The 144,179-nt window shown below is 44.9% G+C and overlaps 1 protein-coding gene across 1 annotated transcript; it reads left to right on the top strand.

Moving 5' to 3' along the window:
• The first annotated feature begins 39,950 nt into the window (after nucleotides 1-39,950).
• Nucleotides 39,951-124,822, top strand: LOC137374092 (coiled-coil domain-containing protein 122). Its single transcript, XM_068039849.1, has 4 exons — nucleotides 39,951-40,067; nucleotides 60,887-61,285; nucleotides 82,413-82,529; nucleotides 124,673-124,822. The coding sequence occupies exons 1-4, from the start codon at nucleotides 39,951-39,953 to the stop codon at nucleotides 124,820-124,822; spliced, it is 783 nt and encodes a 260-aa protein (XP_067895950.1).
• The last annotated feature ends 19,357 nt before the right edge of the window (nucleotides 124,823-144,179 follow it).

Genomic DNA, 144,179 nt, shown 5'->3' with positions numbered 1-144,179 from the left:
CTTCCCCAAAAGATCCTTTACTCTATTACAAGGTTTTGTTTCTGTATTAAAAACTTAAGATTCTGTGTGTTTTTAAAAAACTGAAACATGATTTCAGTGGTCATTGAGGCACCTGAAAATAGCAGAAAAATTTTGCAGTGCTTTGAAAGTAAGTTCAAAACAACTTTATGGTTGCTTTGAAAGGAGGTTCAACTTGCACCCAAGGACAGGGAAAGCAGGCAATTTCAAGGCAACCACAGGGGTTTGACCTTCCTCAGATCAACTTTTTGAATGACAAAGGAGACACTATGTCAGGACATATGACCATGTTCAGGAAGGTTTCTTTCAGTTTGGACCCTTTAAAATGCCAGTGTGTTAGACAATGAACAGGCAGTCGAAATTTTGGCTTTGACCTGCCTGGAGCAAAGAGGAAGACCCAGAAAAAAAGTGTAACCTCTTTCTGTAATGGAATCCTGCATCTCTTAAGAAAACCCTGTATTTGAAAGGTGGCAGATTCCTATTGTCTCCTGTCTTTGATGAATCCCTGCATGCAGTGTGGTTCCTGCTACCTCCTGTGTTTTAAGAAATCTGGGAATCTGAAGAATCTTCTGCTGCCGCAAGACATAAGCAGGCCCGTTGCTACACCCCTGCTGAAAGACCTATGTGACACCTGCTGCAGTCAAATTGCCTGGAATGCCTACCCATCACAGACTGTTCATCAAGCTCACCTGGACAGACTTCAGTGACATCTGACTATTCGACTCTGGGACACCTCACCAAACAAAAGAATGTCCTGCTAGAACGTGATAAACTAAATTATTTTTATTGTTCCTCTAATGCCTATGAAACAGCTGTAAACCAAAATCCTTTTACTCTGTTTAACCGCTTTTTTGTTGAATGTATGTGTGTGTGCTTGAGGGCTAGAGAAATAAGGAGTTTTTCGTATATAGATTTATCTCATTATTGGTTAAGACTTAGTTTATTAATAAATAGTTAATTTTGCTGTTGATTAAAGAAACCTGGGTGGCATGCTTTATTCTGGGGGACAAATAGCGTATGTAATTGGCTGTTTTTCGGTAGGTGGGAAAATTTATTGATATGCTGTGACTGGAGAAGTGGGGCTGAATTAACAGTGCACGCCTTCCGCCTCATTCGTAACAACTCTAAGATTACTAAATAATCATGTCTTATTACATAACACTAGATCTAAAATAGCCTGTTCCTTATGTCATGGTCCTGTAGTTGTTTTTCCAGGAATATGCGGTGTATCTTTAAAGCTTGCAAAGGATTAGTACTGCTTTAAGAACCAGCAGGTCTCCGGAGTTACCAAGAAGATGCATTTTTGTTGCCTTGGATACAGCCATTCGGAGACTGTGATTCAAAGGGTGCATTCTCGTTACCATGGATAAAACATTGTATGTTTTCAAGAAGGAGTTAGATATAGCTCTTGGGTCTAAAGGGATCAAAGGGTATGGGGTGAAAGTGGGAACAGGTTACTGAGTTGGATGATCATCCATGATCATAATGAATGGCGGAGTAGGCTTGAAGGGCCAAATGGCCTGCTCCTATTTCCTATGTTTCTATAAAGCCACTTGGATTGAGCATCATGCGATACATTTGTTACAATTCAGTTTTGAACTGGCTTTCAGCTGAAGACAGTCTGTTCTAACAGAGAACACAGACAGACAGCTGGACACCTGAAAAAAGAGCTCCCAGCCATTAAAACTGAAAGAAGATAATTTTCGTCTGTTTAATTATCTCTCAAAATTCTAAAAAAAAAGTCAAGCCAAAACAGAGATCTCTGGTAATTTAAACTGAAGGAAGGGAAGTTAGACTGTGACAATCTTTTATCTCTCAACAACTCTAAAGTCAGATTGATTCGATTGAAAGCGTTTGCAAGTTGTTAATTGTTTAAATCCATCACTGAGAAGGAAAGCATCACTTACTGCTGGAATCAGACTACGGACTGTTCTACTGTAGAAGAACTTTTTTTCCCCATCAGATGGCTGTGAAAACTTTTAAGCAAGATTGGACTATAAATTTGCAAGGACTCAATTTTTTTCTATTTTAAATGTTGTTTATATCTTCATAGTGTTTAAGAATTTAGTTTTTCGAATTAAACAGTTAATTTGTTGATTAAAAGACACCTGGCTTGATTAGCCTCATTCGGGGGTTAATAGATGGTACAATTTGGATGGGTCTTTCTTTAATTTAGAAAGTTTGAAATTATATGTTAGGTGATCTGTGGAGAGACGAGATTGAATTAACAGTGCATTTCTCCCACCACAATCAGAATTGTATATTTTGATTGGGGTCTTTGACTGGAGCGGTCAGTCGTAACACTTAATTGGATCCTCAACACACTGTTCCAGAAAACTTTCTTGAATGCATTCCATGGGCGGCACAGTGGCGCAGTGGTTAGCACCGCAGCCTCACAGCTCCAGGGACCCGGGTTCGATTCTGGGTACTGCCTGTGCGGAGTTTGCAAGTTCTCCCTGTGTCTGCGTGGGTTTCCTCCGGGTGCTCCGGTTTCCTCCCACATGCCAAAGACTTGCAGGTTGATAGGTTAATTGGCCATTATAAATTGCCCCTAGTATAGGTAGGTGGTAGGGAAATATATAGGGACAGGTGGGGATGTGATAGGAATATGGGATTAGTGTAGGATTAGTATAAATGGGTGGTTGATGGTCGGCACAGACTCGGTGGGCCGAAGGGCCTGTTTCAGTGCTGTATCTCTAAACTAAACTAAACTAACTCATCCTCAAATTTACTTTTGCCAATTGGATTTGCCCAGTCTATAGGAAGATTAAAAAGTTCCCCATGATTATTGTATTACCCTTGTTACATGCTACTCTAACTTCCTTTTATACACACAGTACAACACTATGATTGTTAGGAAGCCTAAAATCTACTCCCATCAGTGATTTCTGCCCATTGTTATTTCACAGCTCTACCCATACTAATCCTTTCTCTCTTCTGCCTTTACGCCGTCCTTTATTATCATTGCTACCTCAGCTCCTTTGCCTATATTTTCTAAAAATCAAGTAGCCTGGAGAATTTAGATCCCAACCTTGGTCACCTTGTAACTATACCTCAGTAATAGCTACTACATCAAACCCTTGACTATTGCTGAAAATAGAGACATGTTGTTTAAGCTTTTCATCTTGCACTCATCAGGACAATCTGAAAGAATACCAATGTAAGGGAAAACAACTATTAGACTGTATAACAAGAGAGTGCTGATTAGTTGACAAGTTAACTCTGATTAGTAGAGGTGTTGCCATGCAGAATGCACCAGTTTATGGTGACTGACAGTTAACTGTTAAGCTTTGTTTGAAATTTAAACCAGGTGGCTTGACTCTGATTGGTCTAGGCATTGCCCTGAGGAATGAACCAGCCAATGGCTGTCACTTATTTTGTTTAGCTGAAACAGGTGCAATATGTGCACATGGTCTTTCTGTCTGCAAAGAACAGGACCCTCTATACTAATATATGTAGCTTCCAGTATGTGTGAATGCTCCACACTGCGAGCCCTACTGACAATCTTAAATTAGTTGTCAGTGTAATTCTTAGCACACTGAGGATTATTTAGCAAATGTTGTCCAATCGTGGAATCACATCAAATGTTGGACATTGTATTTTGCGTTTTGTAGAGAGATTTGGGTGTTCAGGTCCATTGTTCCCTGAAGGTGGCAACACAGGTCAATAGAGTGGTCAAGAAGGCATACGGCATGCTTTCCTTCATCGGACGGGGTATTGAGTACAAGAGTTGGCAGGTCATGTTACAGTTGTATAAGACTTTGGTTCGGCCACATTTGGATTACTGCGTGCAGTTCTGGTCGCCACATTACCAAAAGGATGTAGATGCTTTGGAGAGGGTGCAGAGGAGGTTCACCAGGATGTTGCCTGGTATGGAGGGTGCTAGCTATGAAGAGAGGTTGAGTAGATTAGGATTATTTTCATTAGAAAGATGGAGGTTGAGGGGGGACCTGATTGAGGTGTACAAAATCATGAGAGGTATAGACAGGGTGGATAGCAAGAAGCTTTTTCCCAGAGTGGGGGATTCAATTACTAGGGGTCACGAGTTCAAAGTGAGAGGGGAAAAGTTTAGGGGGGGGATATGCGTGGAAAGTTCTTTACGCAGAGGGTGGTGGGTGCCAGGAACGCGTTGCCAGCGGAGGTGGTAGACGCGGGCACGATAGCGTCTTTTAAGATGTATCTAGACAGATACATGAATGGGCAGGAAGCAAAGAGATACAGACCCTTAGAAAATAGGCGACAGGTTTAGATAGAGGATCTGGATCGGCGCAGGCTTGGAGGGCCGAAGGGCCTGTTCCTGTGCTGTAATTTTCTTTGTTCTTTGCAAGCAAGAGCTGGTTGAGTATGGCCTGTACCTTGACCATTGCGAACAGCGGAAGGGACATGTTATTTGATACGATCCATCAGTCTTTAGGACCTACGGCCTATATACCTAGCATCACACTGGCATTGAAATTCATATATCACATAACTCATTTGTGTGATAGGCATGGCGTCTTTTTGGCTTGACGGCAGCATCCTGTTAGTGGTGAACGCTACATGCGTTGCTACTGCATAGTAGCAGCATGAAACAGCTAGCTTCACCTGTTGCTCAAAATTTTGCCAAACATTACCCTTCCAGGGTAATTTGAGGTAGACTGGGCACTTTTCAGGGCCGGAAATGATGGCCTTAGGCCTGTTCATAAGTTTCCACCATATATAGCGAGAAATGATCTGATTAGGGTAGCCATTGTCACGCAGAATGCCTTTGATTCGCCCTATTTCAGCATCAAGCTTGCATGGTGAGCAAATAGCTTGGGCCCTATTTACAAGGTTCCTGATGAGGCCGATCTTATAGAGCATGGAACTGTAAGAATCCCAACGCGTGTATTGACCAGTGAAGGTAGATTTGCGGTAGACTGTGCTAGAGAACCTTTCAAGCCCATTTCTATTTGTGCCATTAACAAAGCTATCTTGTTACAAATGCATCATGCATTCAGATATAGTGCCTTTAAATTTAACTTTTTAATTTTACTATTTTCCCTCATATGGCCTCAGTTGCTAATGGTCTATTACCATTATCAAAATCTCTTTCCCTTCCTGACACAACCTGCTGATTTTCCTCAAATTGCTACTCTGTTCTAGAGCCATTAATTTTCTCTTCAGACTTATAAATTTACCCTTGTCTGAACCCTCCCTCCCCTGTATTAGTTTAAAGCGCTATATACTCTTAAGGAAGTGATTCTGTTTTTCTGTTCAAAATATTTTTGAGGGATTCATTGTCAAACTGAATAAATGTTGGACCAGTTTTCTTTTCAAGAGAGTCATCAAGGACACTGAAAGATCTAGTTTGGCAACAACATATACCAGTTGTCACATGACTCAAGTTAAAAATAGAACAGAAACGGGGCAGAGAAGTCAGTTGCACGGTCCTTCATTGGACCGGCCGGCAACAGCAGCACGCACTTCGGAGGGCAGAAAACTCACATGCTTTTGCTTGTAGTCAGTGTGTTTTACCTTCTGGAGTGTGCAGCTGATAAAGTTAGCCTGCTGCTGAAGAAGTGACGGAAGGAGAGAAGACCACAACCCAGCTCACTTTCCAGCATCTCTAAAAGACCCTGAGAAGTCAACTAAGCCAATTCATCGCGTCTCCTGTCTTTGAAGAAAGCATGCTCAATTTGTTCTCAATGCCACCTGAAAAGAACTATTCTAAAAGATCCCAGTGACCTGTCTGCGTGTACTCAGAGGCTAGACTGTATGCCAGTTTTGGAACAACATATCTCATCAGCCAAAGTGTTTTTTGTCTGTAACAGAGCTCTGAATTTTTAAAAAATCCCTTTAATTTTTCCGGTTAACCGGTGTAAATGTGTGTATGTGTGTGTGTGTGTGTGTGTGTGTGTGTGTGAGGGGCTAAGGTAAAAAGGGAACTTTAAATTTAAAAGTTTAAAATATGTGTTTGTGCTTTACTTCATTACTGATTAAGACTTGTTCTATAATAAACTGAAAATGTTATTGTTCATTAAAGAAACTTGATTAGTATATTCTATTCTGGGAAAAATAGAGTAGATGAATGGCTGTATCAGTAAGTGGTAAAATTTAAAAACATATGTTGTGATCTGTGCAGAAGTGGAGCTCGATTAAACAATGCACTCCTCCCGCCTCAGTCATAACAATACCACCCTAGATATTCAATTCACCAGGACACTGGTCCCAATCTGGTTTATGTGGAGTCAATCCAAATGAGCAGCTCCTGCTTTTCCCAGTAGTGTCAGTACCCCATGAACTGAAAGCCCTGCTTCCCCCACCACTCTTTCAGCCACACATTTAAACCTCGAATCGAGCTGTCACTATTCCACTTTGTAATCCAGAAATTACTACCTTTGAGGTTCTGCTTTTTAATTTGTACCCTAGCTTCTCAAACTCTCTCAGCAGAACCTCATTCCTAGTCCTACCTATGTCATTGGTTCCTAAGTGTACTGGATCCTCCCCATTTCTCCAAATGTTATAGAATCATTTAAGGCACAGGAGGCGGCCATTTGGCCCATCGAGTCCATGCCAGCTCTCCACGGAGCTATTCAGTCAGTCCGACGTGACCGCTTGATCCCCGTAGCCCTGCAAGTCTATTTCCTTCAAGTGGCCATTCAATTTCCTTTTGAAGTCATTGATTGTCTCCGCTTCCACCACCCTTGTGGGCAGCGAGTTCCAGGATGCTTAAGATAACACCAAGAACATATGACATGGTGACAGCGTGATGAAAAGATATAAGCTTGAAGACCACTGGTAAAGCAGCAAACAAAATTTGAAAGCTGTACAAACAGAAGAGAAAATTTGAAGGAACATGTGAAGAAACCATACAACAACGAGCTGAAAAGAGTGAAAGAAACCTATATACCTTAGAAGGCTGAGAATCATAGAACAGAAGCGTGGCTGAGTGGCATGCGAGTGGGTGAGTCAATGTGCCGACAATCAAAAAATCCCAGTTAAAAAAAAAAGCCTTTGAAGCATTAAAAAAAATCATTTTCTAAAGGCTCCATGTGAGCCAGAAAAAAGGGGAGGTCCTGAAAAGTGTGCAAACTAAATAAATCAAAGTCTTATAGTAAAATGAAAGTACAGGAAACTCTGAACATTGCAGAGTATCCATTAAAGCAGTCAAGCTGAAAAAAAATCATTAAACCAGTCAAGCGTGAAGGACATAAACTCCAGAAAAAAAAGCAAAGGGGAAAACCCTTGAACTGCCTATCAAACAGCTGTGTAAACATACAAACTGAAGTGCTGAAAGCAAAATAAACAGAGAACACTGTCAAGTACATGTTGCACTCCATCAAAGCAGCCAGTCTAAAAAAGAGAATTTCTTAAAGGGGTAACAGCATTGTCAATAGAACAAGTTTTAAAACCAGTTTCAAACCACTGAAACGATATGTGGACTCTTCAGCTCAAAAATTTCACAATCCCTATCCTTATACTTGTAAATTGTATGATCTTGATCCCATATAACTAATTTTGATAATATCCAATTTTATGCACTTTTACGTGTAGCATACAAGACTTATCTTTGGAAAGAAAGGGGATGTTGTATGATTGCCTCAAGAGTGACATTAAGAATGCTATTGAGTCATGTGCAAATTGGCATAGGGCAAATATGATTAGAGAGGTAAACACGGGCTCAAAGACTGATGTAGGAGAAATGGGTTCCGATTCATGGGGCACTGGCACCAGTACTGGGGAAGGAGAGAGCTGTTCCGTTGGGACGGGCTTCATTTGACCCATGCTGGGACCAGTGCCCTGGCGAATCGTATAATTGTACATCGGGCTTTTAACTAATTAGTGGGGAGGAGGGTTCAATTGAAGGGAAGCTTAAAAAATCAAAAAGAAATAAGAGAGCAGAGGTGCAGGGTAGTGAAGAGGCGAACGGTAATCAAAGTATGACAGGAAGGGACAGAAAATATAAGCAGAAGAGTGCAGCAGAAATTAGAACCAGAATGAATAATAATGGTAAAAAGTCAAAGCTTAAGGCTCTTTATCTGACTGCACGCAGCATTTGTAACAAGATAGAGGAGTTTGATTTTGATATACAGCACTGAAACAGGCCCTTCGGCCCACCGAGTCTGTGCCGACCATTAACCACCCATTTATACTAATCCTACACTAATCCCATATTCCTACCACATCCTCACCTGTCCCAATATTCCCCTACCACCTACCTATACTAGGGGCAATTTATAATGGCCAATTTAACTATCAACCTGCAAGTCTTTTGGCTGTGGGAGGAAACCGGAGCACCCGGAGAAAACCCACACAGACACAGGGAGAACTTGCAAACTCCACACACGCAGTACCCAGAATTGAACCCGGGTCGCTGGAGCTGTGAGGCTGCGGTGCTAACCACTGCGCCACTGTGACGGCACAAATAGAAATAAATGAATATAACTTGATAGCTATTACAGAGACGTGGTTGCAGGGTGACCAAGACTGGGAACTCAATATTCAAGGGTATTTGATGTTCTGGAAAAATAGGCAAAAAGGAAAAGGAGGTGGGGTAGCTTTATTAATAAAGGAAGGTATCAGTGCTTGGTGAGTAGTGATATAGGTGCAATAGATTGTGATGTGGAATCAGTTTGGGTGGAAATAAGGAATAGCAAGGGGAAGAAGTCACGGATGGGAGTCGTCTATAGGCCCCCGAAGAGTTGCCTCACTGTAGGACAAAATATAAATCGGGAAATAATGGAGGCATGTAAGAAGGGCGCTACAATTGTCATGGTTGATTTTAATCTGCATATTGACTGGACAAATCAGACTGGCAGAGGTAACAACAGAAGAGGAATTTGTAGAGTGCATCAGGGATTGTTACTTAGAGCAATATGTCGCAGAATCTACCTGGGAACAGGCTATTTTAGATCTAGTAATGTGTAATGAGGTAGGATTAGTAAGAGGTATTGTAGTTAAGGGTCCTGTACGGGGTAGCGATCACAACATGGTAGAATTTCAAGTTCAGTTTGAGGGCGAGCAACTCGGGTCTCAAACCAGTATCCTCAGAGGTATGAAGAAAGAGTTGTCTACAGCGGGCTGGGAAAGTAGACTAAGGGGAAGGTCAGTGGATGAGCAGTGGCAGATATCTAAGCAGATATTTCATAATGCTCAGCAAAAATTTATCCCGGTCAAAAAGAAGGACTCAATGAAAAGGATGAACCACCCGTGGTAAACAAAGGCAGTCAAGGAGAGTATCCAATCAAAAACTAAGGCATACAAAGTGGCGAAAACTAGTGGTAGGCCAGAGGATTGGGAATTTTTTTTAGGAACCAGCAGCGGATGACTAAAAAGCTAATAAAGAGGGAGAAAACTGATGAAAGTAAATTGGCAAGAAATATAAAAACAAACAGCAAGAGCCTCTACGGGTATATAAAGAGAGTAGCTAAAGTGAGCGTGGGACCCTTGGAGAAAGCAACTGGAGAACTGATAACAGGGAACAGGGAAATAACAGATATTTAAACCAACAGTTTGCAGCGGTCTTTATGGTGGAGGACACTATAAACATCCCACAGATATCAGATAAGCAACGGGAGGAAAGATTTTGGAACAGTCTCTATCATGACAAAGTATTCGACAAACTAATGGAACTAAAGGCAGACAAGTCGCAAGGACATGATGGCCTACATCCAAGGGTATTAAAGGAAGTGGCTGCAGAGATAATGGAGGCATTGGTCGAAATATTCCAGAACTCACTGGATTCTGGGAGGGACCCAGTGGATTGGAAAACCGCTAATGTGATGCCCCTGTTCAAGAAGGGAGGGAGACAAAAAGCAGGAAACTATAGACCTAACATCGGTCGTTGGGAAAATGCTGGAGTCCATTATTAAGGAAGAAATAGCAGGACATTTAGAAAAGCTTAACGCAGTCAAACAGAGTCAACATGGTTTTGTGAAAGGGAAATTATGTTTGACAAATTTGCTGGAGTCCTTTGAGGATATAACAAGCAGAGTTGATAAAGGTAGATGTAATGTATTTGGATTTCCAGAAACCATTCAGTAACGTGCCACATAAAAGATTATTTCACAAGATAGGAGCTCATGGTATTGGGGGTAATGTATTAGCATGGATTGAGGATTGGTTAACACACAGAAGACAGAGAGTCGGGATTAATGGGTATTTTCAGGTTGGAAAGACGTAACTAGTGGAGTGCCACAAAGATCAGTCCTAGGACCTCAATTATTTACTATCTATATTAATGACTTGGAGGAGGGGACAGAGTGTAATATATTAAATTTGCTGATGATACAAAGATAGGTGGGAGAGCATGTTGTGATGAGAACCATAAGGAATCTGCAAAGGGATATAGATAGGTTGAGTGAGTGAGCAAAAACATGGCAGATTGAGTTTAATGTAGGAAAGTGTGAGGTCATGCACTTTGGTAGGAAGAATTAAAAGGCAGACTATTATTTAAATGAAGAGAAACTCCAAAAAAGTGCAGTACAGAGGGATCTGGGTGAACTTGTGCATGAAACACAAAAAGTTAGCAGCAGGTGCAGCAAGTAATTAAGAAGGCAAATGGAATTTTGGCCTTTATTGCGAGGGGTTTAAAAATAGGGAAGTCTTGTTACAACTGTACAGGGTGTTGGTGAGGCCGCACCTGGAGTACTGTGTACAGTTTTGGTCCCCGTATACCGGAATTGGAAGCAGTTCAAAAGAGATTTACTAGACTGATTCCTGGGTTGACTTATCAAGAATGGCTAAAGAGGTCAGGGCTTTATTCATTAGAGTTTAGAAGAATGAGGGGTGATCTTATTGAAACATACAAGATTCTGAGGGGGTTTGACAGGGTAGATGTTGAGCAGATGTTTCTACTAGTGGGGGAATCTCAAACTAGGGGACTTAGTTACAGAATAAGGGGACACCCATTTAAAACTGAGATGCGAAGGAATTTCTTCTCTCAGAGGGTAGTGAATGTATGGAATTCTCTACCCCAGAGAGTTGTGGAGGTTAGATCACTGAAAGTATTTAAAGAGGAGGTAGATAGATTTCTGAAATATCGGGGATTTGACAGCAATGAGGAGCTGGCACGAAAGAGGAGTTGAGGTCTGGGGCAGATCAACCATGATCTTACGGAATAGGCTTGAAGGGCTGAATGGCCTATTCCTGCTCCTATTTCTTATGTTCTTAAGTACCAGCATGTAATCATGTGACTAGAAGCCATAGTCACTCTGCAACTGTAACACTCTAGACAAAGGTTCTGTATATTGTTACGAACGTGCTTCCATTTTTACATTTTTTTTGAGGACTTGCGCTAAAACTGAAAAGATTCCATGCATGTGTTTTTTTTACCTAGTTCACTGAAAGGACACTTGAGATGTTGTTTGAAAACAACCTGTGCTGGAAATCATGTGCTTTAAGATCAACAGAAACTTTGGTGACCTGGGGAAGATGTTTACAGAGAAGCCACATGTCAAGGTTTATGGAGGTCAGGTGATTGAATTTGTGATTGGGGAAGATATTGTTTTCAGTTCAATTGGGGTGTGAACTGTTTTGAACAGTTGGTGCTTTGCCTGCCAATGAAAAAGAAACCTCCCAGCTCACCTCTTTCTCTACTCTTTCTCTACCTCTTTGAAGAAACTCTGCAAATATCCAGTGTGAGACAGCTAAAATCCCTGACGCTGCATCTCTCCTGAGAAGCTGGAAAAACCAGCCAGATTCATTCTCAACGCTGCCTGAAAAGAGCTGCTTTAGAAAAGAACCCAGTGACCCGTCTCCATATACCCGGACTCCAGACCAAAGGGACAACTGACATATCTTCTCTTTTTTATTCAAGAATTAGCAAGTATTTGGCCAAAGTATTTTTTTCTTTTTTAAGATACTGTTGCAGAGAGAATTTCTGTAATTTTTTCACTGTGCATGTGAATGTGTGTGTGTAGGGGGAATTTAAAAGGGGAATTTTCATATTTCAATCTGTGTGTTAATGCTCTGCTTTGTTACTGGATAAGTTTTGTTTGATAATAAACTGATAATTTTGTTGTTTATTAAAGAAACCTGGTTGGTGTACTTTATTGTGGGATAAAGAGTATATGATTGACCAAAGCAATAACTGGGTAAACATTTTTAAAATATATGTTGTGACCTGCGGAGAAGTGGAATTAGATAAGACAGTGCCCTCCTGCCACCTCGGTTGGAACAATATAGTTTGCTCTGTATTGTATTTACTAGTTTAGCTGTTAATAAACCTTTTAGAGATCTTCAAGGAACTGGAATCCACGTACATCATTATGTTTCTTAAGATGACACAAAGAACACATGCCAATTTTCATGCCTGGACAAGTCTTGGAGAAGTCATTAAAATACAAATGACCTATCGAGACACATCCCTGTGAAATTACTGAAATGCAAACAACCCTTTCTGTGATAATGACTGCTTCTCTGCAATTTATTGGGTTGACAATATTGTTGCAGGCTTTTGAACTCCAAACTCAAATTCCAAAGAATGGGTGTGAAAAGCCCTACTTTATCAAGGTGAGATGAAGATAAATGACACGTGGACTCTATTGTCTAACAATGGCCTCACCATCAGAAACCATTTATGAGGACAATGGTCACATGACAGAAACTAGATTTCTGATAAGGAGCTTTAGTAAAGTTATAGTCTGGGCAGACAAGGAAGCTCCATCTATGCCATCAAATGAAAGGAACCTGCCTAAGATTACCAGCTTTGAACTACAGTAGGCAGAGACTGGAGTTTGGCCTTGAACTCCCTACCTTAGAAATCGTAAAAGGACTTCACCATTGACCTTTGGCTGGACTATAACAAGAGCAGTATGCAACAGTCTGCATCAATCTTCCTGAACATCCCAAGTATTTCTTCAGTGAACAAGGGAAAACATGACAGGTTTGCACTTTTTCAAGTCTTCACCCTGGTGAAAAGCAAGTTTAACAGAGAACTCTTTAAAATCATCAGACCTAACGCATGTTATCTTTACAATCTCTATCTTTTCTTGGATGTGTGCATATCTGTATGAGCGTGAGTGGGTATTGTTGCATATATTTTGGGTGTTGTTTAATAAACATTTATCTTTCTTTTAAACTTATAAGAAAACCAATAATTTGCCTGTTCTTGACAAAGCACTCAGGGGTTAAAAAAACACCTTTTCCTTAAAAAGAAACACTGTCTTCAGTCAGTCAAGAGGTGAAAAGGGAGAACCATCCCTATCATCTCTCACCTGTCCATAACACTTTGCATTTCAGGATGATCTTTGTGTGATGAGCAGTTTTAACAAGGGAGAACAAGACACAATAGTGTTTTATGTGAATTGAATGTTTAGTTATGTTTTCGCTCTGTGTCTAGGTATCAATGTAACTGTGTCACAGCTGCCATTAAATAGAATGTTTACATTTTGTGGCCAGCTACAAAACACAAGTAATTATATTCAGAAAAAAAGCAAAATAGAGTGGATGCCAAAATCTGAAATAAAACATAAAATACTGGAAACACTCAGCAGATCAGGCATCATCTGTGGAAAAAACAGAGTTAACATTTCAGGTCGATAACCTTTCATCAGGAATGGAAGAAATTAGAAACTTAACATTTTATTAGCAAGTACAGAGCCAGGAAAAAAGGGATAGGGGTAAAGAAGAAAGGGATTGTGATAGGGTTTGGGGGGGGGGGGGCAGGAGTGATTAAATGACAAAAGAAATGACAAAAGAAATGACAAAAACAAAATAGCGCGGATGCTGGAATTCTGAAATAAAAACAAAGAATGCCGGAAATACTCAGCAGGTCAGCCAGCTTTTTTGGAGAGAGAAACAGAGTTAACGTTTCAGGTTGATGACTCTTCATCAGACATTATGATGCAAGGCAACAAGGGGGTGATAATGGGATAATAAAGAAACAAAAGATGGGTCTGTAGCATAAGGACCTGAAAGGGTTAATGTTGAGACAGTGAGAATAAACCCCTCCCATTGTAGTGATGATGATGTAATAGTCACAAGGGTATTAGGCTGAGAAGCTAGAAGCAGCATGAGGTATGCTGGCTGGACAGCGTTGTGGAGTTATAGTTATATCTGTACAGAATAAAAGTTGTTTTTCATCCCTACAAAGAACCTGAGACTTCTTTAGACAACACTCAATCTACGCTACAACAATACACAACAGAGTGGCAGTGTTAAACAACCAGAGAATTTAAAGAAAAATACTTGCTGGTACAATAGAGCCTGAAGGCTGAAGAAAATTGCTTACCTGCAAAAGAGGCAATGAGCGCTCCAGAGCTGTTCCGAAATGGACAGTTGGGAAGTTAGTGCACAGAAATAGTGTCTGCACCACAAAAGCGTGGTGGTCTGCAAGAAGAATCCAGTGATTGGGTGAGTCACCGTACTAATGGTTGGGGATCGAGGAAGGAGCCTTTAGAAAAGGTTGAAATAATTTTCTAATGGCAATGGGCACAAAAAGAAAAAAAAATGGGTAAAAAAACAAACAGTATACTCGGGTTGAATGCAAGGGTAAAGTGTGGGAAACTGGCAAAAGCATGGGAGCTCCCATGAAGAGCGGGATACTGCCGTAAAGCGTGGGAGCTCCCAAGAAGAGCGGGACATCCTCCTGAGAAGAGTGGGGGCACCTCCATTAGAGCAAGCGAGCCTAAAAGAACAAAAAATTCTTCACGAAAAGGGAACACCATAAATAAAAAAAGTCCAGCAAAAAATGGATTTGAAACATATGATCTCTGAAAGCTTTCAGAATTGGGAAGGACCCAATCAGATAGAGAATTGGTCAATGTGGAGAAAAAGATTTCTAAGATTTAGAATAACTTCTCAGCTACACACTAATCAGAGGCTGAGCAAGTTAATACACTGTGGGTGCCATTGCCGATGACATGATCGTGACGCAAGGCATAAATGAAGCTTCAGACAAATTTGAAGGTGCGTTACAAGCATTCAACAAACATTTTTTCACTAAGCTCGATGTGAATAGTGGATTTTGGCAGGTTCCATTGGACAAGAAGTCAAGATTACTCAACATTTATCTCACCATTTGGAAGATTTTGCTTCAAAGATTTATCATTTGGTATAACATCTGTACCTGAGATCTTCCAAAAGACCATGTTCAACATTCTGCAAGGCCTCAAAGGGATGTCAATTTGTTTCTTGTAGCATATAGTAAGCAACAATGGCATAATGGCAGACAATGTACCACAGTTTGCAAATGACTGCTTCACACCATTTGCAAGAAAATGGGGATTTGAACATAGAGTCATAGCTTTACAGCACAGAAACAGGCCCTTCGGCCCAACTCTCCTGCGCCAACCATCAAGCCAAGCTAATCCCATTTTCCCGCACTTGGCCCGTAGCCTTGTATGCTACGGCGTATGATCAGGATGATCAGTAAGTTCTCAGAGGACATAAAAATTGGTGGTGTCGTAATTAGTAAGGAGGAAAGCCTTAGATTACAGGACAATAATAGATAGGCTGGTAAGATGGGCGGAGCTGTGGCAAATGAGTTTAATCCTGAGAAGTGTGAGGTGATGCATTTTGGGAGGGCTAACAAGGCAAGGGAATATACAATGGATGGTAGGACCCTAGGAAGTACAGAGGGAGCTTGGAGTACTGCGTACAGTTCTGTTCATCACACTATAGAAAGGACGTGATTGCACTGGAGAGGGTGCAGAGGAGATTCACCAGGATGTTGCCTGGGCTGGAGCATTTCAGCTATGAAGAGAGGCTGGAAAGGCTAGGGTTGTTTTCCTTAGAGCAGAGTAGGCTGAGGGGGGACATGATTGAGGTATACAAAATTATGAGGGGTATTGATAGGATAGATAGGAATAAATGTTTTCCCTTAGCGGAAGGGTCAATGACTAGGGGGCATAGATTTAAGGTAAGGAGCAGGAGGTTTAGAGGGGATTTGAGGAAAAGATTTTTCACCCAGAGTGTGGTTGGAATCTGGAACACACTACCTGAAGGGGTGATAGAGGCAGGAACCCTCACAACATTTAAGAAGTATTTAGATGAGCACTTGAAATGCAATAGTATACAAGGCTATGGGCCAATTGCTGGAAAATGAGATTAGAATAGATAGGTGCTTGATGGCTGGCACAGACGCGATGGGCCGAAGGGCCTGTTTCTGTGCTGTAGAACTCTATGACTTTGCTTAGGATTGAGAGTAGACTGATAGAGCAGTAAATGGCTGATTGAATTTGTCCTGCTTTTTGTGGACAGGACACACCTGGACAATTTTCCACATTGTTGGGTGGATGCCAGTGTTGCAGCTATACTGGCTAGGAACGCAGCTAGTTTTGGAGCATAGGTCTTCAGTACTACAGCTGGGATGTTGTCAGGACCCATAGCCTTTGCTATACCTGCTCTTTATCTATACTCTTTGACTCCTCCCATTCAGCCAATTTCTGAATCAGGTCAATAACTTGCCTTCAATTCCTTGAGCTTCAACTGTGGCTAACAGTGTCTTAAGAAGAATTTTATCAATTACCTTCTGGAAGTTCATATAAACAACATACATAGACACTCTCCTGTCCATTGCTTTAGTCACCTCTTCAAAAAATTCAATCAGGTTCGTCATGCACGACCAACCCTTCACAAATCTATACTGACTCCCTCTAATCAGCTAAAAGTTTTCAAGGTGTTCAGTCACCCTATTCTTCATTATAGAATCCAGTAATTTCCCGACAACAGATATTAGGGTAACTAGTTTATAATTACCTGCTTTCCTTCTGTCACCTTTTTTAAACAGTGGAGTGACATGAGCAAATTATTAGTCTAGAAGAACAGTTCCTGAATCGAGAAAACTTTGGAAGGTAATAGTTAGGGCACCTGCAATGGTCTCATCTACTTCCTTTAAAACCCTGAGATGGAAACCACCTGGTCCTGCAGATTTGTCACTCTTTAGTACCATTATTCTCTTCATTACTGCTATTTTACTTAGCTTAGTTTGGGTGAGTCCCTGACCCTGATTCAGTATTAGTTTCCTTAGGATATCTGGCATGCTGACCTCTTCCTCTACTTCATATACTGATGCAAAGTAATTATTCAACATGTCCAGCATTTCCTTATTTTCACTGATATTATCAGGGTTATCAGTTTTTAAGGGGCCCACATTGCTTTTGACCACCCTCCTTTGCCCAATGTAATTGTCAAGATTTTTGTGTGTAACTTTCTTTTCATACTCTCTTGTTGTAGCTCTTCTAATCTGGTTTGTCACCCTTTGTTGTTCATTGTATCTTTCCCATTCGCCAGCATCTATGCTATTTTTTGCATTTATGTACGCATTTTCTTTTAGTTTTACATTGTCTCTTACCTCTTTAGGTGTCCTTGGCTGTATTTTTTAGCCAGTAGAGCTCTATTGATTCTGTATCACGTCAAATTCCTTTTTGAACACATCCCACTGATCTTCTGTCATTTTACCCATTAACAGGTTTGCCCAGTTTACTGTGGACAGTTTCTGTCTCACCCCATTGAAGTCAGCCTGGAAGGAGAGATTGGGGTCCTGGACAGTGTGAAGGATGTGAAAAGGATAGTCCTACACTTTTATGGAAAGGTGCCGAGGAAAGGGAAGTGGATGTTGGGGGTAATGGGAGAGTGGACCATGGTGTCATGGAGAAAATAGTCCCTTCAGAATGCTGAAAGACAAGGTGAGGGGAAGATGTATTTGGTAGTGGCATCGCACTAGAGGTGGCAGAAATAGTGGAGGATAATCCATTGAGTGTGGAGGCTGGTGCGGTGAAAGTTGAGGACAAGGGGACCCTGTCCTGGTTTTGAGAGTAAGAGGAAGGAGCAAGGGCAGAAATGTGAGAAATGGGATGGGCACAGTCGAGAGCCCTGTCAACTACACTGGAAGAGAATCCCCAATTGAAGGAAAAGGAAGACATATCAAAATGTAGGAAGGTAGCATAGTCAGAAAAGATGCAATGGAGATGGAGAAATTGGGAGAATAGAATAGAGTCCTAGCAAGAAGCAGGCTGGGAGGAAATGTAATCAAGGTAACTATGGAAGTCAAGAAAGCTATAAGGGAGCCAGTGTTCAGCCTGTACTTGCTCCATCTGTGGCAAGATGATTGGTCACATGGAGTGCAATTCTGCAACACATTTAGCTTGATCTGACTTCCACTACTTTGAATCTGCAATTTCTGAACCCCCAAATGTACTTTCTGAAACTTGCTGTAAATTTGAAGGGAGCAGTGCATGGTGAAATAATAGATCTGCATCTTGGTATTTCATTGTTCCTTTGCTTTGAGGAGAAGGACGACGATGAGGACATGATGGAGGAAAGGATGGAGGTTCCCACACCAAAGGAACTATAAACCACAAGGTCCTAACTGAATTTTTCCTATAGGCAGAGTCTTCCACTGCCACCATGACAGAAATACGCCAGCAGTTAGAATCTGACTTACGGCATTTTTCTAACAGGGATATTGTGGAACAGGCCATTGGAATTCCTAAGTCCTGTTTCTGGCATCTGAATGGTAGGTGGGAGGGGAGGGGTGATGTGGGGGCGGGGGTAGCATGATGAAAAAAATTAGGCAGATTTTTAAAAAATCTTCTTTCCCTGAAATGTCAATGATTATTTTAGCAATTGACTTTGCCTTGTGTCAATCACAACAAAAAGAGTTACATACATTTTTTATAATGTTCCTCATGTACAGAGAGATATCTCAGAATGCTTTACAAGGCTATTCCCAGAGTTAATATGCAACTTCTCATTCATACTGTCTTTAAATGTATACATATTCTTATATCTTACATGATTTTCACTCTAAGGATGACATTATTAGGACTTTTTTTTTTATACAAGGCATACTAAACTCCTCTGATATCTCACCAAGTTTATCAGTAGCTGAGCAACAGTGGGTCAAGAAAGTCTTAGGTTCAATCTGCATTGTATGATAAATTAGATGACTTGAGCAAGGCAGCAGTAGAAACATATTGCTGCAGTACACCAGTTTAGTGAAAGGGAAACTTGATTAGGGTTCCTGCTACTGACTATCCAGGGAACCCAATTAGAATTGCTTATGTGGACAAGCTGTGATGCCTACTTGGTAGGGATCCCTGATGTCACTTACTTAAGGCTCACATATGAATAACTGACTCTTGTGCAAAATACCAAAGTGCAGTAGATATCCATGGGCTCAAACAGGAGCCTATTTTGAGAGGAAGGGGAAGGAGCAAGGGCAGAAATGCAGGAAATGGGACGGGCATAGTCAAGAGCCCTGTCAACTACACTGGAAGAGAATCCTCAATTGAAGGAAAAGGAAAACATATCAAAATTACTGGGAGGAAGGTGGCATCGTCAGAAAAGATGCAATGGAGATGGAACGACCCAATAGCCTGAATTCTCCTCCTACCGGTAGGTTTGCAGCAGCTGCAGTCCCATCAGCTGCCAATGAGATACCTGCTGCAATTTCCTTCCAGAACCTTCACTAGCCATGCTGAAAGGTCTGGAAGCCCATAAAATTGTCCTTCGTTGACTTACCAGTGCTGGGACAGAAGATAATACAGTACTGATGCTGCAGGAGAGTGGTGCAGGCTGTCAGGAAGAAGATGGCAGAGGTATTCAGTGCAACCTCAACTACCCCAAAAATTGTTACACGGCGCAGAAAGAGGTTCAATAATATCACAAGGTAAAGCATGGCACTAGTGCCACTTTATATCCTCTAACATTAAATAGCTTCACTTACCTGCTTACCTACCATACTCTCTCTCTCTATCAGGAAAATGTACTTTTGCTAAGGGATACCTCTCTAAACGCTCAAGTACATTCTTTAATTAAAGCACATTCTCAACTGACTGCCCTAATAGTTTCTACCAGTCTTCAAGAACACTTTTTAAAAAAAAAAGTCAAGGCATTTCTGTAGACCCAGTAAAAACACATAAGAACTTAGTTAAAACAAAGAGGCTAGTCACACAACAACGAACAGTGTATTAAAGCATAGGGAGGATGAGTAGAAAGGGGCCACAGCACACAGATAGCCGAGGAATTGTAGATAGTGTAGAAAAGACTTAGAGGATCCCAGACACTGTCCTTGCATGTAGCAGATAAAGGGAGTCGTCATGGACACCAGATATGATTAGACTTATAGTAAACAATGGGAAACTGTGAAGTTTTGAACATGTTCTCACTGAGCCAAATAAGGAATTATGTCATTATGTCATTATACCAGACCCCTATGAGTAAGTAAGAGGGGCAGGTTTTGGAAACAAGATTTAACCCCTGACTGAAACAAGGGAAGATACGAGAACCCTGGGGAACAACACTCGAGAAGATACCCGAGCCAAGGGCTCAGAGAACAAAAGAGCAGCCGCAAGTCCGAGACTGATCACCACGTGCCTTGACGGGTAGTATAATGTGCAAGTAGTGAGAGCTTGTACTTTGATGAGTTTTGATACTGTACAAGTAGTGAGAGCTTGTACTTGATGATTTAGTGTGTGAATAAAATATTGATATACCTTTCAGCAATCAGATTCCGTGGATTCTTTAAGAGTAAGTGCATATTAGGCACAACATAATTGGTGCCCGAACAGGGACTTGGATGTAGTGCTATTTCAAGTTATTTTGAATAGCCTCGCTGAGTTCGAACTAACTTAAAAACAAAGTTACGAGTTTGGCGGATCGGATTGGTGAACCTTTGAGTAATTATGGCCCTGGCCAGGCCAGAGTGGGAGTTGGAAATCCAGAAATATTTGAAGGGCAAGTGGCTTTTGTGGATAGAGTTTGCAGTTAAACAGTACACGGGCCAGGGGTCCGTTGGGGTACAGCATGGGAGGATGCACGTACCTACCAAGCCAAACGGTCACCTGACAGGGCCCTGAAGGTAGAGTCAGTTAGTGCAGCACAGGTGGTGCAGAGTGAAGTTGGAAGATTGAAGCACAGGTGGTGCAGAGTGAAGTTGGAAGATTGAAGCAGGAGTTGCAAAAGTCAGAAAAAGAAAAGAATGAGTGGCATGATAGGGCCCTGAAGGCAGAAACAGTTAGTTCAGCACAGGTCGTGCATTTAATCCAATTCCAGTCTCAGGCCGAAAAGGTTGAGTACAGTCGTAATAAGGCTGAGAGGGAAGCGGACAAGGTGAAGGAACAGCTCACAGGAGCGTAACAGAAATGCTCTGACTTACAGTCCGCATTGACGGTTCTGCACCGCTTACAGAAGGAGCAGGTGTACCAGTCAGCGGATCATACCAAATGTCAGGAGGAGACAAGTAAACTACAGTCTCAACTCTCAGCACAGAGGGGCATAATATGCACTTTTGTGGACAGGGAGGATGATGACAATGACGATTTTAATCGGGCCAACTTGGCAGATAAGGCCAGAGGGCTCCATGACAAAGTTTATGGCAGAGTGACGTAAAAAGACTATGTTTTAGTGAAATTCCAAGTTAGTGTAAACAAGTTACTGTGTCCTTTGATTCAAATGTGCGAATGTTGGAAGCTTCCACGAATGAAATGAATGTCCTTGGGATTTTCAGTGTGTTCTGTGGAACGAACCGTCGTTAACTCTTTGTTGTCTGGCCTTGATGTTGAAAAAATGAGTCTGTTGCTTTTTCTATTTTTACACATGTATATTTTGTGGGAACCTATTTTGGTTGTGAATTAGTTGAAACTGTGTGTTCCTTGGCATTGGGACAGGGAATTTGACAGAGATTTTGGTATTTTGAATTCATAACCCATTACAGGAATCAATTTTCTAAGTTGTTTGGAATTGAATGAGTGTGAAAAGTGATTGTTGAGTGTATTCATTTCAGTTTAAGATTGTGCACCCAGGAATGGGATATAAAATTGAATTATATTTTAAGTTAAAGTTTTATTTTTATTTTAAAAGTCAGTTTTGCAACTATGCAAAGGCAATGAACAATTTTGTAAGAGATAAGCTTCAGCCTTAAAGGTCTGAAGATGTTTGGAAGAAATCCAGTTTGAAGTTTACAACACTGCTTTAATCGGAGTTCCAGTTTAAAATCGGTTCTTTTGTTTTTTTTGCAGTTTAAATTAAAGACATGTTTTACTGACTGTTTTAAGTAGCAAATGACAGGAATCGGATATTGGTTTAAGGGAGAGAAGGATAAACAAAGGAGATATAGGAAAGATTCTGTCTGTTTAAAGTTTGTTTAAGAAGCTGGTGTTAAATCTTCTGTTTTAAGAATGTTAAATAACTTTTTCTTTACTTTTTGGTTTTATTACAGTCATTTGAAAAGGCGCCTAAAGAAAGAACAAGAAAAATGACGTAATTTACCTATCTTTAAAAAAAAGCATGTGCAATTCTGTTCTGTGTGCAATTAATAAGTATTATAAGTTAATAAGTCAGAGTTAAATTTATACTAATAAGGTTAATTGACCTGTTAAGTTGAAAAACTGGAAATTTCATTTGTGGCCACAATGAACTTTCAAATTTATTATATCAAGTTTTGGGGGAGTCTTTATTTCCGGACATAAGACTCGTTCATATAATATTGGCAGTTTTGATTTTTAAATATTTATTGTAGTGAATTGGAATTTGGAATCATTGTTATAAAAAATCCTGGCATTAGAAACCTCTTACAAAAGATGCTAAAAGTTTGGAAACAATTGCAGTTTAATCTAAAATGCTGTCTTTCCTGATGGAGATGCTTTCCTTTGAAGCTGATAATGTTACTAATAATTTTGTTGTTTTCAAACTCTAAGGATACCAAAAGGATTGAAAAAAAAATTAAAAATGGAGTACAGTTCTTTTCGATCAGAAAAAAAGGTTACGTAAAGTGACGCAGCCGTGAATGTTTTGCTCCGCCCCCTTTCTTTCTTTTCTTTTGGGCCTCCTTATCTCGAGAGACAATGGATACGCGCCTGGAGGTGGTCAGTGGTTTGTGAAGCAGCGCCTGGAGTGGCTATAAAGGCCAATTCTGGAGTGACAGGCTCTTCCACAGGTGCTGCAGAGAAATTTGTTTGTTGGGGCTGTTGCACAGTTGGCTCTCCCCTTGCGCCTCTGTCTTTTTTCCTGCCAACTACTAAGTCTCTTCGACTCGCCACAATTTAGCCCTGTCTTTATGGCTGCCCGCCAGCTCTGGCGAATGCTGGCAACTGACTCCCACGACTTGTGATCAATGTCACACGATTTCATGTCGCGTTTGCAGACGTCTTTATAACGGAGACATGGACGGCCGGTGGGTCTGATACCAGTGGCGAGCTCGCTGTACAATGTGTCTTTGGGGATCCTGCCATCTTCCATGCGGCTCACATGGCCAAGCCATCTCAAGCGCCTCTGACTCAGTAGTGTGTACAAGCTGGGGATGTTGGCCGCTTCAAGGACTTCTGTGTTGGAGATATAGTCCTGCCACCTGATGCCAAGTATTCTCCGAAGGCAGCGAAGATGGAATGAATTGAGACGTCGCTCTTGGCTGGCATACGTTGTCCAGGCCTCGCTGCCGTAGAGCAAGGTACTGAGGACACAGGCCTGATACACTCGGACTTTTGTGTTCCGTGTCAGTGCGCCATTTTCCCACACTCTCTTGGCCAGTCTGGACATAGCAGTGGAAGCCTTACCCATGCGCTTGTTGATTTCTGCATCTAGAGACAGGTTACTGGTGATAGTTGAGCCTAGGTAGGTGAACTCTTGAACCACTTCCAGAGCGTGGTCGCCAATATTGATGGATGGAGCATTTCTGACATCCTGCCCCATGATGTTCGTTTTCTTGAGGCTGATGGTTAGGCCAAATTCATTGCAGGCAGACGCAAACCTGTTGATGAGACTCTGCAGGCATTCTTCAGTGTGAGATGTTAAAGCAGCATCGTCAGCAAAGAGGAGTTCTCTGATGAGGACTTTCCGTACTTTGGACTTCGCTCTTAGACGGGCAAGGTTGAACAACCTGCCCCCTGATCTTGTGTGGAGGAAAATTCCTTCTTCAGAGGATTTGAACGCATGTGAAAGCAGCAGGGAGAAGAAAATCCCAAAAAGTGTGGGTGCGAGAACACAGCCCTGTTTCACACCACTCAGGATAGGAAAGGGCTCTGATGAGGAGCCACCATGTTGAATTGTGCCTTTCATATTGTCATGGAATGAGGTGATGATACTTAGTAGCTTTGGTGGACATCCGATCTTTTCTAGTAGTCTGAAGAGACCACGTCTGCTGACGAGGTCAAAGGCTTTGGTGAGATCAATGAAAGCAATGTAGAGGGGCATCTGTTGTTCACGGCATTTCTCTTGTATCTGACGAAGGGAGAACAGCATGTCAATAGTCGATCTCTCTGCACGAAAGCCACACTGTGCCTCAGGGTAGACGCGCTCGGCCAGCTTCTGGAGCCTGTTCAGAGCGACTCGAGCAAAGACTTTCCCCACTATGCTGAGCAGGGAGATTCCACGGTAGTTGTTGCAGTCACCGCGGTCACCTTTGTTTTTATAGAGGGTGATGATGTTGGCATCGCGCATGTCCTGGGGTACTGCTCCCTCGTCCCAGCACAGGCATAGCAGTTCATGTAGTGCTGAGAGTATAGCAGGCTTGGCACTCTTGATTATTTCAGGGGTAATGCTGTCCTTCCCAGGGGCTTTTCCGCTGGCTAGGGAATCAATGGCATCACTGAGTTCCGATTTGGTTGGCTGTATGTCCAGCTCATCCATGACTGGTAGAGGCTGGGCTGCATTGAGGGCAGTCTCAGTGACAGCATTCTCCCTGGAGTACAGTTCTAGGTAGTGCTCAACCCAGCGGTCCATCTGTTTGCGTTGGTCAGTGATTATGTCCCCCGATTTAGATTTGAGGGGGGTGATCTTCTTGATGGTTGGCCCAAGAGCTCTCTTCATGCCATCATACATTCCTCTGATGTTTCCGGTGTCTGAGGCCAGCTGAATATGACTGCATAGGTGCTCCGCCCCCTGGAGACAAAGAAATTAACCCCGCTGCAGCTATCGTTTTTCCATTTAATCCGCCACGCAATTTTCACATTGCTGAGAGTAAAGTTTATATATATTGGACATTATTAAATCTTAAATTTCTAAATTGACAGATATAATTGGACATTGGATTCTTTCTGTTTTTATAAGCAGGTGACGGTAGGTTTCAAGGCCACATGAGAACTGATGCACAGCAAAAGATCTAGCAGATTTAAGAACTTAATTGCAGACATCAAATGTCACAGCATCTTTATCAATGAGACAAAGTGCTTGAGAAGGAGAGAGAGTTGCAAGCACTTCTGTCTTTAATGTAAAAAAATGCAATACCACCAAGTCTGGGCATCAGAAATTGGAATTGATAAACAAAATTTACTTGATATGAGTGGTTATTTAAAGTACTCAAAGGGAAATTTATCTGATATTTAAGAGGACAATCAAAGTTTAAGAAAATAAAAAACAAAAACAGTCTAAGTGGTTTACTATGTTGGATATTAGCAATGGGCAGTGGTCCATACCACTGGCACAAGAGTGCCAATATATATTTACGGTTACGTTCCAGGGACAACAGTACACCTGGACATGTCTCCCCCAGGGATTTTGTAATAGTCCGTCGACATTCCACCTTCCTCCAGAATGTCAGAGTGAACGTTAAGCCTAAATAGGCACAGATAATGAAGGAAAAGGTTTCCTATTTGGGAATAGTAATAACACAGGGAAAGCATGTGATAGAGCAGATGCGAGTACAGACAATCTTCAAACTCCCCTTACCACAAGATACTAAGGCTCTGAGATCATTTTTGGGCCTTGTTGGGTATCGCAGGAACCATACTGATGAATTTGCCTTAAAGCCAGCCCCTTTATGATCTCCTGAAAAAGAACTACTATGTGCCTGGCAGACAATTTAATCTACCAGGGCGAACCCCATGAATGTCAGGTTTTGACAGCAAAAGCCCTCAAGGACCTTTTGTGACAAAAACATTGGGGGGTGTACAAGGGAAGGAGACTGCAATCAAACCAGCAATCAAAACTTCCTCGACAGTGGAGGACGGGATTAGGCAGACAGGATGTGGATTACATATACAGGAGGACGGAAGTCCCAGACTCAGGGCCGAATTGCAGTGGGTCTTTCTTGTAAACGTTACAATCGGACAGTTTGTTTGAGGGGTGGGGGGGGGGGGGGAGAGGGGTGGGGGGAGAGAGAGAGAGAGGGGTGGGGGGGGAGAGAGAGAGGGGTGGGGGGGAGAGAGAGAGAGGGTGGGGAGGGAGAGAGAGAGAGAGAGGGTGGGGGGGGAGAGAGAGAGAGAGTGGGGGGGAGAGAGAGGGGTGGGGGGGGAGAGAGAGAGAGAGGGGTGGGGGGGAGAGAGAGAGAGAGGGGTGGGGGGAGAGAGAGAGAGAGAGAGAGGGGTGGGGGGGGGAGAGAGAGAGAGAGAGGGGTGGGGGGGAAGAGAGAGAGAGAGAGGGTTGGGGGGGAGGGAGAGAGAGAGAGAGAGAGAGAGAGGGAGGGGTGGGGGGGGAGAGAGAGAGAGAGGGGTGTGGGGAGAGAGAGACAGAGAGAGGGGGGGAGAGAGAGAGAGAGAGGGCCGGGGGGAGAGAGAGAGGGGCGGGGGAGAGAGAGAGAGAGGGGCGGGGGAGAGAGAGAGAGAGAGGGAGGGGCGGGGGGAGAGAGAGAGAGAGGGGCGGGGGGAGAGAGAGAGGGGCGGGGGGCGGAGAGGGAGAGGGGGCGGAGAGGGAGAGGGGGCGGAGAGGGAGAGGGAGAGGGGCGGGGGGGAGAGAGAGAGGGGCGGGGGGGGAGAGAGAGAGGGGCGGGGGGAGAGAGAGAGGGGCGGGGGGAGAGAGAGAGGGGCGGGGGGAGAGAGAGAGGGGCGGGGGGAGAGAGAGAGGGGCGGGGGGGAGAGAGAGAGGGGGGCGGGGGGGAGAGAGAGAGAGGGGCGGGGGGGAGAGAGAGAGAGGGGCGGGGGGGAGAGAAAGGCGGGGGGGAGAGAGAGAGGGGCGGGGGGGGGGAGAGAGAGGGGCGGGGGGGGAGAGAGAGAGGGGCGGGGGGGGAGAGAGAGAGGGGCGGGGGGGAGAGAGAGAGGGGCGGGGGGGAGAGAGAGAGGGGCGGAGGGGAGAGAGAGAGGGGCGGGGGGGAGAGAGAGAGGGGCGGGGGGGAGAGAGAGAGGGGCGGGGGGGGAGAGAGAGAGGGGCGGGGGGGAGAGAGAGAGGGGCGGGGGGGGAGAGAGAGAGAGGGGCGGGGGGGGAGAGAGAGAGAGGGGCGGGGGGGAGAGAGAGAGGGGGCGGGGGGGAGAGAGAGAGGGGAGGGGTGGGAGAGAGAGAGAGGGAGGGGTGGGGGAGAGAGAGAGGGAGCGGTGGGGGAGGGGGAGCGGAGGGGTGGGGGAGAGGGAGGGGTGGGGAGGGGGAGAGGGAGGGGTGGGGGAGGGGGAGAGGGAGGGGTGGGGGAGGGGGAGAGGGAGGGGTGGGGGAGAGGGAGAGGGAGGGGTGAGGGAGAGGTGGGGGAGGGGAGAGAAAGAGATGGACAGAGGGGAGACAGAGCAAGGGGGAGAGAAAAAGATCAAGATCGCACCTAACAGATGGACATGTCTCTGGATTTTCCACATCACAAGAAGTGTGCAGGCAGACATTTACTACTTGTGCAAGCAAATACAAATGCTAGGTACTCACTAAATAGGGAGAAATGCATTTGAAATCAGGCTGTGCCTTGATGGCATTAAGTTGGCTATACACTTTACATAAAAATTAATTGCCCTCATATCCATGGCTGAAATTATAATTTTGTCAAATGTTCGTCTTGAAACATGCTGGTGCCTATCCCTAGCTGCACACCAGGCGCTAGCCTTGACCAGTAAGGTTGGCAATTCGGTTCGCTAACGCTTCACATTCCACTTGCCTTGGAAAAATCAAAAGATTCTGAGGGCAGCAGCTGAGAAAACTGAAACCCAATATTTTGCACCTACTGGTGAATGTGAGGGCATTAAATTGACAGGCGAAAGCTCTCAAGCAAGAATGAAAACCACCCTCACCAAAGATTAAACTCAACATTCTGCACACACATTACCAAGGTGTCAGCAGATATTTAGACTGTGTAGCTTTATGGTGCATTCGCTGTTCCTCACGGGGAGTTGGGATCTCCAGGTCTTGGCCGGCGGTTGGATTTGGGCGGGAAAGCAGCAGCGCGAGCGCAGTCGGTTGGAGCTCGCGCGCAGCCCAGCCCGGCCCGGCCCGGCCCGGCCACAAGGTGAGGAGAGAGGCGCTAACATACGGACAGATTATCAACCAACGGGCGGAATCGTGGGGAAACAGGCCCCCGAGGGTAAGACAGCACCTTTTAACTTGTGTGTGTGTTTTTAAGCGAAGAGGTCAACGTCGGCGAATACGCACCTGGGGGCGGCGTGGGAACAAAAAGCTAAACTGTCGAAATGAGCTGACAGTGAAAGCAGATGAGGTGGAGGGAAGCAGCTTTCTGAGGTAAAACAAAAACAGCAAATTGCCGGAAACACTCAGCAGGTGAGGCAGCATCTGTGGAGTGAGAAACCGAGTTAACGTTTCAAGTCGCTTTCAACACCTCATTAAGTGGCGTTTTTTATTGGACACGATCGGCGTGTCACTCTCACATGAAGCACATTGTAGCAACGCTGTCCTCTGCGGCTTTGATCACATTTTGCTACATATAAAACGGTGTGTGAATGGCACATGGTCCAGAATTTTACGCCTCCCCTCCCCCCCCCCCAACCACAAAAGAGCGGGAAGGGGGTGGGGGCGTAAAATGGAGCTGGAGGCTTGGGGGCCCTTTCCAACCCGCTCCCGCCTCCACTGCCACCTTATGTAGGGTGGCAGTGGCGAAAAATGGCCCGCCAGCCCCAGGCCAATCAAGGCCCTTAAGTGGCCAGTTAACGGCACCATGGGTATTTTGCCTGTGGCAAGTGGGCGTCCCAGGCCTGAGAAAAACTGCCTGGCAAAAGCAGGCAGCTCTCTGACGGCCTGGGGAGGGGGGGGCCTCATGATCGGGCACCATGTGACCAACGGAGGGCCACCCCCTCTGCCCCAATCACCCCCATCACACAACACGAACCCCCGTCCCCCCAATCGGCCACCCTTTCCTCACCGGGGGTCGACCTATAACCCCCGGCGAGGCAACAAAAACTTAACTTGGTTCCGGGGCTCCCCAACATCATCATCTTGAAGTTGGGCTGCAGTCCCAGCAGTGGCCATCACTCCCGGTAGCACATCTGGGAGTAAGCTGCTGGCCCGCTGATTGGCCGGCAGCTCCATTAGGCGGGACTTCCTGCCTCAAGCGAGTGGAAGTTACGCCTCAGAACAATTAAAGGCCGGTGAACCGCAAAATGCAGGTCAGTTTATGGGTGGCGCAGTGGTTCGCCTCACAGCTCCAGGGACCTGGGTTCGATTCTGGATACTGCCTGTGTGGAGTTTGCAAGTTCTCCCTGTGACCACGTGGGTTTTCGCCGGGTGCTCCGGTTTCCTCCCACAGCCAACGACTTGCAAGTGATAGGTAAATTGGCCATTGTAAATTGTCCCTAGTGTAGATAGGTGGTAGGGAATATGGGATTACTGCAGGGTTAGTATAAATGGGTGGTTATTGGTCAGCGCAGACTCGGTGGGCCAAAGGGCCTGTTTCAGTGCTGTATCTCTAATAAAATAAAAGATCCCCAGGCCAGGCCGAAGCAGGTTTGCCACCGACCTTTCAGTCAGTGGACGGCTCCCGTCCACCGAGGGAAAAATTCCGGCCATGGTGTTATTATGGGGTGAGGAGAGATTTCCTCGCTCAAAGGTTGTAAATCTTTGGAATTCTCCACCCCTGAGAGCTGTGGATGCTCAGCCATTGCGTATATTCAAGACAGAGGTCAGTAGTTTTTTGAGTACTAAGGCATATGGGGATAGTGTGGGAAAGTGGAGTTGAAATAGATTACCCATGATCTTATTGAATGGCAGAGCAGACTCGAAGGACCAAATGGCTTACTCCAGCTTCTATTTCTTGTGTTCTTATGTTCTGTAGCCCAGACAGTGAACAAGTAAAAATATGAAGTCTCATTCCCTCAAGAAGTGAATTGTTGTTGGAGATTGACCAAGATTTTGCGATAACAGTGAGGCTATCAGGAGTAAATCTTGCACACTTAAGTGCGAAAATCAGGAAGTTGCTGTCTGATTTGTGGTACCTCGATGATAAACTTAGCATTAAAATACATGAAGGGCATGAAGTTGCTGTACTTAGTCACTAATTACCCACTAAACACAGCAGAAAATGCTAGGATCGGGGCATTCAGGTGTGAGTGAATTTTTAACAGCTCAATAAATCTTAATTACTGCCAAAAAATCGCTCTTGCCTGATGATTTAATTTTAGAAGTGGAGAGTTTTGTTGCTTCAAAATTTAATTATTGTTGGAGATTTTATAAAATTAAAATATTTTTTAAACTTTTACCGTTTGTCTCTTTTATCTCTCATAATTGCAAATTTCTTTCCCTCTTTTTTTATTTTACTTTCTGGACATGATTTTACACTGAACTAAATATTCTAATTTATACTTCCTAGTTTGGACTCGGCTTGTGTCAGTGAGGATTCTTCAATCTGATTAGTTAAAGAGACACCCTGGGCTGAATTTTATTAGCGCGCCGCACTTTGCGGCTATGCGCTTTGAAGTCGGTGACATTCCGACACTGAAGCGTCGCCAATGCGCCGCAGCGATATGTCGCACAGGGGCTCAATTAAATGGAGGGGGTGAAGTGGCTGTCCCCGAAGATGTAAGGGAGCGGCCGCCGCATCCCCAGCAATGGCGTTTGGCGCCACTGCGCAGGCGCTGGTGCCAGTTTTAAAGGGCTTCAAGCCCTTCGATGAAATTGTAATATTTAAAGGGGAATCTGTGTCCATTTGTTATTAAAATTTTATTACAACCTGGAGGCCCTTTCAACCCCCCTCCCCAATGTCTGTTTTAGGGCCAACAACCCTGAATAAACTCTGTTGCCATCACGAACTTTCCCCCCACCAACCTTGTAACATTTGCCCTTCAACCCCTTCCCATCGTACCCACAGCCAATAGAAAGTGTGTTCCTCGCTTCCCCACCCCTTCTGCCCTGAAATCTGCCCTCTTCCACCTTCCCCACCAGTGTCTCGCCTCGGAACTCCATTCAGAGTTCTGAAGGCATGCGTGTTGCGGCTGGCACCCGTAATATCACTGTGGGACGCCACCCGATCCAGGTAAGTTCATTAACATTTATTTTAATACATTTTAATATTGAAATGAAGCCCTGACATTTGTCGACGGGTTGTGGGGGGGGTGCTGCACGAAGCCTCGCTGCCGCCGGTAATATGCGGCGGGGCCTTCTCGGTGTTGGGAATTGTGGCAGGCCACTCCCGCAAGTATTTTACAGGCCCACCTTGCACGGCCCTCAAAGTTGAGGGGCCGGTAAAATTCAGCCTCTTGCCCTGTTCTCACACAGATCTCCTGTAGAGGGTGCTGCGCTGAAAAAGATCTCTAAATACCATAAGTCGTTGCTCAAACGTCTGGACAGCTGTAAGCATAATGAATGGCAAGCACCTTTCCCTTTCTGCTGACTGCAAAGTCCAGCCATTAATAATGGCAAATTATGCATACTTTACTGACTCGTTTTTCTTTTTCTTAATCTAATCTTTTTTTCCCTCATTTTATTTTTCCTTACATGATTTTGGCTTTAATTCACCTTATTTCTCAATCCATGCTCTATTTATTTCTCAGCCCTTTAATCTCATTGGTTAAAGAGATATACTGTTTGTCTCGTTGCTCTCTGAGGTCCCAGATGCCATCATCAAGCCATCATGAGGTCATGCTTCCAGCAACTTGGTAAGCAAGTTTTTAAAAATCCAACATGCATGCTCAAGTCTCAGTAACCGGGCATACCTTAAGATGCCCCAATCCAGCATAAGCTGAGCCGTTGTAGGACTGATGCGCCAACCCTCACTAACGTCTTGTGAGGCTCTACACTGTGATGGAGTCTGCAATTTCCAAGACCAGTGGAGGAGTGTGTGCAGGTTCTTATCTGAACAGATGACTTGTTGAATTCTGTTAGATGCACAGACTCTGGTTTCAAAGCTTTGTTTTGAGACAAACCCTAACTGAAAAGTGAAATTAAAATTTTCAGAGTTCTGGGGAGACAGAACTGGTTGGAACCAGATAAGACAGAGTTGTTTGACCAGAGGCATGTGACTAGAGCTATCCAAGCTCAGATTACAAGATTGGAGAGTTCAAGCAGGCTGCAGGAAGAGTGTTTGGCAGACAAGCTGCTGAGACTGGAAGCTGTTTCTAGGAGCTGGCCAATGGCAAATATGAGTTGCAGCAGCTGTTTTCAGTGACTTAAAGAAATACTAGTGGATCCACACCATCATGAGTGTCGTGAGCAGAGCTGAGGAGGTTCGAGAGGTGACGAGACTGAAACATTGAAGAGAAGACTGCAATGCTTGCTATCGATTAGAAAGCATTAAATTGGAGGACAGGAGCTGGAAAAGTTCAGAGTTTTGAAGAACTTTGTGGCTGTTCGGTGCCATCTTTGCTGAGTAAACTGCTCAGGAAATCAGTGAGATCTATCTTTGTTGTATCTGATAATGTGTAATCTGTAAACTGTATATATTGACCGTGATTTGTCTGTTATTTCATGTTTAACTTATGTTGATTTTCATTTGATTGTTAGAGTAAAAGTTATAGAGGTGAAATCTTGTCCATTGTTTTTTATTGGGGCCGTATGGTAAATTAGGTTCTTTGGTTTTGTTGATCACCACGGGGATCATAACAACACCAAAAGCATAGCTATAAAGAATGACGATTATACTCTCAAAGACGGTGCCCTGTCCAATTTTCCCCATTTAAAAACACCCTCAGAGCACCTAGTAAAGCATTCTCAATTCTCAGTACCCTACACATTAGCCTTTCAGTCAAACTTTTCAGGAGGTTATACCAGTTAGTGTTTGTTATGCTATTGATTTTTTTCAGTAGAATTTTCTATATTGCTGTATAGAGTTTTTGTTTTTACCATTGTTGTCAGTCAACTCCGCTCAGGTTTTAAAAGAAAACTTGTCTTAGCTTAAAATATTTTCTTTTTGATACTGCATCCTTTGGCAGTCCATCATTATATTTTGTACAAGTGCACAACCTGATTTCCAAGCATTGATCAGGGCAGCTCAGTGCCATACCACAACACCATGTAATCTATCAGTACCAATAAAGGATTCAAAGATCGTGTCAAATGTAGTAAGACTTTCACCACTGTGGATGGACATGCTAAATGACTGCTTTCTGTCAGCTAGGCACAAAATAAGATGAATATGATCTGACTTGCAGTTTTGGCCCATATCAAACAGGATGAATTTCTCCCAAGGTAAAATTCAAAATAGGCTGAAGAAAGACTCCTCGCCACCCCCCACCCCCACCCCAGAAATTACTACCACTTGGCTAGCATTAGCAGCATTGAGTAATATGTAGAACACACTTCATCAGTTGCAAGATCCAGTCTGATTCCCAAGGAGATGCTTTTTAACATCAGCAGAGCCCTGGCAATTTCTAGGGATGCTCTGGAGGTGCCAGCTGAATCTACCTGATGACACACTTTGGTTTTGGCGATATTGCTGTGTGTATTACTCTGGCTAAACCAGAATTGAATTCCTGTGTCATTCATGCCATGCTCTAGCATTGTCAAATGCTGTTCACTTAGAAAATCTCCCACAGTTGCCAACTAATGCAATGGCTTCTATGCCGTCTGGTACCTTGAAAACAAGCGGGCACCATTTGGCTTCTGCTCTTTTGAGTATGGAACTCTTGGATAAGATCAACCCTCTTTCTCAGGGATCCTTTATGGAAGCCCCCACAGAATGCAACTATTTATGATGAGTCGTTCTCAGTTTGATTTGACCAGTGCATTTTAAAGCTTTAGCATAATCTCAAGTCTTACACCATACAGTTTTAAACTGCCTATTAGCTTCATTAATAGCTTCACAATACTGTCTTGACATTGAAAACATTTGCTATTGCTTCCAGCCTCTGTCTACGTCTCACTGTGCAATGTTTTACATTTATCAATGTTAAATTTCCTTTGCCATCTGTGGGCCACCTGTGTAACTGATCTGAATCTATGTGCATACCTTTAGCAACATCCATTAACTCTACCTGTGTTTTATATTGTCAGCTTTCAGCATGGCTTGCTACACAAATAAGTAATTAGTTTAGAAACAATAAGAGTTCCGGCAGTGTTGTTGGGAGATCCTACTCCATATGTTTTCATAAATAAAAATAGAAAGTGCTGGAAATACTCAGCAGGTCAGGCAGCATCTGTGGCGAGAGAAGCAGAGTTAACGTTTCAGGTCTGTGACCTTTCATCAGAACTGGCAACGGTTAGAAAAGAATTAGGCTTTAAGCAAGTGAAGAGGATTGGGGGGTTGCTGAGGAAGGAAGCAAAAGGGGAGGTGTGTGATAGGGCAGAGGGCAGGAGGGATTATATAACAAAGCAGTCCTGGGACAAAGGTTGTGTTAATGCGTTCAACACCGCCCCCCTTCTCTCATTGCCTACATTTCTGTCTTTGGCCTGCTCCAGTGTTCCAGTGAACATCAATGCAAGCTCGAGGAGCAGAGCCGGATCTTTCGATTAGGCACTCTACAGCCTTGCAGACTGAACATTGAGTTCGGTAACTTCAGAGCATGACTGGCCTTTTTAAAAATATATTTTTATATTTTTTATTTTATTTTTTAACCATGTGCCTGTTTTTCATGTAGACAGAGCTGCTCATTATTCTGCTGTTAACACTCTAGACTAATGCTTTGTCTTTCACCACAAACATTAACATAATCTTTGCCTTTGTCCCAGGACAGTTTTGTTGTTTAATCTCTCCTGCCCTCTGCCCTTATCACACACCTCCCCTTTTTTCTGTTAATTCAGTCCACAGGTCACAGCATATTAGTAAAGTTTCTCAACAACTGGAAATTAGCCAAATTAAACACTTTATTTATCCCAATAAAGCACACCAAACCAGGTTTCTTTAAACAACAATAAAATTAACGATTAATAAACCAAGTTTTAAATGATAATGGGATAAATCTATATGTATGAAAAGATTTTATAACTCCTTATTCTTCCTAACCCTCATGCACACACACATACATTCATAAATCGGTTAACTAGGCAAAAAAAGGTGTTTTGAGTTGTAACTGTTTCTTAGGAACAATAAAATTATTGTTTGTCAGAGTCTGGTAGGATATTTCTGTATTAGTGAGGAATCCCAGAGTCAAATAGTTGTATGCCACTCGATGTCTCTCCAGGTGAGTTTGATAAACAGTCTGCGATGGGTAGGCATTCAAGGCAATTTGTCAGCAGCAGGCGTCACACAGATCGTTCAGCTTAAGGTGAAGCAACAGGTCTACTTAAATTTTAAAGTAGCAGTCTAACAGTAGAGACTTTCTTGTGATTTCAGGAACTTCAAAAAAACACAAGAAAGGAACAGGACTCACTCTTCAGGTAGAGCGTCTTGGAGGCAACAACAACCTACCATACCCAAAACACCAGGCTTCCTTTCTCCAAAGCACTGCTCCTCCACAGTGTAGCAACTCCGCTTCCTCTGGGCCTTTTCTCTCTGTCTTCAGGCAGGTCAGAACTATCCCTTAAATGTAGCACTTCTTTCCATGAATTGCAAAGTTTGTTTTCAAAGAGAATAGGTCTTTTCTCTGGTCTATGAGCAAATCACAGTTCACTGCTGTCTCTCTGGTCCGTTTCACACTGCAGAACTGGGTAAAAACCTTCAACACAACCAAGTCACAAAATTGTCGTAAATGTTTCTCTGCTCAGTTGCTTGGATACAAATTGCCTTGTAGTCTGTGCTCCACGCAATTCAGAAAGTCCTTTTTTTCTCGGTCTTAAAGGCACACAGACCTCTTAGTTTTTTAAAATTAAAACTCTTCTGACACCACTCAGAAGATAATGATTGGCATGGTCATGTCATGGGAAAAAAGGGCTGATGTGTTTTCTTTCGTATGTGGTGCATTGGATCGGGATTTGAAGGAATATTCATTTATTTTAAAGTAGTGGGTGGAATAAAGTAAGCCTGTGTATCATAAGTGGATTTTGTTATATAGAATGGAACTGCCTAAGTCTCAGCGCTGGGGGATCTGGACATCTGCCAGTGGTCTGACACTGTGGACGTGAAAGAGACTCCAGGATGGGATGTTGCCTCCCTGGTGCCAGGGTTAAGGATGTCTCTGAACGGACAGGGGGAGGGTGAACAGCCAGAGGTTGTGGTACACATTGGTACCAACGACATAGGCAGGAAGAGTGACGAGGTCCTGCAGGGGGAGTTTAGGGAGTTAGGTAGAAAGTTTAAAGACAGGACCTCTAGAGTTGTAATCCCGGGATTACTCCCTGTGCCACGTTCCAGTGAGGCTAGAAATAGGAAGATAGTGCAGCTAAACATGTGGCTGAACAGCTGGTGTCGAAGGGAGGGTTTCAGATCTCTGGACCATTGGGATCTCTTCAGGGACAGATGGGACCTGTACAAAAAGGACAGATTGCATCCAAACTGGAGGGGCACAAATATCCTGGCTGCAAGGTTTGCTAGCGTCACTCGGGAGGGTTTAAACTAGTGTGGCGGGGGGGGGGTGGGAACCAGAGCAATAGGACAGCAGATGAAATAAATGAGGGGGAACTAGTAAATATGGCCAGTAAGACTAAGCGGAAGAGCAGGCAGGGAGATGTTGCGGAGCACAGCGGGACTGGTGGTCTGAAGTGCATTTGTTTCAATGCGAGAAGTATAACAGGTAAGGCAGATGAACTTAGAGCTTGGATTAGTACTTGGAACTATGATGTTGTTGATATTACAGAGACTTGGTTGAAGGAAGGACAGGATTGGCAGCTAAATGTTCCAGGATTTAGAAGCTACAGGCGGGATAGAGGGGGATGTAAAAGAGGTGGGGGAGTTGCATTACTGGTTAAGGAGAATATCACAGCTGTACTGTGGGAGGACACCTCGGAGGGGTCATGCAATGAGGCAATATGGGTGGAGCTCAAGAATAGGAAGGGTGCAGTCACGATGTTGGGGGTTTTCTACAGGCCTCCCAAAAGCCAGCGGGAGGTAGAGGAGCAGATATGTAGACAGATTTTGGAAAGATGTAAAGGTAACAGGGTTGTAGTGGTGGATGATTTTAACTTCCCCAATATTGACTGGGACTCACTTAGTGCAAGGGGCTTGGATGGGCAGAATTTGTAAGGAGCATCCAGGAGGGCTTCTTGAAACAATATGTAGATAGTCCAACTAGGGATGGGGCCGTACTGGACCTGGTATTGGGGAATGAGCCCGGCCAAGTAGTCGAAGTTTCAGTAGGGGAGCATTTCGGGAACAGTGACCATAATTCCATAAGTTTTAAGGTACTTGTGGATAAGGATAAAAGTAGTCCTCGGGTGAAGGTGCTAAATTGGCGGAAGGCTAATTATAACAATAGTAGGCAGGAACTGAAGAATTTAGATTGGGGGCGGCTGTTGGAGGGTAAATCAACATCTGACATGTGGGAGTCTTTCAAATGTCAGTTGATTAGAATCCAGGACCAGCATGTTCCTCTGAGGAGGAAGGATAAGTTTGGCAAGTTTCGGGAACCTTGGATAACGCGGGATATTGTGAGCCTAGTCAAAAAGAAAAAGGAAGCATTCGTAAGGGCTGGAAGGCTAGGAACAGACGAATCCCTTGAGGAATATAAAGACAGTAGGAAGGAACTTAAGCAAGGAGTCAGGAGGGCTAAAAGGGGTTATGAAAAGTCATTGGCAAACAGGATTAAGGAAAATCCCAAGGCTTTTTATACATATATAAAGAGCAAGAGGGGAACGAGGGAAAGGGTTGGCCCACTCAAGGACAGAGAATGGAATCTATGTGTGGAGCCAGAGGAAATGGGCGAGGTACTAAGTGAGTACTTTGCATCAGTAATCACCAAAGAGAAGGACCTGGTGGATGATGAGCCTAGGGAAGGGAGTGTAGATAGTCTCAGTCATCTCATTATCAAAAAGGAGGAGGTGTTGGGTGTCTTGCAAAGCATTAAGGTAGATAAGTCCCCAGGGCCTGATGGGATCTACCCCAGAATACTGAGGGAGGCAAGGGAAGAAATTGCTGGGGCCTTGACAGAAATCTTTGCATCCTCATTGGCTACAGGTGAGGTCCCAGAGGACTGGAGAATAGCCAAAGTTGTTCCTTTGTTTAAGAAGGGTAGCAAGGATAACCCAGGAAATTATAGGCCGGTGAGCCTTACATCAGTGGTAGGGAAATTATTAGACAGGATTCTTCGGGACAGGATTTACTCCCATTTGGAAACAAACGAACTTATTAGCGAGAGGCAGCATGGTTTTGTGAAGGGGAGGTCGTGTCTCACTAATTTGATTGAGTTTTTTGAGGAAGTGACAAAGATGATTGATGAAGGAAGGGCAGTGGATGTTATCTATATGGACTTCAGTAAAGCCTTTGACAAGGTCCCTCATGGCAGACTGGTACAAAAGGTGAAGTCACACGGGATCAGAGGTGAGCTGGCAAGATGGATACAGAACTGGCTCTGTCATAGAAGACAGAGGGTAGCAGTGGAAGGGTGCTTTTCTGAATGGAGGGATGTGACTAGTGGTGTTCCGCAGGGATCAGTGCTGGGACCTTTGCTCTTTGCAGTATATGTAAATGATTTGGAGGAATATATAGCTGGTCTGATTAGTATGTTTGCGGACGACACAAAGGTTGGTGGAGTTGCGGATAGTGATGAGGATTGTCAGAGGATACTGCAGGATATAGATCGGTTGGAGACTTGGGCGGAGAAATGACAGATGGAGTTTAATGCGGACAAATGTGAGGTAATGCATTTTGGAAGGTCTAATGCAGGTGGGAAGTATACAGTAAATGGCAGAACCCTTAGGGGTATTGACAGGCAGAGAGATCTGGGCGTACAGGTCCACAGGTCACTGAAAGTGGCATTGCAGGTGGATAAGGTAGTCAAGAAGGCATACGGCATGCTTGCCTTCATTGGTCGGGGCATAGAGTATAAAAATTGGCAAGTCATGCTGCAGCTTTACAGAACTTTAGTTAGGCCACACTTAGAATATTGCGTGAAATTCTGGTCGCCACCGTACCAGAAGGACGTGGAGGCTTTGGAGAGGGTACAGAAGAGGTTTACCAGGATGTTGCCTGGTCTGGAGGGCATTAGCTATGAGGAGAGGTTGGATAAACTCGGATTGTTTTCACTGGAACGATGGAGGTGGAGAGGCGACATGATAGAGGTTTACAAAGTTATGAGCGGCATGGACAGAGTGGATAGTCAGAAGCTTTTTCCCAGGGTGGAAGAGTCAGTTACTAGGGGACATAGGTTTAAGGTGAGAGGGGCAAAGTTTAGAGGGGATGTGCGAGGCAAAGTTCTTTACACAGAGGGTGGTGAGTGTCTGGAACTTGCTGCCGGGGGAGGTGGTGGAAGCAGGTACGCTAGCGACGTTTAAGAGGCATCTTGACAAATACATGCATAGGATGGGAATAGAGGGATACGGACCCCAGAAGTGCAGAAGGTTTTAGTTTAGGCAGGCATCAAGATCGGCACAGGCTTGAAGGGCCAAATGGCCTGTTCCTGTGCTGTACTGTTCTTTGTAAGGAGCTATTCCAAGTGTTTGTAAGTGGATGGTTTTAAAAAAACCATGTTGAAAAGCATTTTGGAGCTGCAGCAATCTGAATTCAAAATCTCCACTCTTTTTGTCAGGAACTCCTCACTTCTTCCTATATTGGGTGATCCTCATAAATCTCAGTCTAAATTACTCAGAGTGCATTAGTAGTGCGAACCCAGGAAATCCTCAACTGCTATGCTGTGGCTCTTACACTGACAAATGCAATTAAAGCTGCTAGGAGCTCAGCACGCAGATCACAGGAAAATTCAATAACTAAGAAAATTGAGCCGGTAGCATTTCAAAGGTGCAAAAGCGGCAGAAACGACTCCCACCTGAATATCCTGTACTGTTTAAGCATCGCTAATGCAAAAAAATGGTGAGGAAATTCACCCCTTTAAATCTTGTTTCCCAATGAAGTATGCTAAGTCCATTTATGCATAATGTAACATAAGTAACTTAATTGAAATATTAATTATATTCAGTATTTTTTGCTTTTTTGAGGTATGGCTGGACAAAGTACACAGCTTTCTCTTTCGCAGATAGTTAAAGAAGTAGCACAACAACAACAACAACAGTCAGTAGAAGCAGAAAAAAACAAGAACATTCTTAGTAACTTGCAGGTAAATTGGTTTATATTGCATTGAGGGAACAAGATTTCAAGTTAATTTCTGTGTACCATGCATACTGTTCTGCAGTCAGGATATTACAAAATCAAGTGACAAAACATATATAGTGTGGATGCAAACCTGTTACAAGTAACTTGCTTTGCAAAGTTAAAATGAAAAGCAGTTGTTTACTACTTAATCCTCACAGAATGTATTCAGAAAGCTTGCACTGTTGTACAGATTTTTTAATAAATTAGTGTGGCCAAAAGGTGACTTTCCCCCCTATTCAATAGCTCCGTTGGCTTCCATTGGCCATCCTAACATGCAGAATTGCCTCTTGATGTGGAGCTATTGGATGTTAGGTCCTTTGCATATGCAAATAAGGGGGCTAAGACCTGCTCCAGAACCCATCTCCAAGATTGGTTTAACCTGAAGCAGCCCTAGGATCACCTGAAAAAGTAAGGAAGCAAATTACTTGACTATGGAGCCAGGAAGAGCAAGATTGCTCCTTCCAATCCCTCATTTAAAGAACATAGGCTGCTGCCAGTCACTGCTCCCGACCTAATCTCTACCCCCAACCTGATCATTAGACACCCCCACCCGAAACCCAATCATGTCCCCTGACCCACAACATATGTTCTTATTGCACCCCAGCCATGATCTATTCCCCACCCTGCTCTCTGATCTCCCTCCATCGCGCCCTCTGATTTGTCCACCCCACCATGACACTGATCACCTTGACCCAATCCTCATACTGGAAGGCCACTGCACTGCTGGTAGCGACCTGATCTTTGTTCACTCTTTGCCAACAGGTTCTTAGCGCTTTGCCGGCTTGCTGTCAATGAGGTCTGTGGCTGAATATGGGGGCGCCTCAGAACTTACTGTTTAGCCCTGTGCAATAATAGGCAAGCCTGAATTTCTAGGCCATTGTTCGTACCAAATGCTGTTCCTTTACCTGTTTAGCATTAAATGCAGTGACTGTTGGTTTATACCTGAGCTGAAATCTGATAGAATGTATTTTTATCTGCCTACCAATGATGAGAAGATCACATGACAGCATGTAATACTGTCCCCCTGCTTATAGAGGACACATTCATGTAAATGCAATCTGCCTGCAATACACAATGTCTGATATAATGTGTACATATATGTTTGTTAAAATGTTACGGCTCAGTGCAATGGTGGACACTGCATGTTGCAGTAAGTCAGAGTACAGACTACTAGGCTAGATGGGATTGAGGTTCACAAGGAGGAGGTGTTAGCAATTTTGGAAAGTGTGAAAATAGATAAGTCCCCTGGGCCAGATGGGATTTATCCTAGGATTCTCTGGGAAGCCAGGGAGGAGATTGCAGAGCCTTTGACCTTGATCTTTATGTCGTCATTGTCGACAGGAATAGTGCCGGAAGACTGGAGGATAGCAAATGTTGTCCCCTTGTTCAAGAAGGGGAGTAGAGACAGCCCTGGTAATTATAGACCTGTGAGCCTTACTTCGGTTGTGGGTAAAATGTTGGAAAAGGTTATAAGAGATAGGATTTATAATCATCTTGAAAAGAATAAGTTCATTAGAGATAGTCAGCACGGTTTTGTGAAGGGTAGGTCGTGCCTCACAAACCTTATTGAGTTTTTTGAGAAGGTGACCAAACAGGTGGATGAGGGTAAAGCCGTGGATGTGGTGTATATGGATTTCAGTAAGGCGTTTGATAAGGTTCCCCACGGTAGGCTATTGCAGAAAATACGGAAGTATGGGGTTGAAGGTGATTTAGTGCTTTGGATCAGAAATTGGCTAGCTGAAAGAAGACAGAGGGTGGTGGTTGATGACAAATGTAATGGAGTTTCGTTACTAGTGGTGTACCGCAAGGATCTGTTTTGGGGCCACTGCCGTTTGTCATTTTTATAATTGACCTGGATGAGGGTGTAGAAGGGTAGGTTAGTAAATTTGCGGATGACACGAAGGTCGGTGGAGTTGCCGAAGGATGTTGTAGGTTACAGAGGGACGTAGATAGGCTGCAGAGCTGGGCTGAGAGATGGCAAATGGAGTTTAATGTGGAAAAGTGTGAAGTGATTCACTTTGGAAGGAGTAACAGGAATGCAGAGTACTGGGCTAATGGGAAGATTCTTGGTAGTGTAGATGAGCAGAGATCTTGGTGTCCAGGTACATAAATCCCTGAAAGTTGCCACCCAGGTTAATAGGGCTGTTAAGAAGGCATATGGTGTGTTAGCTTTTATTAGTAGGGGTATCGAGTTTCGGAGCCACGAGGTCATGCTGCAGCTGTACAAAACTCTGGTGCGGCCGCACCTGGAGTATTGCGTGCAGTTCTGGTCACCGCATTATAGGAAGGATGTGGAAGCTTTGGAAAGGGTGCAGAGGAGATTTACTAGGATGTTGCCTGGTATGGAGGGAAGGTCTTACGAGGAAAGGCTGAGGGACTTGAGTTTGTTTTCGTTGGAGAGAAGGAGGAGGAGAGGTGACTTAATAGAGACATATAAGATAATCAGAGGGTTAGATAGGGTGGATAGTGAGAGTCTTTTTCCTCGGATGGTGATGACAAACACGAGGGGACATAGCTTTAAGTTGAGGGGTGATAGATATAGGACAGATGTTAGAGGTAGTTTCTTTACTCAGAGAGTAGTAGGGGCGTGGAACGCCCTGCCTGCAACAGTAGTAGACTCGCCAACTTTAAGGGCATTTAAGTAGTCATTGGATAGACATATGGATGAAAATGGAATAGTGTAGGTCAGATGGTTTCACAGGTCGGCGCAACATCGAGGGCCGAGGGGCCTGTACTGCGCTGTAATGTTCTATAAGTACACTGGTAAGGGTTCTCTATTTGGCCCTTATGTCTTCAACGTTTGTCTACCTATTGGGCAAGCATCGCTCTAACTTATTCTTAAATGATAATATGGTCTCTGCTTCAATTATCAACTCCAGTAGTGCATTCCACAGACTTTCAACCCAACATATAATAAGGCTTCTCCTGCTATCTGTCTTTAATTTCTTACATTTAATCTTACGTCAATATCTCCTCATTCTGGAACCTTCCAATGATCTAACTTATTCTTAAATGATGATATGGTCTCTGCTTCAATTATCAACTCCAGTAGTGCATTCCACAGACTTTGAACCCAATATGAAAAAAGGCTTCTCCTGCTCTCTGTCTTAAATTTCTTACATTTAATCTTATATCAATGTCTCCTCATTCTCGAACCTTCCAACTCTTTAAAAAAAGTCTATTTAAAGCTCCTCTGAACCATCCATTCATAATTTGAACACTTCTATCAAATCACCCAGCAATTTACTCTAACAAAATCAGCCCAAATTTTTCAAGGCTTTCTTCATAATTGTATTTTCCTCATACCAGTCAGTCCCCTGGTGAATGTGCACAGTATCATCTCTTGCCTCAACTTCCTTGCTATAATATGAAGCCCAAAACAGCACATAGTATTCCAACTGTGGTTGTAGTAAGGTTTTATTACATCTTGACTTTTATATACCTCTTTCCATAAAGTCGAGTATTCCAGTACCTTTTTTTATGGCGTTATCCATTTGAGATGCTGTGTATAATATAAGCCTACTTCATTGGCAATGCTCTGCACTTTGTCTGTGCAAGGCTCAAACATGGCACACACCTCACTTACAGAAGCAAAAATACTTCCATTAAAAATCTTCTCCCAATTATCTATACTTAGTTCAATGTTGAACTGTTGTTAATGCAGAGTTATGGGTGGAAATCATGCCAAAGAAACTATCCCCAAGAATATTCCCAAATTACCAATATACACTGATAAAGGGTATGATAGCGTAATGGTTATGTTGCTAATAATCCAGAGGATTTGGCTGGTTTTTAACATACCTGGCCAGGACTGGAGGGAGTCAGTAAAACGCAGGGAACCTGGGGGTGGGTGGGGGGCCCGGGGTACCCCTTACAATATGGAGTTTTAACTCCACAGCATGCACACAATGTCACTGATCATTTCCCCCACCTGATTGACAGGCTTATTTTCCATTTGGTAGGGATGCATTTCAGTGGAGGCTGCAGGCCAAGATCGTTCCATGTTCCCAGATTTGGGGCAGGGGATGAATCCTGGGGATGGGGCAGGTGGGGTAATGCTGAATCTGGGTTCCAGTTATGGGGGGAGGGCATGATTGGAGGCCTGGTGGGTAGGTCAGGGACATCATGGGGAAGGTCGGAGAGAGATCAGAAGGACTGTGAGGATGCCCGATTGCCTTGCACGCTATGATGTCACCAATTGGATCCCCACCTGGAAGCCAGCCTGTTTGACAGACTTAGCTTCCAGTTGCATGGGAACCAGTTTGGGGGAGGCCGCAGTACAAGGTAGGTCCATGCTTCTGGAATGGAGGGCAGCTGGGGAGGACACAGATCCCGGGGACGGGCAGTGTTCCTGGGAATTCGAGACAGGGTCAGGTACCGGGTTGCTTGAAGGTCTCAGTGGGGAGTCATAAGAATCAGAGGCCTTGGGCTGTGGCTGCAGTTGGTGGGTGGGGGTGGGGGGAGTCAGAAGCCTGGAGGGTGACTAGGAGACCTGGGGCGGGAGAGGTCAGAGACCTCTTGGGGAGATCAGAAGAACGGGGTTGGATATCTGAATGCGGGGGGTTGCCCAGGTAAGCACACTGGATCCAGTAGATAAGTGAAAAGGCACTCACCTCCTGCATCTGGCAATCCTCGCCTCAGTGTAGCTGCCTGATTTCCCGAGGCTCAGCAGTCCGCAGTTAAATTTCAAATCTTGAATAATAATGAGGCTTACAGGCTCATTATAACAGTGAAAATGCCTACCTGCTTCCTCGAAGTGGGTTGTCGCCCCCTTCACCCCCTTCCCGTCCTGCCTCCATTAAAATTGGGCGGGTTGAAAGGCGATTTGTGTCAATATTCAGGTTTTTAACACTTTAGCCTCCCACCCGACCCAATATATCCATTTTTTGAGGTTATAATTTCCCCTTTGGTTCCAAATCTCAACATGGCAGTTTGAGATTTTGAATTCAGTTCAACAAAATCTGGAAATAAAAAGCTGGTATCAGTCAATGTGAACGGGAAGATTGTTGTAAAAACCCAACTAGTTTACTCATGTCTGGGAATAAAACCTGCTGCTCATACCTGGTTTGGTCTGTATGCGACTCCAGTCCCACATCAACATGCTTGACTGTTGACTGCCCTCTGAAGTGGGCTAGCAAGCACTCAGATGTATCAAACCATCATCAGTGGTTCAAGAGGAAAAGCCACCACCACCTACTCAGGGCAGCTCAGATGGGCAATAAATGCCATCTTGGCCAGTAACACACACATCCTGAAAATAAATTGAAAAAAACCTCCTGCCATGCCAAACTGTGTGCTGAGGTAAAAGGGGTGGAGGAGTTGCATTACTGGTCAAAGAGGATATCACAGCTGTGCTGAAGGAGGGCACTATGGAGGACTCGAGCAGTGAGGCAATATGGACAGAACTCAGAAATAGGAAGGGTGCGGTAACAATGTTGGGGCTGTACTACAGGCCTCCCAACAGCGAGCGTGAGATAGAGGTACAAATATGTAAACAGATTATGGAAAGATGTAGGAGCAACAGGGTGGTGGTGATAGGAGATTTTAATTTTCCCAACATTGACTGGGATTCGCTTAGTGTTAGAGGTCCAGATGGAGCAGAATTTGTAAGGAGCATCCAGGAGGGTTTTCTAGAGCAGTATGTAAATAGTCCAACTCGGGAAGGGGCCATACTGGACCTGGTGTTGGGGAATGAGCCCGGCCAGGTTGTTGAAGTTTCAGTAGGGGACTACTTTGGGAATAGTGATCACAATTCCGTAAGCTTTAAAATACTCATGGACAAAGACGAGAGTGGTCCAAAAGGGAGAGTGCTAAATTGGGGGAAGGCCAACTACACCAAAATTCGGCAGGAGCTGGGAAATGTAGATTGGGAGCAGCTGTTTGAAGGTAAATCCACATGTGATATGTGGGAGGCTTTTAAAGAGAGGTTGATTAGCGTGCAGGAGAGACATGTTCCTGTGAAAATGAGGGATAGAAATGGCAAGATTAGGGAACCATGGATGACAGGTGAAATTGTGAGACTAGCTAAGAGGAAAAAGGAAGCATACATAAGGTCTAGGCGGCTGATGAAAGACGAAGCTTTGAAAGAATATCGGGAATGTAGGACCAATCTGAAACGAGGAATTAAGAGGGCTAAAAGGGGTCATGAAATATCTTTAGCAAACAGGGTTAAGGAAAATCCCAAAGCCTTTTATTCATATATAAGGAGAAAGAGGGTAACTAGAGAAAGGATTGGCCCACTAAAGGACAAAGGAGGAATGTTATGCTTGGACTCAGAGAAAATGGGTGAGATTCTAAACGAGTACTTTGCATCGGTATTCACCGAGGAGAGGGACATGACGGATGTTGAGGTTAGGAACAGATGTTTGATTACTCTAGGTCAAGTCGGCATAAGGAGGGAGGAAGTGTTGGGTATTCTAAAGGGCATTAAGGTGGACAAGTCCCCAGGTCCGGATGGGATCTATCCCAGGTTACTGAGGGAAGCGAGAGAGGAAATAGCTGGGGCCTTAACAGATATCTTTGCAGCATCCTTAAACACGGGTGAGGTCCCGGAGGACTGGAGAATTGCTAATGTTGTCCCCTTGTTTAAGAAGGGTAGCAGGGATAATCCAGGTAATTATAGACCGGTGAGCCTGACGTCAGTGGTAGGGAGGCTGCTGGAGAAGATACTGAGGGATAGGATCTATTCCCATTTGGAAGAAAATGGGCTCATCAGTGATAGGCAACATGGTTTTGTGCAGGGAAGGTCATGTCTTACCAACTTAATAGAATTCTTTGAGGAAATGACAAAGTTGATTGATGAGGGAAGGGCTGTCGATGTCATATACATGGACTTCAGTAAGGCGTTTGATAAAGTTCCCCATGGCAGGCTGATGGAGAAAGTGAAGGCGCTTGGGGTCCAAGGTGTACTAGCTAGATGGATAAAGAACTGGCTGGGCAACAGGAGACAGAGAGTAGCAGTGGAAGGGAGTTTCTCAAAATGGAGACGTGTGACCAGTGGTGTTCCACAGGGATCCGTGCTGGGACCACTGTTGTTTGTGATATACATTAATGATTTGGAGGAAAGTATAGGTGGACTGATTAGCAAATTTGCAGACGACACTAAGATTGGTGGAGTAGCAGATAGTGAAGGGGACTGTCAGAGAATACAGCAGAATATAGATAGATTGGAGAGTTGGGCAGAGAAATGGCAGATGGAGTTCAATCAGGGCAAATGCGAGGTGATGCATTTTGGAAGATCCAATTCAAGAGTGAACTATACAGTAAATGGAAAAGTCCTGGGGAAAATTGATGTCCAGAGAGATTTGGGTGTTCAGGTCCACTGTTCCCTGAAGGTGGCAACGCAGGTAAATAGAGTGGTCAAGAAGGCATACGGCATGCTTTCCTTCATCGGACGGGGCATTGAGTACAAGAGTTGGCAGGTCATGTTACAGTTGTATAGGACTTTGGTTCGGCCACATTTGGAATACTGCGTACAGTTCTGGTCGCCACATTATCAAAAGGATGTGGATGCTTTGGAGAGGGTGCAGAGGAGGTTCACCAGGATGTTGCCTGGTATGGAGGGCGCTAGCTATGAAGAGAGGTTGAGCAGATTAGGATTATTTTCATTAGAAAGACGGAGGTTGAGGGGGGACCTGATTGAGGTGTACAAAATCATGAGAGGTATAGACAGGGTGGATAGCAAGAGGCTTTTTCCCAGAGTGGGTGTTTCAATTACTAGAGGACACGAGTTCAAAGTGAAAGGGGAAAAGTTTAGGGGGGATATGCGTGGAAAGTTCTTTACGCAGAGGGTGGTGGGCACCTGGAACGCATTGCCAGCGGAGGTGGTAGATGCGGGCACGATGGAGTCTTTTAAGATGTATCTAGACAGATACATGAATGGGCAGGAAGAAAAGAGATACAGAACCTTAGAAAATAGGCGACATGTTTAGAGAGAGGATCTGGATCGGCGCAGGCTTGGAGGGCCGAAGGGCCTGTTCCTGTGCTGTAATTATCTTTGTTCTTTGTTCTTTGTTCTTTGAATTTGTAAAATTTATCATTGTGTGCCCAGGGCACTAAAGATCCTATAGGCAAAATTAAATGGTGCAGTTGCAGACCAATAAATGAAGTTTTTCATTTCAACATCATCATAATAGCACTAAATTACACCTAGGTTAGCAATGGAAATAATTATAGTGATTTATGTAATATATATATATCAAGATTTTTTTTACATCAAAGACTATGGGGGGAGTTTTATACAGTCACTGCGGCGGATTTCATGGCGTGCGGGGCAATATAATTAGGCAGGAGGTGTTTTCTCAGATTCCTGATGGCAGGATATTTTAGAGGAATGGCGGGTTTGCGGCATTTCTGGGGTTCCCCCAGCACAGTGGCGGATTGCAGTTTTGCATTCATTTACATGCCATTAATACTCATTATCCTATGCATAGTGAGGATTTAGTCCTACCTGCCAGATTAACTGAAGGGCAAGCGATATTCCCATGCCACCTGGTTCACGAATGTTTCAATGTGACGTGCAGCAGTCGGATTTGTGCGTTTGAGTCTCAGAACTGTGCTCTCTCTCTTTCACTCAGTCGCTAAACTAATGCCAGCATTGGAATGGATGTTTGCCTCCAGGCTCGGCACCGGCAAGGGTGAATTATCTCAGGGGATGGCAGTGACGCGGAGCGGGGGCTACATGGAGGAGCAGGGGAGGGTTGTCAGGCAGGACAGGGTGGGGTCTCGGGTGCATGGAGAAGCAGGGGAGGCAGGAGGCCAGATTCTAGGGTGTGTAGTGGCTGATTTTGATGATGAGGCTGGCTGTGTGTGGTTGCAGGGGTTGGTGGGTTGATACGTTTCTGTCAGAAAACTGATAGCCATGAGAGGCCCAAAAGGAGGGAGCCTGTCGTCATCGGAGTCCTATGTGTCCACATCAGGGCACTGGCTGGCAGAAGGTATGGTCACAGTCACTGGGGGCAATTGTATATGGTGGAGGGAAGGTCGAAAGGGAGGGGATTGGGAATCCATAACTATATCAAGGTGATTTCTTGGAGGTTCCAGGGTGAGAGTTGGCAGTTGGTGGTGACGGGGTCGGGACAGGGGGGAGGGATGGCATGTATTAATTGACGATGAGCCGGTCCACGGTAATGGGGGGAGGTTCTATGGTAACAGGGGGAAGGGTGAAGATTAAGTTGGGTGGGTCAAGGGTCATGGGTACAGGCTGGAAAGTGGCAGGGGGAGGTTGGAAAGTGGGCAAACCTGCCTGGTATCACAGATGTAATATTTTCTGGAAGAAGAATACAAACCACGTGTTCATTCAAGGAATGCAAGTCGATTGGGAGGGGACAAATGATGATGGGTGGGATCTCCTGCTGCTTGCAAATGTAAGACACATAACAGCGATCTGCTCATGACTTTCATAGTTCTGCTGAATGGCAGAAAAAGGGTGGTTTTAAAATACTCTTCTCATCTCAACAATTGAAAAGCTGCAAAGACATCAGTCTCATGCATGCAATTTGTCCTCTAATATGTGAACAATTGCAGAGGGAGAGACTGAGGAAGGATCTTGGAGATCAATGGATGATGCCGCAGGAGCGGCAGGCAGCACAAGAGAGTGAGACTGCTCAGAATGAAGTCATCCAGAAAAGCATTATCGAAGACGGGCACTGGCATGTCATCACATCCTTAGGACAGGGACACGCTATCTTCAGATGTCCGAGAGGCAATGCCAGAGAAGCATGACGATGTTTTTTTTTAGTTTTTTTTTGTGACTTGCAATAGCAACAGAAATGTGTACGATCCTTCAGAATTACCTGCAGCTACTTGTTTTCATTGGGAACCCCATGCCACTTACCCACAAGGTTACTATTGCACTCAATTTCTTTGCTATCAGGCATCAACGGGTGACAGGTGGCATCTCGCAGTCTGCGACCCACGGGTGCATCAAAGAGGTAACCCGAGGTAACCAATGTGCCAATGATTTCATCTACTTACCCGTGGACAAAGACAGTCAGGCAGCATGGTCAATGGCCTTCAGCGCCATTGCTGGCTTCCCTAGAGTGCAAGGGGTGATCGACTGTGCTCGTGTGGCCATTAGAGCTCTCTGGGATCAGCCTGCTGTTTTGGCTAATAGCAGAGGCATCCACTCTTTGAACGTGCAACTGCTTTGCGACCCGAGGAGAAGAATCATGCATGTTTGTGCACGTTTCCCAGGTAGCTGTCACGACTGCTACATTTTGAGGAACTCCCAGCTGCCAGCAGTTTCCGAAGAACCAAACGAAGTGGACGGATGAATCCTGGGTGACAAGGGTTACCCCCTTTGTACATGGTTGATGACACCAATATGTCATCTCCAAAGTGCTGCTGAAGAGAGATACAATATCGCTCACACATCCACCAGAGCCATCATTGGCATGCTGAAAATGCGATTTCGTTCCCTTGACTGGTCTGGAGGGGCTGTTCAATATGTGCCACAGAGTGTCATGAATAATCCTTGTCTGCTGTGCCTTGCACAACCTTGTAATAAAACATGGCAACATTCTGCAGGCGGAGGAACACCAGTTCTCCTCAGATGAGGGTGACTATGAAGAGGGTGAGGAAGAGGATAACAATGACAACGATGCCATCATCGATATGAGGGCCATGGAGAGACCTGCAGGGGACATCAGGGAAAACATAACAGTAAGCCACATCATCAAGGAATGTTGGCAGGAGAAACAACAATTTCCCACAGAAATTCCCTTTTGCATGAGGCCTTATTCAACTGTGCAATCTTAACGAAGCATGGCTGCACTTTCACTGTGATTGACATTTGAAATCATCCATGGGCTATGAGGAATGAGACTACACACCACTACAAGCAGCGTTGTTATGACAGTAGAAAACAAACGTAAGGCATGACGGTATTAGAAAAAGTTATTAATCATCAATAGGAAAGCAGCCATCATTGAAGATTGAAGGCTAAAATTCCAATGAGATGTGGACACTGGATATTTCCTAAGATGCTTTGCAAGCATCATTGTGTTTCTACCATAGGCCTCCAAAAAAATTATTTGCATCTGTCTGTAACCAAGCAAAACATTACTGATCCACTGAGAGTGGATCAAATTTTGCCAGAAATAAAAATGTTGCCATACGTCTTTGCATTTGTTAACATTTCTACATCAACCTTGCCACCTTCATGCTTAAAACTGTTTTAATGTTCTTTTCCTGCCACAATGTCTCGGTGCGACCCCAACATTAGCAGCTAAGGTGGAGGCAGTGTGCTCAGTGTGCAGCCCCATTGCTGTGGATGACCATGGTGGATATCCGCTGGAGGACCAGGGTCTTGATGGCTCCACCCTACGGCGGTGTGCAGCCATGGTGCTTGAGAATCCTTCGTGTGCTCGCCTTCTGGAGGTAAGGGAGTCAACGTTGTGGGGGGGGGGGGGGGGTGGCGGAGGAGACACTGCTTTCCCTGGGGATGTCCTGAGAGGAAGGCAGCTGGCACGTGCTCCTCCTCCACCTGTGTGCACATTGGCACCTGCCTGTCTCACTGAGGGGAAGGAGCACCTGGAGGAAGGCCCAGGTTTCTCGTTCCCCTCTCGCTTAGACTCTGCTGCATGGAGTCCATGACAACAGCAACGGAGTGAAAATCAGATCGCATATGACTTGAGTGGTCAACCAGACTTGCCATGGAGCTCGCCAGGGTCTCTGCTGAGGAAGCCATACGCTCAAATGCCTGGGACATGGCAGACGTATTGACTTGCATGGACTCCTATGGCACGCGCTAAGCCACGCATGACCTCAGGCATCTCTGACATATTTTCCACATGGCTTTGCTGCAAATCCAGCAGACGTCTCATAGCAATGAACATAGGATCATCATGAACGTGGGGCTGAGCAGGGGCCTGGTCCCAGCAGTCCTTCGATTGTCAAGGGGCCTGGCTGGCACATGCTCCCTCAGCTGCTAGGACGTGGCTGTGTCATGCACACCAGCTTGCGACCCAGATTCTAATCTTAAACCTCTGCAGACCGTGTGGATGTACCTGCACTGGCGTAGGTGGAAGAAGAGGCAGATGATGGTGCACCCTTTGGGACATTGGCTTCTTCTTGCTTTCCAGAGGAGGATTCTTGGGCCACACAACGTTCTGCTACTCGAGTGCGGCGCCTGCAGGGGAGACACAAACAGAGGCACTTTAAGCATGTGCTTCACATGAGTTCACACAATTTTCTTCAGTTTCCACATATGACTGCAAGAGCAGAGAAGACACTTCATCCTTATGTTTTATGGATCCTGCCTCACCATCTCCGATTGCCCTCCCTCCTCTTCCGTGATCTCAGAGGCCTCCTCCTCAGCCGTGGTCAGCAACCTGATGTCCCATCCTGGCATGCTTACACTGGTTGTGGCTTTGTTTCTCCTGCAACAGACAGTGCAGATTTAATGACATGGCAATGATGCATCACAACCATTGCATACATGCATCAACATCACTCATTCTACATTGGCTTTTGCACGGCACATCCAATCACATAAACAATGCCAATCTTCATCATCTAGTAGCTGGCACCAAGGCTGCTCATGCATTCGACTGCATTCCTTGTGTACCTTTTGCCTTAAAGACACCTAGCCATGGAAGAAATCAATGAAGCAGCCTTACCAGGACCACTTACCGTCGCTGATCTGAGCAAGTCATTGATACGCTTGTGGCACTGTTTCCATGTTCTAAGAGTTACCCCACGGTTCGTGAACCCTCTTCTACATCCGTCCAGGCCACCCTGGTGAGGCAGGAGTGTCTTCTGACTCCATCTGCAGTGAATAGGACTTCCCGCCTTTCTCTGATGAAGCCTGGAGGAGAACCTGCAGGGAGGCATCACTGAACCGTGGGGCAGAATGCTGCCTGTTGGCTGCCATTTGATTCACTTTGGCTGTAGGGAAAATTAAATTATATGAAGTTGATGGTGAGTTTCACAAAATAAGGGAGGCAAAAACATTTTGAATTAAGTGAAAACTTCAACTAAGTTATTCTGAAGATACATGAAAGGAAGACTGCTGCTTCTTGAGGCTGCAAGCACAGAATGTTTTGTATCTGTGGTGACCATGATGCTTGGGACAGTGACGGTGGGTTCCAATAATGAAAGGCCCCTCCCCACTGCATGATCTTGCGTGTTCCCCGTGCCTGTTGCCGCATGGCTAATTTAAATACAATATCACGTGGGAAATGGGATTTGCAGCGGGAGTGGAAGTTACAGCAACTTTTGGTCCTGCCGTCAGGAACGTCGCCTTATTCATAGGGCTGAATTTTACAGACCCCACCACCCCCCCCCACCATCGATGCCCGGGTTCATGGCGGGGGGAGGGGGGCCGCCAAATGCCTCCAGGAGAGGGCCGCCATGCACCCCGACACTGGGAGGGCCTGGCCCAATATTGGCAGTGGCAGCAAGGCCTCGTGGTGGCCCCCACCACCCCGCCAGTCGGAACGGGACCCCCATTCACATATTAAAATAAATTAATATTAATTATCATACCTACGCCGCCGCCTTCCATCCCGCTGTGATCTTCCTGCTGCTGGCTGGCATTCCCGCGCCTTCGGATCACCATCCAGGAAAATGAGGTGGAGGGGGGAGGAGGTAAGTCTATTAGTGCGGCGGGGGGTGGTGGGGGGGAGGGGGGGGGAAATGAGGTCAAAGTAACATCATTAGTATTGGGGATGGTGGGAAGGGTTTGAGTTGAAAGTTTATGCACTTTGTGAGGGGGAAGGTCAGGTGGACAAGGTAAGTGCTTTGGGGGGTGCTAGAGGGCGTAATTCATTTTATGGTTATTGGGGGGTGGGAGAGGGGCAAAGTAAATATTTTTTAAATTCACTACATCTTTAAATATTTAAATTTAACAGTAGGGCTCAAAGCCCTTTAAAATTGCGTCAGCGACTGCATACAGGCAGCTGATGCCATTCCCAGGGACAGACAGCCTGCCCCCTTCAATTGATTGGGCGGGTGGAGGGGATGGGTGGGCCCGCCCCGGCTATTTTAATGAGCCGCCGCGCTGACTTGTCAAATTCAGCCTATAATATTCCGCCCCATGTCAACAATAACAATTAGATTTTTATAACTTTCCGAGAATACGTGCTAGAGAGGTGACCAAGATGGGCTCCTAAGCTGAAATGCTGGTTTTGCCCGTGTTTAACTACAAGATGCTATCTTGCTAAAGGAGTTGAATCAGCACTAGAAATGGTTGCCGAGAGGATTGTCAAACAAGTGACTGCCACTTAGAATGCTGGTTAGAGCACAAAGGGATACTCAAAAATTTGTGGTTATTGCCACTGGAGCTGTGAAACAGACTTCTGAAACACATCGGGAGACTTTCTGGGACACTTTGTCAACTTATTTCATCAACATTCAAGTAACATTTATTCTGGAATATTCTGGAAATTCTGAGGACTTCACCTAATGAGAGGGAGTGCTTTGCTACTGCACCTTATTGGACACCTTACATAAGTCATCAGGAGAAAGGCAATGCTTGGTCATGGGCATCTTGTTAGTAGTCCCCCTAAGTCTGGAGAAGGAATGGGAGGAGGACACAAGACCAGACAGAGCATCATGAGCTGCTGCAGGAGAGAGAGATGGGAGGGCAAGGTGGTGTCGTTCCCCTCCTCCCAGCAGGACCTCCAGTGCCTTGTCTGAGAACCTTTGTGCCATCTCCCTGGGACCCTGAGCATTCTTGCACTCCACACCTTCAGTGCTTAGGTTACAGATACCACCACCTCACCCCCCCCCCCCCACCCCCAACCACCATCCTTCTGTCCAAGCATGAAGACTGCATTGATCCTGTAGCTAACAGTTTCATGCCAGTAACTGGGGTCATAGGCGGCCTCCAGATTGGAGTTTGCACCTTAGTGCATCCTTTGGGCTCTTAGTAAAATTTTCTATGCATGCTTAGAGCCCCCACTCTCTGGTGGTTAATTTTGCCTGTTATTGGGGTGGCTTGGGAGCACTGATAACCTCATAACACTAAAAAGACTCCATTCAAAGTTTTCACACATTCCAGTGGATGATATGGCACTTTTATAATGTGACTTTTCATCATGCAGTCTGTGAACTCAAAGCATGTGAAATGCTTTTTTAGTCGGACTTTCACACCTTGCCTTTAGTGCACGCTGGGGTCGGATTGTGAGCTGGCACATTAAGATCAATACACATCTGAAACTGCTTTCCAATGACACATCACAATATAACTGCAACCTAGTTGCACTGTCGGCACTGTCCCTGTGTTAACTCCAGTGCTCCACCTTGTGTATAACTGTAACATAGCATTGTTAGGTTTCTGATGGTCTCTGATAGTGGCTGGCGCTCACTTGCAATATCATTGCACTAAATTAGCCCATTAGCAGCACTGTCCACGTCCGACCCGAGCCCAAATGCTGGACCCGGAAGAGAGACCCGACCCGAACCCATCGTCGGGTTCGGGTCGGGTAGCTACGCTTTAATGGGCAGTTAACCCACCCCATTTGACTGCAACTGCACTGTTGATTGGCTGGATGCCTGAGCAAGTGCCAACATCATTCGTGGCTAGCACTGGTTAAAGCTAGCTTGCCTGGCATTGAGGGGATGCAGTGAGAGGAGACATCTGCCTGAATGAGACATTGCTAGAGTGAAGTTAGAAATTTGGTGCACATGGGAATGCGGTGCACAGGGGGAAAGAGAGGCTCCTTTTCCTATCTTTTTTAACCTCCAGCAGCTGGTCAGTCTTTTTCCTCTGACTCCAAGGTAGGTGAGTGCAACTTTCTATTACTTTAGCTGTGTGAATTATTAACTAATTGACTAATTAAAATAAATAAGGGTGCACAGAGACCAGCAGGGCTGGTGGTGTGCTGCAACTGCAGCATGTGGGAATCTGTGGAATGCACTGCAATCCCAGACAACCGTGTCTGTAGTAAGTGTCTGCAACTTGCACGACATCAGCTCAGAATTTCTGAGCTGGAGACACAAGAACAGAAGAAATAGGAGCAGAAGTAGACCATATGGCCCATCGAGCCTGCTCCACCATTCAATATGATCATGGCTGATCTTAGGGTTCAATTCCACTTTCTTGCCCATTACTCATATTCCGTGATTCCCTGCGAGACCAAAAATCTATCTATCCCAGCCATAAATGTATCCAACCATGGAGCATCCACAACCATCTGGGTTAGAGAATTCCAAAGATTCACAACCCTTTGAGAGTAGTAATTTCTCCTCATCTCAGTGCTGAATGATCGGTCCCTTATCCTGGGACTGTGCCCCTGCCTTCTAGATTCCCTGACCAGCGGAAACAATCTCAGTTTCTACCCTATCAAGCCCTTTCAGAATCTTGTATGTCTCAATTAGATCACCTCTCATTCTTCTAAATTCCAGAGAATTTACTCAGCCTGTCATCATAGGACAACCCTCTCATCCCAGGGATCGATTTAGTAAATATTTGCTGCATCACCTCCAATGCAAGATATCCTTTCTTAAATGTGGAAACCAAAACTGCACACAGTATTGCGGTTACAGTCTCACCAAAGCCCTGTAAAATTTTCGTAAGAATTTTTTATTCCTGTACTCCAGTTGCCTTGCAATATTGGCCAACATGCCATTTGCCTTCCTAATAGCCTGCTCCACCTGCATGCTACCTTTGTGCATTCCTTGTACGAGTGCACCCAAGTCTCTCTGAACATCAACACTTAACAGTGTCACACCTTTTAATAGATATTCTGCTTTTCTATTTTTACGACGAAAGTGCGCAACTTCACAATTCCCTACATTATACTTCATTTGCCATCTTGTTGCCCACTCACTTAACCTATAATCCTAATAATCCTCAGTGCGATAAGAATTACACTGCCAACCAATTTAAGATTGTTAGCAGGGCTCGCAGTATGGAAGCTACATATATTAATACACAGGGCCCTGTTCTTTGCAGACAGAAACAACATGTACATACATTGTGCCTGTTTCAGCTAAATAAAATAAGTGACAGCCATTGGCTGGTTCATTCTTCAGGGAACAAAGAACAGTACAGCACAGGAACAGGCCATTCGGCCCTCCAAGCCTGCGCCGATCTTGATGCCTGCCTAAACTAAAACCTTCTGCACTTCCGGGGACCATATCCCTCTATTCCCTTCCTATTCATGTATTTGTCAAGATGCCTCTTAAACATCGCTATTGTACCTGCTTCCACCACCTCCCCCGACAGCAAGTTCCAGGCACTCACCACCCTCTGTGTAAAGAACTTGCCTCGCACATCCCCTCTAAACTTTGCCCCTCTAACCTTAAACCTATGTCCCCTAGTAACTGACTCTTCCACCCTGGGAAAAAGATTCTGACTATCCACTCTGTCCATTCCACTCATAACTTTGTAAACCTCTATCATGTCGCCCCTCCACCTCCGTCGTTCCAGTGAAAACAATCCGAGTTTATCCACCCTCTCCTCATAGCTAATGCCCTCCAGACCAGGCAACATCCTGGTAAACCTCTTCTGTACCCTCTCAAAAGCCTCCACGTCCTTCTGGTAGTGTGGCGACCAATGCCTTGACCAATCAGAATCACGCTGCCTAGTTTAAATTTCAAACAAAGCTTGGCAGTTAACTCTCAGTCACCATAAACTGGTGCATTCTCCATGGCAACGCCTCTACCAATCAGAGTTCACTTGCCAACAAATCGGCATTCTCTTCTCATACAGTATAAAGTTGTTGCTTCCCCTTACATTGGTATTCTTGTGGTTTGTCCTGAGGAGTGCAAGACAAACAGCTTCAACAACATGTCTCTATTTTCAGTAATTCCCTGCTTTTGTACTCTGTTTATGGAGCTCAAGATCCCAAATGCTTTGCTAACTATGCTTTCAATATGTCCTGCCACCTTCAAAGATCAATACACATGAGCCCCCAGTCCCTCTGCGCCAGTACACTCTTTAGAACTGTGCTATTTAGTCTTTATTGCCTACCCCTATTCCTTCTGCCATAATGCATCACCTCACACTTCTCTGTATTAAATTCCATCTACCACTTATCGGCCCTTTCTGGTAGCCTTTCTATGTCCTGTGGCAGTCGATTGGTGTCATCCTCACTGTGTGCCACACCTCCAAGTTTGGCATCATCGGCAAATTTTGGAGCTTTACTCTGTATTCCAATATCCAAGCCAATTATATTTCTCTCAAAAAAAGTGGCCTTGGGGAATACCACTGTCTACCATCCTCCAGTCCAAAAAACAACCATTTACCACAATTCGCTGTTTTCTTTCCTTAAGCCAATTTTTTATCCAAGCTGACACTGACCTTCCTATTCCGTGAGCCTCAATTTTGTTAACCAGACTTCTATGTGGTACTTTGTCAAACACTTTCTGAATATCCATATAGGCAACATCTGTGGGCGGCACAGTGGCGCAGTGGTTAGCATCGCAGCCTCACAGCTCCAGCGACCCGGGTTCAATTCTGGGTACTGCCTGTGTGGAGTTTGCAAGTTCTCCCTGTGTCTGCGTGGGTTTCCTCCGGGTGCTGCGGTTTCCTCCCACAGCCAAAAGACTTGCAGGTTGATAGGTAAATTGGCCATTATAAATTGCCCCGAGTAGGTGGTAGGGGAATATAGGGACAGGTGAAGATGTGGTAGGAATATGGGATTAGTGTAGGATTAGTATAAATGTTAATGTTAATAATAAATGTTAATAAATATTAGTTAATGGTCGGAACAGACCCGGTGGGCCGAAGGGCCTGTTTCAGTGCTGTATCTCTAAATCTAAATCTAATCCTTTGATAAAAGCAAAATACTGCAGGTGCTGGAAATCTGAAATAAAAACAAGAAATGCTGGAAATACTCAGCAGGTCTGGCAGCATCTGTGGAGAGAGAAACAGAGTTAACGTTTCAGGTCAGTGACCCTTCATCAGAACTGGAAGAGGCTAGAAATATAATAGGTTTTAAGCAAGTAAAGCTGGGGTGGGGCAAGAGATAACAAAAGAGAAGTTGTTGATAGGACAAGGTCACAGAGAATAACTGACCAGAAGGTCATGGAGCAAAGGCAAACGTATGTCAATGGTGTGGTGAAAGACTAAAGCATTAGTACAGAGAGGGTGTTAATTGACAGAAAACTGAACAGCCTGGCCCCAAGCACAAATATGAAAAAAATAGTGGGTAGGCACAGTGGAAACAAACTAAAACTAAAATAACATAAACAAAAAAGAAAAAAAACTAAAAATATAAAGGGTGGCCCGTCAAGCTCTGAAGTTAATGAACTCATTGTTCAGTCCGGCAGGCTGTAGCGTGCCTAATCAGTAAATGAGGTGCTGTTCCTCGAGCTTGCGTTGATGTTCACTGGAACACTGCAGCAATCCCAGGACAGAGATGTGGGCATGAGAGCAGGGGGGAGTGTTGAAATGGCCAGCAACTGGAAGCTCAGAGTCATACTTTCGGACTGAGCGGAGATGTTCTGCAAAATGATCACCCTGTCTGTGTTTGGTTTACCCAATGTAGAGGAGACCACATTGTGAGCAGCGAATACAGTATACTAAGTTGAATGAAGTACAAGTAAATCACTGCTTCACCTGAAAGGAGTGTTTGGGGCCTCGGATAGTGAGGAGAGAGAAGGTCTATGGGCAGGTATTATACCTCCTGTGATTGCAGGGGAAAGTGCCGTGGGAATGAGATGAGGTTGTGGGGGTAATGGAGGAGTGGACCAAGGTGTCGCGGAGGGAACGATCCCTTCGAAATGCTGACAGGGAAGGGAGGGGAAGATGCATTTGGTAGTGGCATCACGCTGGAGGTGGCAGAAATGGCGGAGGATGATCCCTTGGATGTGGAGGCGGGTGGGGTGGAAAGTGAGGACAAGGGGAACCCTGTTGTGGTTCTGGGAGGGAGGGGAAGGGATGAGGGTAGAGGTGTGGTAGATGGGCCAGATACAGTTGAGGGTCCTGTCAACCGTAGCAGGAGGGAATCCTCGGTTGAAGAAAAAGGAAGACATATCAGAAGCACTGTCATGGAAGGTTGCATCATCAGAGCAGATGCGTCGGAGACGGAGAAACTGGGAGAATGGAATGGAGTCCTTACAGGAGGCAGGGTGTGAAGAAGAGTAGTCGAGGTAACTGTGGGAGTCGGTGGGCTTATGATGAATATTAGTAGACAACATCCTTTGCTGTCCTTCATCAACCTGGCACTTCATCAAAAACAAACATTTTAACCGCCTTTTATGTCAATGTTCTTTTACTTAGGTTTTTAAAGCACAGTATATTTTCACAACTTAACAGTTCAATGCAACTTCGTTTTCTGTAAAAATAGTCAAAAATTGCATACTGTAACTAGTGTTCTTCTGCATTTTGTTTTTGCTGATTATAGTCATGTAGAAGCCAGTCTGCCTTGTGCCAATCGAAATATAAAAATTACTTTCACGACAAATAAGTTCTTTTAGAACAAGGTAACAGATTGATTTATTAAACATATTGGACAGTGCCATAGTGTAACAAAGCATAATTTGTATTGCTTTGTGCTAGATTGTAACTTTTCACCGTGGTCTAATGATTCATTTTCAAATTCTGTCTTATTTTAAATTAATGCATGTCACCAGTAATAAAAGTTAACTGGATTATGACTTATTCTACTCTTGGTGTAACACATTTAAAATGTTAGACTAAATAACCTTAATGGAATTTGGTTTTATCAGTGTTTTTTAATTACGCCAGTCATGATCTACTTTTCATGTTAAATAGCTATGTGGTATTACCACTAAAAATACAATTACAACCTAAAGTACTGTTTTCTTCATTGGTAACTGGAATAAATACTGGCAGTTCAGATATAAAATGCATTTCATTTTATTTTATAGGCCCAATTTTTTGAACTGGAGAAAGAAAATAAACTTGTTTTACAGGAAATTAGGACAACTGAGAAACAAATTTACCATTTAGAGAATGAATCAGAAAGTCGGCGACAACATTGTGCTGAGCTGGAGGCCCAGCTCTTGAGCCTTAGTACAAACAATTTGCAACTCAAGTTTGCCATACAAGAAGAAGAAGAAAAATATTTTAAGTTACTGGCTGGGTATGATAAATATCGTCAAAAAATGTTGGCTCACAAAGAGTTGACGAATCAGCTAGAGAGTAGAAGTCCAATAATGATGCAACTTGAAGAAAAAATACTGATGGTCAAAGAATTAAAAGCAAAGAAAGAAGAGCTAGTGAGAGATCTTATGAATCCTGAAGGAAATATCATAAAACAAGTACAGGTTTGAAACAGTTTCCATGATATTACATAATGTGTTATGTTTTGGGGTTATTTTTAACCATCTTACCCTACATTATTTTGACATTCATATCTTTATATTACTCTTATGGTGAACCCCAACTGCCCATATCTTTCAGATCTAGGTAAACTTTCAGTAACCTGACATGGAACTGAATTGCAAATGCCCTTTGGTAACTGTTTCTCGCAACTGGATTTATTTCATCTCCATAACTCATTTAAAAGATACCTGGACATGCACCTGAAATGCTGTAACCTGCAAGGCAATGGAACAGGTGCTGGAAGGTGGGATTAGGTTGGGCGGCTAGTTTTTTTAGCCAGCACGGACACGATGAGCTGAGTGACCTCCTTCTGTGCTGTAATTTTTCTATGGCTCTATAAGATCTCAGCCCAGTCTTTGGAAGCAATAGAATAACACTGCAGATTTTAAGTTTGAAATATAAAGCAAATTTATTTTACAAAAGAAAGATGAACAAGCAGTTAAGTAACAGTCATATAAATCTACCTATACATTTATAGCAGGCATCCTTCCACCTAGCTCCTTGAGTGAATAACATGATAAAATGATTGTGGGGATGATTTTAACTGGCAGAAACTGAATGGGTGCAGCTAAAATTAACCGAAGTCACTTATACACCTTGCAGTCAGGAGCTGTCCTGCTGCTATTTAACCTGCTCTACTGAGCTAGAACACCCGCCCAAAGTCTGCATGTGTTTTATAATATATGAATTTCAGGTTCCAATGATGTCATCGCACCCAATGCAGTTTTTACTATGAGACTTGACGGATTAGCAGCAGTGAATTTCCCACCAGGCTAACCCTGCAATAAGTGAATCACAGCCAGAATGCTCCTACAGGCTCCAAAATAAAATGTTGGGCATGATCTTCAACAACTTGTATTAATATAGCAACTTTAACAAAGTAAAATGTACCAAGCTGCTTCACAGGAGTGTTATCAACCAAAATTTGATGCCAAGCCACATAAGGAGATATGAGGGCAGATGACCAAAAGAGATAAACTTTAAAGAGCATCTTAAAGGAGGATAGAGAGGCAGAGAGTTTTGGGGAGGGAATTCCAGAGCTTAGTACCTTAGCAACTAAAGGCGCAGCCATGAATGGAGCGATTATAATCAAGGATGCTCAAGAGGCCAGAATTGGAGGAGTGCAGATATCTCAGAGGGATCTTGCCTTCCCTCCCAATCACCGGGACCCTGGCAGGACAGCCCAATAGCTGATTCCACCATTTAACTGCTATTTCCTGTGGGCTGTGCACATTTTCACCACAGCCTGTGGGAGTTAAATTCTCTAAGTCTTTTTTTGCTGCAACAGGTAACTTTTGAGCTGATAGTAACCCATCTGCCGCAAACCTTGTTCGAAACATAGAAAAAAAGAGTAGGAGTATGCCATTCGACCTCACGTTTATCCACAATATACTGCATCTGCCATGCATTTTCCCACTCACCCAACTTGTCCAAATCACATTGGAGCCTCTTTGCATCCTCCTCGCAGCTCACAGCTCCCCCAGCTTTGTGTCGTCTGCAAACGTTGAAATGTTACATTTAGTTCCCTCACCCGAGTCATTAATATATATTGTGAATAGCTGGGGCCCAAGCACTGATCCCTGCAGTACCTCACTAGTCACTGCCTGCAACCCAGAAAATTTTATTCCAACTCTCTGTTTCCTGTCTGTCAACCAATAGTCAATCTATGCCAGTATATTACCCCCAATCCCATGTTGCTTTCATTTTGCACTCTAACCTCTTATGTGGAACCTTATCAATTGCCTTCTGAAAATCCAAATACACCACATCCACTGGTTCTCCCTTATCTATTCTACTATTTACATCCTCAAAAAACTCTAGTAGATTTCTTAAGCCTGATTTCCCTTTCATAAACCCTTGCTGACTTTGTCCAATCCCGTTCATGCTTTCCAGGTGTTCTGCTATCACATCCTTTATAATAGACTCTAGCATTTTCCCCACTACTGATGTAAAGCTAACTGGTCTGTAATTCCCTGTTGTTTCTCTCCCTCCTTTTTAAATAGTGGGGTTATATTTGCCACCTTCCAATCTGCAGGAACTGCTCCAGAGTCTCTAGAATTTTGGAAGATGACCACCTGGGATGTAGATTATCAGGCCCTGGGAATTTGTCAGCCTTTAACCCCGTAGCACTATTTAATTTCCCTAGCACTATTTTTTTTTTACAAATACTGATTTCCTTCAGTTCCTCCCTCTCATTAGACCATTGGTTCCCTAACATTTCTGGGAGGTTATTTGTGTCCTCCTTTGTGAAGACAGACTCAAAGTATGTGTTTAATTGTTCTGCCATTTCTTTGTTCCCCATTATAATTTCCCCCATTTCTGACTGTAAGGGACCTTCATTTATCTTCACTAATCTTTTTCTCTTCACATACTTATAGAAGCTTTTACAGTCAGTTTTTATGTTCGCTGAAAGTTTACTCTCATACTCTATTTTCCCCTGCTTAATCAACCTCTTTGTCCTCCTTTGCTGAATTCTAAACTACTCCCAATCCTCAGACTTGCTGCTTTTACTGGCAATTTTATATGCCTCCTCTTTGGATCTAATACTATCCCTAATTTCTTCTGTAAGCCACGGTTAAGCCACCTTTCCGGTTTTATTTTTGTGCCAGACAGGAATGAATAATTGTTGTAATTCATGCACACGTTCTTTAAATATTATACATTGCCTATCCACTGTCAACCCTTTTTGTAAAGTTCCCCGATCTACCATAACCAACTCGCGCCTCATACCTTTGTAATTTCCTTTATTTAGATTCAGGACCCTAGTTTCAGATTCAACTACTTCACTCTCCAAATTAATAAAGAATTCTATCATGTTATGGTCACTCCTCCCCAAGGGACCCTGCAACAACAAGATTGTTAATTAATCCTTTCTCATTGCACAATACCCAGTCTAGGATAACCTGTTCTCTAGTTGGTTCCTCAACATATTGCTCTAAAATACCATCACGTACACACGCCAGGAAATCCTCCTCCACAGTATTATTGCTAATTTGGTTTGACCTATCTATATGTAGATTAAAGTCACCCATGGTTACAGTTGTACCCTTATTGCATGCATCTCTAATTTCCTGTTTAATGCCATCCCTTACATCTCCACTACTGTTTGGGGGCCTATTGACAACCCCCACCAACGTTTTCTGCCTCTTGGTGCTTTTTAGCTCCACCCATAGAGATTCCACATCATGATTTTCTGAGCCAATATCCTTCCTCACTATTGCATTGATTTCCTCCTTTACCAACAACGCTACCACCTTTCCCTTTCTGCTTGTCCTTCCTAAATATTGAATACCCCTGGATGTTCCGTTCCAATCCTTGGTCACCCTGCAGTCATGTCTCCATAATCGCAACTATATCATAGCCGTTTATATCTATTTGCGCTGTTAATTCATCTACCTTATTGTGAATACTCCATGCATTAAGACAATGCCTTTAGACTTGTCTTTTTAACATTGTTAGTCATCTTAGTTTTATTTTGCATTATGGCCCCATTTGTTTCTCGCCCTTGTTTTCTCTGCCTTACACTTTTGCTTCTTACCTTTCTGTCTTTCCTTTCTATCCTTGTTTCCCCTCCTCTGTCTCCCTGCTCAGAAGCCCGCCCCCCCCCCTGCCATTCTAGGATAACCCCTCCCCGACAGCACTAGCAAACACTCCCCCAAGGAAATTGGTCCTGGTACTGCCACAGATACAACCCGTCCAGCTTGTACTGGTCCCACCTTGCCCAGAACTGGTACCAATGTCCCAGGAATCTGAATCCCTCCCCCCTAAATTATTTCTCCAGCCACGTATTCATCTGACATATCCTGCTATTTCTGCTATCGCTAGCGCGTGGCACTTGTTGTAATCCTGAGATTACTACCCTTGAGGACCTACATTTTAATTTACGTCCTAACTCCCTATATTCAGCTTGTAGGACCTCATCCCTTTTTTTTAACCTATGTCATTGGTACTGATATGTACCACGACAACTGGCTGCTTGTCCTTCCCCCTCAGAATGCCTTTCAGCTGCTCAGAGACATCCTTGACCCTAGCACCAGGGAGGCAACATACTATCCTGGAGTTTCTTTTTTGGCCGCAGAAATGCCTGTCTGTTCCCCTTACGATTAAATCCCCTGTCACTATAGCCCTGCCACTCTTCTTCCTCCCCTCCTGTGCAGCAGAACCACCCATGGTGCCGTGAACTTGGCTCTTGCTGCTTTCTCCTGTGTCATCTCCCCCAACAATATCCAAAGTGGTATATCTGTTAGAGAGGGGGATGGCCACAGGGGATTCCTGCACTACCTGCCTTCCTCTACTCTGCCTGGTGGTCACCCATTCCCTTTCTGCCTTTGCAGCATTTGGCTGCGGTGTGACCACCTCGCTAAATGTGCTATCCGGGACAATCTCAGCATCGCAGATGCTCCACAGTGAATCCATGCGCAGCTCCAGTTCCCTAATGCGGGTAGCCAGTAGTTGCAGATGGATACACTTCCTGCACACATGGTCGTCGGGGACACTGGAAGTGTCTCTCATTTCCCATATAGCGTAGGAGGAGCATATCACGGGAGCAAGCGCTCCTGCCATGATTTACCTTTAGATTACTTAGTTACTCCCTTTAATTAAAAAGTACTAATTACGCTAGGGGCCTTGTTCTACTCCAAACACTACCCACTACAATCTATAGTCCTTACCTGTACTTTGAAGCTATTGATAAATCTTACTAAAAATCAATACAGTTCACTAGTTAAAATAAAACTTATTCAAAAGAAAAGCTGCTCACTTGTTCCTTATTATTAAGCTATTTACACAAGCACCCTAACACTGGTGTACGAACTCAGCTATTTAGAGTTATTCCCTAACAGCAGTTATTCACCAACCAATCACCTTGCAGCTTTCCTGTGACATCACTGCTCACTTTGTTTTCAAACTCCGGTGCTCCTGGACTCCTCTCCACTGCTCTTCCGGAAGGTAAGTGATCTTGGTCGCGATCCTTGGGCTCTATTTATCCGCTCCTTGCTCTGTGTTCTTCCCGCAAGTGGGGCAGGGAGGAATGACATGACATGAATGGATGAATGTATGGAAGAACTCGCCCTTGTCTGCTGCTCAGAGCATGGCACCGACATGACAGGCTCACTCAGTAGTGCAGACCATGCCTTCCCCACCTTTGGGCCCAGCACCCCTCTTGTGGCATATTGTTACTTTGCCATGCTTAATATCTGCCTCCTTGCTCCTCCAGGCATGTATGAAAGAACTCGCCCTTGTCTGCTGCTCAGAGCATGGCACCTACATGACAGGCTCACTCAGTAGTGCAGACCATGCCTTCCCCACCTTTGGGCCCAGCACCCCTCTTGTGGCATATTGTTACTTTGCCATGCTTAATATCTGCCTCCTTGCTCCTCCAGGCAAAGAGGGCCCACAATGCTCGGGAGGCAAATGGGACTGGTGGAGGAGTGCCAGTTGTCCGACTGCTGACACAGGCTAATAAGGATGCCCTGAATCTTGCAGCTATACCTGTGGACCGTTCTATCAGTTTTGTTGAGCTCAGGGTCCTGGGTGAACATACAGCCTTTTGATATACACAATGATCACTGTGAAAATGTTATTGTTTGAGACAATGCTGTAATCATTGTTACATGTGCACCATAAAGACTGACAGTGTGCTCTTCCTGTTGTACCTTGCGGGTCAACACTAAATCAAACCCAGCGGCCCAGGACTCCTCCCGCACCTCTGAGGAAGAGACATCCCCAGAGGACGCAGCATCCCATGACACTCCTGCACCTTCCACCAGCGCAGATACAGTCACCTCAGTGGGAATCCAATCAGCCTTAGAGTCTGGGTCACAAGCTGGTGAGAGCACTGCACACACATCCGAGCAGCTGACTGAGACAGCCGAGGACCCTGACAGTCAGAAGGCTGTGGGTCGCCAGGCCCCTGCTGAGCCTCAGGCTACTGATGACCCTCTGTTGTTGACAGCACAGGGCAGGCTGGAGCTGCAGCAGCAGTCATGGCAACATCTGGTGGAGATGCCACAGGCCCCCATGCACAGCCTTGAGCGGACAATAGGGGAGTCTATCTTGGTGAGCCAGATTCCATTAAGTGGCACTGACCTGCAATCCCTCGCCGAGGCCAGCATAGCCATGCAGCAGTGGCTAAGTGAGAGAGGGACCAGGGGCATGGAGACTGTCCCTGCCCCTGGTCCTTGCAGGGAGAGCAGAGGAGTTCAAATGAGCCCTGAGATGCAGGAGGCGATCCTGTGCGCCATATCTGGGGTTGCCCCTCAAGGTGATTCCAATGTGGACACCAGCCCCTCCGCCAGTGTGTCAAGCTCCAGCAGCCACGACGTGCTTCAGCCAACTGGGGCCTTCCAGGCCTCCTGCACACAGAAGATGACAGCCAAAGTCATTCACAGCCAAAGGGAAATCTGATCAGCAGCCTTCCTCCAGTCAGGCTGTTAGCACAGAGGTGGCACCGCGAAGGATGACCAGCAAGCGTTTCAAAAAAATACTTTGGCACAAATGGGTCTGCGCGGGTGACACTACACTGAAAGGTTCAATCACTAAATGTTCTTCACTAATGTATGTCGTTTTTACTGTGAGTGAAGTGTACCAGCATGTACCGATCGTGTTTCCTCCCGTTACATCATTGGCCTTTCAGAACTGCCAATGTATGGAATAACATCATTGCCATGGCAGCATTCTTCATGTGCATCTCCACGGATCCAGGAACATGGACAATGGCTCAGTCTGCTGCTGCCAGTAATGGTGGAGACAAAGATGTTGCAGATGCGAACTGCTGCACAACAGGTGAACGAGGATTCTGTGTGGCTTGCAGAGCACATGGTGGTCTTTATGGTGTGGAGAACCTTTGATCAGTAAGGCATTGCCATGCATCCCTTGCTCGCTGCTTGCCCTGCATGCTGTGCCTGGATGCTCTCAGTCCTCCCATGCACTTTTCCTGCTGTAAGTCCTCTGTGGCTTCATCATCTGAGGATGAGTCCTGTTCACGTTGCTCCTCATCCTGCAAGGCCTCCCCATATTGAGTGCGTAGTTGTGCAGAGCACAGCAAACAGCAACAATACAAGTTACCCTTTCCAGTTCATACTGTAGGGCACCACCCAATCTATCCAGGCAGCGGAAGCACATTTTCAGCATGTCGATCACCAGCTCAATGGTGGCTTTTGTAGCGCTGTGGCTGGCGTTGTGTCTCTCCTCTGCATCACTGGTGGGGTTTCTCACCGGCGTCAGGAACCATGTCTGCATGGGGTAGCCCTTGTCTCCAAGAAGCCACCCTTGATGTGAGCCAGTTCATTGAACAGCAACGGCACCTGGAACTGGCACAGGATGAAAGCAGGCACCTTTGCATGAAACGTTTCTGGTGATCATACACTAGCTGCGCGTTGAGCGGGTGGAAGCTCTTTTGGTTTATGTATGCAGCAGGTTGCCCAGCTACATACATAGCTTGATAGCTACATGGGTGCAGTCTATGACTCCTTGCACCTGTGAGAAGCCCGCAATGGAGCCAAAACCGATGGCCTTCTGAGCCTGGCTCTCAAGATCTGTCCTGAAGCGAACATCGTCACCGGCTCTCTGGCACAGGGCATCGGTGACCTCCCTGTTGCAGCATTGCACTGCTGACTGTGTGATCCCACATAGTCGCCGGTGGGTCCCTGAAATGATGCAGAGGCATTAGAAGTTACAAGCCGCTGTTGCTTTGAGGGCCATAGGCAGAGGGCATCCATCGAGGCTGCAGTTCATTGTTCAGCAGGGCACAGAAATGTGTCACTGCCTCTTTCGACATCCGCAGTCGCCTCTGACAGTGGTGGTCAGACATCTGCAGGTATGTCACGCGGGACCTGTAGATGCACGGCGATATATAGTGGCGAGTTCGCCTTGGGGGCTGCTGCTGCTCATAACCAGGGGCTTCTGCGTGGGCTGCACCAGCCTCATGGTTTTGCCTGCGGTAGATATGTCTCCTCATGACAAGTGGATCAATGAATATAGGGTGTACCATCCCCATCTCCAAGTTGCAATTAAACTTGGTTCCTTCACTTCTTCGAAAGTATCTAACAGGGTAAAGAATGATGCTGATTGGTACATAGGTGCTTTCATGCATCAACTATGTGGCAAGGTTTTGCCCATCTTAGCTTCCACTAAAAGTAGCACAGCATGACTACATTCGGATTGGAGCAATTGCATCGATTGGCCCACCAGCCAGATTACCTATAAATGCCTACCGTTTATGGCAACCTGCCCACACACAGTGCCATTGCTCTTTCACTCACACAAACATTTAATGGCACAGAGTACCCCCCCCCCCCCCCATTTACGGAAGGTGGGTACGCTGTTGCTCCCTTTATGCCTGCAGAACTGTGCCCCCTTTAATGCACTTACCCCCCACCTCCCTACGCGAATGCAGAGTCATGCCCCCTTTAATGCAGTCCTCCACCCACCTCCCTTCATGCCTGCAGAGTTGTGCCCCAGTAATACCATCCCCCTCCCACCTCCCTACATGCCTGCAGAGTTGTGCTCCCTGTAATGCCATCCCCCCTTCCACCTCTGTATACATGCATGGACAGTTGAGACCCATTTTGCAACAATAACCTTCACAGGCTCTGAGCACTGCAACTTCTGTCCCGCCAGCCTTTATCAGTCAAGAACAGGAAGGGATGTGCGAGACGCCCATTCACCTGTTTACAAAGAGGCAGCGGGATGCATTATGTGGCAGGAGAAGTAGTGCTTTGCATATTGAAATTGGGCTCCCATTGCCAAGTGGGGGGGGTGCGGGTCGCCTTGTGGCCTTGCCGCTGCCAATATGGGCTCAGGCTTTCCCGGCATCAGGGAGCATGGCGGGCCTCTCCCGGAGGCATTTTCACCCCCACCCCTCCATGATCCCCGATGTTGGGGGGGTCTGTAAAATTCAGCCCTTTATTACTAAGAAATGCAGCTGAGGAAGAAACAACCAAACCTCACAACCAAGGTTCAAAAAATCCGAAAGTCTACTGTTTGTTCTTTTGTGACCCTCACCAAAAGAGTGCATATCTGGATGTTGGATTGAATTCAGTTGTAACTGCATAAGGAGATGAATGACTTGCACACAATCACCATCTGTCCTCACATGTGAAAAATGGCTATTTGGGCAAAGCACCATAGAGCTTCTGGTGCAAATGGAGCCATACTCTGGCATTCGTCACCATCTTCAGAAAGGAATGGAAGAGAATTGGAAAAAAAGTAAAAGATAAATACCATCCAGTCCTTCTGAAAGTCCCCTACACTTAAGGTTTACAGAGCAGATTTGAAGAGTTTCGCTCATTATAAAAGATATGCCATCTGCTTCAGCCTATCAACCTTCTGGTGACACCATTTTATGAGAACATCCCCTTTGCCATGATGTTTTGAGGACGCTACAAAACCCAGAATCATCAGAGCTACTCCCACTCTACCACGAATTTAGCAGATGTGCAGCAGAAATCCTGTTTATGTGCAAAAATGATGGGCAGAATTTTTGCCCCAACATGGGGTGGGAACAGAGGCAGGCAGATGTGGATATTTGTGCCACTAGCCATCTTGCCGGTTTTCTGATGCCATTCAGACAGTCTGCGATATTGCTTGGAGTTGGGGGAGGGGGTTGCTGGCGGAAGGCAAGACACAGCAACCTGCCTGATTTGGGTCAAAGGCCAATTAAGCTTGTTAACTTGTTACCGTCCAGTTTGCAACTTTTGTGGGGAAGCACAGGTTCCACAACAAATTGAGTAGAGGGAGATGACAACATAGCGGGAAGCCAGTCATGGTCATGCCATTCAATGTGTTGGGCCCATGAGGAACATAAGAACTAGGAGCAGGAGTAGGCAATTCAGTCCCTCGAGCCTGCTCCGCCATTCAATACGATCATGGCTGATCTCATCTCGGCCCCAACTCCACTTTCCTGCCCATTCTCCATAACCCTTCAACCTTTTACTAATTAAAAATCTTTCTATCGCCTCCTTAAATTTACTCAATGTCCCAGCATCCACCACACTCTGGGGTAGTGAATTCCACAGACTCACGACCCTTTGAGAGGAGTAATTTCTCCTCATCTCTGTTTTAAATCTGCTACCCCTTATCCTAAACCTCTTGTTGCCCTACAAGAGGAGACATCCTCCTTATGTCTACTTTGTCAATCACCTTAATCATCTGATATACCTCAATTAGATCTCCTCTCATTCTTCTAAACTCAAGAGAGTAAAGGCCTAAACTGCTCAATCTCTCTTCATCATCTCTGGAATCAATCTAGTGAACCTCCTCTGAACTGCCTCCAATGCAACTGCATCCCTCCTCAAGTAAGGGGACCAAAACTGTATGCAATACTCCAGGTGCGGTCTCACTAATGCCTTGTACAGTTGCAACAGCACTTCCCTACTTTTATATGGTTTGTGCATGCTCGGTTACTTGAGGGGGTCATCACAATGGGGTTCAGTAAGCATTTCGTGTGGAGCTGACTGCAAGCAAGGACATGGGATTAAGGTACTCGGAGATAGGTACCAGTAGCAATGAGGATCAACATCCTCAGGAGCAGATGCAGAGCCATAGGCATAAGGAGGGTGGAGGAGAGGAACAAGGGAAGGAAGGCAATGAAGACCATACCCTCAGCATTGAGTGTACTGCCAAAGGAGAAGCTACCTGGACATGTCAGAGAATCCGTGCCGCACGAGACTGCACCTATCCAGGTGGATGGTAACTGAGATTTATTCCCTCATTGAGTAAGGCCTCAGACTTCGCAGCTCTGCTTGCTATGCCCTACCACTGTGGTCTTGAACTTCTTCGCCTCTGGCTCATTCTAAGTCTTGGCATCTCTCAAGTGTCAGCACATCATTGCATCTTGAAGGTCACTGATGCCCTATTTGCATGAGCTAGGCAGTGCATACAATTTTAAACAAATGGGGCCTCACAGGCACAAAGGACTGTGGGATTTGCCTCCATTGCTGGATTCCTGCAGGTGCAGGGCATCATTAATTGCAACCATATGGCCATCAAGGTGCTAAGTGAGTAGCCAATGAGATTCATCAGCAGGAAGGGCTTTCACTCCCTAAATGTTCAGCTGATATGTGATCACAAAAATAGCTTTGTGCATGTGTGTGCTCACTATCCTGACAGCTGCCATGACACCTTCATTCTCCAGCAGTCCAGGGTGCCACAGCTCTTCATGCCTGTTATGACTTCAGTTAAGACTGTTAACTTTAAAACAAGAAATATGAACTCCTAAGACCGATTTTTAAAAATTACACGACAAGATTTCACATTTTAAGACTTATTATAACAACTAAACTAAAAATCAACATTAACTAAAAAGTTCTTAATAGGTAACTAATACACTAAATTACAGAGAAAGGTATTTCCCATTAACTTATTAACATGCTGGAAAATACCTTGCCACATTTATACATTACATAGTGTTCTCATCCAAAAGGTAACCTTGCTGTTAAAAGTCCCAAACTCCTCCCATTTGCAATGAGTTGGATCTCCTAGACCTTCTGAAAGCCAAAGTCCTCTTTGCTCACTCATCTGAGCACATTCGACTAGACTTCCGTTAATATGGCAATCTCTGGTCCCCGTTGGTCTTTTCTCCTCCACAAACCTCGAGCCTTCAGACCAGGCTCAAATCTCAGCAGTGTTTTTGCTCTATTGGTGATCTGAGAGAAGCTGTTTTCCCAGAAACAGCCCACTGGTCTCTCTCTGTTCAGGCTGTGCAGCAGCTGCTGGTCCTTGTTTCTTCCTTTCAGTTTCCAGACCTAGAAAAGCCTGTTGAATTTATTCAGGTCAAAAGTCAATAGTTATTTACCTTTTACAATTCCCCAAGAGTCCATAAGTCTGACCATAGAAAAACTGCCAGCCCCCTCTTTTGTTCTCACTTATTAAAAATTGCAACTCAAATTTGCATTTTAGAGCCTCTGGCTCCCTGTTTACAATCTGTAAATCTGGGAGAGCAAAGCCTATTTTTCTTTAGATGTTACAACCTTTGAACCCTGCTTTCACAAGGGTCTTTTGTTCTGAGTTCCTTGTTCTCATGGTAAACAAGACCTGTGGCTTGTCTTTGGGCAGAATTGGGATAAGGTCACATGTCTGTTCCAAATGTCCAATTTATACGCATTAAAAATCAGTTTTTTTAAAACATAACCATACTACAACATCCAGCGTTCATAACACCTCCCTCTAATAAATAGAAAAAGCATTACCCTAGTAATGATTTCTCTACAACTTTATCAACATGTAACATTGTAAATATTTCAAACACTAACATTTTACATATTACACAAGTAACATCAGTATTTTCACCTCTCCGAGCTGTTTTCCTCTATTATACCCTTTCTTTAAATTCTGGACAGAGCATTGGCAATTACAGTGCTCTTTCCTGTGACATGTACAGTTTTTAGGGTAAATAGTTGTAACATTAAACTCGACTGAAATAATCTGGTGTTCTTGGTTTTGAATTTCACCAAAAAACTTAATGGGTTACTGTCAGTATAAATGGATATTTCCCCACTCTATCAATACACTCCTTAAGTCGTAGGATTGGATTCTATGGTCTGTTTTAGTTTACTGGATTGATTTTCCATTAATCAATACAGATTCTTTTGGAACCATCTGGCTTCAGTACCAGCACAAACAGAGAACTCCAGCTACTTTGACTGAGTTCAGTTATATCATTGTTTAGCATATATTGAACCTCTTCCCTGATCTGAGCCAATATATCAGGATTGAATCGATAAGGGTTCTGTTAAATGGGTACTTGTCTCTATATCAATCCCATAAATATCCAGAGAAGCTTGACCTGACTTATCTGCACATACTGCTTTAAACTATTTTAACAGCTCAGCTACGTCTTTTGTTCAGATAGTGTAGAACTGTATCTAAACTTTCTAACACTTCTGTGTTTTCTAGTTTCACCGCAGGGAATTCAGTTTGAGAGTTCTCAGTCTTTGCCTCTTCATCCAGCTCATTAAAAGTATCATTATCCTCATCTTCTATCGTTTGGCATACATTTGGGTGAGACCGCACCTGGAGTATTGCGTGCAGTTCTGGTCACCGCATTATAGGAAGGATGTGGAAGCTTTGGAAAGGGTGCAGAGGAGATTTACTAGGATGTTGCCTGGTATGGAGGGAAGGTCTTATGAGGAAAGGCTGAGGGACTTGAGGTTGTTTTCGTTGGAGAGAAGGAGGAGGAGAGGTGACTTAATAGAGACATATAAGATAATCAGAGGGTTAGATAGGGTGGATAGTGAGAGTCTTTTTCCTCGGATGGTGATGGCAAACACGAGGGGACATAGCTTTAAGTTGAGGGGTGATAGATATAGGACAGATGTTAGAGGTAGTTTCTTTACTCGGAGAGTAGTAGGGGTGTGGAACGCCCTGCCTGCAACAGTAGTAGACTCGCTAACTTTAAGGGCATTTAAGTGGTCATTGGATAGACATATGGATGAAAATGGAATAGTGTAGATCAGATGGTTTCACAGGTCGGCGCAACATCGAGGGCCGAAGGGCCTGTACTGCGCTGTAATGTTCTAATTCTAATTTACTGGCTGACAGTGTTAGTGGTCATAGTGTCTTTTCAACGTATTCCTGTGACACAACCTTTGACTTTTTCATTTGTCTGGGATACTAACCTTACTGGGTTTTCTGTTAATGAAGTAAGGTCCACTGAACCTAGCTTTCAGTGGTTCCCTAGGTAAAGGCAACACAACTAACTCCCTATCTCCAGGTTGAAAATGACAGGTGGAATTTTATGAGCCCTGTAAGATTAGATTTCGTGGCATGCGGGGTGATTTAATTAGGTGGGAGGTGTTTTTTCAGATTCCCGACGGCGAGATATTTTAGAGAAATTAAATCAGCGGCATGTTTGTGGCATTCCGGGGTTCCCCCCGCACAGTGGCAGCTTTGCATTCATTTACAAACCATGAACACTCGTTAACCTAAACTTAATTACAATTAAGTCTTACCTGCCAGATTAATTGAAAGACAGCCGCAATTCCCGTGCCACCCGGTTCAAGTTTGTTTCACCGTGATGTGTAACTGTTGGCTCTGTGCAGTTGAGTTTCTGGTCTTTGTTGTTCTCTCTTCAACTCATCGGTAAAATGAACGCCAGGAGGTTTGCCTCCAGGCCTGCATTGGAATGGATGTTTCCCTCCAGACTTGGCACCAGCAAGGGTGATTCTTCTCAGGATAGCAGCAAAGGCTTGTGGGTGTCTACATGGAGAAACAGGGGAGGGTTCTTAGGGAGGACAGGGTAGGGTGATCGGGTGCATGGAGGAGCAGGGAAGGGTACCCGGGGAACAAAGGGTGTGGTGATTGGGTGCATGGAGGAGCAGGGGAGGGAGCAGCAGCGTGTCCATCATGTGTAGTTGTTGCGATTGCTGTTGAAGCTTGATGTGAGGATGGTGGGCTGATTAGAGCATTATAGTCAGAAGATAGTCAGCAATGGCCTACAGGGAGGGATGAGTGGTGTCAATGTCAGAGACATGTGGGGCAAATTCAGGGTATTGGCTGGCAGAGGGAATGGTCACAATCAAAGGGGGCAAATTAATTCTGTGGGGTGGGGGGGGTGTCAAGACTTACGGTTGGGTATTCTACAACATCATAGGGAGGGAGTTGGGACTCGACAACAATGTTAAGGTTAATTTGAGGAGGATCAAGGGTCAGAATCAGCATGTCAATGGTAACAGGAGTAGGAAGAGGGGGGAGAGATGGCATGAATAGATTGATTATGATACTGTGCACAGTAATCAGAGGAGGTTCAATGATAACAGAAGGGTAATGGTAACTTTGGGTGGGTCAGAGGTGATGGGTTGAGACTGGAAAGTTGCAGGAGGAGATTGGAAGATGGGGTGACTTAGCCTAAATTCTACATGCACTATTTTCTCCAGTAATGCAAACCACGTTGCCACTCAAGGATTGCAAGGAGAGTGAGAGGAGACAAATGATAGTGGATGTATCTTTCATCTGGCTGCAATTCTAAGGCAGATATGAGTGAACTGCTCATTGCATTGATGTTTTAGCTCACTGGCAACATGGTGTTGAATTGCCATCCTCTGCTTATTTATTGTTCAGGGTCTCATGCACCCAATTTGTCTAGTACCACAGGAAGAAGGGCACAGGGAATGACTAAAGAGGGCTCTTTTCCCTCAATGCATGATGCCTGAACGCCAGCAACAGACACAACAAGAAAGTGAGGGTGATCCAAATGATAACATCCTGGAACAGCTTTATCGAAGATGGGCACTGACACATCATCACATCCTCAGGACAAGGACAAATTCCATTCAAATTTCAGAGCGGCAATGCCAGAGATGCCTCAGGATGTCACAGAAATTTGTAGGATCCTGCAGCATGACCTGCCACCGTTTGGCTTTGGTGGGAATTCCATGCAGTTGCCCTCTGGAGACTGCTGCACTCAATTCTTTTGCTACCAGGTCCTTCCAGGGATTTACGGGCGACATATGTGGCATATCACAGTCTGCAACCCATCAAAGTACATGGTGCATCAAAGAGGTGAACAATGCCCTTTTACGACATGCTAATGATTTTATCTGCTTACCTGTAGATAAGGACAGCCAGGCAGCAAGGTCTACGACCTTCAGTGCCATTGGTGGGTTCCCTAGAGTGCAAGGGGTGATCGACTGTACTTATGTGGCCATCAGAGCTCCCTGGGACCAGCATGCTGTATTTGTGAACCGAAAAGGCTTCCACTCATTAAATGTACAACTGGTTTGAGACCACAGGAGAAGAATCATGCATGTTTCCCAGGGAGCTGTCACAACTCATACATTTTGAGGAACTCACAGCTGCCAGGAGTTTTTGAGGAATCAGCCAAAGTAAACAACTGGATCCGAGGTGATGAGGGTTACCTACTTTGTACATGGTTGATGATACCAGTGCAGCTTCCCCAAAGCTGAAGAGAGGTATAATGCTGCTCATGCATCCACCACAGCAATCATTGATCACACCATTAGCATGCTGAAAATGCACTTCCACTGCCTTGGAAGTACATTTCAGTCTGGAGGGGCTCATCAGTGTGCGTCAAAAAGGGTATCACGAATAATTCTTGTCTGCTGTGCCTTGCACACCCTTGCAATTAGACATGGCAACATTCTGCAGGCAGAGGAGGAACACCAGTCCTCCTCAGATGAGGATGACGATGAAGAGAGTGAGAAGGAGGACAACAATGCCAATGATGCTCATATATGTGAGGGCCATGGAGAGAATGCAAAGGACATCAGGGAGAACCTCATATATCCATGTTACAGCCAACAATAAGCCACTTCATAAAGGAACATTGGTAGGAGAAACATAAAAATTTCCCGCATATATTCACATACGCCTGAGGTCTTAGTCATTTTTTTTTTATACATGGGTTGTGGGCGTCGCTGGTCAGGCCAGCATTTATTGCCCATCCCAAATTGCCCTTGAGAAGGTGGTGGTGAGCTGCCTTGAACTGTTGCAGTCCACATGGGGTATGTACACCCACAGTGCTGTTAGGAAGAGTTCCAGGATTTTGACCCAGCGACAGTGAAGGAACAGCGATTTAGTTCCAAGTCAGGATGATGTGTGACTTGGGAGCGGAACTTACAGGTGATGGTGTTCCCATGCATTTGCTGCCCTTGTCCTTCTAGTTGGTAGAGGTCGTGGGTTTGGAAGGTGCTGTCTAAGGAGCCTTGGTGTGTTGCTGCAGTGCATCTTGTAGATGGTACACACTGCTGCCACTGTGCGTTGGTGGTGGAGGGAGTGAATGTTTGTAGATGGGGTGCCAATCAAGCGGGCTGCTTTGTCCTAGATGGTTCTTGAGCTTCTTGAGTGTTGTTGGAGCTGCACCCATCCAGGCAAGTGGAGAGTATTCCATCACACTCCTGACTTGTGCCTTGTAGATGTTGGACAGGCTTTGGTGAGTCAGGAGGTGAGTTACTCACCCCAGCACTCCTAGCCTCTGACCTGCTCTTGTAGCCACTGTATTTATATGGTTACTCCAGTTCAGTTTCTGGTCAATGGTAGCCCCTAGGATGTTGATAGTGGGGGATTCAGCGATGGTATTGCCATTGAATGTCAAGGGGAGATAGTTAGATTCTCTCTTGTTGGAGATGGTTATTGCCTGGCACTTGTGTGGCGCGAATGTTACTAGACACTTATCAGCCCAAGCCTGGATATTGTCCAAGTCTTGCTGCATTTCTACACGGACTGCTACAGTATCTGAGGACTTGCGAATGGTGCTGAATATTGTGTAATCATCAGCGAACATCCCCACTTCTGACCTTATGATTGAAGGAAGGTCATTGATGAAGCAGCTGAAAATGGTTGGGCCTAGAACACTACCCCTGAGGAACCCCTGCAGTGATGTTCTGGAGCTCAGATGATTGACATCCAACAGCCACAACCATCTTCCTTTGTGCTAGGTATGACTCAAACCAGCGGAGAGTTTTCGCTCTGATTCCCATTGACTTCAGTTTTGCTGGGGATCCTTGATGCCAAATGCATCGGTCAAATGCTGCCTTGATGTCAAGGGCAGTCACTCTCACCTCACCTCTTGAGTTCAGCTCTTCTGCCCATGTTTGAACCAAGGCTGCAATGAGGTCAGGAGCTGAGTGCCCTTGGTGGAACCCAAACTGAGTGTCACTGAGCAGGTTATTGCTAAACAAGTGCCGCTTGATGGCACTGTTGATGACACCTTCCATCACTTTACTGATGATTGAGAGTAGACTAATGGGGTGGTAATTGGCTGGGTCGGACTTGTCCTGCTTTTTGTGTACAGGACATACCTGGGCAATTTTCCACATTGCCAGGTAGATGCCAGTGTTGTAGCTGTACTGGAACAGGTTGGCTAGGGGCGCGGCAAGTTCTGGAGCACAGGTTTTCAGTACTGTTGCCAGAATATTGTCAGGGCCCATAGCCTTTGTAGTATCCAGTACCTTCAGTCGTTTCTTGATATCACGTGGAGTGAATCGAATTGGCTGAAGTCTGGCATCTGTGATGCTGGGGACCTCAGGAGGCGGTGAGATGGATCATCAACTCGGCACTTCAGGCTGAAGATTGTTGCAAATGTTTCAGCCTTATTTTTCGTGCTGATGTGCTGGGCTCTGCCATCATTGAGGATGGGGATATTTGTGAAGCCACCTCCTCCAGTTAGTTGTTTAATTGTCCACCACCATTCACAGCTGGATGTGGCAGGACTGCAGAGCTTAGATCTGATCCGTTGGTTATGGGATCGCTTAGCTCTGTCTATCGTATGCTGCTTACGCAGTTTGGCATGCAAGTAGTCCTGTGTTGTAGCTTCACCAGGTTGACACCTCATTTTGAGGTATCCCTGGTGCTGCTCCTGGCATGCCCTCCTGCACTCTTCATTGAACCAGGATTGGTCTGCTGGCTTGATGGTAACGGTAGAGTGGAGGATATGCCGGGCCATGAGGTTACAGATTGTGGTTGAGTACAATTCTGCTGCTGCTGGTGGCCCACAGCGCCTCATGGATGCCCAGCTTTGCATTGCTAGATCTGTTTGAAATCTATCCCATTGAGCATGGTGGTAGTGCCACACAACACAAAGGAGGATATCCTTAATGTGAAGGCAGGACTTGGTCTCCACAAGGACTGTGCGGTGGTCACTCCTACCAATACTGTCATGGACAGATGCATCTGCGGCAGGCAGATTGGTGAGGACGAGGTCAAGTATGTTTTCCCCTCTTGTTGGTTCCCTCACCACATGCTGCATACCCAGTCTAGCAGCTGTGTCCTTTAGTACTCAGTCAGTAGTGGTGCTACCAAGCCACTCTTGGTGATGGACATTGAAGTCCCCCACCCAGAGTACATTCTGTGCCCTTGCCACCCTCAGTGCTTCCTCCAAGTGCTGTTCAACATGGAGGTGCACTGACTCATCAGCTGAGGGAGGGTGGTAGGTGGTAATCAGCAGGAGGTTTCCTTGTCCATGTTTGACTTGATGCCATGAGACTGCATGGGGTCCGGAGTCGATGTTGAGGACTCCCAGGGCAACTCCCTCTCGACTGTATACGACTGTGCTGCCACCTCTGCTGGGGTTGGTGATGGCAGTGCCTGGGACATTGTCTGTCAGGTATGATTCCGTGAGTATGACTATGTCAGGCTGTTGCTTGACTTGTCTGTGGGACAGCTCTCCCAACTTTGGCACAGCCCCCAGATGTTAGTAAGGTGAACTATGCAGGGTCCACATGGGTTTGCCATTGTCGTTTCCAGTGCCTAGGTCGATGCCGGGTGGTCCGTCCGGTTTCATTCTTTTTTATTGACTTTGTAGCAGGGGCTTGCTAGGGTCTGGAGTCACATTGCTGTGTGTCTGGAGTCACATGTAGGTCAGACCAGGTAAGGGCAGCAGATTTCCTTCCCTAAAGAACATTAGTGAACCAGATGCATTTTTACAACAATCGACAATGGTTTCATGGCCATCAATAGACTAGCTTTTTAATTCCAGATTTATTAATTGAATTCAAATTCCACCTTCTGCTGTGGTGGGATTTGAAAGCATGTCCCCAGAGCAATACCTTGTGTCTCTGGGTTACTAGTCCAGTGGCAATACCACTACGCCACCGCCTCCCCCATTAAGTCGGAGTATAGGGGCAATGGCTTTTTGTTTATTTTCTGGGTTTTCCTATTGTTTACCTAAGTTATTAGGCAATTAAAGACACTACTCTGGTTCATAGGGCGTGCAAGCTCCACCAACTGGAGTAGTCAGCAATTCTAGACTGAAGTTGCATATCTAGTCTAAAACCCCAGCAGCGGCAGAGCCCGTGCCATCTAACGTTGCTGAGAACATCAAGGATGATGGTATCTTCCTGCCTTATGCCCCTTCCCAGCTCCCAGCTCACAGTCATCCTGCTATCTGGCATGATGAGCAAGCTGCTGATGGTGTGACCATGGATCCTTGCTTCCCACCCTCCCCCACTTCCTTCACACTATCCATCTTCCGAGTTCCTGCTTTCAGACACCCTAGAGCTGCCACTTGACCAGCCACAGCAGCCTAAGGAGGAAGAGAGAGAGCAACAGCACAGCATTAATGAAGAGGCCCCCTCACCTGATCTGACACATGCAACCACTAGCTCAGATACTGGTACTGCACGTACCTTGGAGGCTAGTATAGAGTTAGGATCAGCAGGTGGTGAGTCATGCAGCCATGAGTGGGCTGCAGCCAGGCCAGGGATAAAGGGTGGTTTGTTTGGTAGGTCACCAGAGGGAGAGCTTGCAGATGAGTTCTGCTGCAGAGGACTTAGATGTGGCAGCGTACAAAATGCTGATGGGGATGTACACCAAGATGCTGAGTGCAGTGGCTGATCTGCCAGAACACCTCCTGTCACTGTCAGAAATGCATGGAGGATTCCTTTCCAACTTGGCAGGGGGCATGGCGCAGAACTTCTGCTCCATCTCCCTGTTGTGCTGCAGACCCCAAGGCACCGCCACTGCTTCCTCTTACCTCTTACCTGTTGCCTTGGTGTGTACTCCTGTGCCATCCCTGTAAAAATGCAGCCACACTCGATGGCAAATCAAGGAACTCATCACAACATTCCCAAAAGCACTCCACTGTCCTTCAAGACACTTTGCAATGGTAGAAGATTTTAAAAGTTACCTTACCTGCAATTTGAATGCCTGGCTTTGAAACGAACACTGGTGTAGGGGCCACCTTGCAGCATTATGCTTGTTGTTTACTGAGTTATTGACAAATCTTGGACCTGCATGGTCCAAATTTGGTATCCTAGCATTGCATCAACTGATTGGGCTGTGTGACATCAGGATGGCACGTATTCACAGCCTTCCATGCAGGCAGGGCACGCCTGTCTTTGCACCCTTTTCCTGATCGAATGCTATGCGGGCCATGCAGGAAGTGACCGGCTGTGCATCGCTCCCCAGTAATGGAGCAATAGGTGACACTATGACAACGAATTTTGCATCCACTTTGTTAATAATTGAAGATTGAGATTTTTCTATGTTTATAAATGAACTAAATTTTCTTTCACACCAGATCAAATACAAATTGAGATGCTTTGTTTAGAGTTTTCTACATACAATGACTTTTGTTACTGAAAAGAATTACATTTATTTTTCTTGTTTAAACAGGGAGAAATTACAGAATTAATGACCAAAATCTCAGAAATAAAAGAAACCATTAACGGAAAATCAGTCCTATTGATCAAAGAACAAGAGCGTCACGTTCAACTTCGAAAAGAAATAGAGGTAAGTTGAGGTGCAATGAAACTAGATTTACAGGGTTGACATTAAACCGCCAGCAATGGGTGGGAGAGGGTTGGGGAAGGGGTTAAAAATTAAAAATTGTGAATTGTGACCTCCAACTTGATGCGCACGCACCAGCCGCAATTTTTATGACAGACAGTTTCTTGGCGTGTCTGTGTCACCTTCTTGACAGCCAGGAGACTTCATTATAATGTTTAAATAGTGTAAATAGAGAGAAACTATTTTCTGTGGTGAAGTAGTCCAGAACAAGAGGGCGTAACCTTAAAATTAGAGCTAGACCTTTCTGAGTGATGTCAAGAGGCACTTTCTCACACAAAAGGTAGTGGAAATCTGGAACTCTGTCCCCAAAAAGCTGGGGGGGGGTCAATTTAAAATGTCAAAACTGAGTTTGATGGATTTTTTTAGGCAACGGTCGTAAGGGTTACTGAACCAAGGCAGGTATGTGAAATTAGCATACAGATCAGCTATGATCTAATTGGATAGCAGAACAGGTTCCAGAGGTTGAATGGCCGATACATTCATCTATTCAAGTGTAAGCTCTCCAAGTAGTAAAGGTAAGATTACTGCAGTGGCTCAGTTGTTACATTGCTAACTTGGTGGATTGCTGTGTTGGTCACCACTGAAAAGTTAATAACCTGTGCTTGATACCAACCTTCCCTTCGGCAGTGCCTGTTGAGCCGATGGTTGATCATGTATACCCTCCTCTTTTTCAACTTTCTGTTACTGCAGTTGCTTCTTAATTGTCTTCCAGACAAATGTCTGCATTGAGATCCATAAAAAGAAACATACAACAAACCACAGTTATTTTGCTGAATCTTCCTGGGCATATTACAAAACCCCTACCCTCAAAGAAGTTCAGGTGTCACCATACAAGAAGTGCAATGATGAAAAAGTACAAACTCAAACTGAAGAGTTATAAAAACTGACTATCTTTTTTAAGAAATGGACAATGCTGCAAAAGATGGTCACATGTGTATCCAAACATTGCCACACTGTCTGTTTAGAACAAAGAATGCCTAACTAGATAGAGAGGTGTCAATTACACCCATCCTGAAACATTCCTGACTTGAATGGGTTCTTCGGAAACAAATAATGTATAAAGCGGAAACATCATAACTAGATTATTCTCATCCTGAGCCCATCAAGATAGACTTTTGTATCGAATGGGTTCTTCTGAAACAAAGAAGATGTGAAGCCAATGGCCTAGGCCATTGTTGGTCACCATAGGGAGGGAGATCCACATCTCCCTAAAGAGACAAAGGTGTGAAACCATTTTTGACCTTAATAGTAGCTCCCTGAAGAGAGAAAGGGAGATACCCAGAAAGAAGCATCACCAAGAAGCTTGTTTCCAGCTAAGGGGCTGGAAGAAATTCAGCAAGCCAAACGGGAAGTGCACTGCTGTAAAAGTCTACATCTTTACTTATGCAGCAGTGAATTAGAAGTGATCCAGTGTCTTCAACTGAACTTTCAACCAGGAGAGAAAACTACAAACACCTCTGCATCCAATGAGAACTTGACTTACAAGAGAAATCAACAGGTTTATCATGACCCCCGAAACCTACTCCACTTCAAACCACTTACTCCTTTTTCCTCTCTGTCTTGTGTGTGTGTGTGCGTGTGTGTGCGCGCGTGCGTTTGGGAGTGAATGCGTGGATGGATGTGGTTGCGACCATTTCAGGATAAGGTGTACTGATCAATAAATAATTGATTTTCTGTTCTAAACCTACATGAAAACCTGTCACTGTCTGTTATTTGACAAATAAAAACACAAAGGGGTTAAGCCCTAATAACAAGAAGCACTTGCTGTGGTCAGGTGGGAGTTGACCAGTGGGAACCATCCAAACCTCGCACCACAGGGCGGCACAGTGGCGCAGTGGTTAGCACCGCAGCCTCACAGCTCCAGGGACCCGGGTTCGATTCCGGGTACTGCCTGTGTGGAGTTTGCAAGTTCTCCCTGTGTCTGCGTGGGTTTTCTCCGGGTGCTCCGGTTTCCTCCCACAAGCCAAAAGACTTGCAGGTTGATAGGTAAATTGGCCATTATAAATTGTCACTAGTATAGGTAGGTGGTAGGGAAATATAGGGACAGGTGGGGATGTTTGGTAGGAATATGGGATTAGTGTAGGATTAGTATAAATAGGTGGTTGATGTTCGGCACAGACTTGGTGGGCCGAAGGGCCTGTTTCAGTGCTGTATCTCTAATCTAATCACTTGGCCATAACACAAGCATCAAAAATGTTGCTTTGACACCCAAAGGTCTGCTTCATGACGATCCTCACATGAACGTTCTTGTATCTGTTCTTGATTGCGTGAGGCCGAGGAGATTTTAAAGCCTGCCGAAAAACGACAAACCTGTCCGACGTTCAGAAACCGCTGTCTCTGCTTCAGCACCTGACAGCTGTGAAACTGACAGCTGCAATTTTTTTTAAAAACTGACCACAAAGCTGAGAGTTGACGCTCTCTGCAACTGTCAGCTAGAGAGAGAGACGGAGGGAGATAGGGAAAGAGAGGGACAGAGAGAGGAGGAGAGAGGGGGGAGAAAGTGGGGACAGCGAAAGTAAGAGAGAGAGATGGGGGAGGAGAGAGGGGAACAGAGAGCGGGAGGGGGGAGAGAGAGAGAGAGGGCGGGGGAGAGAGAGAGGAGGGGAGGGGGAGAGAGGGAGGGGTGAGAGAGAGGGAGTGGGAGAGAGAGATTGGAGAGAGGGGGGGAAAGCAAGAGAGAGGTGAGCGATGGACACAGACAGGGACAGAGAGCGCGAAAGGGGAGAGAAGATTAGATTAGAACATTACAGCGCAGTACAGGCCCTTCGGCCCTCGATGTTGCGCCGACCTGTGAAACCATCTGACCTACACTATTCCATTTTCATCCATATGTCTATCCAATGACCACTTAAATGCCCTTAAAGTTGGCGAGTCTACTACTGTTGCAGGCAGGGCGTTCCACGCCCCTACTACTCTCTGAGTAAAGAAACTACCTCAAACATCTGTCCTATATCTATCACCCCTCAACTTAAAGCTATGTCCCCTCGTGTTTGCCATCACCATCCGAGGAAAAAGACTCTCACTATCCACCCTATCTAACCCTCTGATTATCTTATATGTCTCTATTAAGTCACCTCTCCTCCTCCTTCTCTCCAACGAAAACAACCTCAAGTCCCTCAGCCTTTCCTCGTAAGACCTTCCTTCCATACCAGGCAACATCCTAGTAAATCACCTCTGCACCCTTTCCAAAGCTTCCACATCCTTCCTATAATGCGGTGACCAGAACTGCACGCAGTACTCCAGGTGCGGTCTCACCAGAGTTTTGTACAGCTGCAGCATGACCTCGTGGCTCCGAAACTCGATGCCCCTACTAATAAAAGCTAACACACCATATGCCTTCTTAACAGCCCTATTAACCTGGGTAGCAACTTTCAGGGATTTATGTACCTGGACACCAAGATCTCTCTGCTCATCTACACTACCAAGAATCTTCCCATTAGCCCAGTACTCTGCATTCCTGTTACTCCTTCCAAAGTGAATCACCTCACACTTTTCCACATTAAACTCCATTTGCCATCTCTCAGCCCAGCTCTGCAGCCTGTCTATGTCCCTCTGTACCCTACAACATCCTTCGGCACTATCCACAACTCCACCGACCTTCGTGTCATCCGCACATTTACTAACCCACCCTTCTACACCCTCTTCCAGGTCATTTATAAAAATGACAAACAGCAGTGGCCCCAAAACAGATCCTTGCGGTACACCACTAGTAACTAAACTCCAGGATGAACATTTGCCATCAACCACCACCCTCTGTCTTCTTTCAGCTAGCCAATTTCTGATCCAAAGCTCTAAATCACCTTCAACCCCATACTTCCGTATTTTCTGCAATAGCCTACCGTGGGGAACCTTATCAAACGCCTTACTGAAATCCATATACACCACATCCACTGCTTTACCCTCATCCACCTGTTTGGTCACCTTCTCGAAAAACTCAATAAGGTTTGTGAGGCACGACCTACCCTTCACAAAACCGTGCTGACTATCGCTAATGAACTTATTCTTTTCAAGATGATTATAAATCCTGTCTCTTATAACCTTTTCCAACATTTTACCCACAACCGAAGTAAGGCTCACAGGTCTATAATTACCAGGGCTGTCTCTACTCCCCTTCTTGAACAAGGGGACAACATTTGCTATCCTCCAGTCTTCCGGCACTATTCCTGTCGACAATGACGACATAAAGATCAAGGACAAAGGCTCTGCAATCTCCTCCCTGGCTTCCCAGAGAATCCTAGGATAAATCCCATCTGGCCCAGGGGACTTATCTATTTTCACACTTTCCAAAATTGCTAACACCTCCTCCTTGTGAACCTCAATCCCATCTAGCCTAGTAGTCTGAATCTCAGTATTCTCCTCGACAACATTTTCTTTCTCTACTGTAAATACTGACGAAAAATATTCATTTAACGCTTCCCCTATCTCCTCTGATTCCACACACAACTTCCCACTACTATCCTTGATTGGCCCTAATCTAACTCTAGTCATTCTTTTATTCCTGATATACCTATAGAAAGCCTTAGGGTTTTCCCTGATCCTATCCGCCAATGACTTCTCGTGTCCTCTCCTTGCTTTTCTTAGCTCTCCCTTTAGATTCTTCCTGGCTAGCTTGTAACTCTCAAGCGCCCTAACTGAGCCTTCACGTCTCATCCTCACATAAGCCTTCTTCTTTCTCTTGACAAGCGCTTCAACTTCTTTAGTAAACGAAAGATCAAGATCACTCCTGACAGATGGACAGCTATCCGGATTCTCCACTTCTTTACATCAAGTGTGTGCGTAGACAATAACTACTTGTGCAAGCAAAGACAATATCAGGTATCTCCACTGTGGCCATCCCCCTTTCTAACAGATATACCGCTTTGGATATTGTTGGGGGAGATGGCACAGGGGAAAGCAGCAAGAGCCAAGTTCATGGCACCATGGGTGGTTCTGCTGCACAGGAGGGGAGGAAGAAGAGTGGCAGGGTTATAGTGATAGGGGATTCAATCGTAAGGGGAACAGACAGGCATTTCTGCAGCCGCAAAAGAGACTCCAGGATAGTATGTTGCCTCCCTGGTGCTAGGGTCAAGGATGTCTCTTAAGTGGCTGCAGGGCATTCTGAGGGGAGAGGGCAAGCAGCCAGTTGTCGTGGTACATATCGGTACCAACGACATAGGTAAAAAAGGAATAAGGTCCTACAAGCTGAATATAGGGAGTTGGATGTAAATTAAAAAGTAGGACCTCAAAGGTAGTAATCTCAGGATTACTACCAGTGCCACGTGCTAGCGAGAGCAGAAATAGCAGGATATTTCAGTTGAATACGTGGCTGGAGAAATAATGTCGGGGGAGGGATTCAGATTCCTGGGACATTGGGACTGGTTCCGGGGAAGGTGGGACTAGTACTAGATGGACGAGTTGCATCTGGGCAGGACTGGGACCAATTTCCTTGGGGAGGAGGGGGGTTGCTAGTGCTGTCGGGGAGGGTTTAAACTAGAATGGCAGGGGGATGGGAATCTGAGCAGGGAGACAGAGGAAGGGGAAACAAGGATAGAAGTGAAAGACAGAAAGGTAAGAAGCAAAAGTGGAAAGCAGAAAAAACAAGGGTGAGAATCAAATGGGGCCACAGTGCAAAATAAAGCGAAAATGACTAACAATGTTAAAAAGACAAGTCTAAAGGCATTGTGTCTTAATGTGCGGAGCATTCTCAATAAGGTAGGTGAATTAATAGCGCAAATAGATATAAACGGTTATGATATAGTTGCGATTACAGAGACTAGGATCCTGAATCTAAATAAAGGAAACTACGAAGGTATGAGGCACGAGTTGGCTGTGGTAGATTGGGGAACTTTACTAAAAGGGTTGACGGTGGATAGGCAGTGAATAATGTTTAAAGAACGTGTGCATGAATTACAACAATTATTCATTCCTGTCTGTCGCAAAAATAAAACCGGAGAGGTGGCTCAACCATGGTTTACAAAAGAAATTAGGGATAGTATTAGGTCCAAAGAGGAGGCATATAACATTTGCCAGAAAAAGCAGCAAGTCTGAGGATTGGGAGCAGTTTGGAATTCAGCAAAGGAGGAAAAAGAGGTTGATTAAGCGGGGGACAACAGAGTAAAAGCTTCTATAAATATCTGAAGAGAAAAAGATTAGTGAAGACAAACGTAGGTCCCTTACAGTCAGAAATGGGGGGAAATTATAATGGGGAACAAAGAAATGGCAGAACAATTAAACACATACTTTGGTTCTGTCTTCACAAAGGAGGACACAAATAACCTCCCAGAAATGTTAGGGAACCAAGGGTCTAATGAGAGGGAGGAACTGAAGGAAATCAGTATTAGTAAAAAAAAAAGTGCTGGGGAAATTAATGGGGTTAAAGGCTGACAAATCCCCAGGGCCTGATAATCTACATCCCAGAGTCGTAAAGGAAATGGCCCTGGAAATAGTGGATACATCAGTGGTCATGTTCCAAAATTCTGTCGACTGGAGCAGTTCCTACAGATTGGAGGGTGGCAAATGTAACCCCACTATTTAAAAAAGGAGGGAGAAAAAAAACGGAATTACAGACCAGTTAGCCTTACATCAGTGGTGGGGAAAATGCTAGAGTATAAAGGATGTGATAGCAGAACATCTGGAAAGTATAAACGGGATTGGACAAAGTCAGCATGGGTTTACGAAAGGGAAATCATGCTTAACAAATCTACTGGAGTTTTTTGAGGATGTAACTAGTAGATGGCAAGATGGCTCCTGGGCTGTACGCTCCCTAGGAAGCTTCCTTGCTGTTCAACTCTATCCATGGCCATCTGCTCCCATTCTTAGTGTTTTCTCCCCCAATCTACCCTCTTAAACTGTTTAAACTCGCCTGGCTCTTTAAATCAGTTCATTTTAGCCCTAACTAAAAGCTAACAGTTAGTTTAGTTTATGTTACCTGTGCCCACTGCCCTCCCCCAGCCACACCTGCTCTTTGTTTTCTCAACGAAATTGATCCAGACGAAACTGAAAAGTACAGCCGGTGATACTTTGATCTCCGATCCTGCTGTCTTCACTGTCCAAAGTGTCCGCGGCCACGGCGTGCGGTAAGTCCATTGAAGAGAAGAAGGATCAGCGGGACCCTAGGGAAGTCTTGCGAAAAGGTGCCCCGAACACCCAAAAATCCACGAACAGCTCCTCGGCCGCAACTTCAAAGGGCCCGCGGGAGATGGCTCGGAGAGCATCTGCAGCGCACTCGGCAATGCTGTCTGCCTTTATATAAACCACACCAAAAAACCCTTAGTGAGTCTGCCAAAAGATGCTTGCTTCACCTCCTGAAGGACGCAGATGAGCTTTCCAGACGTCGATGGTGGGAACTGAGGAAATGGCTTATTATCTGCACCCGCTTTCCCCCCCCCCCTTCCCTTCCCCCTTCCCCCCCATCCACGCCCCCCTTCCCCTTCCCTGCTCCACTCTCTCAGCTCACCCCCTCACAACCCCGTCCCAGCCCCCACCTTGCACCATCTTCCCCCTGCACCCCCCACCCCCTTACAGCCCCCTTCCCAGCTCCCCCTCGCACCCCCTTCCCTCCACCCCTCCCCCTCGGACCCCCTCCTCCCACCGGCATCATCCTACACCTGTGTAGGGGCCTTAACAACCCCACTGCCTTGTGGGCGTCTCGGGAGAGACCAAGGCTAAGGGAGTAAACCCTAACAGAAAATCCGGAGCGGAACCCCGTAGGCGGTCATGTGTCTTTGGCATGTTTCCGGCAGTTCCTGCAGCCATACCGGTGCCGAACGTCGTGCTCTGCACTCCTTTGGACCCCACCAGAAAGGCCGAGAGGGGGGTTTTGCTGACTGGGCAACTCTCAACCTCCATAAATTCGCCCAGGCATGCGCCATGGAGAGGTCACTCCATAGTTGCCTCACAGCGACGGAAACAACACAGAAGGCAGCAGTTACGGGTTATAAGTCCAGATAAATTGGCGTAGAAACTGGGTGCCACGGGTTGCCTTTGTCGGTGAGAGAGGTCATCGCACCTCACTGGACAGCTACCGCCCACCTCAAACCGGGCAGCCCCCAATCAATAAGGTTCTGTCCCGCCACAGTCTACCTGCTTCAATGGGTGCTTGGAGCTCAGGGACATTGCCCGAAAGGTGGACTGAAACACCGCACCAAACAACAGGAAAAAAGGAAAGAAGGTACCAGCCCTTCACTTTGCAAGCTGGAACGTCAGAACTATGTGTCCTGGCCTGTCGGAAGACCTTACACAAATCAACGATTCTCGGAAGACTGCCATCATTAACAACGAGCTCAGTAGACTCAATGTGGACATTGCAGCACTTCAGGAGTCACGCAAGTGGATCTCTAGCAGAGCAAGACAACACCTTCTTCTGGCAGGGCAGGGATCCTGAAGAACCAAGACAGCATGGAGTGGGCTTCGCCATCAGAAACTCCTTGCTCAGCATGATAGAGCCTCCCTCAAATGGCTTGGAACGCATACTGTCCATCCGACTGCTCACCACCTCTGGTCCAGTACACCTACTCAGCATCTGTGCTTCAACACTCTGCTCCCCACATGAAGCTAAAGATCAGTTCTACGAGGAACTCCATAACATCATTACCAGCATCCCCAACACCGAACACCTATTCCTGCTGGGGGACTTTAATGCCAGGGTTGGGGCCGACCATGACTCATGGCCCTCCTGCCTTGGGCACTATGGCGTTGGAAGGATGAATGAGAACGGGCAGAGACTGCTTGAGTTGTGTACCTATCATAACCTCTGCATCACCAGCTTGTTCTTTCACACTAAACCCTGTCACCAGGTTTCATGGAGGCACCCGAGATCACGTCGTTGGCACCAGCTAGACCTCATTGTCACAAGGCGAGCCGCCTTAAACAGTGTTCAAATCACACGCAGCTTCCACAGTGCGGACTGCGACACCGACCACTCCCTGGTGTGCAGCAAGGTTAGACTCAGACCAAAGAAGTTGCATCATTTCAAGCAGAAGGGCCACCCACGCATCAACACGAGCAGAATTTCTCACCCACAGCTGTAAGAAAAATTTCTAAATTCACTTGTAACAGCCCTTCAAAACACTCCCACAGGGGATGCTGAGACCAAGTGGGCCTACATCAGAGACGCCATCTATGAGTCAGCTTTGACCACCTACGGCAAAAGTACGAAGAGAAATGCAGACTGGTTTCAATCTCATAATGAAGAGCTGGAACCTGTCATAGCCGCTAAGTGCATTGCACTGTTGAACTACAAGAAAGCCCCCAGCGAGTTAACATCCGTCGCACTTAAAGCAGCCAGAAGCACTGCACAAAGAACAGCCAGGCGCTGCGCAAACGACTACTGGCAACACCTATTCAGTCATATTCAGCTGACCTCAGACACCGGAAACATCAGAGGAATGTATGATGGCATTAAGCGAGCTCTTGGGCCAACCATCAAGAAGACCGCCCCCCTCAAATCTAAATCAGAGGACATAATCACTGACCAACGCAAGCAAATGGACCGCTGGGTTGAGCACTACCTAGAACTGTACTCCAGGGAGAATGTTGTCACTGAGACTGCCCTCAATGCAGCCCAGCCTCTACCAGTCATGGTTGAGCTGGACATGCAGCCAACCAAATCGGAACTCAGTGATGCCATTGATTCTCTAGCCAGCGGAAAAGCCCCTGGGAAGGACAGCATTACCCCTGAAATAAACAAGAATGCCAAGCCTGCTATACTCTCAGCACTACATGAACTGCTATGCCTGTGCTGGGACGAGGGAGCAGTACCTCAGGACATGCGCGATGCCAATATCATCACCCTCTATAAAAACAAAGGTGACCGCGGTGACTGCAACAGCTACCGTGGAATCTCCCTGCTCAGCTTAGTGGGGAAAGTCTTTGCTCGAGTCGCTCTAAACAGGCTCCAGAAGCTGGCCGAGCGCGTCTACCCTGAGGCACAGTGTGGCTTTCGTGCAGAGAGATCGACCGTTGACATGCTGTTCTCCCTTCGTCAGATACAGGAGAAATGCTGTGAACAACAGATGCCCCTCTACATTGCTTTCATTGATCTCACCAAAGCCTTTGACCTCATCAGCAGACGTGGTCTCTTCAGACTACTAGAAACTTTTGGATGTCCACCAAAGCTACTAAGTATCATCACCTCATTCCATGACAATATGAAAGGCACAATTCAACATGGTGGCTCCTCATCAGACCCCTTTCCTATCCTGAGTGGCGTGAAACAGGGCTGTGTTCTCGCACCCTCACTTTTTGGGATTTTCTTCTCCCTGCTGCTTTCACATGCGTTCAAGTCCTCAGAAGAAGGAATTTTCCTCCACACAAGATCAGGGGGCAGGTTGTTCAACCTTGCCCGTCTAAGAGCGAAGTCCAAAGTACGGAAGGTCCTCATCAGGGAACTCCTCTTTGCTGACGATGCTGCTTTAACATCTCACACTGAAGAGTGCCTGCAGAGTCTCATCGACAGGTTTGCGGCTGCCTGCAATGAATTTGGCCTAACCATCAGCCTCAAGAAAACGAACATCATGGGACAGGACGTCAGAAATGCTCCATCCATCAATATTGGCGACCACGCTCTGGAAGTGGTTCAAGAGTTCACCTACCTAGGCTCAACTATCACCAGTACCCTGTCTCTAGATACAGAAATCAACAAGCGCATAGGCTTCCAGACTATGTCCAGACTGGCCAAGAGAGTGTGGAAAAATGGCACACTGACACGGAGCACAAAAGTCCGAGTGTATCAAGCCTGTGTCCTCAGTACCTTGCTCTATGGCAGCGAGGCCTGGACAACGTATGTCAGCGAAGAGCGACGTCTCAATTCATTCCATCTTCGCTGCCTCCGGAGAATACTTGGGATCAGGTGGCAGGACCAACACAGGCCCTCCAACACAGAAGTCCTCAAGGTGGACAACATCCCCAGCTTATACACACTACTGAGTCAGCGGCGCTTGAGATGGCTTGGCCATGTGAGCTGCATGGAAGATGGCAGGATCCCCAAAGACACATCGTGCAGCGAGCTCGTCACTGGTATCAGACCCACCGGCCGTCTATGTCTCCGCTTTAAAGACGTCTGCAGACACGACATGAAGTCCTGTGACATTGATCACAAGTCGTGGGAGTCAGTTGTCAGCGTTCGCCAAAGCTGGCGGGCAGCCATAAAGGCGGGGCTAAAGTGTGGCGAGTCGAAGAGACTTAGCAGTTGGCAGGAAAAAAGACAGGCGCAAGGGGAGAGCCAACTGTGTAACAGCCCCGACAAACAAATTTTTCTGCAGCACCTGTGGAAGAGCCTGTCAGTCTAGAATTGGCCTTTATGGCCACTCCAGGCGCTGCTCCACACACCACTGACCACCTCCAGGCACTTACCCATTGTCTCTCGAGATAAGAAGGCCAAAGAAAGAGAAAGAACTAGTAGAATGGATAAGGGAGAACCAGTGGATGTGGTATATTTGGATTTTCAGAAGGCTTTTGATAAGGTCCCACATAGGCGGTTAGTATGCAAAATTAAAGCACATGGGATTGGGGGTAATATACTGACATGGATTGAGAATTGGTTGACAGACATGAAACAGAGAATAAGAATAAACGGGTCATTTTCTGGGTGGCAGTCAGTGACTAGTGGGGTACCTCAGGGATCAGTGCTTGGGCCCAACTATTCACAGTATATATCAATGACTTGGGCGAGGGAACTAAATGTAATATTTCCAAGTTCGCAGACGACACAAAACTGGGGGGGAATGTGAGCTGTGAGGAGGATGCAAAGAGGCTCCAATGTGATTTGGGCAAGTTGGGTGCGTGCACAAATGCATGGCAGATGCAGTACATCATTGATAAATGTGAGGTTATCCACTTTGGTTGTAAAAACAGAAAGGCATATTATCTGAATGGTGATAGATTGAGAAAGGGGGAGGTGCAACAAGACCTGCGTGTCCTTGTACACCAGTCGCTGAAAACAAGCATTCAGATGCAGCAAGAAGTTAGGAAGGCGACTGGTATGTTGGCCTTCATTGCAAGAGGATTTGAGTGCAGGAGCAAGGATGTCTTAATGCAGTTAAACAGGGCCTTGGTGAGACCACATCTGGAGTACTGTGTGCAGTTTTGAACAAAGAACCGTACAGCACAGGAACAGGCCATTCGGCCCTTCAAGCCTGCGCCGATCTTGATGCCTGCCTAAACTAAAACCTTCTGCACTTCCGGGGACCGTATCCCTCTATTCCCATCCTATTCATGTATATGTCAAGACGCCTCAGGTAAGTCATTATCGTACCTGCTTCCACCATCTCCCCCGGCAGCAAGTTCCAGACACTCACCACCCTCTGTGTAAAGAACTTGCCTCGCACATCCCCTCTAAACTTTGCCCCTCTCACCTTAAACCTATGTTCCCTAGTAACTGACTCTTCCACCCTGGGAAAAAGCTTCTGACTATCCACTCTGTCCATGCCGCTCATAACTTTGTAAACCTCTATCATGTCACCCCTCCACCTCCGTTGTTCCAGTGAAAACAATCCGAGTTTATCCAACCTCTCCTCATAGCTAATGCCCTCCAGACCAGGCAACATCCTGGTAAACCTCTTCTGTACCCTCTCCAAAGCCTCCACGTCCTTCTGGTCGTGTGGCGACCAGAATTGCACGCAATATTCTAAGTGTGGACTAACTAAAGTTCTGTAAAGCTGCAGCATGACTTGCCAATTTTTATACTCTATGCCCCGACCGATGAAGGTAAGCATGCCGTATGCCTTTTTGACTACCTTATCCACCTGCAATGCCACTTTCAGTGACCTGTGGACCTGTACGCCCAGATCGCTCTGCCTTTCAATACTCCTAATGGTTCTGCCATTTACTGTATACTTCCCACCTGCATTAGATCTTCGAAAATGCATTACCTCACATTTGTCCGGATTAAACTCCATCTGCCATTTCTCTGCCCAAGTCTCCAACCGATCTATATCCTGCTGTATCCTCTGACAATCCTCATCACTATCCGCAACTCCACCAACCTTTGTGTCATCCCGCAAACTTACTAATCAGACCAGCTACATTTTCCTCCAAATCATTTATATATACTGCAAAGAGCAAAGGTCCCAGCACTGATCCCTGCGGAACACCACTAGTCACATCCCTCCATTCAGAAAAGCACCCTTCCACTGTTACCCTCTGTCTTCTATGACAGAGCCAGTTCTGTATCCATCTTGCCAGCTCACCTCTGATCCCGTGTGACTTCACCTTTTGTATCAGTCTGCCATGAGGGACCTTGTCAAAGGCTTTACTGAAGTCCATATAGATAACATCCACTGCCCTTCCTTCATCAATCATCTTGGTCACTTCCTCAAAAAACTCTATCAAATTAGTGAGACACGACCTCCCCTTCACAAAACCATGCTGCCTCTCGCTAATAAGTTCGTTTGTTTCCAAATGGGAGTAAATCCTGTCCCGAAGAATCCTCTCTAATAACTTCCCTACCACTGATGTAAGGCTCACCGGCCTATAATTTCCTGGATTATCCTTGCTACCCTTCTTAAACAAAGGAACAACATTGGCTATTCTCCAGTCCTCTGGGACCTCACCTGTAGCCAATTAGGATGCAAAGATTTCTGTCAAGGCCCCAGCAATTTCTTCCCTTGCTTCCCTCAGTATTCTGGGGTATATCCCATCAGGCCCTGGGGACTTATCTACCTTAATGCTTTGCAAGCCACCCAACACCTCCTCCTTTTTGATAATGAGATGACTGAGACTATCTACACTCCCTTCCCTAGACTCATCATCCACCAAGTCCTTCTCTTTGGTGATTACTGATGCAAAGTACTCATTTAGTACCTCGCCCATTTCCTCTGGCTCCTCACATAGATTCCCTTCTCTGTCTTTGAGCGGGCCAACCCTTTCCCTCGTTACCCTCTTGCTCTTTATATATGTATAAAAAGCCTTGGGATTATCCTTAATCCTGTTTGCCAATGACTTTTCGTGACCCCTTTTAGCCCTCCTGACTCCTTGCTTAAGTTCCTTCCTACTGTCTTTATATTCCTCCAGGGATTCGTCTTTTCCTTGCTTTCCGGCCCTTATGAATGCTTCCTTTTCTTTTTGACTAGGCTCACAATATCCCGCGTTATCCAAGGTTCCTGAATCTTGCCAAACTTATCCTTCTTCCTCACAGGAACATGCTGGTCCTGGATTCTACTCAACTGATGTTTGAAAGACTCCCACATGTCAGATGTTGATTTACCCTCCAACAGCCGCCCCCAATCTAAATTCTTCAGTTCCTGCCTAATATTGTTATAATTAGCCTTCCCCCACTTTCGCATCTTCACACCTTATCCACAAGTACCTTAAAACTTATGGAATTATGGTCACTGTTCCCGAAATACTGCCCGACTGAAACTTCGACTACCTGGCCGGGCTCATTCCCCAATACCAGATCCAGTACAGCCCCATCCCTAGTTGGACTATCTACATATTGTTTCAAGAAGCCCTCCTGGATTTTCCTTACAAATTCTGCCCCATCCAAGCCCCTAGCACTAAGTGAGTCCCAGTCAATATAGGGGAAGTTAAAATCACCCACCACTGCAACCCTGTTACCTTTACATCTTTCCAAAATCTGTCTATATATCTGCTCCTCTACCTCACGCTGGCTGTTGGGAGGCCTGTAGAAAGCCCCCAACATCGTGACTGCACCCTTCCTATTCCTGAGCTCCACCCATATTGCCTCGCTGCATGACCCCTCCGAGGTGTCCTCCCGCAGTACAGCTGTGATATTCTCCTTAACCAGTAATGCAACTCCCCCACCCCTTTTACATCCTCCTCTATCCCGCCTGAAGCTTCTAAATCCTGGAACATTTAGCTGCCAATCCTGTCCTTCCTTCAACCAAGTCTCTGTAATAGCAACAAAATCATAGTTCCAAGTACTAATCCAAGCTCCAAGTTCATCTGCCTTACCTGTTATACTTCTCGCATTGAAACAAATGCACTTCAGACCACCAGTCCCGCTGTGCTCCGCAACATCTCCCTGCCTGCTCTTCCTCTTAGTCTTACTGGCCTTATTTACTAGTTCCCCCTCATTTATTTCACTTGCTGTCCTACTGCTCTGGTTCCCACCCCCCTGCCACACTAGTTTAAACCCTCCTGAGTGACGCTAGCAAACCTCGCAGCCTTATCTGAGGAAGGATGTTCTTGCCATGGAGGGAGTGCAAAGAAGATTTACTGGGCTGATTCCTGGGATGGCAGATTTGTCGTGTGAGGAGAGATTGGGTGGACTCGGCCTATATTCACTAGAGCTTAGAAGAATGAGATGGGATCTCATAGAAACCTATAAAATTCTAACAGGACTCGTCAGGCTAGATGCAGGGATGTTCCCGATGGCTGGGGAGTCCAGAACCAGGGGTCACAGTCTCAGGATATGAGGTATGCCATTTAGAACAGAGTTGAGGAGAAATTTCTTCACTCAGAGGGTGGTGAACCTGTGGAATTCTCTACCTCAGAAGGCAGTGGAGGCCAAGTCATTAAATATATTCAAGAAGGATATAGATATATTAATGCCAAGGGGATCAAGGGATATGGGGAGAAAGCAGGAACAGGGTACTGAATTAGACGATCTGCCATGATCTTTTTTGAATGGCGGAGCAGGCCTGAAGGGCCGAATGGCCTACTCCTGCTCCTATTTTCTATGTTTCTAAATAGGGAGAAATATGTTTTAAATCGGACTGTGTTTTGAAGGCATTAGGATAGCTATACATTTTATATACAGATTAATTGCCCCCATGTCCATGGCTGAGTCAATAATTTTGTCAGATGTCTGTGGTGCAACATGTTGATGCCTATTGTAAATTTTCTTTAATTGAAGCCCAGCAGGCAGACCCAGAGTTAAAAATAATAGAGCAGACCACCTGTTCTGAGGCAGAAGTAGAGAAATTTCCTGAGTTTTATTACTTTAAAAATGGAGTACTAATGAGAAAATGGAGATCTCCACAGCAACCTGCAGAGGAGGAGTGGACAGTGGTCCACCAAATCGTGGTTTCCCCTCCCCTAAATATTGTAGGAAGATTTTGAGGATTGCCCATGAAGTCCTTATGGCTGGGCATGTATCAGAAGGACCCAACCCAGATAATCCAACACTTTTACTTGCCTCAAATACACAAGGATGTGCTTAACTTTTGCAATACCTGACAGGTTATTGAGAAACCACAACCCACAATCAAACCTGCTCCACTAATCCCTATCCATGCCTTTGAGGAGCCCTTCACCAGAATTCTGGTCGATTGCGTGGGACCCTTACCTGAAACTAGGACAGGTTACCAATACCTCCTAACCATCATGGAAATGGCCACCCGATTCCCAAAAGCCATACCCTTAAGGAAAATTACTGCTAAAGCCGTAGCCAAGGGGCTAGCCCAACTTTTTACATGATACAGCTTGCCCTAAGAAATTCAGTCTGATCAATGAACTAATTTCATGTCCCAAACCTTCCAAGAAGTAGTACACAGATTTGGTATCGAAAAGCTGAAATCTTCAGCATATCACCAACAGTCTCAAGGGGCTCGGGAATTCTATCATCAAACCCTGAAAAACACAATCAGGGCATTTTGTGATTACCTTCATGGCTGGGATAAAGGAATAGCTTTCTTGCTGCTCCCTAGGAAAGCTTTACCAAATGAATCCACAGGCTTCAGCCCATTTTAATTGGTTTTTGGACATGAGGTGAGGCCCCCTGAAACTAGTTAAAGAAAAATTCCTGTATCAAAGGGTAGAAACCACACCACTAAATTATGTGTCCACTTTTCGAGAGAGACTTTTTTAAAGCCTGAGCTGTAGCAAAAGAACACCTGACAGCATCTCAGCTGATCACGAAAAGGCAGGAAGATAAAAAAGCTGCAGCCGAGAATTTAAACCAGAGGACCAGGATCTCTTACTGTTAGCATTGCGAGGCAAATTTCTAAAAGCCAAAAGCAGTCCATCTATTGTAGGGAAAAAGGTCAGTCATGTGAATTACTTAATTAATACCCCAGACCAGAGAAAAAAATCAAAGATTGTACCACATCAATATACTAAAACAATACCAGAGCCGGGAACCAGATAGATCATGTCTGTGCCGGCCATCAAGCACCTAACTATTCTAATCTCATTTTCCAGCACTGTATGCTATGGTGTTTCAAGTGCTCATCTAAATACTTGTTAAATGTTGTGAGGTTTCCTGCCTCAACCACCTCGTCAGGCAGTGCGTTCCAGATTCCAACCACCCTCTGGGTGAAAAGAAATTTCCTCAAATCCTCTCTAAACCTCCTGCCCCTTACCTTAAATCTATGCCCCCTGGTTATTGATGCCTCCACTAACGGAAAAACTTTTTTCCTATCTAACCTATCTATGCCCCTCATAATTTTGTATACCTCAATCATGTCCCCCCTCAGCCTTCTCTGCTCTAAGGAAAACAACCCTAGCCTTTTCAGTCTCTCTTCATAGCTGAAATGCTCCAGCCCAGGCAACATCCTGGTGAATCTCCTCTGCACCCTCTCCAGTGCAATGACATCCTTCCTATAGTGTGGCGACCAGAACTGTACACAGTACTCCAGCTGTGGCCTAACTAGCGTTTTATACAGCTCTATCATAACCTCCCTGCTCTTATGTTCTGTGTTTCAGCTAATAAAGGCAAGTATCCCATATGCCTTCCTAACCACCTAATCTACCTGTGCTGCTGCCTTCAGTGATCTATGGACAAGTATACCAAGGTCCTTCTGTACTTCCTAGGGTCCTACCATCCATTGTATATTCTCTTGCCTTGTTAGTCCTCCCAAAATGCATCACTTCTCAGGATTCAATTCCATTTGCCACTGCTCTGCCCTTCTTACCAGCCCATCTATATCGTCCTGTAATCAAAGACTTTCCTCCTAACTATTTACGACACCACCAATTTTTATGTCATCTGCAAACTTACTGATCATACCTGCTATAATCATGTCTAAATCATTAAAGTACACTGCAAACAGCAAGGGTTCCAGCACCGATCCCTGTGGTACACCACTGGTCACAGGCTTCCAATCGCAAAAACAACCCTCGACCATTACTGCTGCTTCCTGTCAATGAGCCAATTTTGGATCCAGTTTACCAACTTGCCCTGGATCCCATGGGCTCTCTCCCATGCGGGACCTTATTAAAAGCTTTACTGAAGTCCATGTAGACTACATCAACTGCTTTACCCTCATCTACACATCTCGTCACCGCCTCGAAAAATTCAATCAAGTTAGTTAGACACGATCTCCCCCTGACAAAGCTATGCTGACTATCCATGATTAATCCCTGCCTCTCCAAGTGGAGATTAATCCTGTCCCTCAAAGCTTTTTCCAATCGTTTCCTAACCACTGATGTTAGACTCACTGGCCTGTAAGTACCTGGTTCATCCCTGCTATCCTTCTTCAATAATGGTACCACATTCGCTGTCCTCCAATTCTCTGGTACAAAAGCAGGGAGGTCATGTTGGAGTAGTACAGAACTTTGGTAAGGCCACAGCTGAAGTACTGTGTGCAATTCTGGTCGCCACATTATAGGAAGGATGTGATTGCATTGGAGGGGGTGCAGAGGCGATTCACCAGGATGTTACCTGGGATGGAACATTTAAGCTATGAAGAGAGGTTGGCTAAACTTGGGTTGTTTTCGCTGGAGCAGAGAAGACTGAAAGGTGACCTGATCGAGGTGTACAAGATTATGAGGGACATGGACAGGTTGGATAGGGAACAGCTGTTCTCCTTAGTTGAAGGGTCAGTTACGAGGGGTCACAAGTTTAAGGTGAGGGGCGGGAGGTTTAAGGGGGATTTGAGGAAGAACCTTTTTACCCAGAGGGTGGTGACGGTCTGGAATGCCCTGCCTGGGAGGGTGGTAGAGGTGGGTTGCCTCACATCCTTTAAAAAGTACCTGGATGAGCACTTGGCACGTCATAACATTCAAGGCTATGGGCCAAGTGCTGGCAAATGGGATTAGGTAGAAGGTCAGGTGTCTTTAATGCATCGGTGCAGACTCGATGAGCCGAAGGGCCATTTCTGCACAGTATTATTCTGTGATTCTGACCTCTCTTGTAGCCAGAGAGAATTTGAAAATTTGTGTCAGAGCCCCTGCTATCTCCTCCCTCGCCTCACATAACAGCCTGGGATACATCTCATCTGGGCCTGGGGATTTATCCACTTTTAAGCCCACTAAAACAGCCAATACTTCCTCCCTTTCAATGCTAATATGTTCTAGTATATCACAATCCCCCTCCCTGATCTCTACACCTACATTGTCCTTCTCCATAGTGAACACAGATGAAAAGTAATCATTTAAAACCTCACCTACATCCTCCGGCTCCACACACAGATTGCCACTTTGGCCCCTGATAGGCCCTACTCTTCCCCTGGTTCTCCTCTTGCTCTTAATACACTTGTAAAACGCCTTAGTATTTTCCTTTATCTTGCCCGCCAGTGTTTTTTCATGTCCCCTCTTCGCTCTCTTAATTACTTTTTTAAGTACCCCCCCTACACTTGCCATACTCCTCTAGTGCCTCTGCTGTTTTCAGTGCTCTGAATCTGCCATAAACCTCCTTTTTTTTTTCCTTATCCAATCCTCTATATCCCTTTACATCCAGCGTTTCCTGGACTTGTTGGTCCTACCCTTCACCTTAATGGGTACATGTTGGCCCTGAACTCTCACTATTTCCTTTTTGAATGACCCCCACTGCTCTGATGTAGACTTTGCTACAAGTAGCTGCTCCCAGTCCAGTCTGGCCAGATCCTGTTTTATTATATTGAAATCGGCCTTCTCCCAATTCAGTACCTTTATTTCCGGTCCAGCTTTGTCCTTTTCCATACCTACCTTAAATCTTCCAGAGTTATGGTCGCTATCCCGAAATGTTTCCCCACTGACACTTCTACCACTTGTCCGGCTTCCTTCTCTAGGATTAGGTCCAGTCTTGTAGGACTTCTCTTGTAGGACTTTCTACAGACTGGCTCAAAGAGCTCTCCTGTATGCATTTTAAGAATTCTGCCCTCTTTAAGCCTTTCACACTAGCACTATCCCAGTTGATACTGGGGAAGTTGAAATCCCCTACTTACCCTTTTTATTCCACACTTCTCTGAGATTTGCCAACATATCTGCTCCTCCATCTCTCCCTGACTGTTTGGAGGCCTGTAATACACTCCCAGCCAAGTGATTGACCCATTTTTGTTTTTATGTTCGACCCATATGGCTTCACTTGAGGAACTTTCCAAGATATCATCCCTCCTTACTGCAGTAATTGACTCTTTGATCAACAGTGCAATACCACCTCCTCTTTTCACCCTCCGGCTGTCACGCCTGAAGATTCTATACCCTGGAATATTGAGCTGCCAGTCCTGCCCCTCCCGCAACCATGTCTCGGTGATAGCAATAATATCATATTCCCATGTGCTAATCAACACTCTCAATGCATCTGCCTTACTAGTAAGATTCCTTGCATTAAAATAGATGCAATCCAGCCTTGCATTTTTCACTTGTGCCTTAACAAGTCTATATTTGCTCTGCCTTCCAGACTGACTCAGTTTCTCTTCTATATTCGACTGTGCATCACCCCCTACTGTACCTCCACTCTGCATCCCATCTGCCTGCCAAATTAGTTTAAACCCCACCAACAGCACGAGCAAACCTCCCAGCAAGGATGTTGGTCCTGTTTCGGTTCTGGTGCAACCCGGCCAACTTGTACAGGCCCCACCTTTGCCAGAAACATACCCAGTGATCCAGGAAACTAAAGCCCTCCCTCCTGCACCATCTCCTCAGCCACGCATTCATCTGCTGTATCCTCCTATTCCTATTTTCACTAGCAGGTGGCACTGGGAGTAATCCAGAGATTACAAACTTTGAGGTCCTGCTTTTTAATCTGCTACCTAGCTCCCTAAATTCTTGTTGCAGACCTCATCCCTCTTTCTCCCTATGTCGTTGGTACCAATGTGTACCATGATCTCTGACTGTTCACCCTCCCCTTTCAGAATGTCCTGCACCCGCTCTGTGACATCCTTGACCTTAGCACCAGGGAGGCAACATACCATCCTGGAGTGACATTTGCGGCCACAGAAATGCCTATCTGTACCCCTTACGATAGAATCCCCTATCACTATAGCTCTCCCACTCTTTTTCCTCCCATCCTGTGCAGCTGAGCCACCCGTGGTGCCACAGACTTGGCTCTTGCTGCATTCCCCTGAGAAGCTATCTCCCCCAACAGTATCCAAAGTGGAAAATCTGTTAGCTAGGGAGATGGACCCAGGGAACTCCTGCAGTACCTGCCTAGTTCTTCTACTCTTCCTGGCGGTCACCCATTCCCTTTGTGCCTGAGCAGTCTTTACCTGCGGTGTGACCACCTCCCTGTACATGCTATCCACGATGATCTCAGCCTTGCAGATGCTCCACAGTGTCTCCAGTCGCCACTCCAGATCCGAAACGCAGATTTCGAGTAGCTGCAGCTGGAGACACATCCTGAACACGTGTTCGGCCTGGACACTGGAAGTGTCCCTGGCTTCCCACATTGCACAGGAGGAGCATTCCACACTGCTGAGCTGCCCTGGCATGTCTTACCCTTAATTTATCCCCTTAAATTACCCAAAAATTAGATTATTTACACTAGGGACCTTGATTCTCAAAAAAAACCTACCTATTATATTAAAAAAACTGTAGACCTTTTCCTTTACTTTTAGTTACTTACCCAGCTATTTAGAGTTATTCCCTAATAGCTATTACTCACCAACCAATCACCTTGCAGCTTTCCTGTGACGTCACTGCTCACTTTGTTTTCAAACTCCGGCGTGCCTGGACTGCTGTCTGCACTGCTCCCGGAAGGCAAGTGACTGGGCCGCGATCCTCGGGCTCAATTTATTGGCTCTGCTCTCAGCGTTCTCCCCATAGGTCCGCTCCGCTCCCAGAAGGTAAGTTGCAGGAAAAATAAAAATAGAAGCATATTATCTAAATGGTGAGAGATTGCAGAGCTCTGAGATGCAAAGGGATCTGGGTGTCCTAGTGCGTGAATTACAAAAGGTTAGTATGCAGGTACAGCATGTAATTAGAAAAGCTAATAGAATGTTATCATTTATCGCCAGGGAAATTGAATACAAAAGTAGGGAGGTTTTGCTTCAGTGCATACAGGGCTTGGTGAGACCACATCTGGAGTACTGTGTACAGTACTGGTCTCCTTATTTAAAGAAGGATGTAAATGCGTTGGAGGCAGTACAGAGGTTTACTAGGCTAATACCTGGAATGGGTGGGCTGTCTTATGAGGAAAGATTGGACAGGCTAGACATGTGTCCGCTGGAATTTAGAAGAGTAAGAGGCGACTTGATTGAAACATATAAGATCCTGAGGGGTCTTGACAGGGTGGATGTGGAAAGGATGTTTCCCCTTGTCGGAGAATCTAGAACTAGGGGTCACAGTTTAAAAATAAGGGGTCACCCATTTAAGACAGAGATGAGGAGAATTTTTTTCTCTCAGAAGGTCATGAGTCTTTGGAATTCTTTTCCTCAAAAGGCAGTGGAAGCGGGGTCTTTGAATATTTTTAAGGCAGAGGTAGATAGATTCTTGATAAGCAAGGGGATGGAAAGTTATTGGGGGTAGGCAGGATTGTGGAGTTGAGGTTACAATCAGATCAGCCATGATCTTGTTGAATGGCAGAGCGGTTTCGAGGGGTCGAGTGGCCTACTCCTATTCCTGTTTAGTATGTTTGTATGTATGTTCATATGATGCCTTATACCAATGTAAAGTAATGGCATTTGGTTTAAAGAACGCTCCAGCAACTTCCCAAAGACTCACGAACCAGGTGGCAGCTGGTTTAAACAACTGTGTCATCTGCCTGGATGACCTGTTAGTTTATTATGATACCTGGGAAGACCACCTGAACCATTTAAGGGAACTCTTTAAGGGTTTATAGAAAACTCATCAAATATTCAATTTAGCAAAGAGCAAGTTCGCTGAGGCTAAAGTATTTAGGTCACATTGTAGGGCAAGAACAGGTGTTAGTGCAAGCTCTAGCAGATTTCCCCATTCCCAAAGCAAAGATGAAAGTAATGCATTTCCTGGGAATGTGTGGGTTTTACTGAAAATTTGTTCTGAATTTCAGCACCCTAGCTGCACCTTTAACTGGATTGTTGAAGAAAAGTGTAAAAGTGGTGTGGTCAGAGTGGTGCCAGCTAGCTTTTGAAAAGTTGAAAGCAATCTGAACAAATGACCCAGTATTGACAGCCTCAAATTTCAACAAGAACTATAAGATGGCTATGATGCCTGTGATGTAGGAGTGGGAGCAGACTTACTCCAAGATGATCATTCAGGCCTAGAAAGGCCAATTGACTGTTTCTCAAGAAAATTAAACCAGCATCAAAAAAAAATTCCCTAATAGAAAAGGAGGCATTAGGGTTCCTGCAAACCCTTCAGCATTTTGAAGTCTATGCCAGTAATGGACACCGATAAATTCGAATTTATACCAACCACAACCCCCTAACATTCCTAGAAAAATTCCAGGTTAAAAATGCCAGACTGTTTCGGTGGAGCCTACTTCTCCAGCCATTCAACCTGAAAATTGTACATATAGCTGGGAAGAACAACATTATAGCAGATGCCTTGTCTAGAATTTACCACTCTACAGCCAAAAAGCCTGAAAAGAAATCAGGACTGAAAGCCGGAGGAGTGCATGGGATGAATATGTACAATGTGTGCTATCCTATATCTTTCTTCACTTCTCTCTGGAAAAAAACAAGAAACAACAAAAAAGTGAAATACCAAGGAATTTCATTTTTTCACTTTTGTGGGGAGGTATCATGCTCAGAAGGAACTGATGAAATAAACAATGAATTGGAAGAAATATGAAAATAAAAAGTCAACTGTAAAATTGAAACACAAGAACATGGACACTTGTACCACAGACAAAATGGAGTAGCAGTCAGGTGACCCCACCTGTATTGGCAATACACCCTTCCATCTGATGGGGATGAAACTCGTTAACCTCTTCGAAAATAGCTCTGGGGAGAACCCACTGAAATTGAAAGAAGCACCATTACATAGCTACATGAGTGAATTAACAAAGGGTTCTGGCGTCAGACTAACGCACAGCCCAAACCAAAATGAACAGGTGTGAAGTAGCACCATTATGACAGAATGTTCCCCATTCAGACATCAATAGATAGTCATGGTTTCCATATCCTGGATCGTTGTGTGGTCACACCAGGAGAAAGATCCTGTGACACCTGACAGAGACGTCAGTGCGATGGATTTTTACCTTAAAGGGTAACCCTCTGCAGAGAGAGAGGGAGATCAAGCTAAAACCACAGAAAGCTAGTTTCCAGCCACAGGCTGAGAGAGAGATCCAGCTAAACAGAAAAGCCCTGCTAAACAACAGCTTGAACAACCACTACAGCAGTGAAATTAAAAAGTGACTTTGAGACGTTCCATCTGTGAAGGTAAACCAAATTCGCATCACCAACCTTAGGCTGAGTTTTAACCACTGGAACTCTACAACACCTCAACAGGTTCAAAACTGCAAACATCCAGGCTTACACCTTTAAAAAAGACTTTCCTCCCGAGAGGATTCAACAGTACTCTGTAAACCACAAACTCTTACGTTACCTTGGACTTTTCCTTTTCTCTCTATGTCTATTCTTGTGTATACATGCATGGCCCCTTATTTTTAAACAGTGACCCCTAGTTTTAGATTCTCCCACAACGGGAAATATCCTTTCCACATGCAGCTCCAACAACACTCAAGAAGCTCAACACCATCCAGGGCAAAGCAGCCCGCTTGATTGGCACCCCATTCACTCCCTCCACCACCGACACACAGTGGCAGCAGTGTGCACCATCTACAAGATGCACTGCAATAATGCACCAAGGCTGCTTAGACAGCACATTCCAAACCCACGACTTTTACCAACTAGAAGGACAAGGGCAGCAAATGCAAGTTCCCCACCAAGTCACACAGCATCCTGACTTGGAACTATATTGCCATTCCTTCACTATCGCTGGGGCAAAATCCTGGAACTCCCTTCCTATCAGCACTGTGGATGTACCTACCTCACATGGACTGCAGCAGTTCAAGAAGGTAGCTCACCACCACCTTCACAAGGGCAATTAGGTATGGGCAATAAATGCTGGCCTAGCCAGCGTCGCCCACATCCCATGAATGAATAAAAAAAAATGTGACTGTGTGCGGGTGAAGGTTGCGACATTTTCGGGAATTGTTTAAAAATAGTTATCTTCCTTTTTTGAACCTACAAGTGAACCTGTCATTTGTCTGTTTATTTGACCCTAAAAACACTCAGGGACTAATGTACCATTTTTAACAAAATACGATTGCGGTCAGCTAGGTGATGAAAAGTGGAAGCCACCCATACCACTTACCACCTGTCCATAACAAATTGGTAGCACCTGTGGTACTAAACGTCAACTTGAATCAATGCCTTTAGATGAGGAAAGGTAAAGATGAAGGATTGGATGGGGAAAAAAGGGAAAAAAATTAAAATTTTTATTCAAGGATTTTTTTAAACAGATGCTGGACTATCAATTCAACTGATTTGCTGGTAGCCCGAACAAATTTTGGTCAGTTCTTAGTTAAAAATGTACAAGATCTGTGTTGTGAAGTGGAGGTTCATGGACTGAGTTAACAGATTCTTTCAGTTCTCAGACATGAAATATCCAAGTTTTTAAAAATAAAATCAGTAATTTCGAGAAAATAAAGCTCTATATGCAAGGTTACAAATTAAGCTCACACCTGTGAGGATTGCAGGGAAAACAAAAGTATGAAAAGAAAATTGCTTAAAGCATAGAAAACAACATTATCCAATTAGAGGTGTACTTTTGGAAGGAGTTGAGGGAGAATACTGAGTTAGGACTGCTGCTGTCTCCCTTTTACACCAATGATTTGGATTCAGAAACTCAATGCAAAATAGCCAGATTTGCAGAAGATACCAAACTAAGAAGGACAAAGGAATCAAAGGAGGCAGCCCAGAAATTATGGAATGAGCGAAACAAAATATGTGAGGGATCCAAGCAATGGTAGATTATATTTAATCCAGTGAGAAGTATTGCACAACACCAAGGAAAAATGGCTGACATGAACCGCGATAGCTATTGAAATCCATGAACAGTGTTAATGTATTTTAGGATGAGGTACTCCAAAAAAGGTGTTGAAATGACCAAGGATAAGGTTGAATCCTACTGGATGCAATGTTCAATCTGTCCAACCAATGAACAGTAGCAATCAACAGAGCCAATAGAATGTTGAACTACATAAAACAAATCAGAGAAAATTGTGGCCAAATTGTACAATGGTTTAGTCTGATCACACCTTGAGTATTATATCCAGTTCTGATAGCTGAGCAGTAAGGGAGACATGCAAGCACTGGAAGTAGTGCAGAGAAGAGTTACAAGGCTAAATTCTAATGTAAGGGTCTGAATTTTATGGAAAAACTGGAGAGATTAGGGCTACCATTGGGGTAGAAATTGTTAAGCATTTTGCAAAATTTTTGGGCATAGAATGGGTGCAATGCATACCAATATCTGAATGTGAGTTCCCGCACCTAATCCACGCCAGCGACATGGCTGCCGCCATATTCATCTTCATTAATTTCAGGCGTCCAGGACAGCTTTCTGAAATAAACTTTGAATCAATGTAAATATGCAAAGAAGGGCTTGCACCTATTTCAGCATTCTTCTGCAAAAGTTTTGAAAAAATAGGTGGAGCAAGTGCCATGCAAGCTCTGACTAGTTTTTCCAGTTCTGCAATGGCCTTGCCTAAGGAAGGATATACATATAATAAAAGCAAAATACTGCGGATGCTGGAAATCTGAAACAAAAACAAGAAATGCTGGATTCACTCAGCAGGTCTGGCAGCATCTGTGGAAAGAGAAGCAGAGTTAACGTTTCGGGTCAGTGACCCTTCTTCGGAACTGACAAATATTAGAAAAGTCACAGATTATAAACAAGTGAGGTGGGGGTTGGGCAAGAGATAACAAAGGAGAAGGTGCAGATTGGACCAGGCCACATAGCTGACCAAAAGGTCACGGAGCAAAGGCAAACAATATGTTAATAGTGTGTTGAAAGACAAAGCATTAGTACAGATTAGGTGTGAATATACTGAATATTGAACATCAGCAAGTGCAAACCTGAAGAAAAACAACCTGAAAAAAACAGTGGGTAAGCAAACTGAACAAACTAAGATGAAATGAAATAAATGCAAAAAAAGATTGTAAAAAATGTAAAAAGGAATGCAAAAAAAAAGGAAGAAAAAATAACTAAAAATGAAAGTAAAGTGGGGGGCTGTCATGCTCTGAAATTATTGAACTCAATGTTCAGTCCGGCAGGCTGTAGTGTGCCTAATCGGTAGATGAGATGCTGTTCCTCGAGCTTGCGTTGATGTTCACTGGAACACTGCAGCAATCCCAGGACAGAGATGTGAGCATGAGAGCAGGGGGGAGTATTGAAATGGCAAGCAACCGGAAGCTCAGGGTCCTGCTTGCGGACTGAGCGGAGATGTTCCGCAAAGCGGTCACCCAGTCTGCGCTTGGTCTCCCCAATGTAGAGGAGACCACACTGTGAGCAGCGAATACAGTATACTACATTGAAAGAAGTACAAGTAAATCGCTGCTTCACCTGAAAGGAGTGTTTGGGGCCTGGGATAGTGAGGAGAGAGGAGGTAAATGGGCAGGTATTACACCTCCTGCGATTGTAAGGGAAGGTGCCCTGGGACGGGGACGAGGTGGTGGGGGTAATGGAGGAGTGGACCAGGGTGTCGCGGAGGGAACGATCCCTTCGGAATGCTGACAGGGGAAGGGAGGGGAAGATGCGACTGGTAGTGGCATCACGCTGGAGGTGGCGAAAATGGCGGAGGATGATCCTTTGGATATGGAGGCTGGTGGGATGAAAAGTGAGAACAAGGGGAACCCTGTCACGGTTCTGGGAGGGAGGGGAAGGGGTGAGGGTAGAGGTGCGGGGAATGGGTCGGACACGGTTGAGGGCCCTGTCAACCACAGTGTGGGGAAATCCTCGGTTGAGGAAAAAGGAGGTCATATCAGAAGCACCGTCATGGAAGGTAGCATCATCAGAGCAGATGCGTCGGATACGGAGAAACTGGGATAATGGAATGGAGTCCTTCCAGGAGGTAGGGTGTGAAGAAGTGTAGTCGAGGTAGCTGTGGGAGTCAGTGGGCTTATAATGGATATTGGTAGACAACCTATCCCCAGAGATGGAAACAGAGAAGTCGAGGAAGGGAAGGGAAGTGTCAGAGATGGACCATGTAAAGGTGAGAGAAGGGTGGAAATTGGAAGCAAAGTTGATAAAGTTTTCTAGTTCGGGGCGGGAGCAGGAAACGGCACCGATACAGTCATCAATGTACCGGAAAAAGAGTTGGGGGAGGGGGCCTGAGTAGGACTGGAACAAAGAATGCTCGACATATCCCACAAAAAGACAGGCATAACTAGGACCCATGTGGGTACCCATAGCGACACCTTTTACTTGAAGGAAATGCATGGAGTTGAAGGAGAAGTTGTTCAATGTGAGAACAAGTTCAGCCAGGCGGAGGAGGGTGTTGGTGGATGGGGACTGGTTGGGCCTCTGTTCCAGGAAGAAGCGGAGAGCCCTCAAACCATCCTGGTGGGGATATACATATATACTTGCCTTAGTGGGAGTGTAATGAACGTTCACTAGAGCAAGAGATAGCGACGGTAAGGCCATGGAGGGATCGATTCCCCATCCCCACCTCCCCCCGGGATAAGACCTGCGACCACACAAGTCATGTTGCAGCTGTACAGAACCTTAGTTAGGCCACACTTAGAATATTGCGTGCAATTCTGGTCGCCACACGACCAGAAGGACGTGGAGGCTTTGGAGAGGGTACAGAGGAGGTTTACCAGAATGTTGCCTGGTCTGGAGGGCATTAGCTATGAGGAGAGGTTAGAAAAACTCGGATTGTTTTCACTGGAACGACGGAGGTGAAGGGGCGACATGATAGAGGTTTACAAAGTTATGAGCGGCATGGACAGAGTGGGTAGTCAGAAGCTTTTTCCCAGGGTGGAAGAGTCAGTTACATGGGGACATAGGTTTAAGGTGCGAGGGGCAAAGTTTAGAGGGGATGTGCGAGGCAAGTTCTTTACACAGAGGGTGGTGAGTGCCTGGAACTTGCTGCCAGGGGAGGTGGTGGAAGCAGATACGATAGCGACGTTTAAGAGACATCTTGACAAATATATGAATAGGAAGGGAATAGAGGGATACGGGCCCCGCAAGTGCAGAAGGTGTTACTTTAGGCAGGCATCAAGATCGGCGCAGGCTTGGAGGGCCGAATGGCCTGTTCCTGTGCTGTACTGTTCTATTTTCTTTGTTCACACCCCCTCCCCTCTGGATTTCGATCCACTCGCCTCACATCAACTGGCAACTGCAAGCTCCTTAGATGGAGCTGCCCTGGAGTCCCCACGCAACTGGAAGCCAAATCCATCAATCCTGCTGACTCCCGGGCAGGGATCCTGTAAAAACAAATACTCATGCTGTGGAGTTAAAACTCTACAGCATGTGGCAAAACGCAGTCCAAAACTCTGATACTACCCACTTAGAATTTTTAAAACTGGACTTCAATATCCAGAGCGGAACATTTACGAACAACCACTAGATGGCATATGAAGATTGCAAATCTGGTGTTTGTGCATGTATAAAAAATGTGATCAGCAACAACTTATATTATACAGCACCTTTAGTGTAATAGAACATCCCAAGGTGCTTCAAAGGAGCAATATAAAGCAAAGTATGACATCAAGCCACATAAGGCAATATTAAATCAGATAACCAAAGGCTTGGTCAAAGAGGTCAGTTGTCAGGAGTGTCTTCAAAGGAGGAAACCGAGTGGAGAAGCAGAGAGGTGTAAGGAGGGAATTCCAGAGCATAGGTCCTAGGCAACTGAAGGTGCAGCCACCAATGGTGGAGCAATTAAAATCAGGGATGCTCAAGAGACCAGAATTAGGTGAGTACAGATATCTTGGAGGGTTGTGGGGCTGGAGGAGATAGTGACGGTAAGGCCATGGAGGGATTTAAAAAGAAGGATGAGAATTTTCAAATCAAGATGAGGAGCACAGGGGTGATAGGTGAACGGGACTTAGTGCGAGTTAAGACATGGGCAGCAGAGCTTTGGATGACCTCAAGTTTACAGAGGGTAGAATGTGGGAGACCAGCCACCAGTGTGCTGGAATATTCAAGTCTAGAGGGAACAAAGACATGAATGAGGGTTTCAGCAGCAGATAAAGTCAGGCAATGTTACAGACGTGGAATTTGAAAGTCTTAGTGATGGCACGAATATGTAATTGGAAGCTCATCTCGGGGTCAAATATGATACAAAGGTTGTGAAGTGAACCAACTGGTTTTGTCTCAGACTGTTGCACTGGAGAGGTGTGGAGTCAGTAGCTAGGGAATGGAGTTTGGAGTGGGGACCGAAAACAATGGCTTCATTCTTCCCAATATTTAATTGTATATTTAATCAGTAGCTACATGAAAATGTCTGTTATTGCTGGATCAGTGACTATGTGATAACAGTGAAACATATATGAGTGATAGGATAATCTGCTTTGCTAATGGGTGGCAGGGGAGAAAACTAGGAAGTTAATATGTTGGAGTTTGAAATTTAATAAAATAGAAATAAAACTTAGAACTTCCAACTGCCTCATATAATAAGTAGTACACAGAACTTGTAAAATTTAAATTGTGAAATATTTATCAGTTTTCAAGGGATAAAATTCAAACGTGCCATTTGAGATCACACATTCCATGTAAAATTTATTTTGCTGCAACTAACTTTTACAAAAATATTGGGGGTATGTTTTTCTCCTTTAGTTAGAAATATTATGGACAATTGCCCCTCTGCCCAGTAGAAGTGGATTGGTAGCTATTTTAAAATCATAGTGGTTGATTTATTGCCCCTCTCCCACTCACTTCTCACCCACTGCCAAAGAGATTTGAAGATTAGACAAGGGATGTACCTGAAGCAGGAAGGAGTCTCAGGAACATAGGAAATAGGAGCAGGAGTTTTACTATAAATCGGAGTCCTATGACTTCATTATGACCCAAACTCCATTTTAACTTGTTGGAACAGAACTGCTGCCCAATACTAAACCCACTCAGGAGTACTGGATGGGACAGGTTACAAACAGCAATGTGAAATGGTTTTTAAAGGAGCTCTCACCTGCAAATATTCAAATCATTGGTAACATATTTAAATCTATTTGCTATAGCAGTAGCTGGATTTGCAGTGGTTGGATTTTCGCAGGGGTCTTTGGATATTGCTTCCTCACACATTATTCTGCTTCTACACTGTCAAGAAGGACAGAGCTCAAGATGAACACCATCCTGGGTGCACTAGTTTGGTTGGAGGAAAAGAGCTGCTGGAGCAGCAGGCTTGGGAGCTACAACGAGCAGTTGCTGGGTCTCTCAGTAAAACATGCATGGAGGGACTGCCCACAGAAGGCCTTACCTAGCCCATAGCGATTATAGGCCTTGAGCCATTTACCTGAAATTATCTGAGGAGCAATGCATGGGGGTTTATGTTTTTCCAGAGAGGCAGTCAAAGGCCTGTGCAGTATCTAACAGCAAGACCTGCAACCCACTCTGCCAGGTAGTTATGTATTACCTCATGCAGTCAAAGTGACCACAGCTCTTGTTAGCCTCTAACTCCTTTCAGGCTGCAGAAGTCAGTATGTAACCCACAGCTCATCAATACCCCCTTTGCCGGAGCCAACAACATCATCTCTTTTCCAATAGATGTCAGTAGGAAAAGGCTATGTTCTTTGGTGCAATAGGAATCTTCCCACGAGTGCAGGGTACACATGTAACCATTAGGCCATCTAACAATCAGCGAACAGCCTCTCTACAATGAATTTGTAGCTGGTCAGTAATCAAAAGCCCAGAATTATGCAAGTCTGTGCTTGGTTTCTTTTTATTCAACATCTCCCCACTATTTTGGAACGTTAGAAGAAGACTGCCAGGAAACAAGAGCTACTCCCCGCACATGTAGCTCATGACACACGTCCATAGCCCGAGCTCAACCGCAGAGATGAGATACAGTTAAAACCACAAGAAATATTATCAAACATATAATTGGACATTTCATGCAATGTTTGTGTTGTCTGGACTACCCATTCCATTCCTGCTCAGCTAGGATTTTTATGCATCTGCAATTTCAGGTGTATGAGGCACCAGCCTGAGTCAAACAGGAGTCTCACACATTCATATAAATTGGGACACTATTTACATCAATAGAATCCTCATGGCATGCTAACCCAGAAGGAAGTAGGGCTCCTGCAGTGGCTGCCTCAAAAACAACCTGGTTGGAGCAACAAGGGTCCTGTAAAGTAAGTTTAAAACATCTGTGGAAAAGGAATACAAATGCTGGTTATATAGTGAATTGGGAAGGAGGAAAGAAGTAGGGAGAGGAGACAACGCAATAGAACAGAGTTGGAGAGAGGAGGGGAAGGGGACAGGGAGAGAGGATGGAGCAGATGGAGAGTAACTGGAGATTCCATTGCCAGAATGCACCTTGTCTTACATTAAGGATGACATGCTGTTCACTGAGGGGCAGAGAAGGTGGGAATGCATCAGTGGAAGGTGGTTGTAGAAGCTCAAGATAGGGCTTTGTTGACCTGATTGTTCATCAGTGGAGGTGGAGGACTTGGACTAGCATGTACTCAGTAGGGTTGTGGATTGAGGAACATGGGGTACACTGACAAGGCCCAGTTATTTCCCATCCTTTGCTACCAAAGAAGATCATGGTGGGCCTATGACTTGTGCTGCTGTGGTGATGGTGCTATCAGAATAATAGTAGGTAGGCAATTTATTTATTTAGAGATACAGCACTGAAACAGGCCCTTCGGCCCACTGAGTCTGTACCGACCAGCAACCACCCATTTATACTAACCCTACAGTAATCCCATATTCCCTATCACCTCCCTACACTTGGGGGCAATTTACAACGGCCAATTTACCTATCACCTGCAAGTCTTTTGGATGTGAGAGGAAACCGGAGCACCCAGCGAAAACCCACGCAGACACAGGGAGAACTTGCAAACTCCGCACAGGCAGTACCCAGAATTGAACCCGGGTCCCTGGAGCTGTGAGGCTGCGGTGGTAACCACTGCAATTGATCCAGCGACAATGAAAGATTAGTGATAAATGTCCAAGTCAGGATAGTGTGTGGCTTGGAGGGAAAGTTGGAGGTGATGGAGTTTCCATGACATTGAAGCTCAAGTCGTTCTGGTTGTTAAGGATTAAGGGAGCAGTGTTTTGTCATGCTTGGCCCCCACCTGCCAAGAATGAGGCACATTAATTTTGTCCATGAACCCTGGAGTGAAGAAAGGACTTGTTAAACAGATCAGCCGTGGCTGGAAAAGACATTTGCATATTAGCAAACGGTGCTTGAAAGGACAAAGGACCATTCCCTGACATATTCAACCCACAATGGACCTTGATCACCAGGTATTGTGTGTAGGAGAAGCATTCCAGGTTGACTGCTAAGGTGATACAATCCAAGATGTGGTCAGACCAGTTAGTCACATGACTAACCTGCTTGGCAACCTGGGTTTTTCTGAATTGTACAAACAGTTTGAACTCAGAGTGTCTGTTTCAGGAGTGAGAAGTTTCAAATCAGGAGTGAGAAGATCTCTCCTGTCTGCTCCCATCTCTTTCTCACAAGCCTCTGAATCCTCTGAAGACACATGAACCCCAAGAGAGAAAAGTTTCCTACAGCGAACAAGGTTTAAGAAGAGTACTGGGCCCCAACGAAAAGCAAGAACTACCTACAATCAAGGACTCGACAGAGTTTGAAGAACTGTAACAAAAATTCCTCAGCTATTGTCTCAAACTTTTCCACTTTATTTTTCTTCTGATCTTTCCTGTCTCTATTTGCATGTGTGTATCGCATAGACATGCTAGCGTGGATGCGTCTTGTATCTGTAGACGTCAACCGAATTAGAGTTTAAGTTCACGTTTAATAAATTTCAGCTTTTCTTCTTTAAACCTAAGAAAACCTGTTCGTGCTGATTTCTTTGCCAAATAATTGGAAAGTGGTGAACTAGGATTCACCAAGGGGGAGCTAAAACCACGGTGTGTTTAAAATTAAACCCTGTTGCAGTAAGACCAGGTGAAGGCTGAAAGGGAACCCCAGACCTCTTTCTCACCTGGTCGTAACAGAAATTTGGGCGCTAGCGTTCGGAATTTTACCCACAGACAAACAAGAGCAATTGGAAGTGGGAAGCCAAATTGTTCCCAAGCAAAAAGAAAGCAAGACTTCAATACGGGTTTCTTGTGGTTGTGTGTGCTTGAATACTAACATGTCTGCAACTAAAGCTAGTAGCTCTCCAAGCCAGGGTGAAGTAACTTGGGATAAGTTAAAAGCACTGTTTATGGAAGAGTTGAGGAAAATGGCTGAACAGTGTGGGATCACTGTACGTGGCAAGGCTAGAAATTCTTAACTCCTAAGGCTAGTGGCCTACCATTTTTCCCTTGAATCTGAAGAAGCAGAAACGGGGTTAGAAGCAGACTCCGTCAGGGTATTTTTAGCAAAGATACAATTGGAACAGAGGAAACTTGAATTTGAGGAGAGGGAGAGAGAAAGAATATTCTGGAAGGAATGCGAAGAGAGAGAGTTGAAGCAGCTTGAGTTAACTAGGGGGCAACAGAGTAAACCCAGTAAAAGCATGGCCAAAATGGAGGAGCATAATTCAGGGCTGGGTATAAAATTGTTAAAACTAGCTCAACTAATTCCAAAATTCAATGAGGATGATGTAGAAGAATTTTTTGTGTCCTTTGAGAAACTGACAAGGCAGCTAAAATGGCCAGCTGAGACCTGGCCTCTTATACTACAAAGCTAACTGAAAAGGCCCATGATGTTTATTCCCTGTTATAGAATTATATAGCACAGAAACAGGCCCTTTGGCCCATCGTGTCCATGCCAGCCAGCAAGCACCTATTTATTCGAATCCCATTTTCCAGTACTTGGCCCGTAGCCTTGTATGCTATGGCATTTCAAGTGCTCATCTAAATACTTCTTAAATATTGTGAGGGTTCCTGCCTCTACCATCCCTTGAGGCAGAATGTTCCAGATTCCAACCATCCACTGGGTGAAAAAGGTTTCCTCAAATCCCCTCTAAACCTCCTACCCCTTACCTTAAATCTATGCCCCCTGGTTATTGACACCTCCACTAAGGGAAAATGTTTCTTTCTATCTACTCTATCTATGCCCCTCATAATTTTGTATACCTCAATCAGGTCCCCATTCAGCCTTCTCTGTTCTAAGGAAAACAACCCTAGCCTATCCAGTCTCTCCACATAGCTGAAATGCTCCAGCTCAGGCAACATCCTGGTGAATCTCCTCTGCACTCGCTCCAGTGCAATCACATCCTTCCTATAGTGTGGCGACCAGAACTGTACACAGTACTCCAGCTGTGGCCTAACTAGCGTTTTATACAGCTCCATCATAACCTCCCTGCTGTTATGTTCTGTGTTTCGGCTAATAAAGGCAAGTATCCCATATGCCTTCCTAACCACCTTATCTACCTGTGCTGCTGCCTTCAGTGATCTATGGACAAGTACACCAAGGTCCCTCTAACCCTCTGTACTTCCTAGGATCCTACCATCCATTGTATATTCCCTTGCCTTGTTAGTCCTCCCAAAATGCATCACCTCACTTCTCGGGATTAAATTCCATTTGCCACTGCTCTGCCCATCTTACCACCCAGCTATATCTAAAGCCTGTAATCTAAGACTTTCCTCCTCACTATTTACGACACCACCAATTTTTTGTGTCATCTGTTAACTTACTGATCATACCTCCTATATTCACGTCTAAATCACGAATGCACACTACAAACAGCAAGAGTCCCAGCACCGATCCCTGTGGTACACCACTGGTCACAGGCTTCCAATCGCAAAAACAACCCTCGACCATCACCCTCTACCTCTTGCCACTAAGCCAATTTTGGATCCAATTTGCCAAATTGCCATGGGCTCTTACCTCCTTGACCAATCTCCCTTGCGGCACCTTATCAAAAGTCTTACTGAAGTCCATGTAGACAACATCAACTGCTCTATCCTTATCCACACACATAGTCACCTCCTCAAAAAATTCAATCAAATTTGTTAGACATGATCTTCTCCCTGACAAAGCCATGCTGACTATCCTTGATTAATCCCTGCCTCTCCAAATGGAGATTAATCCTGTCCCTCAGAATTTTTTCCAATAGCTTCCCTACCACTGATGTTAGACTCACTGGCCTGGAAGTACCTGGTTCATCCCTGCTATTCTTCTTCAATAATGGTACCACATTCGCTGTCCTCCAGTCCTCTGGCACCTCTCCTGTGGCCAGAGAGGATTTGAAAATTTGTGTCAGAGCCCCTGCAATTTCCTCCCTTGTCTCACATAACAGCCTGGGATACATCTCATCTGGGCCTGGGGATTTATCCACTTTTAAGCCCACTAAAACCGCTAATACCTCCTCCCTTTGAATGCTAATTTGTTCGTATATATCACAATCACCCTCCCTGATTGCTACACCTACATTGTCCTTCTCCATAGTGAACACAGATGAAAAGTAATCATTTAAAACCTCACCTACATCCTCCGGCTCCACACACACATTGCCACTTTAGTCCCTAATGGGGCTCTACTCTTTCCCTGGTTATCCTCTTATCCTTAATATACTTATAAAACGCCTTGGGATTTTGTTTTATCTTGCCTGCCAGTGTTTTTTCATGCCCCCTCTTCGCTCTCCTAATTAATTTTTTAAGAACCCCCTACGCTTTCTATACTCCTCTTGGGCCTCCACTGTTTTTAGCCCTCTGAATCTGCCATAAGCTTCTTTTGTTTTCCTGATCCAATCCTCTATATCCCATGACATCCAGGGTTCTCTGTACTTGTTGGTCCTACCCTTCAACTTTACGGGAACATGTTGGCCCTGAACTCTCACTATTTCATTTTTGAATGACTGCCACTGGTCTGATGTAGACTTTCCTACAAGTAGCTACTCCCAGTCCAGTCTGGCCAGACCCTTTATTATTATCTTGAAATCGGCCTTCCCCCAATTCCATACCTTTATTTCCAGTTCAGCTTTGTCCTTTTCCATAACTACCTTAAATCTTACAGAGTTATGGTCACTATCCACAAAATGCTCCCCCACTGACACTTCTACCACTTGACCAGCTTCATTCCCTAGGATTAGGTCCAGTACCGCCCCTTCTATTGTACGACTTTCTACGTACCGGCTCAAAAAGCTCTCCTGGGATGCACTTTAAGAATTCTGCCTCCTTTAAGCATTTTGCACGAAGACTATCCCAGTTAATATTGGGGAAGTTGAAATCCCCTATTATTATTACCATATTATTTTTACACGTCTCTGAGATTTGCCTACATATCTGCTCCTCTATTTCTTCCTGACTGTTTGGAGGCCTATAGTACACTCCCAGCAAAGTGATTGCCCCATTTTTGTTTTTACGTTGTACCCAAATGACCTCATTTGAAGAACCTTCTAAGATATCATCCCTCCTTACTGCAGTAATTGACTCCTTGATCAATAGTGCAATGCCACCTCCTCTTTTACACCTGCACTCCCTCCCCCCCACCACCCATCCTCCGGCTGTCACGCCTGAAGATTCTATACCCTGGAATATTGAGCTGCTAGTCCTGCCCTTCCCTCAACCATGTCTCTGTGATAGCAATAATATCATATTCCCATGTGCTAATCAACGCCCTCAATTCATCTGCCTTACTGTAAGACTCCTTGCATTAAAATAGATGCAATCCAACCTTGCATTATTCACTTCTGCCTTAACAGGTCTATATTTACTCTGCCTTCCAGACTGACTTAATTTCTCTTCTATATTTGTCTGTGCATCACCCCCTACTGTACCTCCACTCTGTATCCCATCCCCCTGCCAAATGAGTTTAACCCCCTCCCCACCCCAACAGCACTAGCACTGTTGCCAGATGAGAGTTCATCAAATTAGGAACTGACCAAAAATGCTATCCTCGGGGCATATAAATTAGTACCTGAATCCTATCGCCAAAGGTTTAGAACCCTCAAAAAACAAGCTAATCAAACATATCTGGAGTTTGAAAGAAATAAGCAGCTGGCTTTTGACCAGTGGCTGAGGGCTCTTAAAGTACAGCTCAGCTATGAGAATGCCAGAGAAGTAATTCTGTTAGAGGAATTTAAATACTCTGTCCCACTATCCATAAAGACCCATGTGGAGGAGGAGCAGGTCCAGAGAGCCAGGCAAATGGTTGTCCTGGCTGATGAGTTTGCTTTAAATTATAAGTCAGTTTCCCAGGGGAGAAACTTTCCTCGACACCCCCACAAATCCGAAAGGGACCAAGGGTGGGAAGGTGATAGGAGTCCTGGGAGAAAGGAAAGCAGGAGATTCAGGGGGCCCTCCTCTCGCCAAAAAGGAAGGTGATGTGAGCAAGAGTGAGAGGGAGACCTGTGTGCTTCCATTGTAATAAAGCAGGGCATTTAGGAGCTCACTGCTGGAAACTAAAGGGAAAACCTGTAGGGTTCATCAGGGCACACCCGCTCAGTGAAGAAGGGCCCCTGATGGAAAGCACAGCAGAGCTGTGGCTTTTACTGCAGTAAGAGTGAGACCCAGGAAGCTTATGACTGCAAGTGCAGAAAAATTTAATAGGGTTCCTGAGGGTTATCAGGGCTTTGTGTCTGAAGGGAGAGTAACCCCATGACCCTCGAGTGGGGCAAGCAAGCCCATAGTGAGTGTCAGGGACACTGGGGCCAGTAGATCCCTTTTACTGGGAAAAGGCCTCTTTCCCCCAGAGAGTGCAGTGAACACCAAAATGGTGGTGAATGGTATTGGAGGGCAGTGTATGCCTGTACCTGTACACCGGGTGCACCTGGAGTGTGACCTAGTTTCGGGACTGGTGACCGTAGAGATTGTCCCTAGTTTGCCTGTGTTTGGGGTTGACCTGCTCCTAGGTAATGATCTGGCAGGGGTGAAGATGGTAGCCCCCCCCAGTAGTGAAAGGAAGACCGCAGGAGGTCAGGGAGACAGGGCTGTGGCAGGAGACGGACCCCTGTAGTTTCCCTGAATGTGTAGTAGATCAGGCCATGATCAAACCAGCTCCCCCAGAGGAGACTGCATCGGCACTGCAGGCAGATGATCATGAGCTCTGCCTGTCCGAGGCTTTCTTTGGAAAGTTAGGACACCAGGGAATGATTAAATGGATTTTCCCTAGCTAGGGCTTAGCGAGCTGACCCAATATTGTGAGAATTAGCACAGGTTGCCCAGTCTGAAAATGAAGCGGGGGAGTCCCTGATTGCTACCATTTAAAGAATGAGGTACTCATGAAGAAATGGAGTTCTCCTCACAGACCTGAGAGCAAGGAATGGACAGTAGTTCGCCAGTTAGTGGTGCCGCAGAGGTACTGGAGAGAAATATTAAGCAGGGCCCACAAGACTACAGTGGCTGCACATGCCAGTATACGAAAGACCAAAGCCCGCATAAGAAAGCGGTTTGACTGGCCACAACTCCACAAAGATGTGTTGGCGTACTACAGGAGTTGGGGAAAGCCCAACCTACAGTGAAACCTGCACCCCTAAGTCCTGTACCAGTGTTAGGAGGACCCTCCAGCAGAAGGCTGGTGAACTGTAAGGGACCCCCGCCGTGAATAAAAAATGACTCGTATGCACAAGGTTGGCAAAAGGTTAGACAGAGAAGGGGAAAAAGTGATCAAGAGGGCAGGTTAAAGGAAGACCAACCCCGAAAAATGTGAAAAGTTAGACCCCACATCCTCCTATGTAAATTCAGACACTAGAAGCACCCCACCAGAGTTGCTGACAGCATTTACAGGAACCTGCAGAGATACAGAAGGACCTCTAAGGGGCAGAGAATTCGTGAGGGTGATGCCTCACCTAGCCAAAGTGTCACAGCGGAGTGCAGTAGAGTTTGCACAAATACCTACAGGCAGGAGTGTCCTATGAGACAAAGGGGAGATTAGCAAAGAATCCTCCCCCAGTCAGAAAAAAAGCGAACCACCTATCCCCTGAAGTCAAAAGCCTTTGCATGACTCAGCAAAGCACTGCTAGAGAGTTCAGGATAGACCCGCCCACTACTGACTTTTTTAAAATTACCTCAGCAGGAACAAAGACCCTAGGCGGCCATGGAAATGGGCAAACAGAAGAGAAACTTCCCAAAAAATAAAAAGAACCACATGTTTATTGGGATGCCAAAAGGGGAAACTAAAGCGGCGCTGGCACCAAGAGAAGACAGGCTGTAATAAGTTTTAGGAATTATGAATGAATGGGAATAAGAACATACGAAATAGGAGCAGGAGTAGGCCATTCAGCCCCTCAAGCCTGCCCCGCTAATGAATGAATGAGAGAAATGCATGTTTGATGTTTTTTTTCTGTATCTTACATTTTTTCTCTCTACCCTTTTAGTGAAATGCACTTTTCTCAAATCGCATTTTATTCGCTGTGTGTGGAGGTGTCATTCTAGGCCCCCACCTACAAAGAAAGAGGCACATAAATTTTGTCATGAATGTTGATTTTAAACTGTTACTGGTTAAGAAAGGACTTGTTAAACAGATCAGCCGGAATTTTACGCCACCCCAGCAACCCAGATGGTGGTGGGGGGCTCTGGAAGGACTTCCTGACCTGCTCGCATCTCTGCCCCACTTTACATAGGGCGGGGGGGGGGGTCGAAAAACAGGCTGACCGCCCCAGGCCAGTCAAGGCTCCTAAGTGGCCACTTCACGGCCATTTAAGGACCTTCGTCTGCCTCCACGGGGATTTTACCCGTGGCAAGAGGGTGTCCAGGAAACATGAAAGGCCATCCAGTGAACGTTGGTGGCCTTTCAGCGCACGAGGAGGTGCCCTGATAATCGGGCACAAGATGCCCGATTGAAGGCCACCCTCACTTCCCCAACCACCCCCAGGACCCAAGACGCCCCCCTTCCCCCCAAACGACCAAACCTTAAATTACCCCCGGCGAGGCAACCCAAACTTACCTGCAGTCCTGGCTCCATGTCCTTGGCTGGGCCTCAGTCCCAGCAGTGGCCACCACTCTCGGTGCAGCTCTTGGGAGTAAGAGCTGCCAGCCCGATGATTGGCCGGCAGCTCAATGAGGCGGGACTTCCTCCCTCAAGCGGGTGGAAGACACCTTGGAAAACCCAAACCCCTATAATGCTGGGCGGATCCCCAGACTAGGCAGAAGCGGGATCGCCACTAACTTTTATGTCGGCGGCCAGCTCCCGTCCGCCTGACATAAAATCCAGCCCAGTGTTTGGAAGGACAAAGCAGCCATTCCCTGACATTCAACAATGAACTTTTGATCACCAGCTGTTGAAGGTGGGGTAGCTGGCATTCCAGGTTGACTGCTAAGATGGCCAAATACAGAAATGGACAAGTCAAACCAGCTAGTTACATGACTAACCCGCTGGGCAAACAGAGTTTTTTGAATTTGTACAAACAGTTTGAGCAAAATGTCTGTTTCCTCATGGACTGAGAAGATCTCTCTCCTGTCTGCTCCCATCTCTTTCTCACAAGCCACTGAATCCACTGAAGACACATGAACCCCATGAGAGAAAAGTCTCGTATACAGCGAACAAGGTTTAAGAAGAATATTGGGCCTAACGAAAATCAAGATCTACCTACAATCAAGGACTCTACAGTGAGCTCGAAGAACCATAACAATTCTTCAGATATTGCCTCAAACCTTCCTACTTTATTTTTCTTCTGCTCTTTTCTGTCTCTATTTGCATGTGTGTATCGCGTATGCATGCAAGTGGGCATGTTGTGCATCCATAGGCATCAACCAAATTGGAGTTTAAGTTCAAGTTTAATAAATTTCAACTTCTTTAAACCTAAGAAAGCCTGTTTGTGCTGGTTTCTTTGCCTTATAATTGGAAAGCGGTGGACAAGGATTCATCAAGGGGGATCTAAAAACACGGTGTGATTAAAATTAAATCCTGTTACAGTAAGACCGTTGAAGGCTAAAAGGGAACCCTAGACCTCTCTCAGCTGGTCGTAACAGTAAACATATATGTAAATAAATTTCTCCATAGTTGAAGCAGCATATGTTCAACTATTGATCTTGTTATGTATCTAGCTAAAAAAATTATCATTTAATTTCTTCAGGTGCAAAACAAAAGGTGTGAAGCCATACTTAAGCGTCTATATTGCCAACTGAATAAAGTTCAGTCTAACAAACGTCAATTGACTTGGGACATGCAACAGTTGGAAAAAACTGCAGCACACCTAAGAAGATGTCTTGGAATTACAGAGTAAATAACTTTCATCACTGAAGATTTAGAAATCATAGGATATTTAAAATACAATATACAAGAGATAAATACTGTTTAGCAATGTTGCTATTGTGAACAAGGTTCAATATTGGACAGAAATTGCACTGGGTGATATTAGTAACAAATTAAGTTCCTTTATTGATTATTTTAACAAAAGAGTATTACTAATACTACGTGGAGTTATTTCAGTCCAGATTCATTTTTAAAATTATTGCATGAGTTTGATTATGAAAATTAATTTGTTGGCAAGTTGGGTAAAACTTTAAGTTTGTTAAATTGTAACAAACCTTAAAAATGTTTTTAAAATATGCATTTGATATTAATGTTTTGATGCTTTTGTGTGTGCATATTAGATTTTCTCAGCCTTCAGCTGAGCTAAGTTATGCCACTTACATTCTATTTAGCCAAGGGCATTTTATTTTGTTATAATTTCTGTGTTAGAACATTTTAGTTTTGTTGGGCTTCAAGTAAGATTTAAAGAGCGAATAGTTTGCAATTTTAATAAATAATAGTCAAACTCCTGTGGCCTTGCATATGGTATGCCAGTCTCTCCTTTTATGTTTTTATTTGTTTCTCTTTCTTTTCTCCATTGCTTCTCTACCTTTACCTCTTTTACTTCTCTCTATGTGCACATCTGCTTCCTCATCTTTTTCTTTTGTATTTCAGATGAAGGTATCAGATCATATAACATGATGTGGCAGGGAAAGGAGCCATTGATATTTTGGGTGAGCGTTGCAGGGAAAATGTTGCCCTCAGTGGCTCCCTATCCATTCCCTCCTCCAATCATTTCTGCTTCCTGCACTCCCTTGTCCCCATTATTTCCCAGCCAATTCGCCATCTATTCTTATTCCTTCCATCCCTTCCCTCCTACCATACCTTTTCCCCATTTGAATTACCTATTCAACACTTAAATCCTTACCTCCCCATTGTTTCATTGTCACTCACCTTGTCCTTAAGTATCACTCCCTCCTCTTAAAGGTGAATGCCAAGAAACAGGCCTATTCCCCCCTCAATGAGATTCATTTCTTCCCTTCTTCTATCCTCATTTTTTGTCTGGTTCCTTCAAAGGGACTTTACTTGTTTTCAAAATTCAACTTGTTTTTGGAATCAAATTAGAATGATGAAAAAAACTTTTTCTTTCTATTTGTCTTTACTCTTTTTCTCTCGACTTCTGTCTGCCTCTCTCTGCCCATTTGCTTAATATAATAAGCAAAAGCTACAAGTATGCAATCAGAACACTGGGGTTATTTTAACCAGAGGGTTAAAACAGGCAGAGAGAGTGATGGAGGTTAAGGGCAAGATGAGTGACAATGGTGGTAAGCATTTAAGGGTTGAGTAGGTAGTTCAAATGCAAAGAGGTATGGATCATGATAGGAGTGAAAGGATGATAGAAATTAGGATAAACAGTGGGATGAGGAATGGGTAGGGGAAATAATGGGGGCAAGGAAGTGAAGGAAACATAAATGATTGGAGGAAGGAATGGGAAGGAAGCCATTAAGGGCAAAATTTTCTCTGCAATTGAGTATGGTAGTATAGTGATTATTTTACTGGACTAGTAATCCAGAGGCCTGGACTAATGATCCAGAGACAAGAGTTGAAATTGCACTACAGCAGCTGGACAAATAGATTCAGTTTCTTAAATGGATCTAGAATTTAAAATCTGGTATTACTAATAGGGACCATGAAATTACCATATTGTTGTAAAAAGCCCATCTAGTTCACTAATGCCCTTTAGGGAGAGAAATCTGAAGTCCTTACCCCGCCAAACTCGCAGCAATGTGGTTGAATCTTAATAGTCCTCTGCAATGGCCTAGTTGCATCAAACTGCTACGAAAAGGCCAAAAAATAATAAAACCAGAAAGACTACCCAGCATCAGTTGAGGCAGCAGACATGACAAAGGCACATACTACCCAGTCAACACTGCAAAGTCCTTTTCACTAAAATCTAGGGACTTGTGTCAAAATTGGGAGAACATTCCCATAGACTAGTCAAGCAACAGCTTGGCATAGCCATCATCACCTAATCATACCTTACAGCCAATGACCCAGACTCTTCCATCACCATCTCTGGGTATGTCTTGTCCCATCAGCAGGATAGACTCATTAGAGGTGTCAGCACAGTGGCATACAGTAGGGAGGGAGTGGCTGTGGGAGCCTTTGACAATATTCTCGATCTCATGAACTCTATGACATCAGGTCAAACGGGGCAAGGAAACTTCCTGCTGAGGAGACAGTGGTGCAGTGGTAATGTACTAGTAATCCAGTTCATTATTAGCAATGAACTAGTAATTCAGAGGTCCAGACTAATGCCCTGGGGACATAGGTTCAAATCCACCATGGCAGCTGTTGGAATTTAATTTAAATGAATTAATAAATTCAATTAATTGATAAAAAATCTGAACTCAGTAATGGTGCCATGGAACTATCATTGATTGTTGTAAAAACCCATCTGGTTCACTAATGCCTTTTAGGGAAGGAAATCTGTCATCCTTACCTGGTCTGGTCTACATGTGAGTCCAGACCCATAGCAATGCCCCACTGCCCTCTGAAATGTCCTGGCAAGGCACTCAGTTGTCAAGGGCAATTATGGATGGGCAACAAATGCCGGCCTTGCCAGTGACGCAACATCCCATGAAAGAAAAAAAAACCTACTTCCCTTCCTCAGCTGCTCAATCAGTACTCTTCCAGGTTAAACACCATTTGGAAGAAGCACAGGGGGCAACAACGGCACAGAATGTTCTCTGGGTGGTGGTTTTCAATATGCAACACCCAAGTGTGTCTCAGTAGCTCCACTGCTGACCGAGCTGGCTGAGTTCTGAAGGACATATGTGCCAGATTGGGCCTACAGCAGTTGGTGAGGGAACCAACAAGAGGGAACAACCTAATTAACCTCGTCCTCACCAATCTACCCATCACAGATGCATCCATCCATGATAGTATTGCTAGGAGTGACCACCGTAAATCCTTGTGGAGACAAATTTCGGTCTTCACCCTCTTTCATGTTAGGTGGCACTACAACCGTGCAAAATGGGCTATATTCATAACAGATCTAGCAGCTCAAAACTAGGCATCCATGAGGCAATGTGGGCCATCAGCAGCACCAGAATTGTATTCCACCACAATCCGTAACCTCATGGCACGGCATATCCCTCACCACCATTACCATCAAGGATTGAACAGAACAGATTGATGTACAACTATTAATTTATCACACTGCTTCTATGTGATCAAGGATTAGATAATTACCAATTTAGACATAACAAAAAAAACTTTAATTTGGAATTACAGTAATGCAGTATAACTAATCGTTTTACCTGGATTTAGCTTAATGTAGTACAAAAGTAATATTCAATTTTGTAGATTAAAGTAGATGTTTGACAAAGTTTCTTCTTTTCAATTTATATAGTGAAGTAACAGCAAGCATGTGTTTCCTGTTTAAATATATACCTTGGATGATTTACACGTGGGGCCAGATTTTGTGAAAAGTAAACAGTGCCTGAACGATGCACAGCATTATTCATGAACAAAGTGGCCACCAACCTGCAGTGAGGAAGAATTAATCCATGAATTTCAAATCACAAGTTGCTGGCCAATTTGCCCTGCTCAACCATTAGCTTTGCGAAAATGGCATTCCATGCTGAACCTCCCTGTGATTTTCATGAAGTTGCTGTATTTGCATATTAATGGTCCATTAAACTTGCCACAGAGCATTGACTCTAGTAATTAACAATTCATTAACAATTACAATTTTACCAAGATGATCCTTATTTCTCAATCCTTAAATCTTATTGCTGAAGGAGAAACTTTGTTTGTCCCAGATGCCCTGTTGACCTTGGTGCGTCATTATCAGCTTGCACTTCCAGCAACTTCGTGGGGAAAAAACTTTGAAAACCTAGACATTCATGAATAAGTCTAGCTAATGGAGCACACTCCAAGCAAAATCTGACCTCATATTGAAACCACTTCATCTTTATTTGCAGGGCAATGATTCCAGCCTCTCACTACATTTTAAGTGAATTGTCTATAGTTTTCTTTCCTGGTTTATCTTCCTTATTCAAGCTACCACCTTACACATCCTTAAATTGTCACAGCCATTCTTGGACATCTCTCTGACTGTACTTGATAACAACCTTTTACCTTTCAAACTTCTGAAATCTAATACAAACATCTTACCTTTTAAGAGGAACAAAATTAAAAATTACTTCAGGCCTTTCAGTTAATTCCCACCAATACTGGAGGTTTCATTAAAGTTATGCAAATCTAACCTGCCAAATAACTTTGAAACTCAACATGTTATTGTCAATAATTATTAGCTCAAAGATTTCTGCTGTAAACAGCCAATTTAGCATATAACGAATGTTTCTCTATCTGATTAAACCTCTGCTCATCAGTGTCCCTCCAGCAAGGGTTCAGTTGTAGAAAAATTCGTCAAATAATGTCATGTTAGCTACAATTTTTCAGCAATTATAGAATCATAGAATGATACAACACAGAAAGAAGCCATTCAGTCTATGGTACCTGTGCTGCCTCTTTGAAAAAGCTATCCAACTAGTCCAGTCCCCTGTTCTTTCCCCATTGTCCAGCAACTTTTATTTTCCTTTTTAAGTACTTATCCAATTCCCTTTGGTAAATTATTATTGAATCTTCCACCACACTTTCAGGCAATGCATTCCAGATCATAACAACTTGCTGAGTAACAGAGTTTTTCCTCACGTCACCTCTGGTTCTTTTTGTCACTTACCTTAAAACTGATTACCATCCCTTATGTCACTGAAAACAGTTTTTCCTTATTTACTCTATCTAAAATCTTTAAGATTTTGAACACCTCTATCAAATTTTCCCTGAACCTTCTCTGCTCTAAGGAGAACAACCCCAGTTTCTCTAGTCTTTCCACCTGACTGAAGTCTTTCATCCCTGGTATCATTCTAGTAAATCTCCGCTGCATCCTGTCTAAGGCCTCTATACACAAGCTGGAACCTACCCGGTGATTTATAAAAGTTTAGCATAACTTCCTTGCTTTTATGTTCTATTCTTCCATTTATAAAACCAAGAATGCCTTTTTAACAGTCTTTTCAACTTGTCCTGCCATCTTCAAAGACTTGTGTCTCTCTGTTACTGCATGACCTTTAAAATTATACCATTTATTTTACATACCTGTCCTGATTCTTCCTACAAAAATGAATGGCTTCACACTTTGTTAAATTTCATATGCCTTGTGGCTGCCTATTTTACCAGTCTATCTCCTCCAGAAGTCTGTTACGATCCTTCTCACTGTTTAATACATTTAAAAGTTTTGTGTCATCTGCAAATTTTGAAATTATGCCCTGAATACCTAAGTCCAGGTTATTAATATATAACGCAAAGACCAATGATCCCAATGCTGATCCCTGGGGGACACTGGTTGCTTCATTCCAGAAAAACAACCATTTTCCTCAACTCTCTGCTTTCTGTCCCTTAGCCAATTGTGTATCCATGCAGCTACTGATCCTTAGTCCCATTTTTTTCAATTTTTCTAATAAATCTATGATGTGGTACTTTATCAAATGCCTTTGGAAGGTCTGTATACACAACACCAAATGCATTACTCTCATCACCCTCCTTTACTTCAACAAATAACTCAATTGAATTAGTCAAACATGATTTGCTTTAGGAAATAAGTGCAGGCTTTCATTTATTAACTCATATTTTTGCCAGTACGAATTAATTTTGACAAAGATTAACGTCTCTAAAGTTTCCCCACTGCTGATATTAGGCTGATTGGCCTGTGATTGTTGGATTTATCTCGCTCCCTTTTTTTGAACAGGGGTGTAACATTTGTAATTCTCTACTCCTCTCCAGTCCACACCCATATCTGAGAAGGATTGGAAGATTGTGGCCCGTTACCTCTGCAATTTTGACCTTTACTTCCCTCAACAACATAGGATGCATCCCATCCAGACCAGATGGCTTCTCTACTTTCAGCACTGCCAACCTCTTTATTTTTATCTTGTCCAATTTCTCTGCTACCTCCTGCTTTACTGCTACATTGACAGCATCTTATTCTTTAGTAAAGACAGATGCAAAGTACTCATTTAGTACCTCGACCATGCCCTCTGCCTCAACAAGAAGATCTCCTCTTTGGTCCCTAATCAGTCCCACCTTCACTTTGACTATCCTTTTTATATGTTTAAAAAAGACATTTGGGCTCCCTTTTATGTTACCTGCTAATCTACTCTCATACACTTTGCCCCTCTTAGTTCCTTTCTCAGTTCTCCCTTAACATTTAGCATTCAGCGTGGTTCTCTACAGAATTATGAACCTCATGTTTATCATAATTTTGTCATAAATTTCTTTACTCAGAGGATTGTGACTCTTTGGAATTCTCTATCAAAGAGGGCTGTGGAAGCTCAGTCATTGTGAATGTTTAAAGCAGAGATTGACAGATTTCTAAATACAAATGACGTAAGGGGATATGAGGATAGTGTGGGAAAAAGGCATTGGCCGGAATTTTATGCCGCACCAGCAGGTCAGATGGTGGCGTGGGGGCGGCGTAAAATTGAGCGGCAGGCTCCGGGAGGCCTGGGGACGTGAAAGGCCGCCCAGTGATAGCTGCCGGCCTTTCTGCGCACTGGGGGGGGCATGGCAGTCGGACACAGGGTGCCCGATTGAGGGCCACCTCTGCCTCCCAACCCACCCCCGGGACCCAAGACACCCCCCTCCCCCAAAGGACCACTCCAGCCTCACCAGGGAAGGACCGATGCCCCTGGTGAGGCATGGCAAAGGCTTGGCTGCAGTCCCAGCAGTGGCCACCGCCCCTGGTGGCGCTGCTGGGACTAAGCTTCCAGCCCGCTGATTGGCCGGCAGCTCACTGAGGCGGGACCTCCTCCCTCAAGTGGGTGGAAGTCCTGCCTCGGGACACTTAAAGCTTGGGGATCCGTAAAATATGGGACGGATCCCCAGGCTAGGTGGAAGCGAGTTCGCCACCGACTTTCACGTCAAAGTCCAGCTCCCATCCATCCACTCTAAAATTCCAGCCATTGAAGTGGATGATCAGCCATGATCGTATTGAATGGCGGGGCAGGCTCGATTATCTGAATGGCCTACTCCTGCTCCTATGTTCCTATAAGCCTCCTTTTTCTGTTTCATTTTAATATCAATACTTTTAGGTATTGGATGCCCTTCCTTTCCCCCTCATAGGAATGTGTCTACTCTGTGTCCGAACTATCTCCTCTTTGAAGGCCTCCCATTGCTAATTTATTGTTTTACCTGCCAATCATTGATTCAATTCCATATGGGCCAGGTCTCTTTTCAACTCACTAAAATTAGCACTGCTCCAGTTGAATATTTTCATATTTAATTTTTCCTTTTTCTTTTCCATAATGACTGTAAACCTGGTGATATTGTGATCACTGTTTCCAAATTCTTTCCCACTGAAAGATGCCCCACTTCATTCCCCAAGACTAGACCCAGCACTGCTTCCTTTTTCATTGGACTGGATATATACTGGGTTAAAAATCTGATTCATGTTTTTGGGAGCTTGTTTAGTTTAGTTTAGAGATACAGCACTTTAACAGGCCCTTCGGCCCACCGAGTCTGTGCCGACCATCAACCACCCATTTATACTAATCCTACACTAATCCCGTATTCCTATCACATCCCCACCTGTCCCTATATATATTTCCCTACCACCTACCTATACTAGGGGCAATTTATGATGGCCAATTAACCTATCAACCTGCAAGTCTTTGGCATGTGGGAGGAAACCGGAGCACCCGGAGGAAACCCACGCAGACACAGGGAGAACTTGCAAACTCCGCACAGGCAGTACCCAGAACTGAGCCCAGGTCGCTGGAGCTGTGAGGCTGCAGTGCTAACCACTGCGCCACAATGCTGCCCCCTGTGTTCCAATTCCTTAAAGATAGACTGCCCTCTTAAAGGGAATCTGCACTTGTTGCAAGGAAGCTGCTGCTGACCGCCTAAACTGGAACTGGCTGCAAGTGGAAGCAAAAGAATGGAGCATCAGGGAAGAGAGAGAACTCCCAGGTTCATGGGTGTGGTGCTGGAGACCTTAATGATGGATAACAACAAGAGAGGCCATGTTTCTGCATGGAGGCCAGAAGGCCCTTAAGAATACCCTCCAAAGAGAATAGGAGTAAGTGGCCAGGGAGGTCAACACCTGGAGTCTGGCCCTGAGGACCTGGTAGCAGTACAGTAAGAAGTTCAATGACTGAGCATGGATGGAAAAGGCAGTGAATGCATCATAAAGGACATCTTATATCCACCGCACCACCAACCTGTCACACTGTTCACTCCACCACACCTCCATCACTTACCCACAAAGCCACATGCATGCACTCGATGGCTCCCTGCACCATTGGGACTCCTGCTATCCTGAAAAATCCAGGTGCCAATTCATCCTACTTTTTTCTGCTTAGAGAGAAAATTATGAACTCTTCTCATATGCAGGACCTCTGTCATCTCCCGGATGCAGTGATATACTGAGAGATGTTCATTATATTGCCTGCTCCCATTTGGAATGATCCGGATGCATAAAAGTCTAAAGTGACTGTGACCTTGACGGCCACTGGCAGAACCATCCTACTGTGTTGTGAGGCTGCAGGCCCTATTGAAGGGGGTGGCACAGTTCTGTGACCACCTCCTTCTTGAGTCCAACGTGCCTCAAGATTTGCTCCTGGGTGAGGTGGAGGTAGGGGAAGTTCTCCCTTATAACCTGTGGTTGATTGGACCTTCTGAGGAGAGCCCTCCTCCTTCCTCTATGTGGAGCTTCTCTGCTCTGTAGCCTCAGATCCATCTCCCTGTCATGCTGCAGACCCTGAAGCACTGCAACTACAGCCCCCATAACTGTTGTGGCCTTTGTGTGGACTGGTGGCCAAATCTTCTGCCCTTCCTGTCAGGATGCACCAACTCACCACAACATCTGCAAAATTAATCCGCAGTACTTACGCAAACTTTGCTGTAGCAGTAGCACCTCACCTGCAAGTTGGATGGGGTCTCTCATGCAGCTGAATGCATCTTCCGCTGTGAATGATTAGCACAGGCATTCACTAAACCTGCGTGGTCCAAGTTTTAAAGCTGTGTGTCAAATCAGTCGGAAAGGCTGATTCCTGCATTCCTGGCACTTCCGACGAACACATGGCATGCCCACGCTAGTAACCTTCCTTGCATTGGGCACCATGCGGGCTGCACTGGAAGTGTGCAAAACACTGCACGCGCCGTTTTGTGAGTTCAGATCTTCCATAGCGACGTAGCAACACTAAACAGCCCAATTTCACAACCACAGATCAAGAAGATTCTCTTGTACACATTTCAGGTATTTCTCTCCTTCTGTGCCCATTACACTGTTACTGTCCCAGTCTGTGTTATATGACTACTTTAAAGTTCTTGTATCTTTCTGCAATCTGTCTCTATATTTGCTCCTCTATCTGCATCCTACTATTTAATGGCCTGTAGTATATGCCAAGCTCCTCTATTGTTAATTAATTCTAATTAAGTAGATTCAGGGCTAAGTTTTTCCACTTACCTGGAAGTTCTGCCACTGATGCCAAAAGTAGGAGTTGACCCTGTTCCGGCCAGCATCGGGACCCTGGGGTGGCATGTTGCTGGAGGCAGCCAATTAAGAGATTGCCACCTGGGCCTCCATCCAATTAAAGATGGCAACTCACCCCCAAGAACCGCTGGCCCAAACAAAGGGCCGGCAGCTCAGCAGCGCCATCGCTAGCAGTGATCACTGCTGAGGCTATAGCTCTAGGGAAAGGGCGCCTCAATGCCAGGGTGCTCTCGGAGACAGGTGAGTTGGGTTGGAGGCATCAAGGCTAGGCAGGCAGGCCCTGGTGATCGGGGCTGGGGGTTCATGTTGCACTGGAGGCGCCATTGCCGCAGGGACGGCTATTGCCGCCAGGGGGTCCCTCTGCGGGCCATGGCGTGCCCATGAAGGAGACCTTCCCAACCCAGAACTCAGTGGGAGGCCATCAGGGTTTACCTGGCGGTCTTCTCATGTGACGGCGTGCCCTCCCGACGCAGGGGAAATGTCCACGGTGTTGTGTGTGTACACCTTTAAAAGGTGTGGCTATGTTATCAGGCCAGCAGTGTCGCAGTTGTGATTTGACACACCATGTGACTTCTTGGTTGAGGGCAGTCTTAAGTAAGTACCTGTAGAGTGAAGACCTGCGTACATGCAGAACCATTCTGAAATAAAGAGTCCACGTTACTGGATTACTGATTCTGCCTTGAGTGGTCAGTACTTTATGTATAGTAGCAGCTAACACAGAGGTTAAGACAACATGCAACACACGTAGTCGGGAAGTGGCTCTTAAATGGGCACTTAAGTGGCTTAATTGGCCGCCAGGTGGGCGGCCAAGCCACCACGTTTCCCACCGCTGGCAATATGCTATGGCAGTGGGAAGACGTTGGGCTTCACTCCCGAAACCTTCCCCTGCAATATTGCAAGCCCTCCTGCCTCCAAGACCGTGTCCAATGGGCCAGGAAAAATCAGGTCCCAGTCTTTCAGCCGTCAAGCTCATCATCCCTTTCCAGTGCTGGAACAGTATCTTTAATTAATACTGCCACTCCACCTCCTTTATTTTCTTCCTTATCTTTCCTGAATACAATATAGCTAGGAATATTAAATGGCCATTCCTCTCCTTGTTTGAACCAGGTCTGTGTTATTACGCTGGTAAACTTCCCTGTGAGGACATGGGTCTCAGCCTTGTTCAGGTGCAACCCCTCTGGCTTGTACAGGCCCCTCCTGCCCCAGAACTAGTCCCAATGCCCCAGGAATCTGAAGCTCTCCCTCTTGCACCATTGCTCCAGCCATGGCTTAACTGGCTTTATCTCACTGCTCCTATACTCATTAGTGCATGGCACTGGATGTAGACCAGAGATGACTAACTTTGAGGTTCTGCTCTTTAACCTTCTCCCTAGCTCCTGAAACTCTGTCTGTAGGACCTCAAACCTTTTTTAACCATCATTGGTTCCAACATGGACCACAATTTCTGGCTGTTCCTCTCCCCCCACTAAATGTTCCACACCCATTCAGTGATGTCCTGTACCCTGCCACCAGGGAGGCAACACAACATGTGAATCCTTTATCACCACTCCATTTCTGCACTTTGTTGTGTCTCCCTGTGCAGGTAATTGCCTCACATTACTATGGATGTGTGCTGGAGTATGCAAAGGTGGTCAGTCAACAAGCAGGATTTGAAAGTTTTAAAACTGGAATGAAGAGACAGAGAGGTTCCCCAACTTAGTCTCTGCTCATGTTAGAGTCCAGTTGCTTCTCCTCTGTTGCAGAAAAAAACACTAGTTTAAAACCACAGATGAGGAGGGGCTTGTCACATGACAGTCACTCAGTGATTCAAATATAGCAGTGAGATATTTCTCTGTTTGCTGAAGAGAACAGATAGTTCCTTTAAACTTTCTGGGTTGTGGTTCTTTCCGGGAAATGCAGACATTTTGTCCCCCTCCTTATAGTCCTTTGCAATGGAGATTACAATGTAGCAGATCATCATAAGATGCCAGCAGTTATTCCTTTTTAAAATGTCTTTTAAAAATTTCTTCAAAAAACACTTGGATCTCCAGTCAGTGGACCAAAAAAAATTATCATTCAACGAAACATGTTGCATAACAAGTCTCATCCAACAAACAGTGCAGCACTTGAATATAAGCTTAGGTTGTGTGTTACAGTCTCTGGAGAGTCTTTAGACCAACAACTGTCCGACTCAGAAACAAGTTTGCTACCTGCTGAGCCACAGCTGACAAAGAGTTTTATGACAGACTCTCACAGCATGAATAATTTTCCACTGCTGCCCTTTAAAAGCGAATAACAGTCAGTTTAATCTAACAGCCCCAGTGGCCTAAGGGCTAAGACACTGCCCTCTGAAACCAGGGATTGTGGGTTCAGTTCCCATGTGGGGTGTAATAAGTAGACTTTAATGCATTCTGTTTTGATCAGCCATGATCATATTGAATGGCAGAGCAAGTTCGATGGGCTGAATGGCCTACTTCTGTTCCTATGTTCACGTTAGACCACTTATCAACCAGACAAAACACACGCACACAATTCTACCATCAGAGATGATTTTGATGAACCTATTGAAAAGCAATTAATTATAGTGAAATATTTACATATTTTTTAACATAACTACATTACATAAATTACAATATATTATAGTAGTAACAGATTACAATATCTAAATTAATCCAGATCAAGTTAGGTAAAATTGTAGAACTATCTAGAATCAGTGGAAATGAAGTTATGGAATCGGATTGGCTGTAGCCAGGCAGTATTATTTTTTCCTGGCTCAGATAACTCTGATTAGCCTTCAGGTTCAATCTCCCTATTCCCATATAAATTAATAGCTTCTTTCAAGGCAGTCCAAGTTGCCTGTATAACATGCCTCAGTAAAGCAGCTCCAGACCTAAAATGATGAAAATTCATGGTAGGCAAGATATGCCACGAAAGCAAAGGTATTGCCTACCTAGTAGTAGTACTCTTTTAAATTCAATGTGATAGAGTAACAAACATACTCCGTACAATATTGTGATTCTATGTCTGGGGCCACGTGCCATTGATAATGAAATAATTATTGTATAAATAAATGCTTTGTGATGTGGTAAATATCTCCATAGATGAAGCCAGCTCCGGAGCAACAAGCCCACACAGACTTTGTCACAATTTAATCAATAGTACAGCTGGATGCAATTGGTATCACATCAGGACAAAAGACAGGAAGAACCTTAGTAACACCACTGGCGAAGGAGGAACCTGTACAATTTCGAAACTAACAGAAAATAACTTATTGTGAATTCAGGTATCACTATCCGTATTAGGAACACAGGAAGAGGGAGTAAGCCATTTTGCCCTTCAAGCCTGTTCTGCCATTAAATAAGATCATGACATGATCTGCAGCCTAACTCCATATATCCACCTTTGTCCTATATCCTTTAATATCTTTCGCTAACAAACATCTATCAATCTTAGTTTTAAAGTTAACCATTGATGTAGCATCACTTGCCATTTGTGGAGGTGAGTTCCAAACTTCTACTACCCTTTATGTGTAGAAGTATTTCCTAATTTCACTCCTGAAAAGTCTAGCTCTATTTTTATACAATGCCTCCTTGTCCTAGAAGCCCCAATGAGCAGAACTAGTTTATCTTTATCTACCCTATCTGTTTCCCTTAATATCTTGAACACTTCAGTCAAATCACCCCTTAACCTTCTAAATTCCAGGGAATAGAACCCTAGTTTGTTTAATCTCTCCTTGTAGCTTAATCCTTGAAGTCCAAGTATCATTCTAGTAAATCTACGCTGCACTCCCTCCAAAGCCAATATATCCTTCCTAACTTCCACAATGGGTGGCATAGTGGCGCAGTGGTTAGCACCACAGCCTCACAGCTCCAGTGACCCGGGTTCAATTCTGGGTACTGCCTGTGTGGAGTTTGCAAGTTCTCCCTGTGTCTGCGTGGGTTTCCTCTGGGTGCTCCAGTTTCCTCCCATATGCCAAAGACTTGCAGGTTGATAGGTAAGTTGGCCATTATAAATTGTCCCTAGTATAGGTAGGTGGTAGGGAAATATAGGGACAGGTGGGGATGTGGTAGGAATATGGGATTAGTGTAGGATTAGTATAAATGGGTGGTTGATGGTCGGCACAGACTCGGTGGGCCGAAGGGCCTGTTTCAGTGCTGTATAACTAAACTAATCTGTGCAGAACTGCTCACAGTACTCCAGGTGTATTGAACTGAAAGATTCCGAACAAACTATTACACACTAACATCTCCTATCACACAGACACTTACCAAATCATTCAGTGAGACCAGATCCAGCATTCCTGTGTATCCTGGACAGTATATTTGAATGAGTTATGAGTGGACATTTTTGTCATATAATTTTCTCTGACATAATCTTTATTTCTACGACTGATGTAATATGCACATAATATCCCAATCAACATTTATCGCTCAATCAACACCACCAGTTATAACATTATCTGGTCATTTATCTTGCTACTGGGAAAATACTGAGAAGTGTAGAGGAAGTGAGGGGCGTTGGAGTGAATGTCCACAGATCCCTGAAGGTAGCAGGATGGGTCGATAAGGTGGTTAAGAAGGCATATGAAATCCTTTACTTTATTAGCCGAGGTATTGAATGCAAGAGCAGGGAGGTTATACCGGAATAAAAACAAGAAATGCTGGAAATAGTCAGCAGGTCTGGCAGTATCTGTGGAAAGAAAAGCAGAGTTAATGTTTTAGGTCAGTGACCTTTCATCAGAACAGGTTATGCTGGAATCAGATAATGCTCAAACTGTATAACTCATTGGTCAGGCCACAACTTGAGTACTGTGTGCAGTTCTGGTCACCTCATTACAGAAAGGATGTAATTGCACTAGAGAGGGTACAGAGGAGATTTACGAGGATGTTGCCAGGACTGGAAAAATGCAGTTATGAGGAAAGATTGGATGGGCTGGGATTGTTCCCCTTGGAACAGAGAAGGCTGAGAGGAGATCTGATTGAAATGTACAAAATTTTGAGGGGCCTGGATAAAGTGGAGGTGAAGGGTCTATTCACCTTAGGAAAGAGATCAGTGATGAGGGGGCATAGATTTAAAGTAATTGGGAGAAAAATTGGAGGGGAGATGAGGAAAAACTTCTTCACCCAGAGGGTGGTGGGGGTCTGGAACTCACTGCCTGAAAGGGTAGTTAAGGCAGAAAGGCTCAACTCATTCAAAAGGGGTCTGGATATGCACCACAAGTGCCATAAGCTGCAGGGCTACAGACCAAATGCTGGAAGGTGGGTTTAGAATAGGTGGATCGTTTTTTGGCCAGCACAGACACAATGGGCCAAGTGGCCTCTTTCTGTGCCTTAAATTTTCTATGATTTCTATGATACTGTTTGTGGGACATTGCTGTGTACAAATTGGCTGCTACATTCCCCTACATTACAACAGTAATTGTATTTCAAAAGCAATCCATTCTCTAAGGGGTACTTAGGGATGCCTTGAAGTTGTTAAGGATGCAATGTAAATACAAGATATTCTTTATTTCCATGTTTAACATTATCAATCCCTATGTAAAGAGAAAAGAAAGAAACTGTAATAGCTATCAATCTGAAACAAAATTAGAAAATGCTGGAAACACACTGGGTCAATCTGTATTTGTAAATAAAAAAGACAAATGCTAATATTTCAGGGGTGTACATTTCATCAGAGTTGAAGAATAAAAGATAAGCAAACATTTTAGTAAGGTTCGAAAAATTAGTGAGAAAGAGGAAGACAGAATCAACAAAGAAAAGGAGTTAATGAATTGAATCACTCACAGACCTCTAATAGAACAGTGACACAATATAAAAGATAATCAGTGCAATAGTGGAGAGACATAAATGGACAAAAATGTGGTGTTTCGAGGCTAGAATGGCATAGGTGAGGTCCACACAGGCAAAAATAAAGGAAATGGAAAAATTGGGAAAAATGACTACATATGCAGTAGGTCTGAAATTAAAGCAGAAAATGTTGACAAAACACAGTGGTGCCTTAGTCTCGAGGAAGTTCAACACCGTGCCACAGACACTGCCAGCATTGTATTCTCATGAAGGATTTTCATCCCAAGCATCGACCTGCATCCCCTTCATACTGTAGGACATTTCTATCTGCTCACCATGTCTCCACATGCAGTACTGATGCAGTTAATTTAGATCTGATGGAACCCCTCTATAGTAACAGGCAGTGCATCCACAATGAAGCTATTTCCTTTCAACCATGTGATGATGAGGGTAGGATGATCTATTGTTTTAAAAGAGGCTGCAGAGATTGTGGACGCACTGCTTGCGATCTTCCAAATTCTTTAGATTCTAGAATGGTCCCCATGGATTGTAAAGTAGCAAACATAACCCTGCTCTTCAAGAAAGAAGGGAGAGAGAAAGCAAGAAACTATAGGCCAGGCAACCTGACATTAGTAGTAGGGAAAATGTTAGAATCTATTATTAAGGACGTGATAACAGGTCACTTGAAAAATCACAAAATGATTAGGTAGAGTCAACACAGTTTTCTGAAAGGGAAATCATGTTTGACAAATATATTCGAGTTTTTTGAGGGTGTAACTAGCAGTGTAGATAAAGGCGAACCAGTGGATGTAGTGTATTTAGATTTTCAGAAGGCATTTAATACAGGAGGTTGTTACACACGATTAGGGTTCATGGGATTGGGAGGGTAATATAGATTACATGGATGAATTGAAGATTGGTTAATGAACAGAAAACAGAATAGGAATAAACAACTCATTTACAAGGTGGAAGGCTGTAACGAGTGGAGTACCGCAAGGATCGGTGCTTGGGCCTCAGCTATTGTCTGATGGCTTAGATGAGCAGACTGAATGTACTATATACAGGCTTGTGGATGTGCAAAGCTAGATGGGAAAGGAAGCTGTAAAGATGATACAAAGACTCTGAAAATGATATAGATCAGTTAAGTGATTGGGTAAGAAGGTGGCAGAATGAGTATAATGTGGACAAATGTGAAATTATCCACTTTGGTAGGAAGAATGGAAAAGCAGAATATATTTTAAAAGCTGAGAGAGTAGAAAATGTTGAGGGATTTTGGTGCCCTTGTACACAAATCACAGAAAGTAAACATGACGGTACAGCAAGCAATTGGGAAGGCAAATGGTATGTTAGCCTTTATTGCGAGGAATTGCAGTACAAGAGTATGGATGTTTTGCTGCAAATATATAAGGCTTTTGCGAGACTACACCAGGAGTACTGTGTACAGTCTTGGTCTCCTTACCCAAGGAATGATATACATTCCTTAGAGAGGTGAATTGAAGGATCACTAGATTGATTCCTGGGATGAGGGTTATTCTAGGAGGAGAGATTGAGCAGAAAGGGCCTATATTTTCTGAAGTTTAGAAGAATGAGAGGTGATCTCATTGAAATGTATAAAATTCTTAGAGGGCTTGACAGGGTAGATGCTAAGAGGCTGTTTCCCCTGGCTAGACATTCTGGAACTATGGATCATAGTCTCAGGTTAAGGGGTTGTCCATTTAGGATAGAGATAAGGAGACATTTCTTCACTCATAGGATTGTGAATCTTTGGAATTCTCTATCCCTGAGGGCTGTTCAACCATTGAGTATACTCAAGACTGAAATGGATAAATTTTTGGGTGCTAAGGGAATCACGGGGTATGGGGATTGAGCAGGAAAATGGTGTTGATATGAAAGTTCAGCCATGCTCTTATTGAATGGTGGAGCGGGCCTACGCCTGCTCCTATTTCTTATGTTCCTTGGACACTGACTGACCCATCCTACATAATTAAAACTCTCTACTGCAAAAAAAAAAGGATGATATAGCTTAAGTAAGAAGTTATTAAAGTCAATGTTCAGACCAAAGAACTGGAGAGTTCCCAGGAGAATATTAGATACTGTTCCTAAGCTTAAGCTGAAATAGTAAGAGACTTGAAATGAAATGGCCAGAGATGGAATGGGAAGGGGAGTTAAAAGTGGTGAACCACAAGGTGGTCAGAATCATTTGCAGTAAGAACAGAGATGTTTGTCAAAGGGTCACCAGATCTCCATTAGGTCCTCCCAATGCAAAGGAGACCAAAGGTGAGCATTTAATACAGTATGCTAGATTAGACATAAAGTACACATAAATTGCTGCCTCAATATCAAATGCGCTGATCTGAAACCAGAGCAATATCTCAAAAACAGACCAGGATGAGAGAATGATTCACCTCATCTCTCCACACCCATAAATCCATAAGAGAAAAACAAAGCTGCAGATAATCACCAGCCCACCACCATGGGAAACTGGTAAATCAGAAAAGGTTGCATGGTGTTTAAAAAATGAGCCAAATGGAAACAATGGCTAGACAGGCAAGAACATAGGTAGTGGACAACTACTGACAGTGAATTTATACTCCACAAACTTAGGCCCCCATTATTAACACTGAAATGGAAATGGTGCAGAGGGTCTGTGGAATGATCACAGGCAATTAGCAGAGGGGTCAAGAACCGGGGGCATAGATTTAGGGAAAGGGGCAGGAGGTTTAGGGAGGATTTGAGGAAGCATTTTTTCACCCAGAGGGTGGTTGGAATCTGGAATGCACTGCCTGAAGAGGTAGTGGAGGCAGGAACTCTCACTACATTTAAGAAGTATTTAGATGAGCACTTGAAACGCCATAGCATACAAGGCTACGGGCCAAGTGCAAGAATATGGGATTAGAATAGTTGGGTGTTATATGGCCAGCACAGACACGATGGGCCGAAGGGCCTGTTTCTGTGCTGTATAACTCTATGACTATAACTCTAATGAATGCACAAGATCATGGGATGCATGTGAATGTCCAATTTCAATGGGGATGCATTTAATTTTATTTGTGGATTTCATGTCTCCACTGCACGTGAGGGGCCTGATGTGGATACATGTAATGCAATTTTAACTCAACTATTTAGAGGCCCAGTTCACTGGTGCGACAGAGGAGGAGGTTTGGAGTTTTCTCCATTGGTTTTGAAGGAGTACACGACCAGTTATGGAAGGAAAGAAAGCAAAGGCTGTACCCAGATTTAATGAGGCAACTGTGGATGTGCTGCTAATGCAGTAAGGACCAGAATAGCAGTCCTCCTTTGTAGCAATGGGATAAAGAAACTTGCAGCCACCTTAAAGAAGGCATAGCTGGAGGTGAACAAATAAGTCATTACCAGGAGTGTCATAATGTCGGCACAGATCCAGTGCAGTGTTTTTAATGACCTAACCAGGTCAAGAAAGGTGGGCAAAGTTAGAGGTTTACCTGCATCCTGCAATGCACCCTGTCACTCTTTCTTGTCAAGCATGTTCTATTCACATCACTCCTCACATCCATGTCACCTTCAGCAGCACTGAATGTTACATTTAAGTGCATGTCCTCACCTCCCCTTTACTCCATCCACTACTGTCACTCACCCCTTATGTAATCTGATAACAGCTCAGTCAGTTTCCCTGATTCTCAGCACAGGTCCTCAAATGGTACTGTCAACACAGGCAGCACAGTGGCGCAGTGGTTAGCACCGCAGCCTCACAGCTCCAGTGACCCGGGTTCAATTCTGGGTGCTGCCTGTGTGGAGTTTGCAAGTTCTCCCTGTGTCTGTGTGGGTTTCCTCCGGGTACTCCGGTTTCCTCCCATATGCCAAAGACTCGCAGGTTGTTAGGTAAATTGGCCATTAGCAATTGCCCCTAGTATAGGTAGGTGGTAGGGAAATTTAGGAACAGGTGGGGATGTGGTAGGAATATGGGATTAGTGTAGGATTAGTATAAATGGGTGGTTGATGGTCGGCACAGACTCGGTGGGCCGAAGGGCCTGTTTCAGTGCTGTATCTCT

Source organism: Heterodontus francisci, chromosome 10, assembly GCF_036365525.1.
Source record: "Heterodontus francisci isolate sHetFra1 chromosome 10, sHetFra1.hap1, whole genome shotgun sequence".
Taxonomy (NCBI): domain Eukaryota; kingdom Metazoa; phylum Chordata; class Chondrichthyes; order Heterodontiformes; family Heterodontidae; genus Heterodontus; species Heterodontus francisci.
This window is presented reverse-complemented; position numbering and strand designations above follow the sequence as displayed.

Bases quoted from the DNA above. Each gene is read 5' to 3' on its own strand.
- LOC137374092 (XM_068039849.1), top strand. From the start codon at position 39,951: ATGGCTGGACAAAGTACACAGCTTTCTCTTTCGCAGATAGTTAAAGAA. The intron at 61,286-82,412 runs GTTTGAAACAGT...TTGTTTAAACAG, and splicing joins ATATCATAAAACAAGTACAG to GGAGAAATTACAGAATTAAT. The intron at 82,530-124,672 runs GTAAGTTGAGGT...TAATTTCTTCAG, and splicing joins AACTTCGAAAAGAAATAGAG to GTGCAAAACAAAAGGTGTGA.